Here is a 138,772-nt window from a genome sequence, read left to right as displayed (position 1 = left end):
ATGGTTAACCATAATCAGACACACGCAAACATCGCGTCCTGCTTAGTGGAAACTAACCAATATGCAGAGATGGCGGTGGACTTCTGCATTGGCCATCATGCCGATATGGGAGTGAAGGGGCTCCACCCCACATAAAAAAAATGCTCCGCCCTTACGTCGTGTGCTAATGGTGAGGACTGGAGATGCCCGAACAAGAACTATACTGCCAAGGTTTTTCCAATCGGAAGCGATTAAATTTTTTTAATTTTTCTGTCGGACCCAATAATATTTTTTTTACGTACGACCCTACAATGGAAAACCTTACTGCTGAATTATAAACACGGATTTTAAATATCATATGCCTTCTACTCGACAAAGCATACTTTAAAATAAAATATGGTCTATCACCGTGGATCAGCAAACGGCATAAGTAATGTACAAAAGAAGCATTGTCATTCTGGTGAAAAGGCCATTTCGCATGTATACATGGCCAACTACAACTCCACCGACAAAATTTCTGAGGAGGGAACATTTTTCGAGTGTTTCGGCATTAAGGACTCATCATCATCGGTGGCTCGTTACAGAGTACTTCCACTTTGTTTGATTTCTTAGCCCTTGTATTGTTATTGCACGGAAAATATTTGCACAACAGTGAAAGTGTCGGCGGTGTGGCCGTGTGTCTTGTTTGCAAACAGTCTTGTGCCATTCACTAATGGTACTTGCTTTTGGCAACAGTAAAGCATACGTTTACTGCTTGGTCCAGTTTCCCGGGTTGCTTTTTCCGGCGTTCTCAGTTTTACGTTACGAGTGATACACAACAGTACGGATAGGTTTCCTGATGAAGAATCGGCCGATATGCATCTCGTCTATGGGTTCATCAAATACGGCGCTGCAGTCGGCAACGCCTATACGAGATAAAAAGTGTCTGGCACAGTTGTTAGATCGGTTACTGCTGCTACAATGACAAGTTATCAAGATTTAAGTGAGTTTGAATGTGGTGTTATAGTCGTGTACTCTTGATTAATACACGACACAAAGCTTTACACCTCGCCTGGACCCATCAACACCGACGTTGGACTGTTGATGACTGGAAACGTGTTGCCTCGTCGGACGAGTCTCGTTTCAAATTGTATCGAGCGGATTGATGTGTACAGGTATGGAGACAACCTCATGAGTCCATGGACTCTACATGTCAGCAGGAGACTGTTCAAGCTGGTTAACGGCCTTTAATGGTGTGGGGCGTGTGCAGGTGGAGTGATATGGGAGCCCTGATACGCCTAGATACGTCTCTGACAGGTGACACGTACGTAGGCACTCTGTCTGATCACCTGCATTCATTCCTGTGCATTGTGCATTTCGATGGACTTATGAAATTCCAGTAGGACAATGTGACACCCCACACGTCCAGAATTGCTACAGAGTAGCTCTAGGAATACTCTTCTGAGTTCAAACACTTCCGCTGGCCACCAAACTTCCCAGATATGAAAATTATTCAGCATATCTGGGATGCTTTGCAACATACTGTTCAGAAGAGGTCTCCAATCCGTTGTACTCTTACTGATTTACGGACAGCCCTGCAGGATTCACGGTGTCAGTTCCCTCCGGCACTACTTCAGACATTAGTCGAATCCATACCACATCGTGTTGCTGCACTTCTGCACATTTGCAGGGATAGTACACGATACTAGGCAGGTGTGCCATTTTCTTTGGCTCTTCAGTGTATTTCTTATTTTGGATAGAAGAGGACACCTTTAGATGTATTTTAGAAAAATAAAGAATCAAAAGGTTGTAGAGATTAGAGAGGGGAATGCACATAGACTGAAACAGGATGCTAGTTGATGCTGTTAACACACACTCTGTTACCGATGATGGATGTTGAACAGAAATACATGCACACAGTACAGTTGATCATAGCGATCTGAGCAGGCTAGGACATCAAAGATAAAACTACCCCTCCCAGTAGTACCAAACTCACATTACCACCAAAGATCCCCATCTATGTAATAATCTACGTTGTGGACGGTGAGGTCCCCTCAGGGCACAGAGCCCCCCTACCCCTCCCCAGTTCAGTATGGAGCAGTAGAGGAAGGATGTCATCGATAAAGATAATAGCTGTTGACGTGTTCTTGTGCAGTTGTGCATGACCAAACATTTCGTGGTGGGTGCAAGGAACAACACGAGTGGGCAGCAGATTGTCAGTGAGGAAGCACATCAGCTGCAGTGAAGGTGCCTCCTCACCCACCACCTCCCCCCCCCCCGCTCCCCACCCCTCGTTTTTGTTACACAGATGACAATGGCTATTGCTGGTCAGCATAGAAGAATTTGGGCTGTCGTGGCGAAATGATCGGTTCCGGCTGTGACGAAAGAGGTGGTGCACTATTATGCTTTGCTTCGTGAGGACTTACAGGAGTCAGCTGTTTCCTAGCACCTGTGACAGTTAGGAAGAAGTCGGCTGATAGGTGTGATTTGGATCTGCACCATTGGGTAGCTTGGAGCAGCGAGTGACATGTCTGGAAATAAAATCGTTCTCAACCTGCCCTTCAACAACGACAAAATCGTCCACTGGTTTTACACCTATTTCATTTGGCTGGAATTGTTGCACATCAAGGCTCACCTCGAAATCATTATTAATTTTCTGACTGTCTTTTCCATTGTGACCCGTGCAAAGTGAGTCTTGTCATCTGGTCGAGCAGCTCATTGTGTTGTCTCTGCTGGTGTATTTCATGGAATCCAGGCATGTTTGAAGCAGCAACGTAGCTGGTGACCAGCTTCCTACGTAATGGTATGTTGAACATGTTGTCTTCACGTTTCGGTACCCAATGTGGTCCAGAACATGGTGGCTTCAGTGCTAGTCTGATTGTATCATTCCACATCATCATATACTTGCATTCTGCTAGAGCCTTAAAAGCACAAAATGATTTGGGGAGCTGTGGGACTAGGGCAGTGGTATTCTTGTTCATGTAATGTGTTTTGTCACTCTCTGGACTTGAGCTGGTAGCACTGTAGTTGCTGCTGGTTGTACTCAGGACATGAAATCTGATGGTGGGTTGAACAGTCCACCATATAAAATCTCTGCCAAAGAGACCCAGAGGTCTTCTTTGAATGTGGAACGAGCACCCTATATGACCTGACATAAAGACTCTGTCCACTGGCCCCTGTGACACGTGATTTCTGCCTCGAGTGTTTGATTTGTTTTCCACCAGTTCTTTGGTCTGTGAATGGTAGGCTGTGGTGTGGTAATTTTCAACCCCACAAACATTACACAGTTCAGAGAACGGGACAGACTAAAAGAGGTGGCCCTAGTAGATAGTGATGGATGCTGGGCATCAGACGTCTGATATCCACACTTGTTCAAAAGCCCTCACCGTCACTTCCACCACCACATCTGGTAAGAGTGTCACATTGACGCCGCGAGTGACACCATCAATTGCAAGTGGTATGCCGTTCTAGTTTTGTAGTATCTTGCACAATATTGCGGGTCCCGCTGTTAAGCTTTGGTGAGATCAACGTAGTTGATGTCAACTGACAGTGCATTCAGTCGAGATAGGTAATCTGCCACCACATTAATTCACACTCCAAATTTTTCTTTCGTTTCCTTAACTGCTTGTTCAATATACAGATTGAATAACATTTGGAATAGGCAACAACCCTGTCTCACTCCCTTCTCAACCACTGCTTCCCTTTCATGCCTCTTGACTCTTATAACTGCCATTTAGTTTCTGTACAAATTGTAAATAGCCTTTCGTTCCCTGTTCAAATGGCTCTGAGCACTATGGGACTTCACTACTGTGGTCATCAGTCCCCTAGAACTTAGAACTACTTAAACCTAACTAACCTAAGGACATCACACACATCCATGCCCGAGGCAGGATTCGAACCTGAAACTTCGTTCCCTGTATTTGACCACTGCCACCTTCAGAATTTGAAAGAGAGTATTCCACCCAACATTGTCAAAAGCTTTCTCCAAGTCTACAAATGCTACAATTGTAGGTTTGTCTTTCCTTAATCTTTTTTCTAAGATAAGTCATAGGGTCAGTATTGCCTCACGTGTTCCAACATTTCTACGGAATCCAAACTAATCTTCCATGAGGTCAGCTTCTACCAGTTTTTCCATTTGTCTGTAAAGACTTTGTGTTATTATTTTGAAGCCATGACTTATTATACTGATAGTTCAGTAATTTTCACATCTATCAACACCTGTTTTCTTTGGGATTGGAATTATTATGTTTCTCTCGAAGTCTGAGGGTATTTCACCTGTCTCATACATCTTGCTCACCAGATGGTAGAGTTTTGTCAGCGCTGGCTCTCCCAAGGCTATCAGTAGTTCTAATGGAATGTTGTCTACTCCCAGGGCCTTGTTTCGACTCAGGTCTTTGAGTGCTCTGTCAAACTCTTCATGCAGTATCATATCTCCCATTTCATCTTCATCTGCATCCTCTTCCATTTCCATAATATTACCCCCCCATGAACCATGGACCTTGCCGTTCGTGGGGAGGCTTGCGTGCCTCAACGATACAGATAGCCGTACTGTAGGTGCAACCACAACGGAGGGGTATCTGTTGAGAGACCAGACAAACGTATGGTTCCTGAAGAGGGGCAGCAGCCTTTTCAGTAGTTGCAAGGGCAACAGTCTGGATGATTGACTGATCTGGCCTTGTAACACTAACCAAAACGGCCTTGCTGTGCTGGTACTGCGAACAGCTGAAAGCAAGGGGAAACTACAGCCGTAATTTATCCCAAGGGCATGCAGCTTTACTGTATGGTTAAATGATGATGGCGTCATCTTGGGTAAAATATTCCGGAGGTAAAATAGTCCCCCATTCGGATCTCTGGGCGGGGACTACCCAAGAGGACGTCGTTATCAGGAGAAAGAAAACTGGCGTTGTACGGATCGGAGCGTGGAATGTCAGATCCCTTAATCGGGCAGGTAGGTTAGAAAATTTAAAAAGGGAAATGGACAGGTTAAAGTTAGATATAGTGGGAATTAGTGAAGTTCGGTGGCAGGAGCAACAACACTTCTGGTCAGGTGAATACAGGGTTTTAAATACAAAATCAAATAGGGGTAGTGCAGGAGTAGGTTTAGTAATGAATAAAAAAATAGGAGTGCGGGTAAGCTACTACAAACAGCATAGTGAACGTATTATTGTTTCCAAGATAGACACGAAGCCCATGCCTACTACAGTAGTACAAGTTTATATGCCAACTAGCTCTGCAGATGACGAAGAAATTGAAGAAATGTATGATGAGATGAAAGAAATTATTCAGGTAGTGAAGGGAGACGAAAATTTAATAGTCATGGGTGACTGGAATTCGTCAGTAGGAAAAGGGAGAGAAGGAAACATAGTAGGTGAATATGGATTGGGGGGAAGAAATGAAAGAGGAAGCCGCCTTGTAGAATTTTGCACAGAGCATAACTTAATCATAGCTAACACTTGGTTCAAGAATCATAAAAGAAGGTTGTATACATGGAAGAATCCTGGAGATACTAAAAGGTATCAGATAGATTATATAATGGTAAGACAGAGGTTTAGGAACCAGGTTTTAAATTGTAAGACATTTCCAGGGGCAGATGTGGACTCTGACCACAATCTATTGGTTATGAACTGTAGATTAAAACTGAAGAAACTGCAAAAAGGTGGGAATTTAAGGAGATGGGATCTGGATAAGCTGACTAAACCAGAAGTTGTACAGAATTTCAGGGAGAGCATAAGGGAACAATTGCCAGGAATGGGGCAAGAAATACAGTAGAAGAAGAATGGGGAGCTCTGAGGGATGAAGTAGTGAAGGCAGCAGAGGATCAAGTAGGTAAAAAGACAAAGGCTAGTAGAAATCCTTGGGTGACAGAAGAGATACTGAATCTAATTGATGAAAGGAGAAAATATAAAAATGCAGTAAATGAAGCAGGCAAAAAGGAATACAAATGTCCAAAAAATGAGATCGACAGGAAGTGCAAAATGGCTAAGCAGGCATGGCTAGAGGACAAATGTAAGGATGTAGAGGCTTATCTCACTAGGGGTAAGATAGATACTGCCTACAGGAAAATTAAAGAGACCTTTGGAGAAAAGAGAGCCACTTGTATGGATATCAAGAGCTCAGATGGAAACCCAGTTCTAAGCAAAGAAGAGAAAGCAGAAAGGTGGAAGGAGTATATAGAGGGTCTATACAAGGGCGATGTACTTGAGGACAATATTATGGAAATGGTAGAGGATGTAGATGAAGACGAAATAAGAGATAAGATACTGCGTGAAGAGTTTGACAGAGCACTCAAAGACCTGAGTTGAAACTAGGCCCCAGGAGTAGACAACATTCCATTAGAACTATTGACGGCCTAGGGAGAGCCAGTCATGACAAAACTCTACCATCTGGTGAGCAAGATGTATGAGACAGGCAAAATACCGTCAGACTTCAAGAAGAATATAGTAATTCCAATCCCAAAGAAAGCAGGTGTTGACAAATGTGAAAATTACCGAACTATCAGTTTAATAAGTCACAGCTGCAAAATACTAACGCGAATTCTGTAGAGACGAATGGAAAAACTTGTAGAAGCCGACCTCGGGGAAGATCAGTATGGAATCCATAGAAATGTTGGAACACGTGAGGCAATACTGACCCTATGACTTATCTTAGAAGAAAGATTAAGGAAAGGCAAACCTACGTTTCTAGCATTTATAGACTTAGAGAAAGCTTTTGACAATGTTGACTGAAATACTCTCTTTCAAATTTTAAAGGTGGCAGGGGTAAAATACAAGGAGCGAAAGGCTATTTACAATTTGTACAGAAACCAGATGGCAGTTATAAGACTTGAGGGGCATGAAAGGGAAGCAGTGGTTGGGAAAGGAGTGAGACAGAGTTGTAGCCTCTCCCCGATGTTATTCAATCTGTATTTGAGCAATCAGTAAAGGAAACAAAAGAAAAATTTGGAGTAGGTATTACAATTCAAGGAGAAGAAATAAAAACTTTGAGGTTCGCCGATAACATTGTAATTCTGTCAGAGACGGCAAAGGACTTAGAAGAGCAGTTGAATGGAATGGACAGTGTCTTGAAACGAGGGTATAAGGGTATAAAATGAACATCAACAAAAGCAAAACGATGATAATGGAGTAGTCGAATTAAGTCGGGTGATGCTGAGGGAATTAGATTAGGAAATGAGACACTTAAGGTAGCAAAGGAATTTTGCTATTTGGGGAGCAAAATAACTGAAGATGGTCGAAGTAGAGTGGATGTAAAATGTAGACTGGCAATGGCAAGGAAAGCGTTTCTGAAGAAGAGAAATTTGTTAACATCGAATATAGATTTAAGTGTCAGGAAGTTGTTTCTGAAAGTATTTGTATGGAGTGTAGCCATGTATGGAAGTGAAACATGAACGATAAATAGTTTGGACAAGAAGAGAATAGAAGCTTTCAAAATGTGGTGCTACAGAAGAATGTTGAAGATTAGGTGGGTAGATCACGTAACTAATGAGGAGGTATTGAATAGGATTGTGGAGAAGAGAGGTTTGTGGCACAACTTGACTAGAAGAAGGGATCGGTTGGTAGGACATGTTCTGAGGCATCAAGGGATCACAAATTTAACATTGGAGGGCAGCGTGGAGGGTAAAAATCGTAGAGGGAGACTAAGAGATGGATACACTAAGCAGATTCAGAAGGATGTAGGTTGCAGTAGGTACTGGGAGATGAAGAGGCTTGCACAGGATAGAGTAGCATGGAGAGCTGCATCAAACCAGTCTCAGGACTGAAGACCACAACAACAACAAACCCTCACATACATCTCCCTTCCACCTTTTTGCTTTCCCTTCTTTCCTTAGTACTTGTTCCATCTGAGCTGTTGATGTTAATACAAGTGGTCCTCTTTTCTCCAAAGGTCTCTTTAATTTTCTTGTAGGCGGTACCTATCTTACCCCTAGTGATATATGCGTCTACATCCTTACATTTGTCCACTATCCATTCATGCTTAGCCATTTTGCACTTCCTGTCGACCTCATTTTTGAGACATTTGTATTCCTTTTTGCCTGCTTCATTTAGTGCATTTTTATATTTTCTCCTTTCCTAAGTTAAATTCAAGTTTCTTCTGTTACCCAAGGATTTCTATTAGCCCTCATCTTTTTACCTACTTGATCCTCTGCTGCCTTCACTATTTCATCTCTCAAAGCTACCCATTTTTCTTCTGCTGTATTTCTTTCCCCCGTTTGTGTCAATCACTCCCTAATGCTCTCTCTGATACTCTCTACAACCTCTGGTTCTTTCAGTTTATCCAGGTCCCATCTCCTTAACTTCCCACCTTTTTGCAGTTTCTTCAGTTTTAATCTACAGTTCATAACCAATACATTGTGGACAGAGTCCACATCTGCCCCTGGAAATGTCTTACAATTTAAAACCTGGTTCCTAAACCTCTGTCTTACCATTATATAATCTATCTGATACCTTTTAGTATCTCCAGGATTCTTCCATGTATACAACCTTCTTTTATGATTCTTGAACCAAGTGTTAGCTATGATTAAGTTATGCTCTGTGCAAAATTCTACAAGGCGGCTTCCTCTTTCATTTCTTCCCCCCAATCCATATTCACCTACTATGTTTCCTTCTCTCCCTTTTCCTACTGACGAATTCCAGTCACCCATGACTATTAAATTTTCGTCTCCCTTCACTACCTGAATAATTTCTTTCATCTCATCATACATTTCTTCAATTTCTTCGTCATCTGCAGAGCTAGTTGGCATATAAACTTGTACTACTGTAGTAGGCATGGGCTTCGTGTCTATCTTGGAAACAATAATACGTTCACTATGCTGTTTGTAGTAGCTTACCCGCACTCCTATTTTTTTATTCATTACTAAACCTACTCCTGCACTACCCCTATTTGATTTTGTATTTAAAACCCTGTATTCACCTGACCAGAAGTGTTGTTGCTCCTGCCACCGAACTTCACTAATTCCCACTATATCTAACTTTAACTTATCCATTTCCCTTTTTAAATTTACTAACCTACCTGCCCAATTAAGGGATCTGACATTCCACGCTCCGATCCTTAGAACACGTTTTCTTTCTCCTGATAATGACGTCCACCTGAGTAGTACCCGCCCAAAGATCTGAATGGGGGACTATTTTACCTCCGGAATATTTTACCCAAGAGGACGCCATCATCATTTAACCATCCAATAAAGCTGCATGCCCTTGGGAAAAATTACGGCTGTGGTATCCCCTTGCTTTCAGCTGTTCACTTTACCAGCACAGCAAGGCTGTTTTGGTTAGTGTTACAAGGCCAGATCAGTCAATCATCCAGGCTGTTGCCCCCGCAACTACTGAAAAAGCTGCTGCTCCTCTTTGGGAACCACATGTTTGTCTGGCCTCTCAACAGATACCCCTTCATGTGGTTGCACCTATGGTATGGCTATCTACATCGCGTAGGCATCCAAGCCTCCGCACCAACGGCAATGTCCATGGTTCACTTAGTTTGTGGAAAATCATCTTGCTGGCATGAGGGAATATTGGCCTCATCATAAAAACTGCCAAGGAGGTTGAAAGGAATTACACATTATTTGTGCACTTGTCCACCATTGTTGTTGTTGATGGTAAGACACACCAGAACGTCGCTTTGTGTTTCACACAAATTTTAGACTGATTTGGATTAAGTCCTAAATGAGTACATTATTACTCTATTAATATAATGTTAGTAGAAAGTTTGTATAGATTTTGCTAAGTCTGAAATATTTTAATTTACTGCAAGTTGTGTCAATAGAGCTGACTGAATAGCTGTATGACTACTGTTGTCCACTATAATGAAAGTAAAAAACTAATGCAAGAGGTAGAGGACATCAAACCAAACATATTTAGTTGTGTAGCATATGGTTTCTGATGGCAGTTTCTGATGGTTGATACAATTTACAAAGGAGTTAGTTTAGCACACTGATTACAGCAGTGGCATTCACAGGAACTGCTGTAATGTGCGACCACTGGCCTGTATGCATGCAGTACATTGTCAGATTGTTAGAGAGTAATGTCCATTACAAGATTCCTGGCATGACCACAGTGGTACCAGCAGGAGACAGAAATCCAGACACGTGAGGTCAGGCAACCTGTGTGGTCAGGCCAAGAGGCCACCTTGGACGATCCATTGATTCCCGAAGATGGCTTTCAGATAATTCCTCACAGCCGTGCTGAAACGGGATGGTGCCCCATTGTGCTAGAAGTATGTCCTTTGTCTAACATTCAGAGGTATATCCACCCAATAGAGCTAACCCATCCATGCCCAGAGCGGCTTTGAATGCATTCCCAGTCAGCAGCATCAACACAACAGCTTATTTCAGCAGTACTAACCAAATGTATGTTAACATTACAAGTTGACTTTGCTATAAAAATGATTAAAAAGGAATAATGAAGAATACAGTGCAGTAAAGTACATAACATAAAAAACACAAAACCCAAAAACAAATGCACATCTCTGATGAAAAAACTTACAAATTAAGACCTCCGTGCATACAAAACAAGAAAAAAAGGACCTGTACGCTGACTATGCAAGCACAACATGAAATGTGGGATAACTGCATTTGCTATAATTCTACTCGATATATAAATGCTTTTTTTCTTTTCTGCGCTCTCCTTGTGATAACTAAGGTGCATTAATTTAAAATATTAAAATTCTTCTCTACACAATATTTGATTAAAATTCATTATTTACTAGCTTATTTGAGATATACTGGTTCCAATGGTACACTTGGTTCTTCATAAACTTTTTTCTTTTAAGAGAAATCTATAATTTACAATGTTCACAAATCATGTGCTTGAAAAAATGTAGTGAGCTAATGATTGTTAATTTCCAGGACATAGATCATTTCAAAGACCTAATTTCCTTCTTCTCAATAAACATTTTGTTTTTCTGGAAAGTCATATGGCGGCTAGTGACAAGAGTAAATCGTGTCTTAAGTGCAATAAATTAATAAAAACCACGGAAATATTCGCGATCTGTGGATTATGGTGTAGAAAACAGTTTCACAGTGATTGTGTTGGTCTAAGCAACAGTGAAATACGTCTCGTGAGAAATTCGAAAGAACAAAATAAGTTTTGTTGTGAAGCATGCGAGTCTGCCTTACATGTTCAGCTGACGAAATAGGTAGGAACTACAACGGATTGGGAAGCTGTACAATATTTAAGGGAAAGCGCGTCAAGTGCAGAAGTGAGTAATATTAACGAGACAAAAAGCTACAGGCACATTGTAAAAAATAGTGTTTATAATAACCATGAACCATGGACCTTGCCGTTGGTGGGGAGGCTTGCGTGCCTCAGCGATACAGATGGCCGTACCGTAGGTGCAACCACAAAGGAGGGGTATCTGTTGAGAAACCAGACAAACTTATGGTTCCTGAAGAGGGGCAGCAGCCCTTTCAGTAGTTGCAGGGGCAACAGTCTGGATGATTGACTGATCTGGCCTTGTAACATTAACCAAAACGGCCTTGCTGTGCTGGTACTGCGAATGGCTGAAAGCAAGGGGAAACTACAGTCGTAATTTTTCCCAAGGACATGCAGCTTTACTGTATGATTAAATGATGATGGCGCCCTCTTGGGTAAAATATTCCAGAGGTAAAATAGTCCCCCATTTGGATCTCCGGGCTGGGACTACTCAAGAGGACGTCGTTATCAGGAGAAAGAAAACTGGCGTTCTACGGATCGGAGCGTGGAATGTCAGATCCCTTAATCGGGCAGGTAGGTTAGAAAATTTAAAAAGGGAAATGGATAAGTTAAAGTTAGATATAGTGGGAATTAGTGAAGTTCGGTGGCAGGAGGAACAAGACTTTTGGTCAGGTGATTACAGGGTTATAAATACAAAATCAAATAGGAGCAGTGCAGGAGTAGGTTTAATAATGAATAAAAAAATAGGTGTGCAGGTTACCTATTACAAACAGCATAGTGAACGCATTATTGTGGCCAAGATAGACACAAAGCCAATGCCTACTACAGTAGTACAAGTTTATATGCCAACTAGCTCTGCAGATGATGCAGAAATAGATGAAATGTATGACGAGATAAAAGAAATTATTCAGGTAGTGAAGGGAGACGAAAATTTAATAGTCATGGGTGACTGAAATTCGTCAGTAGGAAAAGGGAGAGAAGGAACCAGGTTTTAAATTGTAAGACTTTTCCAGGGGCAGATGTGGACTCTGACCACAATCTATTGGTTATGAACTGCAGATTGAAACTGAAGAAACTGCAAAAAGGTGGGAATCTAAGGAGATGGGACCTGGATAAACTGAAAGAACCAGAGGTTGTAGAGAGTTTCAGGGAGAGCATAAGGGAACAATTGACAGGAATGGGGGAAAGAAATACAGTAGAAGAAGAATGGGTAGCTTTGAGGGATGAAGTAGTAAAGGCAGCAGAGGATCAAGTAGGTAAAAAGACGAAGGCTAGTAGAAATCCTTGGGTAACAGAAGAGATACTGAATTTAATTGATGAAAGGAGAAAATATAAAAATGCAGTAAATGAAGCAGGCAAAAAGGAATACAAACGTCTAAAAAATGAGATCGACAGGAAGTGCAAAATGGCTAAGCAGGCATGGCTAGAGGACAAATGTAAGGATGTAGAGGCTTGTCTCACTAGGGGTAAGATAGATACTGCCTACAGGAAAATTAAAGAGACCTTTGGAGAGAAGAGAACCACTTGTATGAATATCAAGAGCTCAGATGGCAACCCAGTTCTAAGCACAGAAGGGAAGGCAGAAAGGTGGAAGGAGTATATAGAGGGTTTATTCAAGGGCGATGTACTTGAGGACAATATTATGGAAATGGAAGAGGATGTAGATGAAGACGAAATGGGAGATAAGATACTGCGTGAAGAGTTTGACAGAGCACTGAAAGACCTGAGTCGAAACAAGGCCCTGGGAGTAGACAACATTCCATTAGAACTACTGATGGCCTTGGGAGAGCCAGTCATGACAAAACTCTACCATCTGGTGAGCAAGATGTATGAGACAGGAGAAATACCCTCAGACTTCAAGAAGAATATAATAATTCCAATCCCAAAGAAAGCAGGTGTTGACAGATGTGAAAATTACTGAACTATCAGTTTAATAAGTCACAGCTGCAAAATACTAATGCGAATTCTGTAGAGACGAATGGAAAAACTGGTAGAAGCGGACCTCGTGGAAGATCAGTTTGGATTCCGTAGAAATGTTGGAACACGTGAGGCAATACTAACCTTACAACTTATCTTAGAAGAAAGATTAAGAAAAGACAAACCTACGTTTCTAGCATTTGAAGACTTAGAGAAAGCTTTTGACAATGTTAACTGGAATACTCTCTTGCAAATTCTGAAGGTGGCAGGTATAAAATACAGGGAGCGAAAGGCTATTTACAATTTGTACAGAAACCAGATGGCAGTTATAAGAGTCGAGGGGCATGAAAGGGAAGCAGTGGTTGGGAAAGGAGTGAGACAGGGTTGTAGCCTCTCCCCGATGTTATTCAATCTGTATATTGAGCAAGCAGTAAAGGAAACAAAAGAAAAATTCGGAGTAGGTATTAACCCTTTTAGTGCCAAATACGATCTGATCGTGATCCAGATTTTCGGCGAAAAATGCCAGTAACGATCTGATCGTGATGCCTTTCTCATTCGCTAGGAAATACTAACAACTTTGCCTTCAAGCGCGGAAAAAATGAATGAGAAAGGCATCACGATCAGATCGTTACTGGCATTTTTCGCCGAAAATCTGGATCACGATCAGATCGTATTTGGCACTAAAAGGGTTAAAATTCATGGAGAAGAAGTAAAAACTTTGAGGTTCGCCTATGACATTGTAATTCTGTCAGAGACAGCAAAGGACTTGGAAGAGAAGTTGAACAGAATGGACAGTGTCTTGAAAGGAAAATATAAGATGAACATCAACAAAAGCAAAACGATGATAATGGAGTAGTCGAATTAAGTCGGGTGATGCTGAGGGAATTAGATTAGGAAATGAGACACTTAAAGTAGTAAAGGAATTTTGCTATTTGGGGAGCAAAATAACTGATGATGGTCGAAGTAGAGAGGATGTAAAATGTAGACTGGCAATGGCAAGGAAAGCGTTTCTGAAGAAGAGAAATTTGTTAACATCGAATATAGATTTAAGTGTCAGGAAGTTGTTTCTGAAAGTATTTGTATGGAGTGTAGCCATGTATGGAAGTGAAACATGGACGATAACTAGTTTGGACAAGAAGAGAATAGAAGCTTTCAAAATGTGGTGCTACAGAAGAATGCTGAAGATAAGGTGGGTAGATCACGTAACTAATGAGGAGGTACTGAAAAGGATTGGGGAGAAGAGAAGTTTGTGGCACAACTTGACTAGAAGAAGGGATCGGTTGGTAGGGCATGTTTTGAGGCATGAAGGGATCACAAATTTAGCATTGGAGGGCAGCATGGAGGGTAAAAATCGTAGTGGGAGACCAAGAGATGGATACACTAAGCAGATTCAGAAGGATGTAGGTTGCAGTAGGTACTGGGAGATGAAGAAGCTTGCACAGGATAGAGTAGCATGGAGAGCTGCATCAAACCAGTCTCAGGACTGAAGACCACAACAACAATAACGTTAAAGGAGAAATCAAAAAGTTAAATGAACGATTAAAATGTTGCTGATATACTGAGACGAGATATCACTAAACTTGAGAACGAAAACCGTGAGTTAAATAACATTGGTTGTGAGCAGTAAACGCCAAAAGAGCATAAACAACTTAAACACACATTCCAGTGAAAGTAATGGTCAAAATTGCGTAAATAGGCCTAACTTAAATGCCCTTCAAAGTGAAAACAGTGCCCTAAGGGGTGTAAACAATTCAAAAACTATATCTCGTGTAATGCCAAACAAAGTGACTAAAAAAGTGCCTTGCTCACAATGAAATACATGGAATAAACCTAATCTTGTGTGCACAAATAAGTTCAGTGTGTTATCAGAAAGCAGCAGCAACTCTATAAACATTGAAAGTGAACAAGCCACCCAACGTGAAGATAAAAACATTGTAAGAAGCTGCAAAAACATCGCCAACAGCCAGAAACAGTGAACGAAGAAACATAATGTGCTTTTTCTAGCAGACAGCCACGGACGAAAGCTAGCAAATATTCTACAGGATGTGAATACGAATATTCGTGCAACTGGCACCGTAAAACCCGGTGCGAGGACAGAAATAATGTTGAAGGCATCCTAGAACACAAGAATACAACAAGGGGCAGTGACTTTGTTGTTTGTGTGACTGGTGCAAATGATGTAGCACATAATGAAGCCAAAAAGTGCATAACAGGTTTGAAATTGTTTTTAGATGTAAGTAAGGTGGAAAACACTATTGTTGTGACGATATCTCATAGACATGGCTTGATCTATAATTCATGTGTTAACAAAGAGATTCGTAAAACAAATATTAAAATCAAACAACTATGTTCCATTTATGCTAAATGCAATGTAGTGGATATTAGCAGACTTGAAAGAAATTTGCACACTGAACATGGTGAGCATCTAAATTACCATGGGAAAACATTTTTGTCAGGAGATAAACAAAGTTGTAAATGAAATATGAGCACGCAGCAGCCTTGTCTTAAAAGACAGTCCCACAGAGCATCACTGTACACCTCCTTTTTTAGAGAAAACGACATTACAGACGAAGGAAAGTTAGAAACCACATTAAGTGGAAACAGCAGAAGTTCAAGATGGCGGCGTATATGAATGTAGTGGCAAATCGCTCCGTGAATATCGGTAAATTACCGTCAGTGAATTGTATGCTATGTGCAAAAAAAGTGATAAAAGGTGTTAAAATATGTGTAGTGGCGCATAAATGGTATCATTCTTGTTGTTTCGTGGAAGCAAATCTCGGTCAACATAGGCCTACATGTGACTGTGGAACTGAGTGCGACGGTCTTGAAACTGCATTTGAAATGTGCAACGCTGGACTCGAAATAAGTGTGAGGGAAGAACTGCAAAGTGACTTAAGTAAAGCTAGACAATATGCAGAAATGCTGAAAAGTTTGATCGACTATATGGACCTTCCCACAGATACGCAAACAGGCAAACGAGAGTGTGTATATACTAGGCCTAAGAAAATCTCTCGACCTGTCTTAAATACCAATGTTTTTCGTGTTCCACTAATGAATAAATACGATGTTCTAAGTGCAGACAGCTCAGAATCACGGACAAAAAATCTCAGTGTAACAGGTAACTGCTCGGAAAGATCTGTTGAACAAAAAAGTGCCAGCAGAAACACGTTACCATCAAATACTATTAAACGAAAAAATCGTGTGAGAGCAACTTGTAATAAAACTGAACACGAGACAAAAAAGGAAACAGAGAAGAAGAAGGAAGAAATATACATATTATCGACGAGTCATGGCAAGGGACTGGCTACAATCATGTCTGATATGCAGTCCGAATATAAAGTGATTGGAATTTCGAAACCTGGTGCTCCTCTACAAGAAGTGCTGAAAAACTGTGAAAGTTCCGTGAAAAGCGACGTCAACTGTGTCATAATCGGAGGGGGAAACGATGTCTATAAAAATGAAAGCAGCCTTGCTGTAAGAACACTGAAAGAATCGCTAGGAAAAATTTCACAGGCGAAGGTATTTGTTGTAAACATTCCCTACAGACACGACTTAACGGAAGATTCGTGTGTAAACAAAGAAATCATCGCGACAAATCGGAAATTCAGGAAGATTTGTAGCGGTTTTGTGCACACAACTTTCATTGAAGCAACGAGTTCAGTAAGAGAGCATTTTACTAGACATGGACTGCACAGAAACAACCTAGGCAAGAAAGTGCTGGCGAAAGAAATTCTCCAGGTGATAAAGACAGCAGGAGTGGGTGCCTATGTAAAAATAGCACTACCTGCAACAGGTTTTCTGCCAATGATAACAGAAAAGAAAAGTGCACCAACAGCATATGAGGAAGAAACATCTGCAGATACACCCTATGATGAAAAAATTACAACTGTGCAAACATGTAAAGCGTCACAGTCACCAGTGGCATTATCAGTAGCAGCAGTGGAAAAGGAAGTAACAGTAGCATCAACAGCAGAAGTTTCACCAGCAACAGTAACTATAGTGCCTCTAAAAGGAGAAATGAGAATTGCAGCAGGAGAAGCAGCATCAAGTGTTACGTGTAGACGGAAAACAGCACCTCCTGTCCGTCTAAATGATTTTTTAGTGGAAGGCAGCAGGATGAAGCAGCCCAGGAGATAAGTAGTGTAACAAATTTCACAACACCTCACCAAAACGTTCAATCTAGAATAAACAACAATTATGATCTTAAAATTTGCTATCTGAATGTTCAAGGACTAATAGATAAAGAATTTATTGTAAACAGTTTTGGACTAGATAACAAATTTGATATTTTCTGTCTGAGTGAACATTGGGTTACTGAGAGTGTACTTACAGTTGTCAAACTTGATAACTATAATGTAGCAAATAGTTACTGTAGAAAACTGCATATAAGAGGTGGTGTGGCAATATATATTAATCAGTCATTCAGTTGCTCCATTGTTAAGTTGGACCTAGATTATTTATGTGAGGAACAGAACTTTGAAGCCACTGGTATAGTTATGGACAGTCTTAAGTTAGTAATAGTATCCCTTTACAGGTCACCTAAGGGTATCATCAATGTATTTCTAGAAAAATTGGACATGCTGTTAGATGTACTAAGAGGGACCAGATGGTTGCATTATGACATAGTAATTGGTGGAGATCTGAATGCAGATTTTGATATAACAACACATAAACGTACTGTGACTGAGTTGAAAAACCTTTTAAGACAGTGCAATTTGCACTCAATCAATAACAGGCCCACAAGAGATAAAGCATGTCTTGACAATATTTTTGTCAACTTTAAAACTACAGAAGAATCATGTGCTGTTACAGCGTTTCCATTTTCAGATCATGACTCTGTATCTTTAAACTATACAAGTAGGTTCTGTATTGATAATAGTAATATTCCTAAGCCTGTCCCAAAAGTTATAATCACCAGGCCTGTCACAGATGACAAAATTGTTCAGCTCTGTAAGTCCCTTGCTGAGAGAGACTGGTTCAACCAATGTCATGGTGACACAAGTTATAGTCTTAGTGCTGATTTGTCAGGGAAACTATTATTTGAGAGATTTTTTAAAACATTTCTGACACAATTTAATGACAATATCCCCATAAAGAAATGCAAATTAACTGACAAAGGCTTTACAAACAGGGCTACAAACAGACAAAATTCATGGTTCACTAAACAATTATCAAGTATGAAAAACCAAGTTATGGTGTTGCACAATATATGTAGCAATCAGAAAACAGAACATGCCAGATTAGCCTATATAAAATGCAGGAATGAGTATAAAAAAGCCATTGTGGAAGCCAAAAAAGCACATAATTTCAATACCATTGATAATTCTACAAATAAGTGCAAAGCTGCATGGAAATTAATAAATGGTGTTGCTAAAGATGTAAGAAGCAAAAAAATTAATATAAGTCCCCAAAAATTCAATGATTTCTTTATTAAATCTGTTGAAAATGTAGGAAATACTATAATCAAACCTGATATCAATTCATCAGAGTTACTTTCTAAAAATGTTTGCAGAACACCAACAGACACAGGTACGTTTATGTTCTCCGAGGTCTCACCTAGTCATGTCCTAAGCATTGTAAAACGGATGAAATCTTCAGACAGTGTAGATATATACGACATATCCTGTAATTTACTAAAGAAAGTAATAGACTATATTGTGTACCCCTTAACATTCTGTATAAATAAATGCATATCTGAAGGATATTTTCCCGAAGAACTCAAAGTGGCTAGGGTAATTCCAATATATAAAAAGGGAGATATGGACTCACCTTGCAGTTACAGACCAATCTCCATAGTCCCAGCTTTTTCTAAAATACTGGAATGTGTAATTTACCAACAGCTATCTGTCTATTTTGAAAAATTAGGAATAATTAGTGAATCTCAGTATGGTTTTAGGAAAAAGTTGTCTACTGTGGATGCTATAGACTTTGTAGTCAAATACTTACATCAAGTGTTCGAGGATAAGGGCTATGCTCAACTCACATTTTGTGATCTAAGCAAAGCTTTTGACTGTGTAAAGCATAAGCCACTCCTAGGAAAACTGGAATTCTATGGCGTTAGACATAACAGCCTTAAATTAATAAAATCATATCTTCAGAATCGTAAGCAAGTTGTTTGTGTAGGTAGAGAAATGTCGAGTATAGAGCAAGTCAAGGTAGGTGTTCCGCAGGGATCTGTGCTGGGCCCCTTCTTGTTCCTGATAATGATAAATGATCTGCCGTCATTTATCAAGTCCACCACGGTGTTGTATGCAGATGACACAACATTTCTTCATGCTAGTGAGGATTTCAATAGCCTTAAAACTTGTGCAGCAAAGACAATTGACCAAGCATCCTATTGGTTCAAGGCAAATGGATTCCTGCTGAATGAAAACAAAACACAGCAGATGGTCTGTAGTCTTAGAGACAAGCTTCTGTCAGACGATCCAAGTTATGTCAAATTTTTGGGGGTATACATTGATGATAAATTATCTTGGGGTCAACATGTACAATATATTAGTGGTAAACTGTCTAGAGTTATTTACCTGTTAAGGCGACTTATGGATTGTGTTCCTGAAAAATATGTTAGAACATCCTATTTTTCATTCTTTCAGAGTATAATAACATATGGAATTATTTTGTGGGGGAACTCTAGCTGTGTACATGACATATTAATACTGCAAAAAAAAGCTATTAGGATAATAACTGGTTCTGCATATAAGGCACACTGTAAACCATTGTTCTGTGAACAGAAAATCATGACTGTTATAAACTTGTACATATACTATGTTCTAATTTATACGAAGAAGAAATTACCAGAAACAAAAACCAGAGAAAATGTACACAGCCACAATACAAGAAGGAATAGGTGCCTCTATATTCCTTACCACAGGTTGTCAAAGTCACTCAACAGCTACGAAATCATGGGGTACAAATTATTTAATAAACTTCCTCAATCTGTTCAAGAATTACCTGAACAATTATTCAAACAAACAATTCATGACTGGCTAGTCCTCCACCCATTCTATGACATAAGAGAATTTATCAACTGTAATATAATACTATAATGTTAACAAGAAACCTGTTGTTTCTTTCAAACTATTAATTGTATTTTAGTATGTATATGACGTTGTCTATTGCTGTAATGGCCGAATGACAATAAAATTATTATTATTATTATTATTATTATTATTATTATTATTCTTATTCATTCAGATAATTGTGCAACCCTAGATCATGTAGCGAAAATAAATGAATACAGAAGGTTCTGTGAAAGTAGAATACCATTATGTAGCAGTGGCAGTTTCCCCCTCCTTCATATAAATGTACAATCTCTTAGGTGTAAAATCAATGAATTACAATACTGGCTCGATAAAATCAACTGCAGTGTTGTATGCATCAATGAACACTGGATGAAAGACACTGAAATAGACTTGTGTGTTCCTCTTGGATATTCGTTAGTTACAAGCTACTGCAGAAAAAGTATTACATGTGGTGGGGTCTCAATATATGTCAAAAGTAACCTTGAATTGCATTACTCAGTTATAGACCTTAGTAGAATATGCCTTGAAGCTACAATAGAAGTAGCTGGTGTGGTAATGAACAAACAGAAAACTGTAATTGTCTCAATCTATCGACTCTCAGGCTCTGATGAGATAGTATTTATAGAAAAAATTAATACTTCAATATTGTTGTTGTAAAATATAAACAGCATAGAATTGTAATTGTAGGTGATATTAACATAGATATAAGGGCAAAGAGAAAAAATGTAATTCATATTATTAACACTCTGAAGTCATTAAACTATTACTGTCTCAATGAAAAACCCACTAGACTGAACGCATGCCTGGATAACATAATTAGCAATGTACAAAGAGACTCCATACAATGTGATGTAATAGAATTAGGAATATCAGATCATGCAGGGGTATGGCTTCAAATAGAAAAATCAGCCTTTAGTTCTACAGAGAGAGAAGTGACATATAGAATTCTAGGTGAATCGAATGTAAACAAAGTGATAAACCAGTTAAAAGAAATGGATTGGACTCATGTAATGGATAACAAGAAAATGATTAATAAATGTTTTTCCATTTTCCTGACAGAGATCAAGCATATAGTAGAAATGACATGCCCTTGGTAACCAAAAGGTACCAGAGTAATATTACTCATAAGCAACAAAATACTTACAAGTGGTACACCCCACAACTTAACAAACTCAGAATACTACTGCTGATTATGAAAGATAAATCTCACAACAGTGATAGGGACAAGGAAAATTACACTAAAATGAGAAACCTTTACAGATTACAAATAAAAAATGCTAAGTGCTGTGCAAATGATAAATATATTTTAAATTCTAAAAATAAATGTAAAGCTGCCTGGACTGTCATTAAAAGGGAAATTAATAATACCAATAAAGAAAGGAGTATCCCCATTGACTGCAATATTCTCAATGAATATTTTGTAAATAGCATCACCACCCCACCCATCAATTCTGCCTCTGATGCAGAAGCATTGCTCACTTGTGCAAAACAGACAAGAGGTGAGAAGTTCACTTGGACCCGAATCACATTAAATGATATTCATAAGTCAATAAACAAATTAAGTAATTCCAAAACAGAAGATTATTATGGACTCAGTAATCTCTTCATTAAATGTATAGCAAAAGAAATTGAAATGCCACTTCTCTCACTGTCAAACAGAGTACTTGATGAAGGAACATTCCCCGACTGTCTTAAGCTCACAGTTACATTGCCTGTGTATAAAAAAGGTGAAAGAAACCTCCCAAATAACTACAGACCCATTTCAATAGTACCAATCATATCCAAGTTAGTAGAAAATTGTGTGCATAAGCAGATATACAGGTATTTTGAAACCAACAAAATTTTAAATGAACAACAGTTTGGCTTCAGGTCACACCTATCAACTGTAAAAGCAGTAGAAACTTTGGTGAGCGATGTTTATGAAGGGTATGAAAAAAGGGTATCAATGTCTGGAACACTTATTGACTTCAGTAAACCTTTTGGCTCGGTTTCACATGACATACTCATCAAAAAGTTAAAATACTATGGCACTGAAGATGACACACTCCGACTATTCAGATATTATCCAAGCAATTGGTTACAACTTGTATATGCAAATAATCAGAGGTCAGAAATACTCCCTATAGAAGGAGGAATACCCCAAGGCTCTGTTCTTGGACCTCTTCTGTTCATTGTCGATGTTAATGACTTCTCGAATTACATACCATGTAAGAACATACTATATGCTGACGATATGAAATTAATAAGTACAGGAGAGAACTTACAGAGTGTACTGGACAAAAATAGAGAAATGAGGCAAATGGCTAATTTCTGGTGTCAGGCTAACCAGCTGTGCATAAATCAAACAAAAACAGAAGAATTAATATTTAATCTCAAAGTAACTAAAAATGAAATAAAACAGTGAAATTACTTGAACTAATCATAGACCAAAAGCTCTCATGGGAAGGACACACCAATTATCTATGTAGTAAACTAGCACGAGTACTTTTCTTATTGTATAAATTAAGAAACAGTGTGAGCAAGCAATTGCTACTCCACTCATATTATGCTTTTTTTTTCATTCCCAACTGCAATATGGAATATTGCTTTGAGGTAACTCCCCAGGTGCTGAATGTATTTTCAGATGGCAGAAGAAAGCAATCAGGTGCATGGAGAGGTTAGCACCCAGAGAGTCCTGCAGAAATTATTTTCAATCTCTTGGTGTAATTACAGTGCCAAGCATGTACATGTATAACTTTAATATATGCGAGAGAAAATCTGAAAAAATTGAACATAAGATGTGATGTGCATGCACACAGTACAAGAAACAGTCACCTGCTGGACTTGCCTTCCACAAGACTTGCTGTAGTCCATAATAACTGTAAGTACTTAAGCATAAAATTGTTCAATAAGTTACCATGCTCAGCTCGTACAGTACCACTAAATAAATATAAGAATACATTGCAAACCTGGCTAAATAACAACGAATTCTATACAACTGAAGAATTCTTAGAAACTAATCATCAAAATATATGTTTTACCTAAGTTATGAAGAAAATGTTTTGATATTATATAAGCTAGTTATTTACTGTGATTCTTTTCTTATGTGTGTATTTAACTACTGTATAAAACATTGTTTTACATAATGCTGAAGAAAAGGTCTTTAGTTCCTTTTCTCCCTTTCTGTAACTATTTTAGTATTGTACTGAAACTAAAACCCTCTCTAAACTTTGACGAAGCCAATTGTATGAAAAATACTGAAAGGCTAATAAAAAAATATTCTGTTCTATTCTATTCTATTCATACACTAAAAACCTATTTGCAATTTAAGTTTCCATTCTCCAGAAAATACTTTTATTGTTCAGCCCTTAAACACATCTAATTGCAAGAATTAATAATATAATTTTTTACCCTAATTCATCTGACGTAGTAAATACACTTGGTTGTCAGAATAATGTGTTACTTGAGAAATTAAGCAAATTAAAAAAGTTAAGAAAGGAGACATTTACAAGAAAATTGGTAAATCCCCACTGAGATCTACATAGTATGAACAAATAACCCATCTCATTTTGTTAATTTTTTAGTTCCCTAAGATATAGTTGAACCAAATTACTACTTGATTTTCTATGGTTCTACTACCACTAATTTGGACCTTAATCTCATTGTAAAGCTATATGTACTTACAGATTTCACTAATTATTCACACACGGTTGTATAAAAACACTGGACAGTAGTTCTAGCAGTCTGTGACTGGTAATCAGTCCAGTAGTTTCTCTCTGCCAGTCTGCGTTCACTCACCAACAAATAAAATTCTGAGTGTTAAAATATGTGCCTAGTCACCAACCAGTTAACATCTAACAGTTACTGTGTGTCAAAGTGTACAATTAATTTGCATTATAACCAGTTTTTTTTATCCATTTTCATGACTTTACATACACACATGAACTGTGTCAACCAGTACATAGAGGTTGGACAAAGAGATTTGCATGTTCAAACATAAATGCAGATGCTAGTCAAGCTCACAGGTTTCACTATTGTATTTGACAATGAATGGCACCTGCGTAGTATTCTCAGTACATTGCAAGTGTCAGTAACAGTCAGAAAACTGTTTCAGACATGGTCACAATCAGTGCTTTTTTCTCTAAAAGAAAGTTTGAGGGTACTCCAACATTGGATATAAGCAACGAAAATTACTTACAACTGAGGCATGGGATACCACTCATCTGCTTTTAGCCATAACATCATCAACATGTCGAACTACCAAAAAAAAAAAGAGAAGAAGAAGAAGAAGACAAGAACGGAACAGCAAATGCCAACGAATGAAGAATAACAAATCAAAGATGGCAATAAATCGTGAAGGATGATGGTAGTGGGACTGTAGAGACATCTATTGGTAGCTCGGCATTTGAGTGTGCGCATATCCGTTAGCACTACCATTGCCCACTATTAGCGGGCGAGGGCACTACATGCTTGTCGAACTGGCTGCCAGCGATTCAGTTGTCGAGAATGGTTGCCATAGCTTCGAAATGCTTGAAAGAGTCAATGGCATCGCTTTTCCCACCAAAAACTGCACTGGTACCATTCGTATTGAAATTACCAACATGAAAAAATGAAATAAAAAATGTACGTCCGTGAAATAAATCTTTGCCACTCTTCCAGGTTCTCAACATCGCAAAAAAATTACTTTGTCAATGAACAAGTTTAGGGGTACGCATCCCCAGCGTTCCCTAAGAAAAACAGCACTGGTCACAACAGTGTTTTGTGTAGCTTTGAGTGCATCATGTCAGAGCTAAGTGTTTGGATGGTGGGTGCTTCTGTAAGCAAGGTAGACACAGTGTTTGGTCCACCAGTGGACATCAAAATGGCTGCTGAGGCGCTGGATTGGTAATTGCAGCAGAATAATACACAACACTGTCAGAGAGGGCACAGGTGAAGAATGTTGAGACTGGGATGTGCAGAGCAGCCGACCGAGATGTTTTCCTGCAGTTGGCAATGGGCCTGGCCCGGCAGCTCTAATGCTGATTTCAGTTCCCACAGATCAAGTCTTTATCTCCCGCAGTGCTCTGTTTACATGTGCTCAGTTGTCAGTGCTTCACACTGATTGGATGTTGTTTTCCCAATGCTCAACGTCTACGTGGTGTTCAGACACTCTACTCTCCCCTAGATTGACTTGCATGTCGAGTTTCATTTCCTCTTCTGGAGTTCAGCTCCAGGCTTGTTGTTGAGTGACCATCAGCTCATGTAATTTACATTTGGGATGACAGTGGTGGTTTGCATCATTGTCACACCTTGTACAGACACTAAAGTGGTGACATCAGACATTCTTATGTGTGTGATACTCTACTTTTTTTTCTGATACTGTTAAAATGTGGCCATCATGGTGTTTTTGTGCTGCTGGAGGAAATGCTCAAACAGAATGTGGAATTTCTCCAAACTGACATCACAGTGACAATGGGCGAGAGCCCTGCCAAGAAGTTTTGTGGTGATTTTAAACAAATGGTCAATGCATATGTGTTGTGGGTTGGTATCCCATTCCAGGGCTAGAGGAGTTGTTGGTGACATTGTCAGGGAGCCGGTATTTTCATACATCTATGCACATAGTTGAGTGATGCACACCTGCAGTTGTCACTGGATGCCATTTCTTGAAGGATCTTACTGCTCAACACCCATTTAGGCTTTATTAGTTTAATCGCTTACCTGTTGAATTTTCATCAACAATATTTGGAGAAGTTAGTTCAGGGCATTCCTTTTGACATCCTCGATGCCATCTGAGTCACAGGCTCCAAGTGAGACGAGAATTTATGAAATCTGAAGGTGGTTTTCATTGAATTCTGAAGAACGGTCTTCATTGCAAATTGGAAAACTGTTTTTTTTCCACTAAGGTGCATTGTTTAGGTCATGTGCTTTGCAGAGATGGCCTTGTCCCTGTGTAAAAGCTCACCAAATCCATTATCAACTTGCCAGTGCTCAAAATCCTGTAAGAGCTGCAGTCCTTCTTGGGCAAGATTTCATTCGGCCTCTCTGCCATCCTCTTAACTGGCTTTGACTAAAGGATGTCAAATTTTCTTTGTCTGTGGATTGTCAATGAGCTTTTCAGTGTTTGTGCTTCTCCCTGTTAGGTTTACTTTAGGTAAACCTTCAACCCTGACCTGTGATGAGCCCCAGTGTGGTACTGGCATGGTTCTGTTGCATCAGGGTCTGGATGACACTGAACAGCTCATAGTTTACTCATCAAAGACTTTTATGCTCTGTAACATAATTACTCAAAAGTGGAAAAGGAGGCATCAGCTATGATTTTTTGGGATTAAATAGTTCCATGTTTTCTTTATGGGGCAAGTTCCTACTCATTGCCAGCCACAAGTCACGGGTTTCCTTATTCGTCACTTGTTCCAAGCTGCTGTATAGGACTGTCCACCAATTGCAGAGGTGAGTGATCTTCCTCAGTAATTGTGGTTATGACAGTCGATTCTGATCACCAACCAGTATGCAAATGCGGATGCTATATTGTGATTGATAGTGGTAGTAGATGCTGAATTCAACCAACAACCTGCTCTTGTTTTTACCGTGCTTGCTACAGTAGAGCAAAGCTGTTGAGTGGTCACCCTTCCAGCATTATCTCCTCACATACTCCAGTTGCTGCATGCATCACACTGGGGTACGACTTGTATAAATGGTTTGGAATGTTGTCATGTCTGCTGGCTAGCAATCAACTGTGGTACTGAACATCTGGTAAGGGCTTGCATGGCCTGTGCACAGTACCAGGGTGCACTACCACATCACATTCCCCTTGGCCAATTCTGACCAACCTTGGGACAGAGTGCAGTTAGGCTTTGTGGTGGATGTCGTTGATCAGTGTGCTGTGAGATCTCCCATATGTTGCCGAGCTGTCCTCCAAGACATCAATGGCAAATATTTGTGCATTGTCCATCATTTCATTGTTGGGGGCACCCCCCTGCCCTTGTATCTGATAATGATCAGCAACACAATGGTGTCCAGTAACTGACTACTTCCCCATTTCACCCACAATCGAACTGGAGGGATGCAATGCTTTGTGCATATACAAGGCGCAGATGAAAAAGTCTGTCTGCCTCATCCCGAAAAGATGCACTGACCAATTTTCTTGGATGCTTACTGGGAAATGCTGGTTAGTGGGTGTAGTCCTCCACAATGTTTGCATGGGCACCATCTACAGGATCTTTGGGATTTGTTGCACCTCAAGTTCCATGCTCTGGACTGTTCCGGCCTGTCATATTTCCTTCATGGGGCTGATGTTTGTGCCCATTCATTCAGCTGGTAGCAGGTGTAGCTGCCAGGTACAGTGGTGGGCAAAACAGGTCGGCAGTTGCTTGTGGTTGATCTCAGTCAGCAGCTTTAGATCAGTCATTCCAGTCACTCATGGCCACGACCTTTCAGACCTTCAATGCTGCTGACTCCGAGCCTGACGGGTGAAAGGGTCAGTCGAGGCACTGTTCTGGTTGGAGGCTCCCAATTGCGGCAGTGTGCTCATGCACTGCTATCCCCGCTGTGCCCTCTGCTATCCTGCCTTCAACCACAAAACTGGGTGACAGTGGACCTGCCCCTTGTGCCTGCTGCTGTGGAGCCCATGGAATTTGAACCAGTGCACTCTTTTCCCTGCTCACCAGTGGCAGTCCTCCCCTGCTCCCCATTCCTGACCGTGCTGATGGCCCAACCGTTACCCAAGCCTCCAGCCTCTGGCCTCTGAAATCTTCTGGTCCTCCAGCAGAGCAAGTGGCATAAGCATTGTCTCCTTCAGTGGTTGACCAGCTTTTAGGGAATTTCGCATCCTTTCCTGTTTTGTGATGCAGGTCAAGGCACAACCTAGGTTGTTTTCAGCCCTACATGGCCTTTCCAGTGGGAAGGGATTCAATATCCCTGCCAGCAGACATTCAGATGGATTCAGAGGAGCTGGTACACTTATAGCAGTGGAATAGTACAGGACGCTGACACAGTGGGTGGCGGGGGCAGAGCCCTGGCCCAATTGTTTACCTGCCAGCAGCAACAGTAGAAGCTCTAATGCTGATTTCAACTCCCGCAGACTGAGCCTTTGCATCACGCGATGCTTTGTTTTTATGTGCTTAGTTGTCAGTCGTTTGCACTGGTTGTGTAGGGTTTTCTGCCATGCTCAATCTCTATGTGGTGTTCGGATTCTCTGCTGCCCCTTAGATTGATTCACACATCAGGTTTCCTTCCCTCTACAGGGGTTTAGCTCTCAGCTTGTTGCCAAATTACCATTGACTCATACAGTTTATATTTGTGCTGACAGTGGAGGTTCACAGTGTTGTTGTGCCTTGTATGCATACAGGGAAAATGGAAAAACATCATATGTTAAGTCACAATGTGGACAAAAGTGTGTTGAGTGATCATGAGAGACAGTCACTGAAGAAGATTGTGATGAAAGCTAAGAGCACGGCAGCTGCAAAAGTCGCTGCAGAATTGAATGTTGCACTTGAGAACCCTGTCAATACAAAAATAACATGAAAGCAGCTCCATAAGCAGGGAATTCTGTGGATCCCACGATTACCCTTGAAGGCTGCATTACTGCCAAGGATTATGTGACCATTTTTGTCAGTCAGACCCATCTCATGGTGCAATATTTGTTTCCCAATGGTGTTGCTGTGTTCCAAGAAGACAGAGCACCTGTTCACACAGCTTGCAAAACCCAGGACTGGTTTTGTGTGCATGAGGATGAACAATTAAACAGACTGCAAAATTCAAAGTATCTGTGCGTACATACCTCCTCTGTAAATGTGTCTTATAATATAAATGAAAATTTGTAAGCATATAGAAGTAGATTATCATAAAAATATTCCCACCATGATGTCATAAAAATTCTGAATACCTTTTAATTTTCAAATTTGTGTTTTTTATGAAAAAGCTGAAGTTGTAACTATGGTGATGAAAATGCTGTAAAAACTGTAAACATCATTTCACTTTTTTTAACTAGTTCTACAAATCTGTACATCAAATCAGCAATACGATGAAGCAGAAACTTCACTTGAAAGTTATTTTATTTCATATTTTACAGTTTTCACAAATTAAGTCAGGTCCTAACAAGAACTGCTAACTTCCAACTGTTACAGCTCCCAACAGGAAATGGTTCTACGACTACATCACAACTGCCTCCTGCCAAAATATATCAAACACTGCATTTGTTCAAGGACAGAGATCTATCCATTACATCGTCAATAGAATTGATATTCTTGACCAAAGAATTAGGATTTGGTTTATATTCCATGAAAACAAAAAGAAATACAGTCTTCTGTTTATTACAGAAAACAATAAGTAAGATCATAATACTAAATCTAAATATTATGGACTTCACAAATGACCAACACTGCAAAGTACATTAGAAATAACAAAAATAATTATGTTTCTCGTAAAATAATAAATTTTATGTCACCATTATGCCTCTCCAATGAACATTTATATAAAAATTATAGAATCTATACAATATGCAGTTTCAATCTCTTTGGATCATGTTGTGGATTATAATGTGTCGGGTTCTTCAACAGTGGAGAAAAAAAGAGGTATACTGAACAGTTCCATTACACTGTTCTCCACCTGCTTCCTTCCCTGCTCCTGATCCAGCCCTACACACACTATCAGAGCGCTTTAACCTTCTATACTTCTCTCCCCCCCCTCCCCCTCCCCCATCACCACTGCTCATCCTCTGGAACCCAGTATAGACTTCCAATGCTGCATCCAGCAGTCCACTACCTTGTGCCTACCACATTCCAACACATTCTCACAGGCAGCACTACAGCGTCTTCCCCCACCCCAACCCTGCTATCCTCCCCCTTCACATCCCACACCTCTTCTGTAACCCTTCCCCCTCCCCCTCTCCCCCCAGCACAGACCGCTGCTGATCATAGACACATTGGCTGTCGGGCCTTGGTGCCTGGAGATGACTGCAGCTATGCATGTTTGTTATGGATGTGTGAATGTATGCATGTTTTGTTTGGTCTACATCTCAATCTAATAGTTAATAACATCTAGCAGTCTTTCTTTCTTTGGCAGCTGTCAACACCTCCTCAGTGTCATAAGCTAAAATCTATTCTTCTCATATTGCTGTTAATTATGTATGCATACCTTACATGTGGGCAATCAGTGTGGCATGACTGGACATATAGTAAATAAAATACACAGGAAAGTGTAATAAATGTATTAAAGCCTTTTTTAAATAATCAGACAATCAAAACTAGGTAATTACATATGCCTTCTGCAGTTCATGTCATGAAATTCAAAATTTTATACCAAGTGATAGAATGCTATCATAGTAATATGTAAAGCACAATGTTCAGTAGTTAGCTCATGTGTACACATTTTTCATTCAAATAATCACAGCTTTGTAAAATTTGTTAGATATGTGATCTTGTTGATCATTGAAAATGCCAGTCAAACAAATTATTTTATATGTACTGTCTTACTGCCAAAAAATCATCAACATTTTTCTTTAAATGTCAAAAACCTAGTCATTTTTTGCACTTTTCTTCTTCTCAGAAGCTGAATGTTTGGTACCAAAGATGTACTTAACAACATATTTTATTGTTATTGTCATTACCAGTAATGCACTTAAAATGCAAACCAGTAGGAAGAAGATGACATCTAGTAGGAAGTATTGGTACCATGTCAGATCCAGTGCCCCAGACCTCATGTGGTAGGCTCCCTTGTGACGTAAAACATATTCTGTCCAGTAGACAGCTGTATCCAGGGGTTTTTGTGGACGGTCATGAAACAGTCTGGAATACTTTCTCGCATTCTCTACATATCTGAAACAATTGAAACACACCACACTTACATTAAGACATACACTATGGAGGTGAACAATATCAGAGATATTGAAATTAAGTTTGTCTACTGTTATGAAAATGAGTTTCAAGTCAGTTGTATTGGAAAGTTAAAATTAAATTAATGTTTGTTTATGTTGTTCCAGTGTAAGTCAAGTGCCGGCACGCTGGTCAAGAATGTTAAAAAGTGGAGAGAGCTGTGAAGAATACGTCAGACAATAGTACACTGACCAACCCCTCTCTAGGATGACACCGACACAGCAGTGGCCTCTAGGCAAAGAGAACATTGCCTGGCTGTGACCCAGTTGAAGATCATTGTAAATCCACAATGTTAAGTATTGTCATTTATCTTACTGTAATAAAAATTCATTAATGCAATTTGCCTCAATTGTTCTCTAGCGATCTGAGAAAGCAGGTTTCCTAGGCACCCCATATTCGACGAATGGGCAGGACACTACATAAGTATAGCAAAATACTGCAGAAGCATGATTGATCATTGTTGAAACAATGGTCAATTGATATAGACTATGACACAATGCTGGCCAATGGCCTTGCTGCAGTGGTAACATCAGTTCCTGTCAAATCACCAAAGTCAAGCACTCTCGGGCTTGGCTAACACTTTGATGGGTCACCTTCTGGGTCTGCCAAGTGCTGTTGGCAAGTGGGGTGCAGTCAGCCCTTGTGAGACCAGTTGAGGAGGTTCTTGACTGAGAAGTAGCGGCAGCTGTCACGAAAACTGATAACTGTGCTGACCACACACCGCTCTTTACCTGGATCCAGTTATTCCTAAGAACTGAGGATAACATGGCAGCCGGTCAGTGCCGTTTGGTCTTCAAGACCTGTCAGACGATGTTTGTTTTTACGACACAATTCTAGGAAAGGAAAATAATAATCACAATAATAATTAAATAATGTTTTAACTAGGTGTTATGAGTTGTGCTCTTAAGTAGGTAGAGGCCTCTCTTTCTAGTAGTAAAAACTCCATGCCAGCCATTATTTAGTCCTGCTTCTATGCAGTTGTAGTCCATTTTGTTTAGTGGAAATCAGGACTTAAATTATAATGAAATATGTTTGAAAAATAGTAAAATTTTTCATAAAAACTATCTACTTTGCAAAAGATTTCCAGCACTCTTCCTGGAAGTATTTCTCTTAACATTATAACTCAGTCATTGTTTATTAGGTGTCAGAGACGGCAGTTGTTTGAAACAAATGTTCTAAATGAACTTTCCAGCCATTTGCACATAGTATAATATCTGCTCTTCACTAAACATCACCATAAAATCAAATAGTAGTTAGAGAATGTTCTCTTTTACACCATACATACAGTAAGAAATCTGTCTGAACTATAGGATAGTGTAAACTTTGCCCACGACAGTAAAAATAAAATGCAAACTAAAAGAGACACATGAAGGAAATGTACTTCCTTGTTTCTTGGTAGTGCTACTGCAGCCAATTTTAATGAATGAAAAAATCTTGAGAATCAATGTTTTGTAATAAGAGAAGTCCAATTCTTTCAGAGTTAAAAATAAACAAACCAATAAAGTAAAATTCTTAGACATATAATAGAGGTTTCTTGGGTGCTGGTTTGTTTCTGAAAACTCTAGAATGTCACATTGGAATACAAAATAAACTTGGAGTCTTCCCTCGTTACATCTGCACGTTTTGTATCAAATAAAGCTTTTGGCCCATAAGGCTGTTAAATCTTGCAATCGCACAGGATATATCAGGTGATATAGTTGTGCATATCTCCAGCAAGGTCACTAGGTGTGGTGCAGAGCAATATATATGCTGGCACCAGGTCATGAGGGTAAACAATGGTGACAAATTTAAGGACAGCCACAGATGGCCTCAGATGTCTGATCTGGCACACTGTCCACTTTCTGCTCTCTGGCAGGATTATTTATGACCACTCTGCAATACTTGGCTATTTCTAGACATTAATTTGGACTCCATTATTTCCTGCCAACTGTGTTTGGCTTGCACATATGCACGTCTATTTTAATAATGTGGGCAGTCTCAATTTGACTGCATATTGTGCGTAACAGGACTGCACTAATGGTGTGTGCTTGTGCCTAGAAAGTGATTCACATTAGACAGCTTCCCAGCTCAATGAAGTGACAATGGTCTCCAACACTAATGTTTGAGTTATTTAGTAAATCTACAGGGTACTTTAAATGCCGATAGAAATGGTCCACATGGAAATCACTTATTCACCTGAGTTCCTGTGTCAGAAGATCAAAGACCAACCTGCAGAGGTGAGGCATCCAGATGGACTCCCTTGATAGTGACTGTGGAGCTGCCATGCAGACATCAGATCTGCTACAATGCACATTACCTCCAACTGTTTGCACTATGGAAGATCTTGTATATGCTACACAAAATGTACTGGATGTTGCTAATTTTTGGGCACCCATTGTATAGTTAAATTAATCAATGTTTCTTAATATAATTGTTGTGTATAAATATCTATTTCATTCTTTGACTGGTTTAATTTATAAACCATAATGTATGTAGTAAAGTAATGCAGAAATGTATTCAATAATGTTTTAGTTTGCTTCTGACATGAAATAAATAAAAACCCTTAAACGCCTTTGTTTTTGTTTGGTTAAAGAGAATCAGGATCTATTATTTTCTGTGATTTAGTTTTACTTAACTGATGTTAATTAACACTCATGTTGTTGAAGAAGCAGGCTTATAAAACTACCTTCCTCATTTTCTCCCTGAAAATTACAGTCTTTCCTCAAGGACATAAATTTCTCTCAGTGGAATAATCCTCACCCAAGTTTTAGTGCTTTAACTTATAGAAATTTTAATTATATTGTGTTTTGTACTGCTTTGCAACTCACATGTGGTCGTTACCTTGGATTCAGAAGTAGTTCATTTACTGCCCATTGAAATGATTTTTCAGTGATGTTATTAAACAGAAGCATAATTCCATATCCGAGACTTTGCACTTTCAACAAGTTTGGTTCTTGATCACCATATATAGGAACTCCAAGAAGTGGGACAGCAAAGTGAAGGGCTTCTTGAACACTCATCATTCCTCCATGAGTGATAAAGAACTTCAAATTTCTGTGAGCTACAAGGGAAAAAAATGATTATTACAACCTGGAAAGGCATGTATCCATATGAAGCAAGTGATTTCATTAATACAGCTTTAAGTTTATGCCTGCTCATCATTCCACCATCCTATTCTGTCTCTCTGTCTCTCTGTCTCTGTCTCTCTCTCTCTCTCTCTCTCTCTCTCTCTCTCTCTCTCTCTCTCTGACAGTACAATATATAAGGAGCAACTAGAAATGACACGCATAAATGGATGTTAGTTGCAGGGAAATAAAGTATTGTATTAATAATGTGACTGATTCACCACTAGGTAGAACAATTTCATGATCACAAATGAAAAGCATAAAACTGTAACTGCTTCATAGTATTAATTCAGTTAGATAACTTATCTGTTGCTTACATGGCCTTGCAACCAAAAAACAGGTTAACTAAATAATTAATACTGTAGAATACCCACAATTTTGTGCTCTTCATTTGTAATTTACATCTGTTACATTCATATTCTGCAAATCACTATGAAGTGAATGGCTGAGGGTAATAATCTGTTTCTTACCAAAATACTCCAAGCATATGATTATGTAAGAAATATATTCAGGATCTTCAAAAATAAATGTAAACAGCTGAAAAATAAAATTATAAAAAGAAAATTAAAGTTTTGTTGAAGATAACAGTGGCTACCCAGACACATTACTAATTAGTTTTAAGGCCTGCTCACCAAACATAAGAAACATAGACTGAGGTGACAAAAGCAATTCGATAGAGAGATGAACATGTACAGATGATGGTGGCATCACATACACAAGGTATAAAAGGACAGTGAATTAGCAGAGGTGTCATTTGCAGTCAGCTGATTCATGTGAAAAGGTTTTCAATGTGATTATGGGTGCAACATGTGAATTAACAGACTTTGAATGCAGAATGGTAGTCACAGCTAGACACATGGGATATTCCATTTTGGTAATTATTAGGGACTTCAGATATCCATGGTGTCAAGTATGAGACAAGAATATCACGTTTCAGGCATTACCTCTCACCATGGACAATGTAGCGGCCGATAGTCTTCACTTAATGTCTGAGAGCAGCAGCATTTGCATAGGGTTGTCAGTGCTAAGAGACAAGCAACACCGTGTGAAATAACTGCAAGAATCGACGTGGGCCATATGATGAATGTATTCGTTAGGACAGTGCAGCAAAATTGGGCATTAATGGGCTATGCCAGTCGGTGACTGACGCGAGTGCTTTTGCTAACAGCACGACATTGCCTGCAGCGCCTCTCCTGATCATATCAGTTGAACCGTAGACTACTGGAAAACTGTGGCCTGGCAGGGTCTGGGTGTGGCGCAGACCCCACAAAGCCATGGTCCCAAGTTGTTAACAAGGCACTGGCAAGCTGGTGGTGACTCCATAATGTTATGGGCTGTGTTTACTTGGAATGGACTGGATCCTATGGTCCACATGTGCCAACCATTGACTGAAAATGATTATATTTGACTACTTGTAGACAATTTGCAGTCATTGATGGACTTAATGTTCCCAAACATGTCACCAGGCCACAATTGTTCGCAAATGGTTTGAAGAACATTCTGGATAATTCAAGCGAATGATTTGGCCATCCAGATCGCCTGGCATGAATACCATCAAACATTTATGGAACTAATCAAGAGGTCAGTTCATGCACATAATCCTCTGCTGACAACACTTTTGCAATTATGAATGGTTATAGAGGCAGCATGGCTCAATATTTCTGCAGGGGACTTCCGACAACTTTTTGAGTGGGTGCCATGTCGAGCTGCTGCACTCTGGTGAGGAAAAGGAGGTCTGACACAATATTAGGAGGTGTCCCCTTATTTTTGTCACCTCAGTATACTTCATGTGACTACGTCTTAAGAACAAGGCAGTTTAAAATATTTTTTAAGGCTCAGAGTAAATAACATTTTCTTTCACCTTTTACTTCAAATATTATCTCACTTCTACAAAGACAAGAGAATCACATATTCTAGAACTTGGATATCATACTTCGTATGTTTTGACAGTTATTTCAATGGGCTGCAAAACAATCAATTTTAAATATGTACTTTTGTGTAGGGGAAGGTGTTGTATCTTGGTAACTTTTCAAACTTCTTTTCTAGCCAGCTCTTTAATGGCAGTTTAATATATTCCCTTGCTCCACTTTTCAATGATGCCATTCACTTTTTATGTGGTATAATCTTTTCCTGAACTTACAACAGTTACTTCAGAAAATTGTGTTATTTTTTTAAAAGCAAAAACATGTTCCAAAATGCAACATGATCATGTGCCTACAAACAAACATTCACTTGAAATTTGAAAGCTCTGCAATAAAAAAAAAAATCTTGTCGATACTGTGTTTAACAGTCTATCTGTTATGTTATTACTCTACTACACACCAACAGTCACTAAGTGAAATCAAATTAAGCAGAAGTATTATAAAAAATGAATTACATGTTATACACAATTTCAAATAGAAGCTATTGCAAATTAACACAAATTTCCATTTTCAAGACAAGTGAAATTGTTAAGACATTAAAGAAACTCAGATCATTTGTAAGTAACACATGTTCCACTGTAAAAGATTTTCTTCTGTTTCAAAGTACAAGATGATGCATGACCAAAGTACAGCTTAACTTTCCACATGTTACATAAATAGTTTTAAAAATATATAACATTTTACTCACCATGAAATTCTACATCTGAAGAAATTAGCAATATATTTCAAACAGTTTTAGTTCATTGTACAGCATTTAAATGTCTAGAATGCAAAATATTTACAAATGCTGTGCAAAACATAACCTCATACCTAACAACAACAAAAACTGTAGAAAATGACTGAAACTGCTTAGGGCAGTCTCCAGTGTGCATTGCTTCTGATTCTAAAACCAGTCACTAGACTGAAGTACAGACAAAAAACATTGTTTGTTCCTAGGTGCAAATTTCTCCCCTCCTCTCAATTAATGTCATATGTTGTACATTAACCAGACAATATTTCTGCAATTATCTTTGATCTATGATAACAGAAATGTGTAAATCACAGTGGCAAATAGCATCTTATGTATGAATGTTTCTCTTGTTCTTCTTATTTCTTTTATTAAGCAAATATTTCCATGTAGCTCATAAGTACAAACTCTTACTATTAGTCTTTCAGTTTGGTAGGAGGGAGAAATGTGTAGAAATGAAATTGTGAAAACTGAGGAAATGAAAATAATAATAATAATAATGATAAAAAAAAGAATTGACATGTTCCACACCCATGAGGATCTCGGCAGCATGGATCTATGGAACAAAAAGCTAATCTAATCCAATCTAATCTAAAGAATGAGTGTCATATCCATGGAATCTAAAAAGCAGAGTAATTAGTGATATATGTGTCTGCAACAACAAAACAAAATTTTTTGAGAACTGTTGTATTCTAATGAGAGAAAATTCACTTAGTCTTCTTAATGTCATGCATCAAAGAAAATTAAATGCAGAATATTTTTTTGAACACAGTAGTTTCTAAATCAAAGCTTTATTTATGCACAATGAGTTCTTAAAACAAGTTTTTGAAAAGTACCAGAGTAATCAAGTAAATATTAAGCTACCACTAGTGGATAAACAGCATTGATAGTTAGAGACTAGAGTGTACACACAGTATAGTAATAGGCTTTTGGTACTACTTTAGTACATTATGGCATTGGACTAGAATTTCTGCATGAGGTTCACATCCCAGAGCTGAATATGACACCCTGTCACCTTCTCAGCATGCCCAAATTCACAGACGTCTTGTAATTCATCCTTTGCATTTTTATTGCCAATTATTTATTGAATTCTGCTGTCATACCTTGCACCATTCTTTACCAAAAGGTGACTGTGGCCTTGCTTAAAGTGCTTGGTAGTATTTTATATAATTTTAATTTGAAACAAGTCTTTCTCGACTCAGTCCCATAAGTTTGAGGTCTATATTAAGACTCCAAACTTGGAGAGACCAATATCACATTTCTTACAGCCCAGAAACAATATAATATTGGCAAGCAGGTGAAATATGTGTCATGCATGATGCTTCTGAATTATGGAGCTAATTATGCTGAAAATAATTTCATTCTATGGCTTCTTTGCCATATCCTAATTTTATTCCCATTATCCACTATTACAAATTGTAGGAAGTGCCAGTCTGCTGCTTGGTGTGGAAAGCACCAAATAATTTAAATTACATCCATTGTGCTAAAATATTTTGTCTGAGTTATGTAAAAAGACACATTTGGACACTGATGTTCTTTTATACAGCAAGAAACCCAAAAGCTTAGTTGAGTAAAGAAGGATAATAAGCAAAGGTGAACATGTTATGTCAGAAGAGTTGCTTCTATGCTGTAGAAGAATTTATGAATGCCAATCTTAAGTAACCAAGTTAAATATTTTCTTCTGTACCAATAGTTTACAGCTGATTAACTCACTGTACATATGTTACTGTTACTTTGCTTATTGTCAGCATAAAATAACCAAGTCAAATGTTTTCTTCAATACCACAAGCTTTCAGCCGATTTATTTCATTCTACAGAGTATTAATTATAATACACTCCTGGAAATGGAAAAAAGAACACATTGACACCGGTGTGTCAGACCCACCATACTTGCTCCGGACACTGCGAGAGGGCTGTACAAGCAATGATCACACGCACGGCACAGCGGACACACCAGGAACCGCGGTGTTGGCCGTCGAATGGCGCTAGCTGCGCAGCATTTGTGCACCGCCGCCGTCAGTGTCAGCCAGTTTGCCGTGGCATACGGAGCTCCATCGCAGTCTTTAACACTGGTAGCATGCCGCGACAGCGTGGACGTGAACCGTATGTGCAGTTGACGGACTTTGAGCGAGGGCGTATAGTGGGCATGCGGGAGGCCGGGTGGACGTACCGCCGAATTGCTCAACACGTGGGGCGTGAGGTCTCCACAGTACATCGATGTTGTCGCCAGTGGTCGGCGGAAGGTGCACGTGCCCGTCGACCTGGGACCGGACCGCAGCGACGCACGGATGCACGCCAAGACCGTAGGATCCTACGCAGTGCCGTAGGGGACCGCACCGCCACTTCCCAGCAAATTAGGGACACTGTTGCTCCGGGGGTATTGGCGAGGACCATTCGCAACCATCTCCATGAAGCTGGGCTACGGTCCCACACACCGTTAGGGCGTCTTCCGCTCACGCCCCAACATCGTGCAGCCCGCCTCCAGTGGTGTCGCGACAGGCGTGAATGGAGGGACGAATGGAGATGTGTCGTCTTCAGCGATGAGAGTCGCTTCTGCCTTGGTGCCAATGATGGTCGTATGCGTGTTTGGCACCGTGCAGGTGAGCGCCACAATCAGGACTGCATACGACCGAGGCACACAGGGACAACACCCGGCATCATGATGTGGGGAGCGATCTCCTACACTGGCCGTACACCACTGGTGATCGTCGAGGGGACACTGAATAGTGCACGGTACATCCAAACCGTCATCGAACCCATCGTTCTACCATTCCTAGACCGGCAAGGGAACTTGCTGTTCCAACAGGACAATGCACGTCCGCATGTATCCCGTGCCACCCAACGTGCTCTAGAAGGTGTAAGTCAACTACCCTGGCCAGCAAGATCTCCGGATCTGTCCCCCATTGAGCATGTTTGGGACTGGATGAAGCGTCGTCTCACGCGGTCTGCACGTCCAGCATGAACGCTGGTCCAACTGAGGCGCCAGGTGGAAATGGCATGGCAAGCCGTTCCACAGGACTACATCCAGCATCTCTACGATCGTCTCCATGGGAGAATAGCAGCCTGCATTGCTGCGAAAGGTGGATATACACTGTACTAGTGCCGACATTGTGCATGCTCTGTTGCCTGTGTCTATGTGCCTGTGGTTCTGTCAGTGTGATCATGTGATGTATCTGACCCCAGGAATGTGTCAATAAAGTTTCCCCTTCCTGGGACAATGAATTCACGGTGTTCTTATTTCAATTTCCAGGAGTGTATATAGGCTACACAAAACCTAACTGTGACTTTTGCTATATCTGTGTGTAAAAATGCACAACAGGATTTTCGGAATCAGTAAAAATCAAATTTCATTTGGGAACATTTACTACAGAAAGGTCTGAATGTAAAAAATAGATATCACTTGGAGTGGACAGACAGTGCCCAATTCACAACGAATCCCTCAGAAAACTGGGCATGTAATTAGCCTTGTAGTTGATTCATTGAAGGACATGCAAAAAATGTAACCCAACTGAAGGGCAACATACTGATCACATAAATGTGTGAAGTGCCAGAAGCATTCCACATTTACTTACCATCCTTAAATGGATAACTGAAGTTGCAGACTGAATTATTTATAGTATCAAAAGAGTCATAACATGATATTTTTTGTGCTCTCATGAGGAATACCAGCATATGATATAAAGTTCTAGGGCAGTTTTACTGACACTGATACATGGGACAGACATCCTTTTTTATATAGCTTTTGTAAAGTTTTAAAGACATGATGTGTTCTAGTCACTTCATTCATGAAGTATATTGATTAAATATATTTTTTAAATTATTCTATCAGAACCCTCCTATGTACTGATATGCAAGATATGAGTGGTGGATTTAAGTCAGTTAAATGCTACATTTTAACCACATATATGTATAGATGGAAAAATAAATTGCATCAAAAGGAAAATTCACTCGAGATAACTAAAAAATCGACAGACAGGATTGCTGAGTGGTACTTATGCTCAGGAGGTGAAATGCAGTACCTGACAAAAAAATTCAGCAATCAGGAGACACAGTCAGGTGTCAAAGTAATTTTGTACGCGTACTCACCATTGGTGAGCATGTAAATGATTAATAGTTGCTTACCAGGCTTGTGAGGCTATGTATGGGGCAGGAACAGTATGAGATGTTGAGTGATCACTGTGGAGGACACGGAGTATAATATCCCTTGGCCCATACTAGCTGCTGGAAGAGAGTGATTGGTTCAACGACCTTTCTATTGTTATTGGTTTAAAGTGAAGATATATCACAAGGTAGCGCGTTTCGCCTGCATGAACGAAATGTTTATTCCTTGACTCTATGTTGCTCCATGGCGAGGAAGAAAAGTAAGAAAATTGGAATGTGACTGGACTTATTTATGAGACAGTCATTGTTAGCTGCCATATTGTATAATATTATTTTTATTTATTTATTTTTTTAATTTTTTATTTTATTTTATTTATTTATTTATTTTTTTTTGGACTCACAAGTGATATGTGATGTTAATGTGGAGTTTAGTAACATTCATAATACAGTTTGTATCATTTCAAAGGTAAATGCGGGTATTTAGTTTTGGTCAAATGATTCTGTGATGAACTATTATGTACTACAAGCCTGTATAGGACTTCGAACATTTGGTGGTTGATGTTTGCTATAGAATCTGCTTCAATAACATGGTGAAAATAATAGAGAAAGTTTTCTCTGCTAAAAAGAACTTATTTTACTCGCAGACAATCATCAAATGACTAAATGTGAATGGCAGTGTTGGAGTTCGAGAAGATCCTATAGAAGTTTTCTTTCTCTTACATTTCAAGAATTTTACAGGCAACCGTCAGAGTCGGCAGCTGCTTCTCCACCATGAGATTAACTTGTTTACGTGTACGAAATTATGTATGCTGTGGGAGTAGTCAACGCCAATCGAGACAGTTTTCTTCACAAACATACAGAGAGAGAGACTACACAAACTAGCTCGGTAACAATGAATTTAATATTACCAGCAGCTTAAAAGATTAATTTCTTCTTTTGAGCAGTAAAAATATAATAAAGGAGGTGCCACAGTCTTGCATGAGGCAGTGCCCTCAGCATGTGACCGAGCTTGAAAGTGGCCCTATTGTGAGTCTCCATTTGGCTGGCTGGTTGGATCGTGTAGTATCCAGATTTGTGGGGCATTCAGATGTGACAGTGCCCCAATGTTCAGCTGCACGAGAATGTGAGGGCAGGCATTCTCACTGTCAAGGTTCCAGTTCACCACCCCTGATCATCACAAGTGAGGATCACCATATTCTACACTGAGCACATTGTAACCCCTTCACAACTGTGTATGCCACCTGAGAACAAGTAATAAACTCTCTGTAACATTCTGTGTCATCACACGCCATTGATCAGAGACTAGCAGAGCCGGACTAGGGAATTATCATTCCACGCATACAGTGCTGTCAAAAGCACAAAACAAATGGGTGCATTTGGAGTGGTGCCATGACTGGGAAGCACGGACAGCTGATGAATGAAGTCACAATGTGTTCAGTGATGAATGGCAGTTCTGCACAATCCAGATGACCTTTGTTGGAGAATATGATGGTGACCTGGTGAGAAGCCTCATTTAAGAATTTTTAACATGTTGCAGCCTTGTCAGCAAGTGTGATAAATTAATATGTCAATAATCCGCCTCAGTTGCTAAATGTTACTGGTCTTTACCCAGGTTTCTGCTAAAGTAACTTCCAATGTAGCGTTTGTGGCTAACCGACCGCTTTCCACGAAGTGGGGCCGGGGCTGTTCCTCAGTTAAGTAACATAGCTTGGCATGGTACTTTAGCTTTTTATGTTTGACCATGCCTTATTCTGGCACGTATTAGTCTATTTAAGATGGCGGCTAGTGACAAGAGTAAATCGTGTCTTAAGTGCAATAAATTAATAAAAACCACGGAAATATTTGTGATCAGTGGATTATGGTGTAGAAAACAGTTTCACAGTGATTGTGTTGGTCTAAGCAACAGTGAAATAAGTCTCGTGAGAAATTCGAAAGAGTGAATTAAGTTTTGTTGTGAAGCATGCGAGTATGCCTTACATGTTCAGCTGTCGAAAGAGGTAGGAACTACAAAGGATTGGGAGGATGTACAATATTTAAGGGAAAGCGTGTCAAGTGCAGAAGTGAGTAATATTAACGAGACAAAAAGCTACAGCCACGTTGTAAAAAATAGTGTTTGTAATAACGGTAAAGGCGAAATCGAAAAGCTAAATGAACGATTAAAAAGTCTTCAGCTAGTTGCTGATATACTGAGACGAGATATCACTAAACTTGAGAATGAAAACCGTGAGTTAAAAACACTGGTTGTGAGCAGTAAACGCCAAAAGAGCATACACAACTTAAACACACATTCCAGTGAAAGTTATGGTCAAAATTGTGCAAATAGGCCGAACTCAAATGACAGTGGAAGTAACGGTCAAAACTGCGTAAATAGGCCGAACTCAAATGCCCTTCAGAGTGAAAACAGTGGTGTAAAGTGTGTAAACAATTCAAAAACTATTTATCGTGTAATGCCAAACAAAGTGACTAAAAAAGTGCCTTGCTCACAATGAAATACATGGAATAAACCTAATCTCGTGTGCACAAATAAGTTCAGTGTGTTATCAGAAAGCAGCAGCAACTCCATAAACATTGAAAGTGAACAAGCCACCCAACGTGAAGATAAAAACATTGTAAGAAGCTGCAAAAACATCGCCAACAGCCAGAAACAGTGAACGAAGAAACATAATGTGCTTTTTCTAGCAGACAGCCACGGACGAAAGCTAGCAAATATTCTACAGGATGTGAATACGGATCTTCGTGCAACTGGCATCGTAAAACCTGGTGCGAGGACAGAAAATATTGTTGAAGACATCTCAGAACACAAGAATACAAGGGACAGTGACTTTGTTGTTTGTGTGACTGGTGCAAATGATGCAGCACATAATGAAGCCGACACATGTATAACAGGTTTGAAAATTTTTTTACATGTAAGTAAGATGGAAAACACTATTGTTGTGATGATACCTCATAGACATGACTTGATCTATAATTCATGTGTTAACAAAGAGATTCGCAAAACAAATATTAAAATCAAACAACTATGTTCCATTTATGCTAAATGCAATGTAGTGGATATTAGCAGACTTGAAAGAAATTTGCACACTGAACACGGTTAGCATCTAAATTACCATGGGAAAACATTTTTGTCTCAGGAGATAAACAATGTTCTAAATGAAATACGAGCACGCAGCAGCCTTGTCTAAAAAGACAGTCCCACAGAGCATGACTGAACACCTCCTTTTTTAGAGAAAATGACATTACAGATGAAGGAAAGTTAGAAACCACATTAAGTGGAAACTGCAGGAGTCTAATTCATTTAGATAATTGTGCAACCCTAGATCATGTAGCGAAAATAAATGAACACAGAAGGTTCTGTGAAAGAAGAATACCATTATGTAGCAGTGACAGTTTCCTCCTCCTTCATATAAATGTACAATCTCTTAGGTGTAAAATCAATGAATTACAATACTGGTTCGATAAAATCAACTGCAGTGTACTATGCATCAATGAACACTGGATGAAAGACACTGAAATAGACTTGTGTGTTCCTCTTTGATATTCGTTAGTTACAAGCTACTGCAGAAAAAGTATTACACATGGTGCGGTCTCAATATATGGCAAAAGTAACCTTGAATTGCATTACTCAGTTATAGACCTTAGTAGAATATGCCTTGAAGCTACAATAGAAGTAGCTGGTGTGGTAATGCACAAACAGAAAACTGTAATTGTCTCAAACTATCGAATCCCAGGCTCTGATGAGATAGTATTTATAGAAAAAATTAATACTTCAATATTGCTGTTGTCAAAATATAAACAGCATAGAATTGTAATTGTAGGTGATATTAACATAGATATAAGGGCAAAGAGAAAAAATGTAATTCATATGACTCTGAAGTCATTAAACTATTACCGTCTCAATGAAAAACCCACTAGACTGAACACATGCCTTGATAACATAATTAGCAATGTACAAAGAGACTCCATACAATGTGATGTAATAGAATTACGAATATCAGATCACGCAGGGCTATGGCTTCAAATAGAAAAGTCAGCCTTTAGTTCTACAGAGAGAGAAGTGACATATAGAATTCTAGGCAAATCCAATGTAAACAAAATGATAAACCAGTTAAAAGAAATGGATTGGACTCATGTAATGGATAACAAGAAAATGATTAATAAATGTTTTTCCATTTTCCTGACAGAGATCAAGCATATATAGAAATGACATGCCCTCGGTAACCAAAAGGTACCAGAGTAGTATTACTCATAAGCAACAAAATACTAACAAGTGGTACACCCCACAACTTAACAAACTCAGAATACTACTGATGATTATGAAAGACAAATCTCATGACAGTGATAGGGACAGGGAAAATTACACTAAGATGAGAAACCTTTACAGATTACAAATAAAAAATGCTAAGTGCTGTGCAAATGATGAATATAATTTAAATTCTAAAAATTAATGTAAAGCTGCCTGGACTGTCATTACAAAGGAAATTAATAATACCAATAAAGAAAGGAGTATCCCTATCGACTGCAATATTCTCAATGAATATTTTGTAAATAGCATCACCACCCCACCCATCAATTCTGCCTCTGATGCAGAAGCATTGCTCACTTGTGCAAAACAGACAAGAAGTGAGAAGTTCACTTGGACCTGAACCACATTAAATGATATTCATAAGTCAATAAACAAATAAAGTAATTCCAAAACAGAAGATTATTATGGACTCAGTAATCTCATCATTAAATGAATAGCAAAAGAAATTGAAATGCCACTTCTCTCACTGTCAAACAGAGTACTTGATGAAGGAATATTCCCCGACTGTCTTACGCTCACAGTTACATTGTTTGTGTATAAAAAAGGTGAGAGAAACCTCCCAAATAACTACAGACCCATTTCAATAGTACCAATCATATCCAAGTTAGTAGGAAATTGTGTGCATAAGCAGATATACAGGTATTTTGAAACCAACAAAATTTTAAATGAACAACAATTTGGCTTCAGGTCACACCTATCAACTGTAAAAGCAGTAGAAGCTTTGGTGAGCAATGTTTACGAAGGGTATGAAAAAAGGGTATCAATGTTTGGAACACTTATTGACCTAAGTAAAGCATTTGACTCGGTGTCACATGACACACTCATCAAAAAGTTAAAATACTATGGCAATGAAGATGACACACACTGTCTATTCAAATCTTATCTAAGCAACAGGTTACAACTTGTATATGCAAATAAGCAGAGTTCAGAAATACTCCCTATAGAAGGAGGAATACCCCAAGGCTCTGTTCTTGGACCTTTTTTGTTCATTGTCTATGTTAATGACTTCTCGAATAATGTGTAAGAACATACTAGATTCAAGATCAAGATTCAAGATTCTTTATTAACCATTGATCATGCAAGATGAAATAGGCTTCGTCAGTACATAAAATAATATTAATATTCCAGACACTATATATAAGGCATAGATATAATTAGCATATGAGTAACTTACAAATAACATAAACCTTAAGCAGGTGACTGCAATGCTTAATACATATTCTTGTTTCAGATACATACAAAGGTACCAAAAATGAGTTACATTGTAGTAGCAAACACAGTAGTTACGTAACACATCATAACACTGGCAAATAAAGTAGTTACCTAACACAGTTGAAATACAAAGGTATTAGATATGAAATATTTTGTAACAGTATATATAGTAGTTAATTAAGTTAATTATGCAATTACAGGTTTATCTCTGTGCTACTCAGATCATAATATTCTTGCATAGAATAAAATGGATTGTCAGATAACCAATTGTACAAATTTTGTTTAAGAATTTTTGTGGGCATGTCCCGAGCAGATTGCGGTAGTTTGTTGAATATTTTTAAGGTATTCACTTTGTGTGAGTTACTACTTTTTGTTAGTCTGTGTCTTGGTATATCATAATCTGCCTTCCTTCTAGTGTTGTAGTTATGAATTTCTTCCCTGACAACACCTTCCATACCATTGTTTTTAATGTGTAACACACAGATATAAATATACAAGTTTACAATGGTCAACAGCTTAGCCTTATAAAGAGAGGACGACAGTGCTCCGTGGGACCGACTTTACACATTATGCGCAGCATTCTTTTCTGCATCAACAAAATTTTGTTACTGTGAGAGCTGTGCCCCCATATGAGAAGGCCATATGTAATATGTGACTGGAAGAGTCCACAGTACATTGTTCTCAGAAAGTTCATGCTAATCATGTCCCTAAGTTTCCAAAGGAGATAGGAGACTCTTGAAAGCTTTTTGCAAACCTGATTTATGTGTTCTTCCCAATTAAGTTTGGAATCAATATGCATTCCTAATAGTTTTACAGTTTTGTTTTCTATGGTTTTGGGTAACCCTAAGAGAAGCTGTTGTGTTTTCTCTGAGTTACACAGTGATTTATTGGATGTGAACCAGTGGATGGCTGATTTGAGTGATTCCTGTGTGTTATTGTCCAAAGCTGAGATGTTCTGATGTGAGGTGAGGAGGGTTGTGTCATCTGCATAGCATATGGTAGTACTATTTATGTGATGAGGTAGGTCATTGATGGCTATGATGAAGAAGAAGGGTCCCAGAACCGAGCCCTGTGGTACACCAGTACTAACTGCTGCTACAGGGGAGTAATTATTTTTAACTGAGACAAACTGTCTTCTATTATGAAGATATGACTCTATTACTGCTAATGCTGGGTTACATACACCATAAAATTCTAGTTTTGCAACCAGGGTGCCAAAGGGAATGCAGTCAAAAGCTTTGCTCAGATCACACAAGACCAGTGACACCATATTCCGGTCTTCAAAGGCTGTTAATATCTGGTCAACAATTTCCAGGATGGCCGCAGTGGTATTTCTGCCCTGTCGGAATCCGAACTGACTATTGCTCAAAAGGTTGTGTGTCTCAAAATAGCTACTTAATTGAGTGTACATAAGTGACTCAAATACTTTAGAAAATATTGGCACAATTGAGATTGGGCGATAACTTTTAGGAAGATGTTTGTCACCCTTTTTAAACACTGGAATAACTTTGGAAATTTTGAGGGAGTCGGGAAACACTCCTGACTGTAAACATTTATTAAATATGAATGCCAATGGTTTAGCGATCGAGTCTACAGTTTTTTTTACTATGTAATTGGAGAGCCAGTAGCAGTCCATACTTTTAGAATTTGAAAATTTTGTGACTGTTCTTTTAATCTGAGCAGGTGTGATACTATACCAGTTAAAGACATGATCTACTGGTGGAAGGGCATTAAGTAAATCGCTTGCAGATGTATCTGTTTTTTCTATCTTACTTTCAATTTCTTTAATTGAGCTAATGAAGTAGTCATTTAGTTCCCTTGGAGTGAGCTGAGTTTCATGTGTGTGACGTGTGGGATTTTCTTGTGCTACAATCTGCCATGCTGCCTTGCACTTGTTTGTTGCACCTTCTATGTACCCTTCATAAGCAGCCTTTTTTGTCTGTATCAGCTTAAGTTTGTAGAATTTTTTACATTTTTGGTATGCTGCATAAAAGGTGCCCTCCTGCTCTGATCTTTGTTTACATGCATTTTTATATGCTGTGTATAGTACGAGCATGTTTTTTCTTATCTGGACCAGTTCGTCTGTGTACCATTCCACCTTTTTATTTTTATATGTTCCAGAAGAGTTGGTTTTAATTAGTGGTGAGCATGAATACCATAATTCTGTATAATTTTTAAGGAAGTTTTCAAAGGTAGTTTCAACATCAGACTTCTCAGATGAACACTTATAGACAAAGTCCCAACTTGCATCCTCTAGTATACGAATAAATGACATAATGTATTCTTCTTTTTGTCTTCTTACCCATGTCATATTGTGCACACTAGTGGAATTTGGTTGCTTACTAAAGAGATTGAGAAGCAATGGGTCGTGGTCTGCAAAGCACCCATTTGCAAGGCTAACAGTGTAGCTGCCACGGGGAAAATTCACAATAATATTGTCTATGCATGAATTTTTACGTGTTGGACACTGGATGGTACAGTACAGATTAAGGGACCTTAATAAATTAAGAAAAGTTCTTGAGGGCTCATTACTTGTGTTTACCATTTCTATATTAAGATCACCACATATGGCAATCTTTGTTTTATGCATTAGTATTTTTCTAACCAGTAGTTCAAATCTTTCAAAAAATGTATCAATGTTGCCATTGGGAGATCTGTATAGGCTTACAATTATTAGATTTTCATCAGTCATTTTTATACAACTAAATTCTGCATCTAACTCTGTACAGTAAGATGATACATCTATTTTTGTAAAGTTGAAATTATCTCTGATAAAGATCCCAGCCCCACCATTTCGCCTCTGCTTTCTGCACATTATGTCTGCAGTGACGTATCCTTGAGGTACAAACATATCTACCTCATTTGCAACTAACCAATGCTCACATACACATATTACATCAACATTCTTAATCTTACAGAAATGTTCCAATTCTAACATCTTATTTCTAATACAACAAATATTAACTTGAAGTAATGTCAGCATATTATCTCCCTTTTTGTTTATCTGGATACAGTTTGACTTTGAATCACAGTTTATATTTTTTACATTACCTACGAGTGGTGTGCTTGTCAGATTGTTGATCCCCATGTCTGTTATGGTGTGCTGTTGCTGATCTGGGGCCAACAAAAATCCTGACTTCTCGCAGGTGGTTGCCTCTTGTGAATTGGTCGGCTGCTGCTGGCTTCATTGTATACAAAATCCTGGTCCTTTAGCTGTTTCTTTCTTCTCTCTCCTCTCCCATATCTTGGCTGCAGGATCTCTGAAGGTGGTGCTTCTTCTTCAGCTGGTGGTGTCACAACTTCTTCTTCTGGAGGTGACAACACTGGTTCTTCTGCTGGTAATAACACTGATTTTTCCTTTATAGGACAAAGTGGTGACTCTTCCTTTTCTTCCTTCACTGGCAGTGTTATGGGTGGATGTATCTGTTCTTGTGGTTTGTCAATTTTTTCTAATATTTCTTTGCACAGAATTGTTTTACCAAAATTGTTTCTGTGCAACTCATGCTTTGTAAAATGATCTCTCTGAGAGCTTGTTGCATCAATAAATGTTACATTGGCGAAACTGCTACAGATCTTTCTAAATTTTCTATTTGTTCGAATAATTTCTTTATTTACGCATGAAGCTTCCATCAAGTCGTGTCTTTGTGGAATGCTTACAACATATACATCTGAATGTGTAATTTTCCCTAAGGTTTCACGTAGAGCCCTTGTTGCATTGACACTTTCGTTTCTATAAACGTCGTTACCTCCTCCAATAATGACACATTTCGAACCTTTTGTTACTGATGTTTCACAGTTTTTTAGCACTTCTCGTAGAGGAGCCCCAGGCTTGGTGGTTCCACTTACTTTTCGTTTATTTTGCATATACTGATGATATGACATTAATAAGTACAGGAGAGAACTTACAGAGTGTACTGGACAAAAATAGAGAAATGAGGCAAATGGCTAATTACTGGTGTCAGGTTAACCAGCTGTGCATAAATCAAACAAAAACAGAAGAAATAATATTTAATCTCAAAGTAACTAAAAATGAAAACAAAACAGTGAAATTACTTGGAATAATCATAGACCAAAAGCTCTCATGGGAAGGACACACCAATTATCTATGTAGTAAACTAGCACGAGTACTTTTCTTATTGTATAAATTAAGAAACAGTGTGAGCAAGCAATTGCTACTCCACTCATACTATGCTTTTTTTCATTCCCAACTGCAATATGGAATATTGCTTTGGGGTAACTCCCCAGGGGCTGAATGTATTTTCAGATGGCAGAAGAAAGCAATCAGGTGCATGGAAGGGTTAGCACCCAGAGAGTCCTGCAGAAATTATTTTAAATCTCTTGGCGTAATGACAGTGCCAAGCATGTACATATATAACTGTTTAATATATGCCAGAGAAAATCTGAAAAAATTGAACATGAGATGCGATGTGCATGCACATAGTACAAGAAGCAGTCAGCTGCTGGACTTGTCTTCCACAAGACTTGCGGTAGTCCATAATAACTATAAGTACTTAAGCATAAAATTTTTCAATAAGTTACCATGCTCAGCTCATACAGTACCACTAAATAAATATAAGAATACATTGCAAACCCGGCTAAAAAACAACAAATTCTATACAACAGAAGAATTCTTAGAAACTAATCATCGAAATATATGTTTTACCTAAGTTATGAGAAAAATGTTTTGATATTATGCAGCTTTACTGTATGATTACATGATGATGGCGTCCTCTTGGGTAAAATATTCCGGAGGTAAAATAGTCCCCCATTCGGATCTCCGGGCGGGGACTACTCAAGAGGATGTCGTTATCAGGAGAAAGAAAACTGGCGTTCTACGGATCGGAGCGTGGAATGTCAGATCCCTTAATCGGGCAGGTAGGTTAGAAAATTTAAAAAGGGAAATGGATAGGTTGAAGTTAGATATAGTGGGAATTAGTGAAGTTCGGTGGCAGGAGGAACAAGACTTCTGGTCAGGTGACTACAGGGTTATAAACACAAAATCAAATAGGGGTAATGCAGGAGTAGGTTTAATAATGAATAGGAAAATAGGAATGCGGGTAAGCTACTACAAAGAGCATAGTGAACGCATTATTGTGGCGAAGATAGATACGAAGCCCACACCTACTACAGTAGTACAAGTTTATATGCCAACTAGCTCTGCAGATGACGAAGAAATTGAAGAAATGTATGATGAAATAAAAGAAATTATTCAGATTGTGAAGGGAGACGAAAATTTAATAGTCATGGGTGACTGGAATTCGAGTGTAGGAAAAGGGAGAGAAGGAAACATAGTAGGTGAATATGGATTGGGGGACAGAAATGAAAGAGGAAGCCGCCTGGTCGAATTTTGCACAGAGCACAACATAATCATAACTAACACTTGGTTTAAGAATCATGAAAGAAGGTTGTATACATGGAAGAACCCTGGAGATACTAAAAGGTATCAGATAGATTATATAATGGTAAGACAGAGATTTAGGAACCAGGTTTTAAATTGTAAGACATTTCCAGGGGCAGATGTGGACTCTGACCACAATCTATTGGTTATGACCTGTAGATTAAAACTGAAGAAACTGCAAAAAGGTGGGAATTTAAGGAGATGGGACCTGGATAAACTAAAAGAACCAGAGGTTGTACAGAGATTCAGGGAGAGCATAAGGGAGCAATTGACAGGAATGGGGGAAAGAAATACAGTAGAAGAAGAATGGGTAGCTTTGAGGGATGAAGTAGTGAAGGCAGCAGAGGATCAAGTAGGTAAAAAGACGAGGGCCGGTAGAAATCCTTGGGTAACAGAAGAAATATTGAATTTAATTGATGAAAGGAGAAAATATAAAAATGCAGTAAGTGAAACAGGCAAAAAGGAATACAAACGTCTCAAAAATGAGATCGACAGAAAGTGCAAAATGGCTAAGCAGGGATGGCTAGAGGACAAATGTAAGGATGTAGAGGCCTATCTCACTAGGGGTAAGATAGATACCACCTACAGGAAAATTAAAGAGACCTTTGGAGATAAGAGAACGACTTGTATGAATATCAAGAGCTCAGATGGAAACCCAGTTCTAAGCAAAGAAGGGAAAGCAGAAAGGTGGAAGGAGTATATAGAGGGTCTATACAAGGGCGATGTACTTGAGGACAATATTATGGAAATGGAAGAGGATGTAGATGAAGATGAAATGGGAGATATGATACTGCGTGAAGAGTTTGACAGAGCACTGAAAGACCTGAGTCGAAACAAAGCCCCCGGAGTAGACAATATTCCATTGGAACTACTGACGGCCGTGGGAGAGCCAGTCCTGACAAAACTCTACCATCTGGTGAGGAAGATGTATGAGACAAGCGAAATACCCTCAGACTTCAAGAAGAATATAATAATTCCAATCCCAAAGAAAGCCGGTGTTGACAGATGTGAAAATTACCGAACTATCAGCTTAATAAGTCACAGCTGCAAAATACTAACACGAATTCTTTACAGACGAATGGAAAAACTAGTAGAAGCCAACCTTGGGGAAGATCAGTTTGGATTCCGTAGAAACACTGGAACACGTGAGGCAATACTGACCTTACGACTTATCTTAGAAGAAAGATTAAGGAAAGGCAAACCTACGTTTCTAGCATTTGTAGACTTAGAGAAAGCTTTTGACAATGTTGACTGGAATACTCTCTTTCAAATTCTAAAGGTGGCAGGGGTAAAATACAGGGAGCGAAAGGCTATTTACAATTTGTACAGAAACCAGATGGCAGTTATAAGAGTCGAGGGACATGAAAGGGAAGCAGTGGTTGGGAAGGGAGTAAGACAGGGTTGTAGCCTCTCCCCGATGTTGTTCAATCTGTATATTGAGCAAGCAGTAATGGAAACAAAAGAAAAATTCGGAGTAGGTATTAAAATCCATGGAGAAGAAATAAAAACTTTGAGGTTCGCCGATGACATTGTAATTCTGTCAGAGACAGCAAAGGACTTGGAAGAGCAGTTGAATGGACTGGACAGTGTCTTGAAAGGAGGATATAAGATGAACATCAACAAAAGCAAAACAGGGATAATGGAATGTAGTCTAATTAAGTCGGGTGATGCTGAGGGAATTAGATTAGGGAATGAGGCACTTAAAGTAGTGAAGGAGTTTTGCTATTTGGGGAGCAAAATAACTGATGATGGTCGAAGTAGAGAGGATATAAAAGGTAGGCTGGCAATGGCAAGGAAAGCGTTTCTGAAGAAGAGAAATTTGTTAACATCCAGTATTGATTTAAGTGTCAGGAAGTCATTTCTGAAAGTATTCGTATGGAGTGTAGCCATGTATGGAAGTGAAACATGGACGATAAATAGTTTGGACAAGAAGAGAATAGAGGCTTTCGAAATGTGGTGCTACAGAAGAATGCTGAAGATTAGATGGGTAGATCACATAACTAATGAGGAAGTATTGAATAGGATTGGGGAGAAGAGAAGTTTGTGGCACAACTTGACCAGAAGAAGGGATCGGTTGGTAGGACATGTTCTGAGGCATCAAGGGATCACCAATTTAGTATTGGAGGGCAGCGTGGAGGGTAAAAATCGTAGAGGGAGACCAAGAGATGAATACACTAAGCAGATTCAGAAGGATGTAGGTTGCAATAGGTACTGGGAGATGAAAAAGCTTGCACAGGATAGAGTAGCATGGAGAGCTGCATCAAACCAGTCTCAGGACTGAAGACCACAACAACAACATAAGCTAGTTATTTACTGTGATTCTTTTCTTATGTGTTTATTTAATTACTGTATGAAACATTGTTTTACATAATGCTGAAGAAAAGGTCTTTAGTTCCTTTTCTCCCCTTTCTGTAACTATATGAATATTGTACTGAAGCTAAAACCCTCTGTAAACTTTGACGAAGCCAATTGCATGAAAAATACTGAAAGGCTAATAAAAATATTCTATTCTATTCTATTTTATGCTTTTGAAGAAGGCTAGATTACTGTAGTTGAAACCTGGGTAAAAATCAGTAACTGAGGCAGATTTGAAGCCTCATTCTTCAAATATTTTCGAGAGGCATGGCAGAGTTAATTCTGGTATCTCGGTTGGAGGGACCATATGGTATGATTAAGATCATGGCTGCTAGTGACTGAGGGAACTCTGGCAGCACAGTGGTATGTCATGGATATCTTATGTCCTCATGTTTTAGGCTACCTTTCATGTGACATGTCTCTGTGAACTGTTTGTGTGACATTGAGTTACTTCTGTGACCAGCAGGATTCCCAGGCCTATCCCTAGCTGAACATGTGTGGTGCCAGCTTGGATGTAAACTCTGTCCCAGTATCAGCATCCAGGATATCATGGGCTTAGTTACAACGGTTGTTGGCGAGCTTCCATCAGGATAGGATACAATGTCTTTATGACACCCTCCCCAATCAAATAAGAGCATGCATCCAGGCAACATCATACTGATAAGTGAGCTCATTCTGCAACTTTATCTGTCAATTTGACTCTTATATTGTAAACACTAAAATAGCATCACACCCTCCCAGCCTACCCCTTCTGGGTGATCCACTTTTTTTTGTCAGGCTGCTTCTTTAGTATTGTGACACACACACACACACACACACACACACACACACACACACACACACACACACAGACATGTTGGTAACAGGCAGGTCCCTATTATCCTGGTGTCTAAGTATCCAGCTCTTCCTTCTGCATCCCCAAACTGACCCTCCTCTCTCATGGAGGAAGGAACTAATAGTTCTGAAAGGTAGGATAGTGTCATAACTAACTTGTACGGCTATTGACAGCACTAAATATTTCACCTCTTGATGTTAAGTACTGGCTAGCAGACCTCTCTCATAATTTTATAAACAAAAATTTAACCCTTCAGTTTTTATGTCAATAAATTTATTAAAAGCCACACAAAATAAATCAGTGAAATAGTTTCATTTAAGTAATTGTAACCAATACCAGTTAATGATTGTATGCAATGGGAATGAATCTCACACTCTGCAGTGGAGTAGCTACTGTTATGAATTGTGTGATGGACTAAAACTGAGCTTCAAACCAGGACTCTAATTCAAAGCCCAACAATTTACAGGCATTCCTCACCAGCCATGTCACAGCTTCACCCTCTCTGTGCCACTTCCCTACTTTCCATATGCTACAGAAGGTCTCCTAAATGTCTAGCAGGATTAGCATTCTTGGGAGAAAGGGTATGGCAGAGGAATGGCTTAGTCAAAATCTATGTGTGGTCACTGCATCACTTTCTGTGGAAGGCAAGGGCCTCGATTCGAGTCCCCCCGTGGCACACAATCTCTACCCACCAGCACACTACTGGCAGGGCACACTTTGTAGCAGGCTGGAAGATTCACACTGGAAACAATCCACAGTCAGTCACTTTTATGCCAAAACATTTCTATTAAGGATGCTAGTGTAGCAAAGTTTGCACAGGACCTTATGTGGAATTCCCAAAGCTGGAGGGGGCTTCTTACAGACTGAACCTGTGTCAGATGGGTCAGGAGGCATGTCTGAGTAGGTGAGCAGGTGTGAGCGTCATCTGCAGGAGGCAGAGGAAGGACTGGGTGCCTGGTTCCCAGTTCCAACATACCGAGAAGCCTTTAAGGGAACCAGGCAGCAAAAACCAGTCAAAATAATGAACTATTATTTATTGTGTTACATTACACTACTTCTTCATGAACCAGAATATGAGTATGGTTTTTGTATGTTTGGTGCATAGTAATAAGAAAGAAAGAGCATTTGCTAAGCAGTGACATGTCCCCTTCTGTCTGCTCGAGCTGTGTTTATTCTGGCTGCAGCAGACTCCCTTTCTCTTTACTCTAAAATTCTTTGACCACTGCTTCACTAGTTGGTCAACCTCATGCTAGGACAGTGTAACAGCTGAACATCAAGCAACATGCTGTTTTTGTTTTACTCATCATAGTGATTTCAAGTAGTACTCGATTTTAGGAACTAATCATGTAATATTTATAGTTACATTTTATCTGTGCAGATCATGAATATGGACAGAATAAGGAAATTTAACAGTAGGAATAAGTTTGAAGGTAAGAGAGGACCCCTGTCATTCTCTCTGTCCAGTGAGCCCTGAGTCTGGTGTAAGTGTCAGACAGCAAGTGTAACTGGTGATGAATATAGACATAACCAATCCCTACCAGTGTCAATAGCAGATGTTGTAAGACCTATCTATAGAGACTTAACTAGCAAAACCTTGCTTGCTAAATGCATTAATGGGAAAACTCAAAATCCCAAAGAAAGTTTCAATAACTGTGTGTGTGGGAATGATTGCCTAAAAGAGTAGTTGTGGTCCTCAAACCTTCTACAAACTGGTGTCTGGATGCAGTGTCCTGTTTCAATGATGGATCAGCCAGCAGGCCGAAACTTTTCATAGATATGGCCACAGAACCTGAGGTGCACATGAAGAAAGCCCTATTGTCCAGTCGACATGCTGAGAATGTGTGAGGCTGTGAAAAATGCCCTACAAATAATGAAAGAGACCAGAATTCAAAAGAGGACTTCCAAACATAAGCTGGAGGATATAGAAACCTACAGCAGTGACATCTACAGACCCGGTGAGATTTAATGTTGAATATAGTTTGAAAAGAGTGTATCAAAAATTTGAAATGGATTTTCCCAAAAGTATGACCTTTTTAGCTTTAGACATAATTTTCATAATTTTCTCTGAAACTAATACAGGTATGTCAATGAAACTTGGTACAAAAATTAATTACATCACTTTCATTTAAATGTACTAGAATTATGGAATTCAAATAAAAGGTTTGACAAATATTTAGATGTTATTTTTTAAATGCCAATTTTTTAGGTCACTACCTTTAGTAGCATTTGCACTGTGATAACAAAACTATTGTCATATAAGTTATACACTTCAAAGAAAATATGACAACTTATGAATGTAACAAATTTGGTTTGATTAGAACCAATAATTTTTCAGGAAAGTGTACCAACATTAGCATGGTCAACCATAGGATATTTGCTCACAACTGGATCCTCCTAAATGCAAAAGAATTAATACTGATAAGCATGAAAAAACACCCAACATTGGTGTGATATTCTATGATATTTATTTTTCTCCAAACCAGTTCTCAGCTGTTACATTATTGCCAGGAACAAAGACAAATGTATCTGGCTGTGAAATCTTTGTACCTCACAATGATGCAACAGCTGAAAACCAGTTTGTAAAATGATAAATACTAAAGAATATCACCCCAGTGCTGCACATCTTTTCATCCCTAATGTATAAAATATTCTACATAGAACCAATGGGACAGTCAGTTAATGCAATTAAAACTGAGTTTGTGAGCAGGTATTAAACCTACATATCAGGCATTTGTGGGCCATGCACTACCAGTGCTGTTACTAGAGTACATGCCACGGACCAACTCAAACTCTAAATGGTTTGCAGGCCTCACACCATTTCATACAAACATATAACCAAAGGAGAATAAAATCCACCAGAGAACATAAGAATTCATTGTCAGTAGCTGAAGACTTTGGGTCAGTGAATTAATGCAGGCAGGCAGGAAGCCAGACAAAAGTGAATAGGCTTTGTTTGCGGGCTACTTACCGAGAATGTCACTCTGTGGCAACCATTTGCTAATCTTCACATTAGCGGGTTGATTTGGCAGAGATTCTGTCTCAAGTTTCCACAGAACTTTTTGTTTCAACTTGGAGAATACCTTGAGGAATATATTCCTCATGTCTTCTGGGAAGTCTGTGCTTTTGATATTGCTCCCCATGCTGAAGTATATGACACCATCTGTCGCAGTGTCCATAAATATTTGTAGATCCTAAAATACAACACTTACTGTAAAAAATAGGTTTGCAGATATTGGTAATGAAAGAATTAATTACTTGCTATTGGGTGAACAAAATAAAGTTGCATGAAGTCTAATTATCTCTTCCAGCTCAATTATCAAGCAGCCAAAGTAATTGTGAAAAATTACTGTGCGAGGGGAAAAGATGTGACAAACTCGTTTCGGTAAAAGTAACATCTATTTATTTATTTACTCTTTGCCTGTGGTTTCAAGCTGACAATTTTCAGCTGGGAGTAACGGGTGTGTTTCACAATTTTTCTACGCAGACAGAGTAAGAGAGATGTAAAATCTGTCTTCTGGATGCAGTTACCATGTTTGTTACACTACATTACAGCATATACAGTGTGTTTAACAATCCATGTTACACACTTCTAGAGGTTGTAGAGAGGACTTGGTAGACCAAGTTTTACTTAGGAACCCTTGTCAGGTAACATCATTCAACAAGCGTCGAAGTTATAGGCCCCGGTGCCTGTCAATGCATTTATATATACAGTGTGTCCCTTGTTGATGCTACAAACTTTCAAGGATGATGGAGATGGATAAACATATCAATTTGAGGTAAGGGTCCCTGTACCAGTAACAACTAAGTTGAAAATTATAAGTGAAAAGCGATCTGATAGCTCTGACAGTGGAATACATGTGCTGGCACTGTTGTTGCTAGGACTGTGTGGTAGGCAACTTTCAGAGGTGGAAGTACGGATCAAAACAAGGCAAAATGTCCTCTAAATATGGGCTCTAAAATGCATACCTGAGGAGCTATGAGCACTTGTTCAATACAGAAGACATGTTTCAAAGCAGTGAAGATGAACAACCATTCATAGCTCCTATGGCATGCACTTCAGAGCCCAAGTTTACTGCATATTCTTGCCTTGTTTTGTTCCATACTATCTCTTTGAATATTACCTACCCTTCAAATCTTAGCAACAACAGTACCAGTACATGTACATATTTCATTGTCACAGGTATCACAATGGTTTTCTCTTATAACTTCCGACTTTTTGTTTCCAGCACAATGAATCTTATCCTTCTCCATCATGCTAGAACATTTGTAACATCATCTCAGAATCACCCTGCATTTACATGTACAATTATAGGCACTGGCACCTATAACTCTGATACTTGTTGTTGGGTGACATTTCTGGACATGGGTTCCTATGTAAAACTGGATCTACTGAGTTCCCTCTGCAACCACTAGGAAGTGCATACCATGCATTGTGAAGCACTCTGTATACAATGAAAGTAAGCAAAATTACACTTTACAGGCACATAAAATCTTATTATGTATTTCCTGTTGCAATGTAACACCTAACATGTAGTTTCATTTTAAGTACTCATATGTAAATACATTTCTTTATGAGATGCGCGTTTAAGCAATTTTTAAAAATTTGATTTTGTTAATTGACAATATTATGAGAAGGAAAGTTGCTTCTCACCATATAGCAGAGATGTTGAGTCACAGATAGGCACAACAAAAAGATTTTCACACTTATAGCTTTCGGCCAATGGCAGGCAGGGGTGAGGTGGGGAGGGGGGGGGGGGTGGAGTAGTAGGGGAGGGGGAAAAAAAGAAAGACTGGGTGTGGTGTTGAAATGACGGCTATGTAGTGCTGGAATGGGAGCAGGGAAGGGGCTGGAAGGGTAAGGACAGCAACTGACAAAGGATGAAGCCAGGAGGGTTACAGAACGTAGGATGTATTGCAGGGATAGTTCCCACCTGCACAATTCAGAAATGCTGGTGTTGGTGGGAAGGATTCATATCGCACAGGCTGTGAATCAGTCATTGAAATGATGGATATCATGTTTGGCAGCATGTTAAGCAACAAGGTGGTCCACTTGTTTCTTGGCCACAGTTTGTTGGTGGCCATTCATGGACAGACGGTTTGTTAGTTGTCATGCCTACATAGAATGCAGCACAGTGGTTGCAGCTTAGCTTGTAGACCACATGATATATATGGATGGATATGTGTGTGTGTGCGCGCGAGTGTATACCCGTCCTTTTTTCCCCCCTAAGGTAAGTCTTTCCGCTCCCGGGATTGGAATGACTCCTTACCCTCTTAAAACCCACATCCTTTCGTCTTTCCCTCTCCATCCCTCTTTCCTGATGAGGCAACAGTTTGTTGCGAAAGCTTGAATTTTGTGTGTATGATACATACATACATATATATATATATATATATATATATATATATATATATATATATATTTTTGGCATAACCCCCAAAGGCCTCACACTTAAAGTTCCCATCTCTGGCTGCAACCCTTCTTTCCATCAGTCCCTATACCAGTTCCAAACTGAACAATCCATTGCCCTCACCCACCTAATCCTTCACCTACACATCAACTCAGCCAATGAACACACCCGTCAACTCCTATCCTTAATAAAAGTCCTCAATCTTTCCTCTCCCACATCCACACCGGCTATTCAGAGCATCCTCCTACAGGCCAACCGCAAATTAGAACAGCATGCCACCCTTCACCTCAAAAAACTATCCAATCTCCTGGTTTCCCACCTCCGGAAAGGCAACTCACTCACCCTTCACAGCCTTTCCAGCAAACCTCAACCACCTCTCATTGCACACAAACCCAGTCTCTCCCACCTACTCAGTCTCCCACTTCCAGCTCCACTCCCTCCAAAACCTCAAAATTCCAATCAACACAATCTGGCACCACAATAATTCAGTAGTTAACCTTTCCTCCAAACCCCTCTCCCAATCCGAAACCTCTGTCCTATCCAAAGGCCTCACCTTCAGCCGCACTCCCAGATTCAACCAAACAGCCCTCGTCAAAGATTTACTGTCCTACACTCGTACTCTCTGCTGGAAGTATCACTTTGCCACGAAGAAAAATGATCCTAATCCTACCCCTAATGATCCATCTCCCCAAGACACTATCCAAATTGAACCCTGCCTGGAACAGTTACGCCCTCCGTCACAGCGGGACCCACCTCCTCTTCCTCAAAATCACCCTCTCCAAACCTTCCACGAATTTCTGACTTCCAGCCTTGCCTCTCAATCCTTCTTAAAAAACCTTAATCCTACTCCCAATATCACCACTGCTGAAGCCCAGGCTATCCGTGATCTGAAGGCTGACCGGTCCATCGTCATTCTTCCGGCGGACAAGGGTTCCACGACCGTGGTACTTGATCGTCGGGAGTATGTGGCTGAGGGACTGCATCAGCTTTCAGACAACACCACATACAAAGTTTGCCAAGGTAATCCCATTCCTGATGTCCAGGCGGAGCTTCAAGGAATCCTCAGAACCTTAGGCCCCCTACAAAACCTTTCACCTGACTCCATCAACCTCCTGACCCCACCGACACCCCGCACCCCTACCTTCTACCTTCTTCGTAAAATTCACAAACCCAATCATCCCGGCCGCCCCATTGTAGCTGGTTACCAAGCCCCCACAGAATGTATCTCTGCCTACGTAGATCAACACCTTCAATCCATTACGTGCAGTCTCCCATCCTTCATCAAAGACACCAACCACTTTCTCGAACACCTGGAATCTTTACCCAATCCGTTACCCCCAGAAACCATCCTTGTAACCATTGATGCCACTTCCTTATACACAAATATCCCGCACATCCAGGGCCTCACTGCGATGGAGCACTTCCTTTCACGCCAATCACCTGCCACCCTACCTAAAACCTCTTTCCTCATTACCTTAGCCAGCTTCATCCTGACCCACAACTTCTTCACTTTTGAAGGCCAGACATACCAACAATTAAAGGGAACAGCCATGGGTACCAGGATGGCCCCTTCATACGCCAACCTATTCATGGGTCGCTTAGAGGAAGCCTTCTTGGTTACCCAGGCCTGCCAACCCAAAGTTTGGTACAGATTTATTGATGACATCTTCATGATCTGGACTCACAGTGAAGAAGAACTCCAGAATTTCCTCTCCAACCTCAACTCCTCTGGTTCCATCAGATTCACCTGGTCCTACTCCAAATCCCATGCCACTTTCCTTGATGTTGACCTCCACCTGTCCAATGGCCAGCTTCACACGTCCGTCCACATCAAACCCACCAACAAGCAACAGTACCTCCATTACGACAGCTGCCACCCATTCCACATCAAATGGTCCCTTCCCTACAGCCTAGGTCTTCGTGGCAAACGAATCTGCTCCAGTCCGGAATCCCTGAAGCATTACACCAACAACCTGACAACAGCTTTCGCATCCCGCAACTACCCTCCCGACCTGGTACAGAAGCAAATAATGTCTCAGACTTGAAAAGGTCTTGAAACCGTATAGTCACATTTGATTCTCTCATTTCACGATTCTAAGAACTCATAGTTGCTTTAACTCTGCTCTCAGGATGAATCAAGTTTTGTATCTTTGTCTAGGAATAGCTTTTGTACTGTGGACTTGCATGGAATATCAGACCTCTTTTTGCAATAAAATACACTCCTGGAAATTGAAATAAGAACACCGTGAATTCATTGTCCCAGGAAGGGGAAACTTTATTGACACATTCCTGGGGTCAGATACATCGCATGATCACACTGACAGAACCACAGGCACATAGACACAGGCAACAGAGCATGCACAATGTCGGCACTAGTACAGTGTATATCCACCTTTCGCAGCAATGCAGCCTGCTATTCTCCCATGGAGACGATCGTAGAGATGCTGGATGTAGTCCTGTGGAACGGCTTGCCATGCCATTTCCACCTGGCGCCTCAGTTGGACCAGCGTTCGTGCTGGACGTGCAGACCGCGTGAGACGACGCTTCATCCAGTCCCAAACATGCTCAATGGGGGACAGATCCGGAGATCTTGCTGGCCAGGGTAGTTGACTTACACCTTCTAGAGCACGTTGGGTGGCACGGGATACATGCGGACGTGCATTGCCCTGTTGGAACAGCAAGTTCCCTTGCAGGTCTAGGAATGGTAGAACGATGGGTTCGATGACGGTTTAGATGTACCGTGCACTATTCAGTGTCCCCTCGACGATCACCAGTGGTGTACGGCCAGTGTAGGAGATCGCTCCCCACACCATGATGCCGGGTGTTGGACCTGTGTGCCTCGGTCGTATGCAGTCCTGATTGTGGCGCTCACCTGCACGGCGCCAAACACGCATACGACCATCATTGGCACCAAAGCAGAAGCGACTCTCATCGCTGAAGACGACACGTCTCCATTCGTCCCTCCATTCACGCCTGTCGCGATACCACTGGAGGCGGGCTGCACGATGTTGGGGCGTGAGCGGAAGACGGCCTAACGGTGTGCGGGACCGTAGCCCAGCTTCATGGAGACGGTTGCGAATGGTCCTTGCCGATACCCCAGGAGCAACAGTGTCCCTAATTTGCTGGGAAGTGGCGGTGCGGTCCCCTACGGCACTGCGTAGGATCCTACGGTCTTGGCGTGCATCCGTGCGTCGCTGCGGTCCGGTCCCAGGTCGACGGGCACGTGCACCTTCCGCCGACCACTGGCGACAACATCGATGTACTGTGGAGACCTCACGCCCCACGTGTTGAGCAATTCGGCGGTACGTCCACCCGGCCTCCCGCATGCCCACTGTATGCCCTCGCTCAAAGTCCGTCAACTGCACATACAGTTCACGTCCACGCTGTCGCGGCATGCTACCAGTGTTAAAGACTGCGATGGAGCTCCGTATGCCACGGCAAACTGGCTGACACTGACGGCGGCGGTGCACAAATGCTGCGCAGCTAGCTCCATTCGACGGCCAACACCGCGGTTCCTGGTGTGTCCGCTGTGCCGTGCGTGTGATCATTGCTTGTACAGCCCTCTCGCAGTGTCCGGAGCAAGTATGGTGGGTCTGACACACCGGTGTCAATGTGTTCTTTTTTCCATTTCCAGGAGTGTATTTAGTACTTCATGCATGTTCTTATTTGTGTTGTGTAATCGCAACACTTGGGACATGCATAAACGTTACTAATCACAGTAACAGATATTTATTAGAAATTTACATATTTAAAAATTAATTGTTTACAATTCACATTTTACAAAATTCTGTATAAAACAGACATGGTACAGGGGAACAAATAATGTCAAATCCTTACTTTTTAATTGTAAAGCTACTAACACAGTCAAGTTGTTGTGCATATATAATTTCTAAGTATAATTTTGTAAAATTATGTATTCTAATGATGCTCGAACAGTCCACGGGTATACTGCCGGTTCATAGTGTCCAACGGGCACTATGAACTGGCGGTATACCCGTGGACTGTTCAAGCAACAAATACACCGGGAGAAACTGAAGAATCATATCCTAATGGTGCTGTTAATTCAGTGTATTGTTTAACTTTGATATAAAGGCTGGTGCTAGACCAAGGAAGTAGCTAGCAGACAGTCAGTTGTTTGCTAGTCCGTTGTTGTCAGATCTGGGCAATGTTGGAAAAAAAAGCAGTAATTGATGTGAACATGATTATGAAAATGGAAAATACATGACAACTAGTGCTGTAAGATAGCATTTCGCTCCTGCAGTTTTGAAAACACCAAGACAATGGCCATGTCACAACAGATAAGTAAATTTAACCATTATTCTGTATAGAACTCTCTTGTTGAAACATTAAGTGCTTTGTTTTAAATAAACAATGGCATTGTTGCAATTATGTCTATGGTTGTAGACATGAAATACCACCTTACTTTGTCAGTTAATTTTTATTCCATTTTTGTCCTTATAAAGTCCAGTTTATATGAATTTTCTTTGGACAGTTTGTCTTAAGGACATACTTGTTGTCCTCAGGAAGTTCTGTTTCTACTTGACCCCTATCATTTCTGCTATAATACCCAGTTGCCTACTGAAGAAACATCATTTAGTTTTTCTCTTACTTTTGCATTTAAGAGCCTCATTATTGTCATGTAGTGAGATTTGTCATTACTTAGCAGTTTCTGTGCCTCTTTGCAGAGCTCTTTTCTCCCTCCTCATCAGAATGTATGTTGGTGCATCAACTGGCATGCTGTCCATGTAAAATATTTTGTGATGAGTATTGCCATTTTATCTGCAATTTCCTCAATATATTCACAATGATAAGAATTTATGTAAAAATAAGGGGTTGTGTATTAGATCATATTAAGCAACAAGATTATACAGAGTAGACAAGAGGAGATTAATACAGGCACTTAAACAATACAAAATGTGCTTGTACCAAAAAGAAAAATGATAAGAAAATCTCAAATAGAACAAGGCCACAGTTAAAATTAAGGATGGAGTTTCAAGAAAATCATATTAGAAACATGGCAGAGTATTATGCTAAATTAAACTGCAATATTCAGCATAAATCTTGTGGCAGCTCTTTGGCTCAGCATGCATCAACCACCACCTCTGTGAGAAAGAACTTCTTTGACTTGTTCATCCTTGCGTGCTTTTTTTAGTTATATTTTGTACGCCAATGTTATTATTTGCCACAAGATTTCTATGAAGACACTGTTAATAAAGTGTATATTATTGAAAAATTTGTCTCTAGTCCTTTCTGCTACAATGTAGTACTGGAGTACCCAGTGATGACTCCACTATTGTGCATTTTTATGCTGCGTTGACTTTCCTCAGTGACTATTGCTGTTTGTTGTCAACAATGTTTTCCACGATCAGGGCGTCATCACCATATTACACATTGGATGCCATGTGCCAACCTCTATAATTGAGTGCAATACAGAGTGTCATCTCAAGTACGTCAAATGTTGCTTTCCTGCTGCCTTCACGTCTCCTGATTGGGTCCTCCCCGCCCCCCTCATCGACAGCAGCCATCTTTGCCATTTCAAGTTATAGCACAACGAATGCCCAGCTTGAACAAATGATGATTAAACAGGATCCAGGACCTGCAGCAGACTGAGCAACAGGTGAGTATCAACACCTCCAAATTGTGTCTCTTTTTCAGCCTTTGGGCACTGCCGCCCTGTCCACTCAGATGGAGCATTCTAGACTCTTCCACGATGTAATGGCCACAGCTGTTCATATTGCACCGGTCGTGTCATCCATGTCACCAGCATTTGCACCAGCGTCATCCACGCCTACCACATCTGCCACCATATGTGACACTGTGAAGTGCTCCCCCACTATGACTTATGTCGGGCACCATACCACTGTCGCCTTCCACCATTGCTGTGATGAGAGTACCGCCATCATCTAGTACCAGGTTTTGTGCTGGCTCAGGCCACCCTTCCCTCCTGGACACTTCTCTATGCTGCCTCCCTCGACAAGGCAGCTCTCTCACGTGGTTCACCATGGTGGACTCAGTGCATTAGCAGCACCACTTCTGGGAACTTATCAGTTATATCATCCTGACCCTGCCTCCTCCCCCCAGATACCTCAACACAAGACAGATCATTGTCGAGCATCTTTCTCGATCACCGATAGATGCTTCATCACGTAATTCATGTGCAACAAACTGGTGACAAGATGCCCTCACACCTCGGGGGTCACCTGCACGCCATGTTGGTCCTAACATCCTGCCAGAGAGTGCCTTGTGGGCCATTTGTACTGTCAAGCTTCCTTGTGAGGCTACAGTTACAGCTACAGCTCTTATGCTTGTCTACAGAACAACTGGAACACAGACTCTGACATGCAGATCATGTGTTTCAAGTCATGTGACACCATGAGCTCGTCACTTCTACAAGACCTGATTCTGCTTCCTGCATTGGCAGTCCTGATACAGATAGGGCTGTCCCTCCTCCTTGCCCACTCAGAGTAAGTTATGCAAGATCTTACACATCAAGCAATGAAGCAGTGCAGCCAGTTAGCGGCAGACCCGCCACACTACTTGCACTCCCTCCCCTATCCCTCTCCCCACTCCTCACCTTCTACTCTTGATAGTTCCCTGTGCAGCGCAAAGACAGGTGTTGGAAGTTCATGTCCTGCTACCCATCCTGCCTACTTGCTACACTATGTGGTCAAAAGTATCCGGACACCCCCCAAAACATACGATTTTCATATCAGGTGCATTGTGCTGCCACCTACTGCCAAGTACCCCATATCAGCGACCTCAGTAGTCATTAAAAATCGTGAGAGAGCAGAATGGGGCACTCCGCAGAACTCACGGACTTCGAACATGGTCAGGTGATTGGGTGTCATTTGTGTCATATGTCTGTATATGAGATTTCCACACTCCTAAACATCCCTAGGTCCACTTTATCTGATACAATAGTGAAGTGGAAGCATGAAAGAACATTTACAGCACAAAAGCGTGCAGGTCGACCTCGTCTGTTGACTGACAGACTGTCGAAATTTGAAGAGGTTTGTAATGTGTAATAGGCAGACATCTATCCAGACCATCACACAGGAATTCCAAACTGCATCAGGATCCACTGTAAGTACTATGATAGGTAGGTGGTAGGTGAGAAAATTTGGATTTCATGGTCTATCTCCTGCTCATAAGCCACACATCACGCTGGTAAATGCCAAACGACACCTCGCTTGGTGAAAGGAGCATAAACATTGGACAATTGAACCATGGAAAAACGTGTGTAGTGACAAATCACAGCACATAATGTGGGAATCGATGGTAGGGTGTGGCTATGGCAAATGCCCAGTGAATGTTATCTGCCAGCGTGTGTAGCGCCAATAGTAAAATTTGGAGGTGGTGGTTTTATCGTGTGGTAGTGTTTTTCATGGAGGGGGGCTTGCACCCCTTGTTGTTTTGCATGTCACTATCACAGCACAGGCCTACACTGATGTTTTAAGCACCTTCTTGCTTCCCACCGATGAAGAGCAATTCAGGAATGGTGGTTGAATCTTTCAACATGATCGAGCACCTGTTCATAATGCACAGCCTGTGGCAGAGTTGTTACATGCCAATAACATCCCTATTATGGACTGGCCTGCACAGAATTCTGACTTGAATCATATAGAACACCTTTGGGATGTTTTGTAATGCTGACTTCATGCCAGGCCTGACTGACCTACATCAATACCACTCCTCAGTGCAGCCCTCTGTGAAGAATGGCACCTGACTGAATGTATGCCTGTGAGAGTGGAAGCTGTCATCAAGGTTAAGGGAGCGCCAACATCATATTGAATTCCTGCATTACCAATAGAGGGTGCTACTAACTTGTAAGTCATTTTCAGCCAGGTGTCCGGATACTTTTGATCACATGGTGTATGTTGGTTCAACACAAACTCTGGGGATGCTGCTTGTAACTGCCACCCCCTGTGTGTGATGGAAAACTCACCACATGGGCTGCAGTAGGCTCCACATCCTGAAATTCTTCCCCAGGGTGCCGCCGTCAAAGTCAGTAATCATCCAACAACCACCTCACGTCTAGACGCTTCTATTTGCTTAACACTTTAACCAACACAGGCTTCCTGATTGACACTGGTGTGGAAGCAAGTGTTATTCACCATGCTCTCACTCCATCAAGCATCCTGCCATCACCTGGTACACTCCATGAGGCCAATAATTCAGACAAGGCCCATGGTGCAGCCATGCTACAGCTGCAGCTCACTCCAAATCTGCAGTTCCCATGGGCCATCCACATGGCAGATGTCAAGAGTCCTGTCCTCGGAATTGGCTTCCTTAAGCACTTTGGCCTTTCACTGGACAACCAGTCATTTGTGCTATTGCATCACACTTCTGGCACACTTATACTATGTTCCCTCATTCTGCTGGCTACAGCCCCTTTGTCTCACTGTGATACACTTGTCCATCCATCATCTGAGTGTATACTTCTGACAGCTCAACTTGCCAACTCCCTCGTTTGAGCTCTTACTCCAATGTTGTGACATAGATGTCCTTCATGCGAGCAACAACATGCTCCATCAGGTAGTTGCGGACGCTTCCAACAACCTGACGCATGCAAGTCACATGGTCAATGCTCTTCCTGCCATGACACCACATGCTACACATCTGACCAACGACACACACACTGCCATTCAGCAGACGACTCTTCTTGTATCAATGTTGCGTGTGATGTTCGGCACCCCCCCCCCCCCCCCCCAAACTTCCCTCTCACTTTCACACCTCATGGCTATTTCACATGACACTTGTCATATGTTAAAGACCAATGAAGTCCCTCCCACTCATTACAAGACAAGGCACCTGATGGATAACAAACCGCACCACTTGAGCCACTGTGCAGGAACTGTTAGACACAGGTATAGCCCACCCCTCCTCTAGTACCTGGTCTTCACCTATCCACCTGGTCCCTAAAACAGGCGGTATCTACAGGTTATGTGGAGACTACCGCAAACTGATCACACACACAACTGACAATTGTCCTGTTCCACACATCCAAGACTTTGCACGGCGGCCACATGGCATGCATGTGTTTGGGATCATAGACTGTCGCAAGGCTTAGCATCAAATACCAATGCATGCTGACGTCGTCCCCTAAGCAGCCATCATTACACCAATTGGCCTACTGGAACATGGCTTCATGCCTTAAGGACTGAAAAAAGCCACCCACAGCTGACAGTGCTTTATTGATTCTCTACTTTTATTGCTGTCATTCTGCTATGCATATGTAGATGACATCCTTATCTTTTCCTCTTCCAGTGACGAACATGGGTTACAAGTCCTTGCAGACAATTGGTGTCAGAATTAACAATAATAAAACTCACCACACTAGCATCACCTCCCTCGATCATGAAGTTACCACTGAGGTCATTCGCCCAACTTCTGACCATGTCACTTCATCTTCCTGACCTACTGCTACCTGAAACCTACTGTGATCTTTGCAGGTTTCTAGGTATGATAAACTTTTTCAAGTGCCATATATCTGATGCTGCCTCACTTTAAAGCCCTTTCATTGATGCTTTAGCAGGCTAGAACACTTCCAGATTACATAGAATGAACTGGTTGGGTGCTATGTTACAAGCTTTTAAAAATCTCAATGCCATGCTCTCCAATGTTGTCATACTTGCACACCCTGTAACCAACGCATGCATCTCTTTTAACACAGATGCTAGTGACTACTCTGTGTTCAACATATGGACCTCATTTCTCAGTAGACTATGAATGTCCGTTACATCAAAGTTGCTGACAGTATCATCGCAGACTAATTGTTGAGAATTAACACCATTACTTTACCACTTGACCTGGACAAAATGGCTCACATGCAGCAGCAAAATCCCAAAGTACAGAACTTGTTACAAGACTCATATATGTCCTCTATAGTGAAATCCTGACAGCTACCTGCATCAGATACTCCAGTATTGTGTGACACATCTACCAGGACAGTGCATCCCATAGTTCTTTCCACACTGCAACTCACAGTTTTAAAAGCCACTCACGACCTGGCTGACCCATATATCAAAGCCACTATGTGTCTACTTACTGAGCATTTTATTTTTCTGCATATCAAAAGTGACTGCCGCACCTGTGTGTGCATGTGAATTCCCTGAAAATGTAGCAATGTCAGTCAACATGTGCTACCTCCTCTTCTCCTCTTGGTGGGTGGATGCTGTCCCTCTCACCAACATATCAGCCAGCTCAGTAGCCACTGATTTCATTCACACCTGGCTGGCCCACTTCGGCTGCCCACTGTCTATCATAACAGATCAGGGTCGGCAATTCAAATCACTCACATTCACTGAGCTTTGTGATCTGTGTGGTGCTGTCAAGATCTGTGCCACTACCTACCATCCACAAAGTAACAGACTTGTGGAATGCTGGCAATACACTGAAAGTGGGACTCGTGTGTCGTGCCAGTGGCTAGGTGGAAGCATTATCGTGGGTCCTCTTGAGCATATGCACTGCCTTCAAAGAGGATCTTCAATCATCTGTAGCCAAGGTACTGTACAGTGAATCTTTGGTCCTTCCCACAGAGTATGTTGAGGGCTCTCATACTCTTGCCCCTCCACTCTATGCACAATAGATGATTGTGTTTACTCACACATCTCACACATTCATGTGCCCTCTCCCCATCTGCATTTCCTTCACAGTGGCCTCCCCACCTGCAACCGTATTATGATCAACAAATTTGGATGGCTTTGCAGCTCCTTTATTTGGGCCCTCATAAGGTACTATCATGCTTTAACAACAGCTTCATTATTCTCCTCAACAGTAAGCCATGACCTATATCCCTGCACAGGCTAAAATCAGCTGGGACAATTGAAGGAACACGATGCATGATCCACCACCCAGTGAACCATCTCAAGATAAGTATGGCGACTCATTGTTCAATCAATGCACATCGATTCTCGCTTCCCCTTCCAACCCCCTCCCTCCTAGTGCTATGATGATTCCCCTAGTGTTGTGCTCAGAACAGATGATTCTCCTGTGTTCATTCTGATGACCCATCTCTCACCAGCACCACTGAGTGTCCCAAAAATCTCTGTCAATGCATTGTTGTTCACCTCCGAAGATCTTTCGATCCAGATCTGTGATGATACTGTCTTCCTTCTCCGTACCCCTCCTCACTCCATCATTGACCCCAGCACTCCCCACATTATCCTTCTGAAACATTACATTACCCTTTATCTCCTTTTTAAATTAGGCCAACATTACTGCCTCCATTGATTCCGCAGGCTGGCATACTATTACGATCCTTCTGTGCATATCCTCAACTTACTCCCCCTCTCCCATCCCTCACATTACCTTAACCTGTGCATGTTGTCCCCTCTACTCCCCTTTTTGGCACCAAGATTACATGCTTTCCTCATCTCCTCCTCTTTGTAGAGCAACTTTAGCTTCGCCTTACCCTCACGACAACTACGACATGGCTGGTTGCACTATCTCTCAGCACATCAGGCGCTCCTCTGTGTAATGACCTTCACCGTGCTCTGCACTATGGGGGCAGGGGGCTCTGTAGTGACAGTCAACTCAGCACGAGTTGACCTCTGCCTCTGTGAGGATGAACTTTTTTAACTTGCTGTTCCTTGTGATTATTTTAACCATGTTTTGTATGTCATTATTATTTGCACGAGCTTTGTGTAAAGATGCTTTTAATAAAGTGTATATCATTGAAATGTGTGTCTGTAGTATGTTCTACCATGATATACAGGAGTACCCATAGGCAAAAGGAGAAATTGTTTAATGCTAATACGTTGTCAGACAGTACAAAATTTGCTTGTATGAAAAAAAGGAGAAGTAAATCTCAAATAGAACGAGGCAGCCATTAAATTAAGGGTAGAGTTTCAAGCAAATTATATTGGAAATATAGCAGAATATTATGCTGAATTAAACTGAAGCATTCATCATAAATATTAGTGAACTGATGTGAGTTGGCATGATGAAAATCTTGAAGAAACAAATGAAAAGATAAGAGGATGAAGAACAAGTAGCAGCTCTTTATAAAAATAAGATTTCCTTGCTGAAAAGAAATACTAATGACAGCCAATTGTTTTAGCCATCAAGTTGTTTTGGTTGGCAGGAGAGCCAACACCAGGTTACTAGAGGAGGCCGAAAGGCACGCATTTTAGCTCACGCAGGCTGGCGTGAGGTCTGGAACAGGACAAAGAAATTAGAATTTAGAAAAACAGACGTAGCTGGTGGAATACTTAACTTTAATCTGTTAATGAAGAATGTCGGTCTTGATGGTACATGATTCACAATATCAATAGTAACTGATAATGGCGCCTTGCTAGGTCGTAGCAAATGACGTAGCTGAAGGCTATGCTAAACTATCGTCTCAGCAAATGAGAGCGTATTTTGTCAGTGAACCATCGCTAGCAAAGTCGGTTGTACAACTGGGGCAAGTGCTAGGAAGTCTCTCTAGACCTGCCGTGTGGCAGCGCTCGGTCTGCAATCACTGACAGTGGCGACACGCGGGTCCAACGTATACTAACGGACCACGGCCGATTTAAAGGCTACCACCTAGCAAGTGTGGTGTCTGGTGGTGACATCACACAAGTTACAAGAGGAAAAAGTAGTACTCATTAGATTATCTAATACAAATATGAATACTTCTTTAAAGAGCATTTTGGGAAGGTGTTATAACTTGCTAATGCATCTTTCCATCTCACTGGTATACATTAAATTTTTAGTTCAAAATCTGTAAGTACATGCATGTTGGCAGATTCCCAAGTTTGGTGTTCTTACTGTTGTTGTCTTCCCATTGTATTTTGCTGATAAGTAAAGTGCTGTGTTTGTAAATGCTTGATAGTGGACTATTGTCAAAACTGCAATAGCAGAATAAACATTTGTACAGCCATAAGCAGATAATGATGCCTCTTAGATATACTGACTGTTTAATTTTTTTCTTGTGGTTCTCTTAAGTCATTCCCATTTATTGTCGCATAATGTGTCTTACTTTTCCATACAAAGTATTCAATGATAAACCTAAATCTTAAATGTTTAAATATTGCATAATGTGTATCTCTCCAAAATTCTTTGCAGTTTTTGCCATTTCTGGAAACTACAATCTAAGGAAAAAGAAGATAAATAGCTTCTTTAAGCAATAAACTAAGTACAGTAACAGGAGCGAGATATTTCTTGTGTTTAAAGTTTTTATATTAATGATGTATAGAAAATATAACTTACCTGTGGAAGTTTTTTTGGTGTCTTAATGTGCATGCCTGCTATTTCTATTATATTTGGTACTAAGGGCCTGGAGTAGTCAAAGCTGAAATGAGTGTTAAGTAACATGAGTGAAGTATTGCTCTCCAGTTTTGCCAAAGGAGGTATACTGGGATCCTTGAAGTACTTCTGGACCATTTGGTCCAGAGCTGGAAGGTAAAAGTAATGGCGATAGGCGTTGAATGTGAGAGCAGAAAAAATGTTGTATGTCCGCTGGAACAGGTTCATATTGGTTGTGTAGGCAACCCCTATCTCAGGGAGGTAGGACAGAGGGTAGGGGTTCCCCACCATGGCATGTGTCCATGTAGCACCGGCTCCAGTAGCACATGCTCCAACAATGGGAGTTTTGAACTTGTGTGCAAAAGCAAGTAGACAGTCATGGAAAAAAGCTTCAATTATCAGGAGCTCAAACTCCTCATCTTGTGAATTAATAAGGCTTTGCACACCTTCGTCTTCCATTAACTCTTGACAAAATTGCTCTCCTATCTTGAACATGAGAAGGAACTGCTGTTGGTGTGAAAGCTTGCCAAAATCCAAGAAATTTACTCCTGTAACAGAAAAAAAGCAAAATTCCATCTATGATTAATTATAGTCCTGTATAAGACATACATTGCATTTTGATGAAGATATGTGTAAAATAAGCCAAAAATTAAACAATAATGTCTACGCTACCCGCATGGATGTTCATACAGGTTATTCCTGGTTAATATAGTAAGTGGGGTGGGTCTTCAGTTTAGCAAACAACACTGAAGTATTTACGTATCACAAATTTTAAAACCTGCCTATTTTAAAATACATCTATACTTAATTCTGAATGGTAAACTCACAATATTGTGTGTGAAGAGGGTAAGAATACGTTAACCACATTTCCAGTTATTGAAACATCCAACATGCTGTATGCCCTACACTTCATCAGTACCTGAATGCAAGATCCTTTAAAATCTGTTTGTTTCACTCACTGGAAGCATAAGCAGGTAGTGTACAGAAATCTGCTGACTGTGTAATAGAGCACGCTGGAACTCTTCCACCTGTTATTATTGCTCTTCTATTAACAATTAACTTTCTTCATAATTTTTTTATTTGAAACTAGTTATCTGCATTGTTTGTATGTAGTGTATGCCCAAATCTATCAAAATATTATTACATATCTAAAAACAAAGATGATGTGACTTACCAAATGAAAGTGCTGGCAGGTCGACAGACACACAAACAAACACAAACATACACACAAAATTCAAGCTTTCGCAACAAACTGTTGCCTCATCAGGAAAGAGGGAAGGAGAGGGAAAGACGAAAGGATGTGGAGAGGGTAAGGAGTCATTCCAATCCCGGGAGCGGAAAGACTTACCTTAGGGGGAAAAAAGGACGAGTATACACTCGCACACACACACATATCCATCCACACATATACAGACACAAGCAGACATATTTAAAGACAAGGAGTTTGGGCAGAGATGTCAGTCAAGGCAGAAGTGCAGAGGCAAAGACGTTGTTGAATGACAGGTGAGGAATGAGTGGCCGTATGCTGGCCGTGCACCAAGGCATGTTTAGCCACAGGGTGATCCTCATTACCAACAAACACTGTCTGCCTGTGTCCATTCATGCGAATGGACAGTTTGTTGCTGGTCATTCCCACATAGAATGCGTCACAGTGTAGTCAGGTCAGTTGGTAGATCACGTGGGTGCTTTCACACATGGCTCTGCCTTTGATCGTGTACGCCTTCCGGGTTACAGGACTGCAGTAGGTGGTGGTGGGAGGGTGCATGGGACAGGTTTTACACTGGGGGCGGTTACAAGGGTAGGAGCCAGAGGGTAGGGAAGGTGGTTTGGGGATTTCATAGGGATGAACTAAGAGGTTATGAAGGTTAGGTGGACGGCGGAAAGACACTCTTGGTGGAGTAGGGAGGATTTCATGAAGGATGGATCTCATTTCAGGGCAGGATTTGAGGAAGTCGTATCCCTGCTGGAGAGTCACATCCAGAATCTGATCCAGTCCCGGAAAGTATCCTGTCACAAGTGGGGCACTTTTGTGGTTCTTCTGTGGGAGGTTCTGGGTTTGAGAGGATGAGGAAGTGGCTCTGGTTATTTGCTTCTGTACCAGGTCGGGAGGGTAGTTGCAGGATGCGAAAGATGTTGTCAGGTTGTTGGTGTAGTGCTTCAGGGATTCTGGACTGGAGCAGATTCGTTTGCCACGAAGACCTAGGCTGTAGGGAAGGGACCGTTTGATGTGGAATGGGTGGCAGCTGTCATAATGGAGGTACTGTTGCTTGTTGGTGGGTTTGATGTGGATGGACGTGTGAAGCTGGCCATTGGACAGGTGGAGGTCAACATCAAGGAAAGTGGCATGGGATTTGGAGTAGGACCAGGTGAATCTGATGGAACCAAAGGAGTTGAGGTTGGAGAGGAAATTCTGGAGTTCTTCTTCACTGTGAGTCCAGATCATGAAGATGTCATCAATAAATCTGTACCAAACTTTGGGTTGGCAGGCCTGGGTAACCAAGAAGGCTTCCTCTAAGCGACCCATGAATAGGTTGGCGTACGAAGCGGCCATCGTGGTACCCATGGCTGTTCCCTTTAACTGTTGGTAGGTCTGGCCTTCAAAAGTGAAGAAGTTGTGGGTCAGGATGAAGCTGGCTATGGTAATGAGGAAAGAGGTTTTAGGTAGGGTGGCAGGTGATCGGCATGAAAGGAAGTGCTCCATCGCAGCGAGGCCCTGGACGTGCGGGATATTTGTGTATAAGGAAGTGGCATCAATGGTTACAAGGATGGTTTCTGGGGGTAACAGATTGGGTAAGGATTCCATGCGTTCGAGAAAGTGGTTGGTGTCTTTGATGAAGGATGGGAGACTGCACGTAATGGGTTGAAGGTGTTGATCTACGTAGGCAGAGATACATTCTGTGGGGGCTTGGTAACCAGCTACAATGGGGCGGCCGGGATGATTGGGTTTGTGAATTTTAGGAAGAAGGTAGAAGGTAGGGGTGCGGGGTGTCGGTGGGGTCAGGAGGTTGATGGAGTAAGGTGAAAGGTTCTGAGGATTCCTTGAAGCTCCGCCTGGACATCAGGAATGGGATTACCCTGGCAAACTTTGTATGTGGTGTTGTCTGAAAGCTGATGCAGTCCCTCAGCCACATACTCCCGACGATCAAGTACCACGGTCGTGGAACCCTTGTCCGCCGGAAGAATGACGATGGACCGGTCAGCCTTCAGATCACGGATTGCCTGGGCTTCAGCAGTGGTGATGTTGGGAGTAGGATTAAGGTTTTTTAAGAAGGTTTGAGAGGCAAGGCTGGAAGTCAGAAATTCCTGGAAGGTTTGGAGAGGGTGATTTTGAGGAAGAGGAAGTGGGTCCCCCTGTGACGGAGGACGGAACTGTTTCCGCCGTCCACCTAACGTTCGTAACCTCTTAGTTCATCCCTATGAAATCCCCAAACCACCTTCCCTACCCTCTGGCTCCTACCCTTGTAACCGCCCCCAGTGTAAACCCTGTCCCGTGCACCCTCCCACCACCACCTACTCCAGTCCTGTAACCCGGAAGGTGTACACGATCAAAGGCAGAGCCATGTGTGAAAGCACCCACGTGATCTACCAACTGACCTGCCTACACTGTGACGCATTCTATATGGGAATGACCAACAACAAACTGTCCATTCGCATGAATGGACACAGGCAGACAGTGTTTGTTGGTAATGAGGATCACCCTGTGGCTAAACATGCCTTGGTGCACGGCCAGCACATCTTGGCACAGTGTTACACCGTCCGGGTTATCTGGATACTTCCCACTAACACCAACCTATCCGAACTCCGGAGATGGGAACTTGCTCTTCAATATATCCTCTCTTCCCGTTATCCACCAGGCCTCAATCTCCGTTAATTTAAAGTTGCCGCCACTCATACCTCACCTGTCATTCAACAACATCTTTGCCTCTGCACTTCTGCCTCGACTGACATCTCTGCCCAAACTCTTTGTCTTTAAATATGTCTGCTTGTGTCTGTATATGTGTGGATGGATATGTGTGTGTGTGTGTGTGTGTGCGAGTGTATACCCATCCTTTTTTCCCCCTAAGGTAAGTCTTTCCGCTCCCGGGATTGGAATGACTCCTTACCCTCTCCCTTAAAAACCACATCCTTTTGTCTTTCCCTCTCCTTCCCTCTTTCCTGATGAGGCAACAGTTTTGTTGCGAAAGCTTGAATTTTGTGTGTATGTTTGTGTTTGTTTGTGTGTCTGTTGACCTGCCAGCACTTTCATTTGGTAAGTCACATCATCTTTGTTCTTAGATATATTTTTCCTACGTGGAATGTTTCCCTCAATTATAACCAAAATATTATTACAACTACAGTAGAGTCCCACTAATCTGAACTAATTGGGAGCGGACCTTGTTCGGATTACTGATTTGTTTGGATTAGCTGGAATTATGGTGACAAGTTTCTAGAATGAAGTATACCAAGCAGATAAGTAGGTACACCACGGTAAGAGATAGGAACAAGTGTGGGAACAATGGCTCACTCTCACTCCCTGCCCTTTTTGTTGTGCATTGTTGAGACCTTTATAGTGTCTGAGGTCAGTACACTGCCAGTTGGCTTGCAAAGCATTGGTTATGTTAGTTATTGATTGCTGTCATGCATAACAATTGTATTGTATTCGTTCAGGTGTAGTGGTGTAGGTATTTTCGTCATGAGTAAACGGAAACATACAACATTAATTCACAAAGAAAAACTGAATGTTTTGACGTGGATGGACAATGGTGAAAATTTATCTAAACTGGCATTGGAACTGGGTTTTGGTAAAGCAACCATTTGTGATTGGAAGAAGAACTGAGTGAAGCTTGAACAGTCCTGTGCAACGTCTTTGGGAAAAACACTTGAAATTCAGCAGAATTTTGACACAGTCCCAGTATGATAAAGTGGATGAAACTTTTTTCCTTTGGTTTATGCAGGAAAGAGAAAGGGGAATTCCTCTGAGTGTAGCACTGGTTCAGGAGAAGACTGTTTACCTGAACAAGTTAATGAATGGTGATGAATCTTTTAGTGTGAGTACAGTTTGGTTGGACACATTCAAAAAAGTCATGGAATCCGCCAGCTAACAATTACTGGAGAGAAGCTTTCTTCTGACCGTGATGCAGCAAAGGAACACTTGGATGAGTTTGAAAAAATGATAAGAGAAGGAAAGAATTCTCACCAACAAATTTATAATGCTGATGAGACTGGCCTTAATTTTAGGACATTGCCAACAAAAAGCCTGGCATAAAAGGCAGAAGACCATGCTCCTGGTTTTAAAATGTGCAAAGATCGTGTGACTTTATTAGCGTGCAGCAACGCTACTGGTAATCACAAGCTGCCTTTAATGTTGAATGGCAAATCTGCTAGGCCCACAGCTACAACGTGAAGTCCCTGCCCGTATATTATCACAACCAGAAAAAAGCATGGATGGACAGTAAGCTGTTCAAAGATGTTTTCACAGCCAGTTTGTTTCCTCTGTTTGATGGTTTTCTAAGGAAAATCATTTGTCTCCCTGTGCAATCCTTTTGATTGATAACGCGCTATCTCACTCCAGCACTGAGGAATTCTGTGATGGAGAAACTGTTGCGAAGTTTTTGCCGTGGAATGTTACACGACTTCTACAGCCAATGGACCAGGGCATACTGCAAACATTAAAACTGATTTACAGAAAACAATTTTTAAGAATGCTGATCCAAGATGATAGCATTCCTTTAGTGGAAAAAATAAAAAAGACCAATGTGAAGGATGTTGTTTATTGGCAGGTTGAATATTTCAGAAAATACTCTGAGAAAATTGTGGAGGAAACTGTAGACATCTCTTGAATTTCAGGACAACCTAGCTGAAAATGAAGAGGAAAATCTACTACAAATGGTACAGACAATCCTTGGATGTGAAGAAGCTAGTGAAGGAGACGTAGATGAGTGGTTGGCAGCAGATGGGGCATGTGTGGAGAACCTTACTGATGCTGATTTAGTTGCTGCTGTGACTCAAGACCAGGAAGAAGTGGACTGCTGTGGCAGAAGTGATGATGAGCCTGAAAGCGACAAAGGAGAGCTGGTGCCACACAGCGACGCAGCAGAAGCCCTTGACAGTGCGCTACGTTATTTGGAGCAACAGGCCACTGCTACACCTGCTGACTTGATGTTTATGAGACGATGGTGCAACTATGCATCATATAACAGACTATCTTCATTACACCAAAAAACACTGAGTTTTTGTCATCTAAAAAGTAGGGATAAAATGTCCACTGTGCTTTAGTAAGTTTGACAGCTTTCCTTTCATTGTTATGCATTGTTTGAATCTAATGTTTTCTTGCCAGTTTTTCTCATACATACACTCCTGGAAATGGAAAAAAGAACACATTGACACCGGTGTGTCAGACCCACCATACTTGCTCCGGACACTGCAAGAGGGCTGTACAAGCAATGATCACACGCACGGCACAGCGGACACACCAAGAACCGCGGTGTTGGCCATCGAATGGCGCTAGCTGCGCAGCATTTGTGCACCGCCGCCGTCAGTGTCAGCCAGTTTGCCGTGGCATACGGAGCTCCATCGCAGTCTTTAACACTGGTAGCATGCCACGACAGCGTGGACGTGAACTGTATGTGCAGTTGACGGACTTTGAGCGAGGGCGTATAGTGGGCATGCGGGAGGCCGGGTGGACGAACCGCCGAATTGCTCAACACGTGGGGCGTGAGGTCTCCACAGTACATCGATGTTGTCGCCAGTGGTCGGCGGAAGGTGCACGTGCCCGCCGACCTGGGACCGGACCGCAGTGACGCACGGATGCACGCCAAGACCGTAGGATCCTACGCAGTGCCATAGGGGACCGCACCGCCACTTCCCAGCAAATTAGGGACACTGTTGCTCCTGGGGTATCGGCGAGGACCATTCGCAACCATCTCCATGAAGCTGGGCTACGGTCCCGCACACCGTTAGGCCGTCTTCCGCTCACGCCCCAACATCGTGCAGCCCGCCTCCAGTGGTGTCGCGACAGGAGTGAATGGAGGGACGAATGGAGACGTGTCGTCTTCAGCGATGAGAGTCGCTTCTGCCTTGGTGCCAATGATGGTCGTATGCGTGTTTGGTGCCGTGCAGGTGAGTGCCACAATCAGGACTGCATACGACCGAGGCACACAGGGCCAACACCCGGCATCATGGTGTGGGGAGCGATCTCCTACACTGGCCGTACACCACTGGTGATCGTCGAGGGGACACTGAATAGTGCACGGTACATCCAAACCGTCATCGAACCCATCGTTCTACCATTCCTAGACCGGCAAGGGAACTTGCTGTTCCAACAGGACAATGCACGTCCGCATGTATCCCGTGCCACCCAACGTGCTCTAGAAGGTGTAAGTCAACTACCCTGGCCAGCAAGATCTCCGGATCTGTCCCCCATTGAGCATGTTTGGGACTGGATGAAGCGTCGTCTCATGCGGTCTGCACGTCCAGCACGAACGCTGGTCCAACTGAGGCGCCAGGTGGAAATGGCATGGCAAGCCGTTCCACAGGACTACATCCAGCATCTCTACGATCGTCTCCATGGGAGAATAGCAGCCTGCATTGCTGCGAAAGGTGGATATACACTGTACTAGTGCCGACATTCTGCATGCTCTGTTGCCTGTGTCTATGTGCCTGTGGTTCTGTCAGTGTGATCATGTGATGTATCTGACCCCAGGAATGTGTCAATAAAGTTTCCCCTTCCTGGGACAATGAATTCACAGTGTTCTTATTTCAATTTCCAGGAGTGTGAAGCGGGAACGTGTTGTATCTCCGCTTACAGTCGATCATGTGCAGTGAACCGGCATTTATCACCGCGCCCACGCACTGTGCTCATGGGAGAGGCTTTGTGGGAATAAATGACTAAAGCGGTTTCTGGACAGGACACATTTATTTTTCCTGCCGTTACAATAAATGACAAATAATATACTTCGCTAATGTCCGTCTACATAGGCGCGTTGCACTGGCGGCACGGCTCGGTCACCGATCCCGGAGGGTGTACACTCCAGTGACGAGCCGTGGCGCGACCGCGTGGACCGAGCGAGACAAAAGACCGGGTCACAGAATGTTCTGCTCTTGGCGCGACCGGAGGCGCCGTAACGTCCGCGAAGAAACGAAAGACAATTTAACGGCGACTGCGTTTACGACCGCGCGTATGCATTTACGGCGGAGTCACGTTGACTCGACGCACGTGGTCCGCGGCGGAAGAACTGGGGAGACGTGTGTCGCGTCGCGTCGACTAGCTCGCACTGGTGGCAGCTTTGTTCCCGTGCGGTCCGGTGTGCGACGCACCGTTGCCGAAATTCCGCATAACGGTACAGCTGCCCCTACTTGTGTCGGCAGTGCCGTAGTTCAGCCCTTCGTGCGTTGGACGGTGCTGCCGCCACACAGATCCCCCCTTGGAGAGCGGAGCTCCGTAGCTGCGAAAACGCGGCGATCGTTCGGTGGCGCGCGTGATGGCAGTGCGGCAGCTTTGGTGGGGGTCGGTCGGCGTCGGAAGGGCGGCGGCCCGTGACGTCAGCGCGCCGGACCGGCGAGCGTGCGGTGGGCGTGTCCTCGCGCTGGCGGCTAGTGACAGCGGCAGCAGGCACTGGCTGCGACTGTCCGTAGCGATGCGCGTGAAGGCGCGCGTTGCAGGTCATTGGTGGTGACGTCTCGAAGGCGCTTGCGCGAGTGCGTTACCGTCGGAACTCGAATGCGGGTCCGGGAGCTACTACGGACAAGCCGGGCGGTGTGGTGCGCGATGTCCGGAGCTCGACGGAGAAGCGAATGAGGTAAGCAGGCGCGGGTGCCGATCCGGCCTCAACGCCCGACGCGGCGGAGGCAAAAGACGCGAACGCGGGTCCAGGAGCTGTGACGAACGCTCGACTGGAGTTACCGGCCGAAGGCACTTCCAGCTGGAGGTCGGGTCTCTACAGCGGACGGCGGTTCGTGGGCGCCGAATTCTGACGGCGTTCGGCGGCTCGGGCGCGTGACTGCCGGTTTCGGTGTCGTGGCGCGCTGGCGACGCAGCACGGCCGTTTGAATCGGACGCGGCGGCCGGCGCGCGTGACGTAGTCCGCTGGCGGCTGTGGTGGGGGCGACCGGTGCGCCTGTGGTGGGCGCGGTCCGGGCGGCCGTACCAGCTGCCTGGGCGTGGTGGAGGGAGGCGCACGTGGCGGCGCGATGGCAGCAGGCTGCGGCTGTGCGTCACCGGCGGCTCCGGGTGCGGGTTCCGTCTGACCGCTGGCAGAGGGAGTGTCGTCCGTGAACAGATCTTCTGCCGGGTCGAAGAAATGCGTGGCTGATGGAGCGGGCAAGACGTAGGCTGGTTTGACGCGGTCGACTGACACTGTCGACGGCTTTCCGTTGCACTCGAGGACCAGCGTTTTGTCTCCTCGGGCGATCACGCGGTGCGGCCCACTGTAGGGCGGTCGGAGAGGTGGCCGTACTGCGTCGGTACGCAACATGACGTGCGTGCAGCGCTGCAGGTCGGCGTGGACGAATATCTTCCCGGTGCCGTGCCGCGTCGGTGCGTGCGCTCGGAGGCCGGCCATGTGACTGCGCAGACGTTCCGCCAGAGTGGGTGCCACGGCGTCGCGTGGGAGACTTGCATCTTCGACAAAATCGCCCGGGATTGTCAGGGATTGCCCGTAAACGAGGTCGGCAGGTGACGCGCCGATCTCCTCCTTCGGCGTGACTCGCAGGCCGAGCAGCACCAGTGGAAGCGCCTCTGGCCATGAGGTGTCGTGGCAGATTAGAGCGGCTTTGAGGGTCCTGTGGAACCGTTCGACCATGCCATTCGACGCCGGATGGTAGCTGGTTGTCCTGTGTAACCGGGTGCCACACAATCTGGCGACGTGCGTCAACAACGCGCAGTCAAACTGGCGGCCGCGATCAGTTGTCACGTGACTGGGACATCCGAAGCGTGCCACCCAGGTGTCGACGAATGCGGTGGCGACGGTCTCGGCTGTGACGTCCGCGACGGGCGTTGCTTCCGGCCAGCGAGTGAAGCGGTCCACCATAGTTAGGAGGTACCGCTTGCCTTGTGAGAGAGGAAGCGGGCCGACGAGGTCCACGTGGACGTGCGCAAATCGGCGTGTCGCGTCCGGGAAGGTGCCCACGGGTGCGTGGGTGTGCCTCCCGACTTTGGCGCGCTGACATGCGGTGCAAGTCCGCGCCCATTCGCGGCAGTCCTTCCGAAGCCCGGGCCAGACGAAACGCGCAGCCACGAGCGTCGCAGTGGTGTTGATGCCGGGGTGTGACAGTCCGTGGACACGGTCGAAGGCACTGCGCCGGAATTTCCCCGGGAGGAACGGTCGGTGCGTGCCGGTTGAGGTGTCACACCAAATCTTCCGTGCGGAGCCGGGGACAGGCACCAGCTCCAGTTGCAGGCCGCTGGAAGTGTCGTGACGGAAGCGGTGCAGTTCTTCGTCACTCTCCTGTACTTGGGCCACGTCCTCAAAGTTCACAGGGGGTGAAATAACGGCACACGCTCGGGACAAACAATCGGCGACGATATTGTCTATCCCCGAAATGTGTCGAATGTCAGTCGTGAATTGCGACACGTACTCTAACTGCTGGAGTTGGCGCGGTGAACACTTAGTGTGGTTGTTCTCGAACGCGTGGGTAATGGGTTTGTGATCGGTGAAAATGATGAACTGTCGGGCTTCTATGGACGGTCGGAAGTATTTCACCGCCGCGTACACCGCAAGCAACTCTCGGTCATAAGCGCTCCAAGCACGTTGCGAATCGGAAAGCTTTTTAGAGAAAAAACCGAGAGGCTGCCAACTCCCGCCGACGCGCTGTTGTAACGCCGCGCCGATGGCGGCCTGGCTGGCGTCCACGACTACAGCTAAGTCCGCGTCATGTACCGGGTGCGCGAGCAGCGTCGCTTCCACGAGATTCCTTTTTGAGTCCGTGAAGCTGTGCTCCATTGCGTCTGTCCAATTCACGAGGGTCTTTCCTTTTGAAGTAGGACCTTGTAACGCCTTAGTCAGCGGCTCTTGCACTGCTGCGGCGTTGGGCAGGTGTCGACGATAAAAGTTCAACATGCCGAGGTAGCGTCGTAATTCTTTGTGCGTCTGCGGACGCGGCATGTTCTGTATTGCCTTAACTTTCTCCGGTAGCGGTGTCGATCCGGTGGGCGTAATTAAATGGCCGAGGAACTCAATTTCCGTCACGCCGAACTCGCATTTAGCGGGGTTAATGACGATGTCGGCTTCACTCAGGCGCTGAAAGATGGTCGTTAAGTGGCGGCGGTGGAGTTCGGGCGACTTGGAATACACCAAGATGTCGTCGAGGTACGCGAAGCAAAATGGCAAGCCTCGCAAGACGCCGTCCAGGAACCGCTGCCAAGTCTGGGCAGCATTCCGAAGACCGAAAGTCATAAACAGGCTTTCGAAAAGCCCAAAGGGCGTCACGATGGCTGTTTTTTCGATGTCTTCGGGCGCCACCGGAATTTGGGTGTACGCCTTTGCGCAGTCAATCTTGCTGAACACCGCGCAGCCCGCCAAGGCGTAGCTGAAGTCTTGAAGGTGTGGGACTGGGTATCGGTCCGGCACCGTTCGCGAATTAAGGGCGCGATAGTCCCCACACGGGCGCCACGAATTGTCTTTCTTGGGCACTAAATGCAACGCCGATGACCATGGGCTGCTCGATGGTCGCACGATGCCTTGCCGCAGCATGGCCTCGAACTCTGCCTTTGCTGCTGCGAGTCTGTCCGGCGCGAGTCGACGTGGGCGACACGATGTGGGGGGTCCGGGTGTGGTTATTATGTGGTGCACCGTCGAATGTTTGATGTCTCTCGGTGCACCGGCTGGGCGGGTGAGGTCGGGGAATTGTTCCAGAATGTCAGCGTACGGTCCGGGGCACTTCACGGGTTTAACGCTGTAGTATGCAGCCTGCCGGCGCTGTCCCGCTATCTTTAACTTAGTCGTGGCGTCGATGAGCTGGCCGTTTGCGATGTCGGCTAGTAGCCCGTAGTGGCCGAGAAAGTCTGCGCCCAGGATCGGCTCATTGACGTCGGCCACGGTAAAAGTCCACGAGAACGTGCGCCGTAGGCCCAGATCTATATTGCGGCTGTGTGTGCCGTAAGTTTTAATCGTGGAGTTGTTCGCCGCTGTAAGGCAGAGTGCCTCGGCCCGCCTGCGGTCTCGTAACATAGAACGGGGGAAGATCGAGAGGTCCGAACCCGTGTCGACGAGGTACCTCACGCCTGCCCCCCGTTCCGCAACAAACAGACGCTTCGATATCATATTGCAGCCGGGTGCGCCTAGGTCCGGTCGCAGCTGGCGTTTGGGTGCGAGCAAGGAGCGCGGCACCTGGTTGCTTCGTTGCCGAAGCGGGCGTGGTACCAGCAGTAGCCGCTTTGTGCATGGTGTGACGTCGGCGGGGTACCGTTGGAGCGGCTGTTGCTGCGTTGCCGGCTGCGCGAGCCACGCCGCCTGTCGCCCGGTCTGCTGCCGCTGCGGCGCGTGCTGCCCTCTTGCTGCGAGCGCGCCAACCGGTCGACTTGCGTCGAGAGAGCTGCCACCTGTGCGGTCAAGTTTTGCACTAGCTGGTGCAGGTCGGCATCCGATGCGGGTGCGGGAGGCGCTGGCCGCCACGGAGGTGGGGGGACGGAGTCGTAAGCTGCCGCAGCCGCGGTGCTAGGCGCCGTTGTCAGCGCGTCGTGCACCCTGTCGGCCAAGTTAGCGACGGCGTCCAGCTGCATCTCCGTCTGTGCGGCTATCACTGCCTGCACCTGAGCTGGGAGGCTGCGCACCCAGATAGTGCGCAACAGCGAATCTGGCACCATATCGGACTGCGCGAGGCTCCGCAAGTGGCGCAGAAATTGCGAGGGCCTCCGATCGCCGCATTCCTCTTGCCGCAGCAGTTGGTGCACACGCTGTTCCTCTGACGACGAAATCCACCGGATCAGCTCTTCCTTGAGCCGTTTGTAGCTCGACTGCGTCGGTGGGGCGGTGATTATATCCCGCACTTCGGCCGCATAGTTCTGGTCCAGCTGGCTCACTACGTGCCCAAATTTCGCCAGGTCGCAGGTCACGTGGTTGCTCATAAATACCGCCTCAACCTGGCTGAACCACATCACGGGGTCGCGCGGCCAAAAGGGAGGCAGCCTGATCAATGCCCGTCCAGCGCTTGTCGGCGTTCCGGCGGTCGTAGGAGGCGTCGGTGTGGCGGGGATTTGCGCGCTAACATTGTCCTGAGCTGTCTGCGGCTGCGCGGCGTCCGCGCGTGTAGTCCGTGCCTGTAGCTCATTCTCCAGCCTCGTGTTGCGTGCGAGCAGTTCTTCGACGGTCTTTCGCAACTCCTCTAGTGTCGCCATCTTAGTTCAGAGTCGAATCCTCGTACAAGAGGAAAGCACACAGTGAAAATAACACAAGGGAAACACACGAAAAGAAAAAAATAACACTAAGCAGTCCGCGATCAAAATATACGCACACAAAAACAATACAAAAAAAGTTAGTTAAAAAAAAAAAAAATTACTACGGAGCACTGTTCGGCGCGGGCGTATGCGCGCAAGCCTACTCGCGGTTCCACGTCTCTCGTACCGACGAACGTTTGTCACCACGTGTTTTTTTAGCCTCAGATCACGTCGGGGTCACCAGTGAAGCGGGAACGTGTTGTATCTCCGCTTACAGTCGATCATGTGCAGTGAACCGGCATTTATCACCGCGCCCACGCACTGTGCTCATGGGAGAGGCTTTGTGGCAATAAATGACTAAAGCGGTTTCTGGACAGGACACATTTATTTTTCCTGCCGTTACAATAAATGACAAATAATATACTTCGCTAATGTCCGTCTACATAGGCGCGTTGCACTGGCGGCACGGCTCGGTCACCGATCCCGGAGGGTGTACACTCCAGTGACGAGCCGTGGCGCGACCGCGTGGACCGAGCGAGACAAAAGACCGCGTCACAGAATGTTCTGCTCTTGGCGCGACCGGAGGCGCCGTAACGTCCGCGAAGAAACGAAAGACAATTTAACGGCGACTGCGTTTACGACCGCGCGTATGCATTTACGGCGGAGTCACGTTGACTCGACGCACGTGGTCCGCGGCGGAAGAACTGGGGAGACGTGTGTCGCGTCGCGTCGACTAGCTCGCACTGGTGGCAGCTTTGTTCCCGTGCGGTCCGGTGTGCGACGCACCGTTGCCGAAATTCCGCATAACGGTACAGCTGCCCCTACTTGTGTCGGCAGTGCCGTAGTTCAGCCCTTCGTGCGTTGGACGGTGCTGCCGCCACAAGTGTATTAACTGTACTGTGTAAATTAAAATAGTGTGTATGTACAGTAGTTTACTGCACAGTTTTCCACACTTAAACTAACGTTATCATGCTCAGATTAACCGAATGTTCGGATTATCGGTGTTCGGATTAGCGGGACTCTGCTGCACATTTCATGTATACTTATGATTCAGAGGGTGATTTTGAAGATTGTAAATACAGTAAAGTGTTTAGTTTCTTCTGGAAACCATTTTAATTAAAAGTAACAAATAATTGTAATGATATATTTTGTCTGATACAATCAGTAGTTTCAGAAATACTCATGTATACCATCAGAAAGCTATGACACCAGACTTGACTGCAACATGTTTTAATTTTTTGGAGCCTGATAAGTCTGGATACCTGTTTTGCCTTTTGTGCCACTATACCAGCTTAATTCCCAAGTCACTCACTAAATATTGGTTGCCCCAAATTTTCTGGACCAAATGATAGCATTCATCAGTCAGTTAAGATGCTAATTAAGATTTTGCATATTTTATCATAATTTCAAATGTGACAACTGTAGCCATAAATATGTAATTCCCAGCATAACCACACAAAGTAGTTCTGAAGCCTTTTGTAATTTACTAAGTAACAAGTTATTAAGCAAACCAAATTGTTGCCTGAATATACAGCTCACCTACACTGCTAAACCTCAACCGTACAGTTTAATAAACTGTTATGTATCTTGAGGCATTGCATGTTATGGCAGATAACAGCACCATTCTTGTGTGATACTTCAACAATGTGTCTGATTATCTTCATCAGGTGCTGCCTGAGACTGCTTGTTGAGTGGAACACGTCCTGTACTTATACCTAAGTTCTTCCCCCTCTAAGGTAGGTTCCAGGCATTCTGTCTGCAGTTTGCTTTTGCTAACAGCACCCTTAGGCATTCCCTCTTTGGTCCGGTGCACCAGGCTGAGCACTCATGTTTTGTCTTCAATCCCATGCACCCGTCTGCATGCTGGTGTTCTATTTTCAGTCTTGTGCTGTACTAGGTGACCTCTTTGTGGCCTGCTCCCACTAGAAGCTCCCTGCAATGTCCCACCTTCAGTCTGGTGCACCTGGTGCTCTGTCTGGGATTTGTTCCCCTTATGCACATTCTCAGTTCCTGTATTTGTGGAGTTCTTGTGTTGCCCCCCTTGCGTTTTCAGCAACTCCAGTGCAGGATCACAGGCTCTACTGTGTTGGTACCCAGTGTCGTGGTTCACAAGGTTTTCTGACACCTTTCTCTCTCTAGTCTCCCTTATAAAATGGTCCTATTATCTGGGCTTTTGTACAAGACCCTTGTTTCACCATAGTTAATGGAATTATTGAGTTCCACACAGTGCTCTGCAATGGCTGATTTAGTTCCCTGTTCTAGTCAGGTGTGCCTCTGATGTTCCTTTTATCTGATGTCCACTGCCCTAGTTGTTTGGTCAATGTATGAAATGCCACAGTCGCAAAGTACATTATAAATTCCTAGTTTTCATAGTCCTTGGTCATCTTTCACGTTTCCCTGTAGCATTCTTATTTTGGTAAGTGGGCAGAACAGTCATTTGATATTGTTCTTCTTCAGAATCCTGCTGATTTTGGCTGAAACAAATACCACACAGGGCAGGTATGCCACAGTCTTTGCCTTATCTTGCTCTCCTCCTACAACATGTGGCAGAGTGGCTTGTTGAAGGGCCTTCTCAATCTGTTTGACTGTGTATCCACTCTTGCAAAACACTGATTGTAGGTGCTGTATTTCTATTGCTAAGCTATCTGGTTCTGGTAAGGAGTGTGCTCAGACTGACTTCCTCAAGTGAATGGTATGTATCCTTAGTGATTGTAAAGAAGCCATCTGATCAGTTTCAGCTCTGTGGCGAGTTCAAGGTCACTATAAATGCACAGGCAGTCACAGATGCTTACCCCCTGCCTCACCCTAAGGAACTAACCACAAAGTTGGCTGGGAGACAATTCTTTTTGAAAATCAACTTGGCCAAATCCTGCCTCAAGATTCTCTTGAATGAGACATCAAAACATTTGCTTATGGTTAATATGCCTTTTGGCCTCTATCAGCATCAATGGATAATGACTGGGGTCACTAGTACACTTGTCATCTTTCAATGTTTCTTTGGCCAGGTTACAATTTTTGTCCATCTTTGCAGCTATCTTGATGATATCATCATGGCAGGTGCCACCATGGAGGATCACCTATGAAACCTCCATTCTTTGTTCTACAGGCCACATGCCTCAAATTTAATCTTGCTAACTAAGTCTCACTTTTTCCAGCCTTCCATTGTTTATTTGTATCACGAAACTCCCTAGAAGGTCATGCACCCAATGGAACAACATGTCATCACCATTACAGCTTTGCTGCATCCATCTATTCTATGAGAACATCAGGAATTCCTGAGCAAGGTGGCGTACTATTGCAAGTTTATATCCAGAGTGGCTACTATCGCCCACACCGTGCATCTGTTGCTTTACAAAAGTGCAGCCTGTCAGTGTGCTCTTGTGCAGCTTAAGGACAGTCTACACTCTGCACCGTGTCTTGCAGCACTTCAACCTGGCAAGCATTTGGTCCTGGCTACATATGTGTCCCTTGGCGGGGTGGTTGCAGTTCTGGCCCGTCGCCATTCAGTTGGTTCCAAACAGCCTATTGCCTTTGCATCAAAAAATTCTCTACTCAGCTCAGCAACATTATTCTCTGGTGGAAAACCAAACTTTTGCTATTGCCTATGCATTAAAAACTCAATTTGTTCTTGTATGGAGCAAAATTTCTTTTCATTACTGACCAAACCAGTTGGTTGCCCTTTTTAGCCCGTCAGTGGCCTTATCAGACAAACCTGCTCTTAATAATCAGCTCTTTTTTGTCCTGGTACAATTATGAGATCCATTGTCATTCCACCTCACAACATCCTGGCTTCCCATGGGTACTGACTCTCACTCAACCAGGAGGAACTGCTTTGTTTTCAACTGGATACAGAGATGAGGCATATTGTGGATGGCTTTCCCATCACCAGTTCCTGTATTGCCTCTGCTGTGGCACCAGGTCCTGTGCTCTGACAGGTCATACACATGGTGCTACATGGGTGGCCTGACCATCTGCCAGGCTGAGCCTCAAACCCAATTCAGAATTTTTTTTTTTTTGCTTTGTACCACTGCCTCTCCCTCACTGATGGCATTATTCCCCTGTCAAGGGAATGGCTTACTCCCCACATCATGGTTCCAGCAGCTTTGTGGTGGGAGGTCCTCTGCTTCTTACATCAGGGTCACTGGGGGATCTCTCACTTAAAACTATTTGCACACTGCCAACATGTCATGGCCTACCACAAGTGTTCAGGTCAGGACAGCTCCTTGTATTGTATTTTTGCCATGGCTGGCCCCTAAATGACTTTGGGAAAGAGTCCACATTGATTTTGCTGGCTTCTGGTTATTGGCAATTTATGCTTTTTGTTGTTTTCTTCATGTCATTTGTTGTCCATTCTATGACACAGACATGGTAGTCAGTGCCCTGTTGAAGATATTCTCCATAGCAGGCTTGCCTGTCAGACTACGTTCTTCAGTTTGCAGTGCAATCTTTTAAGGACATTTTACACACAATGGCATTCACCACATCACGCCACCTCCCTTCCATCCGCAGTAAAATGGCGAACCAGAGCACCTCATCTGAATGTTTGTGATGTAGATGCACAAGTATAAAGAAGACTTCCCAACTAAGTAGGCTTTCACATTCTTTGAAGATCTTATAGAACATTGCCAATGCGGACCAAGAGGCCCACCAAGCTCCTGCAAGGCCATGAACAGTGCAGGCAGCCTAACCTCTTGCCACCAGGCAGGTGCCCACTAGAAGCACCAATTCTGTCAATGTTGACACCTGCCACACCAATCTGGATCACATTCGTACAGTGCCCTCACTGTATTCTGGCCGCCATCCACTACCAGAGCAGTCATCACGAGTTCGTGGTTTGCACCAAAGTTCGACTTGTGGCACACCACCAGAAACAATTGCAACCCAGAATGGAGACAGGGACCCCTCCTTGCACCATAGGCACGGCACCTAATTCTTCACAGGCGCTAGTTGCTCTGGGGTCGAGCGGGCCCGGTCGTGCCCGCCTACCCCGGTAGTTGGGGCTTCGTCAGCACCGATGGTGGGCTCACTTCCTGTGGCCCCTTCAACCACGTCCCACTGCACAACGCAGGCACCACTGTCAGTGGGGACAGAAGCTGGGTCTCCACCACCAGAGCCTCTCCAGTCTGCCTGTGTCGGTGACCCTTGTCGTTGACTCTGCCCGTGCCGCCAGTCCTGTGCACCAGTTGCCTCTCAGACTGCAGAAGATGCCACAGACATCTCTTCAGTCGCAGCACTGTGGATGGCGTAGCCTGCTCCTTCCCCCTACAAGGAGGAGGAGTGTGGTAACCTACCGTTTACTACACCCACTGCCCACATCAGACATAACTCAGGCCACTATTGAAAGCGTAATGCTCACCAACATTCAGATGGTGTACCCACAGTGAGCAGAGGCAGCTGCCGGTAGTAGCCTCATCAACAACCACGGTCACCAGGTCTGCGATGTGTGCTTAGCACTACACCAGTGACACCTGAAGTGGGTTGTGTCTTTATAAGAATATGCATGGGCCTCTGGTCCCTTAGTTGTCAAATGTGTTTGAGCCTTGTAAACTACTTTCATTGTGAACCTGTGGACTGTTCAATCAACAAGAATCACATTATTTTCACAGTATTCTTGTTAATGTCACCCTGTTACCCAGTAAACTGTAACTTCTTTACAGCAGTGTTTTGCTGTCTGTTCCTAGTTAGAACAATCTGTGTGAACTTTTTTTGGTTGTTACTAAGATAAACTGTGTTTATTGATCTACAGTTGGTGGATGTGTTTTGAGAAAGAGGGCACACAAAATGCTTATGTTGACTTTAATAAATATCTGTGTTAAAGTGTCTGCTTCTATAAACTGTGATTTATGAGATGTAGAGAATCGTGATAAGTGTTGGCACTGAAAAGTCACTGACTGGATGGTCTAGCTTTGTTACCCTAGTGTATGAACAGAAGTGTTAGTGCACTGCTCATCATTCAGAAGATGACCAGCTGAAACTAAAACACTGTGATGTTGCATCCTTTACTGTGTAACATTGGTCAATATCCAAAAAAAGTTCAATTTTGAGACAATGAACTTATGCGCTGAGAGTCAGACCAAGTTAGTACCTTTCCAACTTGAATGTAACAGCTCATTAACTATGTACCATTTCTATGAAAGTATTTGGTTTACCTAACTGTTACCATTGATGCAGTCTTCGGTGCAAAGACTGGTTTGATGCAGCTGTCTATGCTAGTCTATCCTGAGCAGACCTCTTCATCTCTGCATAACTTCTGTAACCTATGTCTATTTGAATCTGCTCATTGTGTTGTATTCATCTCTTGGTGTCCCGCTACAACTTTTACCCTCCCCCCCCCTCCCCCCACTTCCTTCCACTATCAAAATGATGACTGCTTGATGACACAGGATGTGTTCTGTCAACCAATCCCTTATTTCAGTCAGGCTGCTCTACAATTTTTTTTCCCTCAATTCGATTCAAATACCCCTCATTTGTTAATCGATCTACCTATATTATCTTCAGCGTTGCTCTGTAAAGAAGCTTTGATAAATACCTTCAGAAAAGACTTCCAACACTTAAATTACATGGTAACAAATTCCTCTTTTCGAGCAATGTTTATCTCGCTCTAGCCACTCTGTATTTTATATAGTCCCTACTTTGGCCATCATATGTAAGCAAAAGTCATCTGCTACTTTTAGTCGCTTGTTTCCTAATTTAATTCCCTCGGCATTGCCTGGTTTATACTGAAGTGATAAAAATCATTGGACACCTCTTAATATCGTGTAAGACCTCATTTTGCCCAATGTACTGCAGCAGCTGTATATGGCACGAACTCCACAAGTCGCTGGATGTCCTCTGTGGAAATACTGACCCGTGCTGCCTCTACAGCTATCCACAGTTGCAGAAGTGTTACTGGGACAGGATTTTGTGCACGAACTGACAAGTCAATTATGTCCCATAAATGTTCGATGGGATTCGTGTCAGGCGACCTGGGTGGCCAAATCATTCGCTCGAACTACCCAGAATGTTCTTCAGACCAATCATGAATAATTGAGGCCCAGTGACAAGTTGCACTGTCATCCATAAAATTTCCATTTAGTTTGGGAACATGAAGTCCATGAATGGCTGCAAATGGTCTCCTAGTAGCTGAACATAACCATTTTGGTCAATTGTTAGTTTAGAGGGCCAAGTCCATTCCATATAAACAAAACCCACACCATTATGGAACCACCACCAGTGTCTTTTTGACAACTGGGATCTGTGACTTTGTGGGGTCTGCATCACACTCAAACCTTACCATCAGCTCTTACCAACTGAAATCGGGACTCATCTTACCAGACCACAGTTTTCCAATAATTTAGAGTCAAAATGATATGGTCACGAACCCAGGAGAGATGCTGCTGCCGATATCATACGGTTTGCTAGGGCACTCATGTCAGTTATCTGCTACCATAGCCCATTAATGCCAAATTTCACCACACTGCCCAGGAAACGCCTCAAATCTAGAAGACCAGCACATGAAATGGGAGTCCAAATGCTATCCACAGGATTCGACCAGGATGCCGAGTGGAATCGTGAGTGGCAAGCTACAACAACCTGAAACCATGAACTTGTAGAGAATCCAACAGTTCCAGTTCCAGTCTTCCACCAACCAACGGAGGTGTGGGCGCAGTTAAACAGATATCGGACTGACGAGGGTAGGTGCAACAACAACATGCACAAGTGGGGCTTTTCAAGCGACAGTGTGTTACTGTGGTGACACCCAAACAATGAGCCACACTGTTAATGAATGTCCAATCAGATGCTTCCCTGGTGGCATTGAGAAGCTCCATCAAGCATCCCATGAGGCACTCCGCTGGGTCGAATCCATCAACATCCGAGTGTAGCCTGAGCCGTTTTAAAACTTGTGTACTGTATATAATTTCACATTTTCACTTTATATATATACACACACACACTCCTGGAAATGGAAAAAAGAACACATTGACACCGGTGTGTCAGACCCACCATACTTGCTCCGGACACTGCAAGAGGGCTGTACAAGCAATGATCACACGCACGGCACAGCGGACACACCAGGAACCGCGGTGTTGGCCGTCGAATGGCGCTAGCTGCGCAGCATTTGTTCACCGCCGCCGTCAGTGTCAGCCAGTTTGCCGTGGCATACGGAGCTCCATCGCAGTCTTTAACACTGGTAGCATGCTGCGACAGCGTGGATGTGAACCGTATGTGCAGTTGACGGACTTTGAGCGAGGGCGTATAGTGGGCATGCGGGAGGCCGGATGGACGTACCGCCGAATTGCTCAACACGTGGGGCGTGAGGTCTCCACAGTACATCGATGTTGTCGCTAGTGGTCAGCGGAAGGTGCTCGTGCCCGTCGACCTGGGACCGGACCGCAGCGACGCACGGATGCACGCCAAGACCGTAGGATCCTACACAGTGCCATAGGGGACCGCACCGCCACTTCCCAGCAAATTAGGGACACTGTTGCTCCTGGGGTATCGGCGAGGACCATTCGCAACCGTCTCCATGAAGCTGGGCTACGGTCCCGCACACCGTTAGGCCGTCTTCCGCTCACGCCCCAACATCGTGCAGCCCGCCTCCAGTGGTGTCGCGACAGGCGTGAATGGAGGGACGAATGGAGACGTGTCGTCTTCAGCGATGAGAGTCGCTTCTGCCTTGGTGCCAATGATGGTCGTATGCGTGCTTGGCGCCGTGCAGGTGAGCGCCACAATCAGGATGCATACGACCGAGGCACACAGGGCCAACACCCGGCATCATGGTGTGGGGAGCGATCTCCTACACTGGCCGTACACCACTGGTGATCGTCGAGGGGACACTGAATAGTGCACGGTACATCCAAACCGTCATCGAACCCATCGTTCTACCATTCCTAGACCGGCAAGGGAACTTGCTGTTCCAACAGGACAATGCACGTCCGCATGTATCCCGTGCCACCCAACGTGCTCTAGAAGTTGTAAGTCAACTACCCTGGCCAGCAAGATCTCCGAATCTGTCCCCCATTGAGCATGTTTGGGACTGGATGAAGCGTCGTCTCACGCGGTCTGCACGTCCAGCACGAACGCTGGTCCAACTGAGGCGCCAGGTGGAAATGGCATGGCAAGCCGTTCCACAGGACTACATCCAGCATCTCTACGATCGTCTCCATTGGAGAATAGCAGCCTGCATTGCTGCGAAAGGTGGATATACACTGTACTAGTGCCGACATTTTGCATGCTCTGTTGCCTGTGTCTATGTGCCTGTGGTTCTGTCAGTGTGATCATGTGATGTATCTGACCCCAGGAATGTGTCAATAAAGTTTCCCCTTCCTGGGACAATGAATTCACGGTGTTCTTATTTCAATTTCCAGGAGTGTATATATATATATATATATATATATATATATATATATATATATATATATATATATATATATATATCTCTCTGTTTTGCTAAATGTGTGTTACTGTAATTGATGCATATGATGATAATAATAAACCACACTGTCCTAACGGATACAATCTTTGTACTTTCCACATTGATTTCTGCAGTTATTTCAAGCGGTGTTGCTTGTCTGTTAGCACTGACAACTCTGTGCATATCCGCTGCTTGTGGTCGTTAAGTGAAGGCTGTTGTCCATGGCCTAAAGTATGGCGTACTTGGCAGACTCTTAACGCTTTGGATTGTGGAATACTGAATTCCATAACAATTTCTAAATTGGAATACCCTATGTGCCTAGTTCCAACTACCATTCTGCATTCAAAGTCTGTTGATTCCCATCTTGCAGCCATAATCACGCTGGAAACCTTTCCACAGGAATCACCTGAGCACAAATGACAGCTACACCAATGCATGACCGTTTTGTAGCTTGTGTACGCGATACTATCACTCTCTGCATACGTGCATATCACTACCCCATGACTTTTGTCACCTCATTGTGCTCTGACTGCATTCCATTACCCTTCTTATAGTCTCTTTCAAGACACTATAAATTCTGTTCAACTGCTTTTTCGAGATCTCAACTATCTCTGACAGAATTACAAATGCCATCAGCAAACAGCAAAGTTTTTATTTCATCTTCCTGAACTTTAATCTATTTCCAGAGTTCTCCTTCATCACTTGCTGAGTGTACATTGAATAAATTCAGTAATACACAGCAACCCTGTCTCACTCTCTTCTCTGGTTCCTTTTCACGTCCTCTTACCCTTACAACTGCAGCCTGGTTTCTGTGTAAGTTTCAAAATTTCAAAGAGTGTAGTCCAGTCCACATTGTCAAAAGCTTCCTCTAAATCCATGAATGCTATAAATATGGATTTGGTGTATGCCATGAAGGTGATCACAGAAATCCTTATAGGGTTTCTTCGCCATGCAGATGCATACAGTTCCTAGAGAGGTCGGAGGAAAAAAAAAAAGACATGAAACCTCCATTAGGAGATTATCTTGCACGTTTTGTTTTCTGCATTTGGAGGGAAACAACACTGCAACATTTCATGCTGAGATGCTCGAAGTGTGCGACAACATTCACCATCATATGACACAGTGGTCAGCTGGTACTGATGCTTCCAGTGTGGTCAAACAAACCTGATTGATGAAGAATGAAGTGGCACACAATCCATCTGCGATTAACTGAGAATCACGGGCTGTGATCCTCGAAGACTGCTTGGTCATAGTCTAGGCGACTGTGGAAAACGTGAAAATCAGCCACGAGTCAGCTTTCATGTTGCGCGACGTCTCAAGATGACGTAAATCACTGTCCACAGAGTTCTGCAAACTCTCACACCCATTTAAAAAGCCCACTGAATTGAGGCAGCAGTGGAAATGATTTCTTTAGCTGCCTAATCTCAATTGATGAGTGTCGATTGTATCAATATAACCTCAAGGCAAAGGGGCAAAGCAAGCAGCGGAAACGTGTGGGTTCGCCACCACCTGATAAGATTAAGACCCAGCCATCATTGGGAAGGGTGTCACTGGATGTCTTTTGGGACTGGCGTGGTGCATTGTTGACAGATTACTCCGATACAGGGCACACGGTCACAAGAGCATACTATTGAAATCTCCTGATTAGGTTACAAGAGACTTTCAAGGCAAGGCGTTGTGCAAAGATGTCCAAGAGGCGCATTTTTCCTCCACAATAAAGCCCCAGGACAGAGCCACACGTGCTGTTTCTTTGGGCTGTCAAGTTTCGTTTCACATCTGTATTCTCCTGTCATGACATCTAATGACCTACTCTTCTTCCCTCAGGTGTAGAAACCATTGCATGGCAGCCGTTTCCAGAATGATGGAGAGGTGAGTTTCGAGCTGGAACGTTTCGTGAACAACCAAAATGCAGACTCCTACAACACACATCTATGTCAAGTCATCCATAGCTGGGAAACATCACATTGAGAAGTGAATGTGTAGGGCAGCACCTCACGGTGTCAGCGTCACAGATCCTTTTTTTGTGCTGGTTATGACCTTAAGAAAATATCGTTCGTGTGAAAAGCAATTAGCTCTTTATTCTCACGAAGTAATGAGTGCTATCGTCAGGTGACGTCAAATTTAGTCCACATTTTCAGATTTCCAGATAGCTTTTGACACCATACCTCACAAACACCATCTAATCCAATTGCACGTCTATGGTCTATCGTCTCAGTTGCGTGACTGGATTCTTGATTTCTTGTCAAAAGGGTCACAGATCATAGTAACTGATGGAAAGCCATCGAGTAAAATGGAAGTAATATCTGACATTCCCAAAGAAAGTGTTAGAAGCCCTCTGTTGTTCTTGATCTACATAATCGATTTACGAGACAGTCTGAGTAGCCCTCTCAGACTGTTTGCAGATGACGCTGTCATTATCAGTCATGAAAATTCATCAGGTGATAAAAACGTACAGTAAAATGAATTATACAAGATATCTGCATAGTGCAAAAAGTGGCAACTGACTCTAAATCATGAAAAGTGTGGAGTCATCCACAGAGCACTAAAAAGGATCAGCTAAACTTCGGTTACATGATATAGCACACACATCTAAAGGCTGTAAACTCAACTAAACACTTAGGGATTGCGAATAACTTAAATTAGAAGGATCACATAGATAATACTGTGGGGAAAGCAAACCAAAGACACCGATTTATTGACAGTAGATTGACAAAGTGCAACAGGTCTACCAGTGAGACCGCTTACACTAGGCTTGTCCGCCCTCTTCTGCAGTATTGCCGTGCAATCTGGGATCTGCATCAGATATAAATGGCGGTGGACATCAAAAAGAAGGACAGCTAGTTTTCTATTGTTGCGAAACAGGGGAGAGAGTGTCACCGATGTAGTTTTTGTGGTCTCCGGTTCAGAGACTTTTGATTCAGCTCTCCATGCTACTCTAACCTGTGCAAGCTTCTTCATCTCCCAGTACCTACTGCAACCTAACTCCTTCTGCATCTGCTTAATGTATTCATCTCTGGGCCTCCCTCTACGATTTCTAGCCTACACGCTCCCCTTCAATACTAAATTGGTGATCCCTTGATGCCTCAGAACATGTCCTACCAACCGATCCCTTCTTCTAGCCAAATTCCTCTGCTCCCCAGTTATATTCAGTACTTCCTCATCAGTTACATGATCTACCCGTCTAATCTTCAGCATTCTTCTGCAGCACCACAATTCAAAAGCTTCCATTCTCTTCTTGTCTATCGTCCAAGTTTCACCTCCATAATGGCTACGCTACATACAAATACTTTTAGGAAAGACTTTCTGACACATACTCGATGTTAACAAATTTCTCTTCTTCAGAAACGCTTTCTCTGCTATTGTCAGTCTACATTTTATATCCTCTCTACTTCGACCATCATCAGTTATTTTGCTCCCCAAATACCAAAGCTAATCTGCTACTTTAAGTGTCTCATTTCCTAGTCTAATTCCCTCAGCATCGCCTGATTTATTTCGATTACATTCCATTATTCTCGATTTTCTTTTGTTGATATTCATCTTATATCCTCCTTTCAAGACACTGTCCATTCCATTCAACTGCTCTTCCAAGTCCTTTGCTGTCTCTGACAGAATTAAAATGTCATCGACAAACCTCAAACTTTTTATTTCTTCTCCATGGATTTTAATTCCTACTCAAAATTTTTCTTGTGTTTCCCTTACTGCTTGCTCATTGTAAGGGTTCTTTATTTACGTGACCATTACGGCACTCCAACTCCAGTTCTCGATACCAATAATATCGCCCTGCTTTTCTGCGAAGTAACATACATATTTTTGTGACGATATTCACATTTGGTTTTATTAATGTATAGGTACTCCGATGTATCGATATATTACAGTGATATGGTTCTTGTGTGTATTCATTTCTGTGAGACTGTCATAATCTTTGATTTACTTGTAACCGTTTTGGCACGAATGCGCACAGAGCAGTCTTTGTTTCACTTTGCAGAAGTTAAGTTGTTTTTTCGCTTTGTAAAAGAACAATCAAGTCTTGTGTTTGGTTAAAGTGGAAATTAAATATATGAAGATTGATACAAAACTGTTTTCTTGATGATGTGACAATTAAGAAGAAGTATATGTGAATTTACAAGAAGTTTAATAAAAATGCGGATCGTGAACACCAAGTCAAAAATTATTTCTACCATACCATTGTTCTGATCTGGGATTGTTTGATCATTAAGAATTTCCTGAAAAACGCATTTGTTAAGTCTTCAAATATTGCTAAAATACAGATCTGGACCTTCTAGCAGTCAAAGTGGAATCACTGTAGAATCAACAAGATGAGCCATAACAACTTCGACGAAATCCATTCAAGGTAAGTCCAAAATTAATAACCTTTTTCCAGTGACTTCATTATTCCTATTCTGACAATACCATCCACAGTCAATAACTTTGTTGTTGCCCGATAAAGCGAACATATGCTGCGTGAGCAACATTATTAATCTGATTTCTAACCTACTTTGCAAGTGGTGGTATTGTTAGATGGTATAGAGATTGAGTACCATCAGGGATAGGCTACAACACTGTGTCACTCTCTTCCCAGTCATTACTTCCCTTTAATGCCCCTCGACTCTTATAACTGCCATTTGGTTTATGTACAAATTGTAAATAGGCTTTCGCTCCCTATATTCGACCCCACCGTTTTTCCGATTTGAGAGAGTATTCCAGTCAATATTGTCAAAACCCTTCACTGAGTCTACAAATGCTATAAACGTATGTTTGCCTTTCCTTAGTCTATCTTCTAAGATAAGTTGTACGGTCAGTCGTGCATCATGTGTCCCAACATTTCTACAGAATCCAAACTGATCTTCCCCGAGTCGTGCATCATGTGTTCCAACATTTCTACAAAATCCAAACTGATCTTCCGCGAGGTCAGCTTCTACCAGTTTTTCGATTCGTCTGTGCTACCGATATGATACACGAATTGGGATGGCAACCATTAAAACAAAGTCGTTTTTCGCTGCGACAGGACCTTCTCATGAAATTTCCCTCACGAACTTTCTCCTCCGACTGTGAAAATATTTTGCTGGCGCCCACTTTCGTAGGGAGAGATGATCATCATAATAAAATAAGAGAAATCGGAGCTCCTACGGGAAGACTTAAATGTTCTCTTTTCCTGTGCGCTGTTCGAGAGTGGAACGGTGGAGAAGTAGCTTAAAGGTGGTTCGATAAACGCTCTGTTATGCGCTTGATTGTGAATTGTAGAGTAAACATGTGGACGCAGATGTAAGACCGCCCCCCACAGTTTGCGCAGGTGGCCGCCACTACATTACCTCCACCGCCGCCTCCTCCTCCTCCCCCTCCTCCTAGGTTGGGCTTGGTCTGGATGTGGTTCCAGGGGTCGCCCTCCTGCTGGAAGGGCGTCACCACGGTGAGCCGGTGCCCCCTCCTGGAGAGCTCCACCAGCAGTCCGCGGAACACCTGCCAGTGGCTCATGCCGCCCAGCGGGAAGATGGCCAGGATGCTGGCGCAGCCGGAGGGCTGCACCCAGAGGCACAACACAGCCACCAGCATCACCAACGCCGTCTGCAAGGGGACGGGGTAAATTATTCACTAGCTGCTACTCGTACCCACGTGCATCATCAACATACAACCTGAAGAGTCACACAGGAAGAAGATTTGACACCTGCTGATTCCCTAGACCGCAGGTAATTGGTCAAAGTGGGGTCAAAATAATGATAAATTAAGCGAGAGGCTCAGTTTACCAAGCTTTGGTCTTAGAGGTATCATTAGTCAAGGATGTTCGCTTATTTAGCATATCCACACTTCCTGCTGTCTCACTGAATTTCCTTCTGGACCATCGCAGCTAAACTAAATAATTACCCAGCAAATTTTTAATTCGTGTTAGAAGATTCAGTACAAAGCAACAAAAAGAACATAGAATACATGAAACAAGTATCTTGTTACACACATGTCTGGGTATAATGCACGGAGGATTACACGATTAGGAATATAAAGAATGAGTGCATAGTTCACCCAGTCGTTCCCTGGGCAACAATACCAGTTACGGACACATCCTTTCACTCCAGCGGCAGCATCGCCACTAAAAAGTACTTATAACTACCGTCCCCAGTGCCAAACCTCACTGTAACATCTGCAACACGGAGGGATAGCCTGCAAATAACGAAGAGTTACTAAGTGAGATGTACTATATACATATAACACAAAAAGTTTGCATCACCCCGATTCCCAGAGCTCCTGAAGGTAGACATTGACTATGAATATCCAGAACTCCTGAAGATAGACGATGACTGTGGATATTGTATCACACACACAGTCCCTTTGACTGTTGAGAGTTGTCACTAAACCCGCCCAAAGATGTAAACAACCATGCATGAGCAGCGCCTATTAGACAGACGGGGTCCGACAGCCGATCAGTTCCAGTCAGTCCACCAGGCAGGAGGTACACGGCTCGTGTCGTCTGTAGGTCAACCATGCCTACACGGTCAATACCGTGGTTCGATCGCGTCCGCATTCTTACTTTGTGCCGGGAAGGGCTCTCAACAAGGTAAGTGTCCAGGCGCCTCAGAGTGAACCAAAGCGATGTTGTTCGGACATGGAGGAGAGGCAGAGAGACAGGAACTGTCGATGACATGCCTCGCTCAGGCCGCTCAAGGGCTACTACTGCAGTGGATGACCGCTACCTACGGACTATGGCTCGGGCGTACCCTCACAGCAACGCCACCTTGTTGAATAAAAGCTTTTCGTGCCGCCACGGGATGTCGTGTTACGACTCAAACTGTGCGCAACAGACTGCATGATGCGCAACTTCACTCCCGACGTCCATGACGAGGGCCATCTTACGCAACCACGACACAATGCAGCTCGGTACAGGTGGGCCCAACAACATGCCGAATGGACCGCTCAGGATAGGCATCACATTCTCTTCACCAATGAGTGTCGCATATGCCTTCAACCAGACAATCGTTACAGATGTGTTTGGAGGCAACCCTATCAGGATGAACGCCTTAGACACACTGTCCAGCGAGTGCAGCAAGGTGGAGGTTCCCTACTGTTTTGGGGTGGCATTAAGTGCGGGCGAGGTACGCCGCTGGTGGTCATGAAAGGCGCCGTAACGGCTGTACCATACATGAATGCCATCCTCCGACCGCTAGTGCAACCATATCGGCGTCATAATGGCGAGCCATTCCTCTTCATGGACGACAATTCTCTCCCCCATCGTGCACATCTTGTGAATGACTTCTTTCAGAATAACGACATCGCTCGACTAGAATGGCCAGCACGTCCTCCAGACATGAACCCTATCTAACATGCCTGGGATAAATTGAAATTGATGAGCTTGTGGATAGTATGCCACGACGAATACAGGAATACATCAATGCAGGAGGACGTGCTACTGGGTATTAGAGGTACTGGTGCGTACAGCAATCTGGACCACCACATCTGAATGTCTCGTTGTGTGGTGGTACAACATGCAATGTGTGGATTTCTTGAGCAGTAAAAAGGGTGGAAATGATGTTCATGTTGATCTCTATTCCAATTTCCTGTACAGGCTCTGGAACTCTAAGAACCGAGGTGATGCAAAACTTTTTTGATGTGTGTATAACTATATACAACTATATATATTAATGATCTTGCAGACAATATTCATAGTAACATCAGGCTTCTTGCAGATGGTGCAGTTGTCCACACTGAAAAGCCTGCGGGCGCCCCGAAGTGCCGCAACAGGATGCGGCACGGACTCATCTAATGTCTGAAGTAATGCTGGAGGGAACTGACGCCATGGATCCGGTGGGGCTGTCCATAAATCCGTAGGAGTACGAGGGGTTGGAGATCTTTTTCTGAACAGCACGTTGCGCGGCAACCCAGATATACTCAATAATGTTCATGTATGGGGAGTTTCGTGGCCAGCGGAAGTTTTTAAATCCAGAACAGTGTTCCTGGACCCGCTCTGTAGCAATTCTGGACTTGTGGGGTGTCGCATTGTCCTGCTGGAATTGCCCAAGTCCGTCGGAATGCACAATGGACGCAAATGGATGCATGTCACCAGATAGGATGCTTACGTAAGTGTCGTCTGTCAGTGTTGTATCTAGACTTATCAGGCGTCCCATATCACTCGAACTGCACACGCCTCTCACCATTATAAAGCCTCCACCAGCTCGAACAGTCCACTGCTAACATGCAAGGTCCATGGATTCCGGAGGTTGTCTCCATATTTGTACACGTCCATCCGCTCAATATAACTTCAAAAGAGACTCATCCGACCAGGCAACACTCGCCTACACTCGAGTCTCTGATTTGGTGGGCCAACGCGAGGCGTAAAGCTTTGTGTCGTGCACTCATCAAGGATTCACGAGTGGGCTTTCGGCTCCAGAAGCCCATGTCAGTGATGTTTCGTTGGATGGTTCCCCCACTGACAGTTGCTGATTGGCCCAGCAATTTGCGGAAGGGTTACACTTCTGTCACGTTGAACAATTCTGTTAAGTCGTCGTTGGTCCCCTTCTTGCAGGATCATTTTCCGGCCGCAGCGATGTCGTAGATTTGATGTTTTACCGGATTCCTGACATTCACGGTGTACTTCATCCTACCTCGTATATGCTGTGTCCCATCGCTCGTGCGCTGGCTATAGCACCACGTTCAAACTCACTTAAATCTTGATAACCTGCCATTGTAGGAGCAGTAACCGACCCAACGACTGCGCCACACACTTTTCTTAGCCTATATAGGTGTTGCCGACCGCAGCGCCGTATTCTGCCTGTTTGCATATTTCTGAATTTTAATTACACATTCCTATACTAGGCTCTCTAACCTGTACCAGTTTCTTTGGCACATCAGTCTATATACATATATATATATATATATATATAAGTAATACATAAAGGGAAAGCGTAGTTACCACAGCTCTTGACAACTTGTTGAACGATTTACTTCCAATTTTTACATGATACTCTAATGAACAGTGAAACGGACATAGCCTATATATTTTTGTAATATATGTAATATATAAATGGGAACTGTCGAACGGGCATTGGCTATATATTTTTGTAATATACTACATATAAAAATGTATATGTAATATACAAATGGGAACCGATTTATTTATTTTTACTCGATACTCTATGGAACATTCAGACGGAAACGGGCGTAGAGAGGTGGGTGGAGGAAATGGACAGAGAGAGGGGGAGAAGGTTATGTGCAGAGAAATGGGGGGAGGAGGGGATGTACAGAGGGAGGGGGGGGATGAGAAGATGGGCAGAGAAAGGGGGGAGGGAGGAATTTGGGATGTACGTTCAATTCCTATTTGGAAAACGCGAAGGATTGTCAGGTTCGCTAGTTGGCAATAAATTACACTCTATAACCCAAACTGACAATAGCGTGCTTCACATAAGACAGCGCTTCAGCGCATAGAGGCGTTGCAATCCGGAGGCGTGGAGGGGATGAGGTTTGCGTTTGCGTGGCGGCAGAGTGCGGGCAAACGAAGTCCGTGTTGCCCAACTGTGCTGCCGCGGGCAACAACGATGTCCATTTGCCTTCGGAGTATCGTACTACATGTTCAAACCTAAGAGGGAATAATACTTTTTAAAACCGATTTCGATCATTCGTCTACATGAGACAAATCTTATGAGTTTTGAGGTTGTGTCCACTGCTCCACAGCAATTGTCTGTGTGATATCGGAAGGCGATAACAACTGATAGAACTTTGTGAAGACTTCAAGAGCAATTTTTCTCAAAACGACGATTGTCTAACGACATGATAATCGAAAATAGTTGCAATAATTGCCATTTATTGCGATTTGGACTGTGTTACAAGTTAAACTGTAATGCGTAACAAAATAAACTTCAAACTCAAACCGAAATTATTATATTCGTTTGACAACTGCTTCTACTCTGCATAAATTTTTAAAAGTGTATAATGCGCCTATGTGGGTGTGTGTCACTGCTGTTCAATGTAAACCGCTATGCGTGAAAAAGAATCACTGTTAGCTAACGCTAGTGCAAAAACTATCGGCAAAATTGGCTGTACGTTATCATATTTTACGGTGTCAACAGGCATTATGGGTTTAAAGTAACTCGTTCCACATAACAGTGGGAGAGTTATGAATTTTCCAATTCGTGCCACGAAAATGACAGGGGTTTACGTATTTATCCAGCCGCATTCTCGCGAGTAATACAACAGGCTGGAAAAGCTTAACTTCTCCTTGGGCAACGTGTTGAACATTATAGTCTGAATACTTCACAGGCTACATATTGCTAACCAATGAGAACTAGGAAGTTCTCATGTACAGAGTATGATTCAAATGGCTCTGAGCACTATGGGACTTAACATCTGAGGTCATCAGTCCCCTAGAACTTAGAACTACTTAAACCGAACTAACCTAAGGACATCACACACATCCATGCCCGAGGCAGGATTCGAACCTGCGACCGTAGCGATCGCGCGGTTCCAGACTGGAGCGCCTACAACCGCTCGGCCACACTGGCCGGCGCGTACCATCACGTTTCCGACTTTGATAAAGGTCGGATTGCAGCCTATCGCGATTGCGGTTTATCCTATCGCGACATTGCTACTCGCTTTGGTCGAGATCCAATCACTGTTAGAAGAATATGGAATCGGTGCTGGATCCCAACGGCCTCGTATCACTAGCACTCGAGATGACAGGCATCTTATCTGCATGGCTGTAACGGATCGTGCAGTCACGTCACGATCCCTGAGTCAACAGACGGGGACGTTTGCAAGACGACAACCATCTGCACGAACAGTTCGACGATGTTTGCAGCAGCATGGGCTATCAGCTCGGAGACCGTGGCTGCGGTTACCCTTGACGCTGCATCACAGACAGGAGCGCCTGCGATGGTGTACTCAACGACGAATCTGGGTGCACGAATGGCAAAACGTCATTTTATCGGATGGATCCAGGTTCTGTTTATAGCATCATGATGGTCGCATCCGTGTTTGGCGACCTCGCGGTGAACGCACATTGGAAGCGTGTATTCGTCATCGCCATACTGACGTTTCACCCAGCGTGATGGTATGGAGTGCCACTGGTTACACGTCTCGGTCACATCTTGTTTGCATTGACGGAACTTTGAACAGTGGACGTTACATTTCAGATGCGTTACGACCCGTGGCTCTACCTTCATTCGATCCATGCGAAACCCTACATTTCACCAGGATAATGCACGGCCGCATTTTGCAGGTCCTGTACGGGCCTTTCTGGATACAGAAAATGTTCGACTGCTGCCCTGGCCAGCACATTCTCCAGATCTCTCACCAATTGAAAACGTCTGGTCAATGGTGGCCGAGCAACTGGCTCGTCACAATACGCCAGTCACTACTCTTGATGAACTGTGGTATCGTGTTGAAGCTGCATGGGCAGCCGCACCTGTACACACCATCCAAGCTCTTTTTGATTCAATGCTCAGGCGTATCAAGACCGTCATTACGACCAGAGGTGGTTGTTCTGGGTACTGATTTCTCAGGATCTATGCACCCAAGTTGCGTGAAAATGTAATCAAATGTCAGTTCTAGTATAATATATTTGTCCAATGTATACCCGTTTATCATCTGCATTTCTTCTTGTTGTAGCAATTTTAATGGCCAGTAGTGTAATTAAAGTTGATTGTGAGGAACTTAACGTTTATTGCCGTCACATGACATTTTCATTTGGAAATCACACCAAAACGTTTAGAGATACACATTCACAGCTATACCTTTACAAGAAAGTAACATCGACATCTGGATGAATAATTCGGTCGCTCTGTGAATGAGACTGCACTGTCGCGAAATACGGCAACAGCGCAGCACGTGGGAGAGAGATTCTCACATGTCTGTAGTGCTGGGAAAGAGAGCCTGAGTTATTTGTCACACCAGGAACGTATGTGTACGGCCCTGGGAACACGGGTGTTGTCATCTTGTAAGACTGAGTGCCCACAGCATAATCACCATGAACATGTACGAGAATAATGTTAAAGTAAAAATGTTCAAGGTAACCCGGATGACTGAGTCTAAGCCACGGTACAAAAAGCAGCTCCCACAACATAGAGAAACGCTTCCCGCACGAATTACTTTCTCTACACATCGCAGGTTGAATGCCCTCCTGCCCCCCCTCCCCCCCCCCCCCCCTCCCGCCTTTGCGTGGCCGACCGCATTCATATTGTTGAAGAGGCGAAGGAAGTTACGGAACAGTTAGACATGGAGATAAGTGTTCCTCGTCTTACAGGCAGACAAAGACACAGGGAAAACTGTGATCATAATGATGATGTTCTGACATATTGGAAAAAAACTGATTTTATTCCAACACTGGACCATGTTACGACTACATGAGAGAACGGTTTGCTAAAGAAAATATTTATGATTTAAAATGTAACATACTTCTATCGTCGTAACTATTGAAACATGACGGTAATGATGTGGCACATAAATTGAATCAGTGCTTAACTGAACTACCGTTGTTTGAAGAAAAATCACTCTTTGTGATTAAAAAGAGACTAATGGGAGAGATTCTTCAATACAAGCAAACGAGTATAAACGCCCTTAATGATCGTGATTATGTTATGCAAGCGTTGTCTGTTTGTCCTAGAGCTGACTATCATACTTTGCACACGCTGTACAAAATATTTGCTTGTCTACCTGCATCTATTGCTTCAGTAGAAAGAAGTTTTTCAACATTGCGGCGTAGAAAGACATGGCTGCGGTCGACAATGAAGGAGGATCGACTTAATGGCTTGGCTCTGTTGAACACACACCCTGACATTGATTGCCCTATTGACGATGTAATTAACCAATTTGCGAAGGAGAATAGGCGCATATAATGCATCATGTAAGGAAGAGAACAACAATTGTAACTCTTTTATATCATTAGAGGGAATTGTCTTGTATATCAGTTTAAACAAGATTTCCTTACACTTTGCATGTGACTTAGTAAAAGGTAGCTCAAGATATCTTTAGCGCCCCCTCCTTGAGGTTTTTCTGTATCCGCCACAGGGCCGGTTTAACCCGACTGTTACAATCGCTCAAAATAATCGGTTTCTAAAATAACCGGTTTTCGGTTTTTTATTCCTTTTACTTCCTGTAACATACGCAGAAATCGAACATGGCTGGAAAAATTTTGACTCCGTTAGTTTCAAGATACTTGGAATCAAAATATTACATTAAGTAAGGAAATAGAAGAAAACATCGTCCGTCCACCGTTCGCTGCTTTGCTATAACTGGTTGAGTACTAAAAAAAAAAATAAAAAAAAAAAAATAAAAAACCAGTGTCCTCCTGTTGATTCTAATTTTTTGAAACTCTCCTCAAAAATCGTGATGTAATCTATGGTCATACCACTATTTGGGCATTACGAACAGTCGGTGCTGAAGGGTAAAAACTGAGGGTGAAGAAGCCTATTTTTCATGTTAATGTGTCCGTTTTCAAAAGATGCAAGCGGGTGAAGGTATGTTATGTATGTGGTGTATTATGTGTATTACGTATATCGGCCACTTTCAGTTTTTATTGTAAGTTACGAATGTATAGTTAAGTTATGTTTTTTTCCGTATTTGATGTCGCATGTTTGTTGTGGGTCTTCCGGTTTTTAATGTTTTGGAGCCAACGCACCACTGTAATTCATTAATACTGTCTTCGTAAAATAATTCCAGGTTAGGGTTGGTACCGTTGTGTAATACAAAATGATGCCCGCCGACAACGGTGAGAAACTACCGTACAGACCAGATGGACTGCATGTGCACGTGTACCCTGTAATAGGATACAAAAATGATAACAGGTATTTTACTGACTCAGCAACGCTCTATCAATTCTTATGCCATGTGTCTGTTGCTCGTTTCTGTCGGCATTGTTATTAAAATAGCCCTGGTCGCTTTTCCCATTTTCTATTATGACGCTATATTTCAAAGCAATGGAAATTTTACGAATAAAAATTACTTTTTTTTTAAAAAAAAGAAAAGGTTTACTTAAAAACCAAAAATTTTAGCACTGCTGGTATGGTTAACTGAACTTCGTTTTTTCTACCTGGTGATAAAATTAAAATCTCCTGTTCCATCCGAGAGCAAATAAATACCGAAAAATACCGGTTATTCAGAACTAAAATACCGGTATCGATTTCAACCGATCAGTTTTCACATCCATGATGCCTCTGAGATCAATGGCCGTTAAATAGGTTCACATCTCCAGCTATCGATTGCATGCGGTTACCTTCGTGATGTTCGTTCGGACACTGGTTTGAGATGGATCTACCACAGACAGCACCAGTTCACACCGTTTTTGGTCGGTGACAGGGAGTGACACGTACTCGGTCGCTGTCGGTTACGACCTTCCTGCGCTCGGTGTTCTCACGGAGTGCTATGTGGCTATGGTTCGTACACGATGTCCTACAGCCCACGTTGACAAGCCAACAATCTGGGCTACTCCTTTCGCGGTGTGGCCATGGGCAAGTCCAAACACGCTAGCTACGATCTGCCATTCTGTGACGCCTCCGCGCGTACTCAGCCCGCCCACACCACTGCACTGGTATGGCTTGCGCCACCGGTGGAGGATCACGTGCCCAGTTCTAGAGCGTCGAAGCGCTCCAGAGCGACCGGTGTGCTTTTTTAAAGGGGCGACGGTCTTTCTGTACTGTGAGCTTATTACAGAGTTTTGCATCCGACCCACAGTAAAGTATGCATTACGATAATGTCAGAAATTAGGCATTGTGATCATACACTTTGGCGCATCAACATGAACCGATGACGCGTTCATACGTCAGCAGCTTCGCACGAAGGCCGCCTCCCATCGTAACCGGGACTAACGATACTCTCTAAAAAGAAGTGCAATTAGGACATTTAAGCCGGCCGCTGTGGCCGAGCGTCTCTAGGCACTTCAGTCCCGAAACGCGCTGCTGCTACGGTCGCAGGTTCGAATCCTGTCCCGGGCATGGATGTGTGTGATGTCCTTAGGTCAGTTAGGTTTAAATAGTTCTAAGTCTAGGAGACTGATGACCTCAGATGTTAAGTCCCATAGTGCTTAGAGGCATTTGAACCATTTGAGGACATTTAGCTGAGACCTCAACGTAGGGAGTGATGCACAAAAGTTCCAAATATCACTTGTAGTTCGCCTTGTCACGTTAACATGGACACGTTTGTAATGAGTTGTGTTCATTATTAGGAGTAGTGCACACAGATTTTGTAATATCGACACTCAAGTTATATTCTTTATGTTGTGGATTGAAAAGTACTCGAAAGTATCTCTTTTTGAAGTCATGGGACACCTCCAAATGTCGTGTTACACTTCCTTTAGCCCGACGTAGCGCAGCAACCCGACGTGGAATGGACTCAACAAGTCATTAGAAGTATCCTGCAGAAATATGGAGCCATGCTGCGTCTATAGCCGTCCATGAGTGAGAAAGTGTTGCCGGTGGAAGATATCGTGCACGAATGGCCTCCTGACCATCTCCAGTGAATATTCCATGGGATACATGTCGGACGATCTGGGTGACTAAATCATTCCTTCGAACTGTCCAGAATGTTCTTGATAGATGTCGTGAACAGCTGTGACCCAGTGACGTGACATATTTGTTTGGTAATATGATGTCGACGAATGGCTGCAGATGGTCTCCAAGTAGCCCAGCAAAACCTTTTCCAGTCAGTGATCGGTTACGTTGGACCAGAGAACACAGTCCATTCCATGTAAACACAGCCCACACCATTATGGAGGCACCAATACCTCGGTCAGTGCCTTGTCGACAACTTGGCTCCATGGTTTCGTGGGCTCTGCACCACACCCGAACCCTACCATCATCTCTTAACATCTGAAAGCGGGACTTATCTGAACATGCCACAGTTTTCGAGTCATCTACGACCCGACTGATATGGTCATGACCCCAGGAGAGGCCGCCAAATCTCAACGCACTGTCCCTGTAGATACGTTCGTCGTACGTCCCACATTGATTTCTGTAGCTATTTCACGGAGAGTTGCGTGTCTGTTATCACTGACAACTCTGCACAAACGCCGCTGCTCTCGGTCGTTAAGTGAAGGCTCTCGGCCACTGCGTAGCCGTGGTGAGAGGTGATGCGTGAAATTTGGTATTCTCGTCACACTCTTGACACTGGAAAAATCTGAATGTTGAATTCCCTAACGATTTTTGAAATGGAATACCCCATGCGTCTAGCTCCAACTACCGTACCGCGTACAAAGCCTGTCAGTTCCCGTCGTGCGGGCCTTATCACATGGTAAAACTTTTCACATGAATCAACTGAGCACAAATGACAGCCCATCCAATGCACTGCCCTTTTATACCTTGTGTACCAGTTAATACCGTCATTTGTTTACGTGCATGTCACTATCCCATGGCATTTGTCACCTCACTGTAAGCTAACCTTATAGTAACCGCGTGTGACAGGTAACATACTGAATAAGTAACTATCTCATTGCCGGGTGCCGGTGTTGTGGTTGCACTGACGAGAAACCTGTTTTACGAACGACTGACGTGTCGATGTCCTCCAGATAAATCCTTTGTTGCTTTACAACTTTGCAAGTTCTGGCTCTACTGTGCAGCAGTACCCCTGCGTGCGTCTGCCAGACGTATCGCCGCGGCCGCTTGCAAGTCGCGAGTCACTGCTAAATTTTTTGTCAGCACCAACGGTGAGTCATGAAGTTTGTCTTACTGCGCGACCACACCAGTCACCGCGCAGCGCACAAACGGGCGGCTTATAACGGCGCAGACCGCAGGAGTGTGTTCGGAGACTCTGTAATGTCCCCACAGCAAATACCCTCTACCACTCACCAATTAATCATTTTCAATCAAACCATCCACATTCATTCACTTTGGTAAAGTTATCTGATCTGATTTTCTCGTAATATATGCGGCGACAGCTCGTCGACGCCAAAGTATTTTCTAGTGCATTTATTCTTTGAAATAACAGAGATGCATATATGCATTCTCCATGGTTGTTAGAGTGGTAACTATGACAGCTTCTGCAGTATCGGTTGAGGGATTGACGTGTTTCTGAGAGATACATATTCTGCTTTTCTTCTCGCTAAAGCGAGTCAATTAACATTTGTGCCGCTAGCGGTTTGTTTTGGAGAGAAAGAGATTGTAAAAGGAAAATAATTAAGGCGTGGAATCACCGGAGATCTGGACATGTAATGGAGATGGATTTAATACACGATTTCCTCCATAAACAAGGTTTGTGACCTTTTTGTTCTAGAGTGTATGAACGAATCAGTTTTTTCTGAATCATTTGTTGATCACGTTGGCCCTGTAATTAGTGGGGAAGTTTCAGCTTTGTCGAAGAGAGCCTGCAATCACTGAGTCTGTGTTAAATCGTCCAAAAAGGCTTCGTACACATCTGGAATTCGCAATCTTTCGTAAAAGGAACAAATTGTCCAAACGATTGATTCTCCCGACTGACTGCAGTGTTTAACAGTAATAATAAATGTAAAGATCTCTTACAGCAAGCCAGCCGCTGATTACCAAGACGAAGGACTCCACCAAAGATTCTATTTGGCTGATTCTTTTTATCACCATATCACGTAATGAAATCTTGTATTAAAAACTATACATAGATAAAGGAGAGAAAGAGAGAGAGCCAATGAAAATAGAGATAATACTAATAATCCTCCATTAGTCTAATTTTTCGCCTGTCTTATCACGGATCAGCCAAGAACTGGGAGGGCCTTACTTTACTGAATAGACTTACATGTGAAGGTGAAGGGATCTTAAAGACAACAGATACACGTCTATACAGACAAGACATTACACAGAGATAGCGGCTAGCTGCATTGATCATCTATTCTTAGATTAAATAGACGGCAACTTATTATCCGAACATTAAAATGTTAAAACTCGCAGTATGATTCCAGTAGAATGGAACGCGAAACTCTGAGAATCGCAAGTGATACTGAAATCTGGTTTCGAGGGACAGAGTGGACCAGGGCGTGGAAAGGGGCCAAGATCAGTTACTACACAAGAACACACAACTTTATTCCTCGAAAACCAATGCACAGTTTTCTCTTTGCGACAAGGATCAAATACACGGCTGAAGGCCCAAGTACATTAGATTAGATTAGATTAGATTAGATTAGATTAGATTAATACTAGTTCCATGGATCACGAATACGATATTTCGTAATGATGTGGAACGAGTCGAATTTTCCAATACATGACATAATTAGGTTAATTTAACAACATACTTAAGTTAATATAACAACTTTATTTTTTGTGTTTTTTGTTTTTCTTTATTTTTTATTATTTTTTTTTTATTTTTTTAATATTTTTTTTCTTAATTTATATATAAAAATTCCTCTATGGAGTAGAAGGAGTTGTCATTCAGAAATTCTTTTAATTTCTTCTTAAATACTTGTTGGTTATCTGTCAGACTTTTGATACTATTTGGTAAGTGACCAAAGACTTTAGTGCCAGTATAATTCACCCCTTTCTGTGCCAAAGTTAGATTTAATCTTGAATAGTGAAGATCGTCCTTTCTCCTGGTATTGTAGTTATGCACACTGCTATTACTTTTGAATTGGGTTTGGTTGTTAATAACAAATTTCATAAGAGAGTATATATACTGAGAAGCTACTGTGAATATCCCTAGATCCTTAAATAAATGTCTGCAGGATAATCTTGGGTGGACTCCAGCTATTATTCTGATTACACGCTTTTGTGCAATAAATACTTTATTCCTCAGTGATGAATTACCCCAAAATATGATGCCATATGAAAGCAATGAGTGAAAATAGGCGTAGTAAGCTAATTTACTAAGATGTTTATCACCAAAATTTGCAATGACCCTTATTGCATAAGTAGCTGAACTCAAACGTTTCAGCAGATCATCAATGTGCTTCTTCCAATTTAATCTCTCATCAATGGACATACCTAAAAATTTGGAATATTCTAGCTTAGCTATATGCTTCTGATTAAGGTCTATATTTATTAATGGCGTCATACCATTCACTGTACGGAACTGTATGTACTGTGTCTTATCAAAATTCAGTGAGAGTCCGTTTACAAGGAACCACTTAGTAATTTTATGAAAGACAGTATTGACAATTTCATCAGTTAATTCTTGTTTCTCAGGTGTGATTACTATACTTGTATCATCAGCAAAGAGAACTAACTTTGCCTCTTCATGAATATAGAATGGCAAGTCATTAATATATAATAAGAACAACAAAGGACCCAAGACTGACCCTTGTGGAACCCCATTCTTGATAGTTCCCCAGTTTGAGGAATGTGCTGATCTTTGCGTGTTACGAGAACTACTTATTTCAACTTTCTGCACTCTTCCAGTTAGGTACGAATTAAACCATTTGTGCACTGTCCCACTCATGCCACAATACTTGAGCTTGTCTAGCAGAATTTCATGATTTACACAATCAAAAGCCTTTGAGAGATCACAAAAAATCCCAATGGGTGGTGTTTGGTTATTCAGATCATTCAAAATTTGACTGGTGAAAGCATATATGGCATTTTCTGTGGAAAAACCTTTCTGGAAACCAAACTGACATTTTGTTACTACTTCATTTTTACAGATATGTGAAGCTATTCTTGAATACATTACTTTCTCAAAAATTTTGGATAAAGCTGTTAGAAGGGAGATTGGACGGTAATTGTTGACATCAGATCTATCCCCCTTTTTATGCAAAGGTATAACAATACCACATTTCAGTCTATCAGGGAAAATGCCCTGTTCCAGAGAGCTATTACACAGGTGGCTGAGAATCTTACTTATCTGTTGAGAACAAGCTTTTAGTATTTTGCTGGAAATGCCATCAATTCCATGTGAGTTTTTGCTTTTAAGTAAGTTTATTATTTTCCTAATTTCAGAGGGAGAAGTGGGTGAGATTTCAATTGTATCAAATTGCATAGGTATGGCCTCTTCCATTAGCAGCCTAGCATCTTCTAATAAACACCTGGATCCTACTATATCCACAACATTTAGAAAATGATTATTAAAAATATTTTCAACTTCTGACTTTTTGTTCGTAAAGTTTTCATTCAATTTGATGGTAATACTGTCTTCCTCTGCTCTTGGTTGACCTGTTTCTCTTTTAATAATATTCCAAATTGTTTTAATTTTATTATCAGAGTTGCTGATTTCAGACATGATACACATACTCCTGGGTTTTTTAATAACTTTTCTTAATATAACACAATAGTTTTTATAATTTTTGATAGTTTCTGGGTCACTACTCTTTCTTGCCGTCAGATACATTTCCCTTTTCCGGTTACAAGATATTTTTATACCCTTAGTAAGCCATGGTTTGTTACAAGGTTTCTTACGAGTATATTTAACTATTTTCTTGGGGAAGCAGTTTTCAAATGCATTTACAAAAATGTCATGAAATAAATTATATTTTAAATTGGCATCAGGTTCACGGTACACCTCATCCCAGTCTAACTGCTGTAGGCTTTCCCTGAAATTTGCAATTGTTAAATCGTTGACTGAACGTACTACTTTGGAGGACTGTTTAGTATTGCTGAATGGAGCTATGTCATATATTGTAACTAGCTGTGCACCATGATCAGAAAGACCATTCTCAACAGGCTGAGCATTTATCTGGTTAAACTTATCTTGGTCTATAAAGAAGTTATCTATCAGTGAGCTGCTATCCTTTACCACCCGAGTAGGAAAATCAATGACGGGTGTCAAATTTAAAGAACAGAGTAATACTTCAAGGTCATTTTTCCTATTACCCTCTTTCAGAGAATCTACATTGAAGTCCCCACAAATAATAATTTGCTTCCCCCTGTCTGACAGATAGCACAACAAGGAGTCCAAATTTTTCAGAAATAGCTGAAAATTTCCTGATGGGGACCTATATACAGTTACAATTATAAATGTGCCTTTATTTAATTTAAGCTCACAGGCACATGCTTCTATATGTTTCTCTACACAAAACTTTTTTGTTTCTATACTTTTTGCACAATGATAACTTTTGACATATATGGCAACTCCTCCTTTCTCCATATTTTCTCTCATTACATGTGCAGAGAGCTTATAACCACTTACATTTACCTTATCCATATCAGTAACAATGTGATGCTCAGACAGGCATAGTATATCTATTTCATTCTCAGCTTCTAAATCTTCTAAACAAACCAGAAGCTCATCTACTTTATTCTTTAAACTCCCAATATTTTGATGAAATATACTTACATTATTTTTAATTATACTTTTATGAGAACCTTTCCTTATTCTAACATTTGCAGTACTCGCCTGTCTGAGTTTCTCATTGTGCTTAGGCCTAGCTCCTATACCAGTGGTCACATGGTGTTCAGAGAGGCAGATTATGTCAACTGGGTTGGGTGACTTTAATTCATCAATGCAATTACCTAGGACTGAGATACAATTTGGTGGAGATAAAATTTCTGGTGATTGGTGAAAATTTATAATTGATAGCTGTGATTGGTGATCCAATGTGCTAGAATTGTGCTGTTTAATTTCTTTCCTAAACTGAAGATTTGTTTCAATCCTGACCTCTCGTAGAACTTGACATCTTTCTGTCTTACCTATCCTAAAAAAGGTACTGCTCCAACACCTGTAACCACTGGTATTTTACCATTCATGGCAGTGCCTCCCCCCCTTAAATTTCCTGCTATTACCCCAGCCAGTTTCTCCTTCCCTTTCCTGTTGAGATGTAGGCCATGCCTGGTATAGTCCCACCTACTGAGATAATCAACAGGAACCACACCAATATGAGCCCCCGCACCCGACCCAAGCAGCCGTTCCAACTCCAAATTAACTCTCCCAACAGAAGAGTTCAAATGAGGCCGGTCATGGCGTCTCAGGACAGATACAAACTCAACATTGGTGTGTCTCGATGCCGACGCAATCTTTACCAGGTCACACTCTATACTGTACCCAGGATCTCTGTCGATGCTGTCCCCTGGCCCTCCCACAATAACCACGGTGTCTTCCCTGGTAAATCCTTTACAGAGTGAACCTAAATCCTCTGTCACCTGATCCAGACTAGCACTTGGTTTGAAAAAATTTGTGACCTCGTATTCTGGTCCTAATTCCTCCTGCAGAAGTTGGCCTACACCTCTGGCATGAGAACTGCCTAACAACAAAACTTTCTTCCTTTTCGATGACTTTCCTACATTCTTTTTCAATTTCCTATTGAAAGTTTGTTGTGTCCTGTCTACACCTACCTCTGCTTGAGGCTCATCAGTTTCTAACTGAAGCAACAGGTCAAACTTATTTTTGACATTCACCACAAAACTGTCAGACTTAGTTCTAGGCCTGTTCCTTCTGCTACCTGTTGCCACTTCCCACCTCTCTTTGCCCTTCTCCCTCCTTAACCTGTCCAGATCTTCCCTAGCCTGATCTAGCTCAGCCTGAAGGGCAGCAATTTTCCCCTCCTGTTCCACTATCTTCCTATCTCTGCTGCAAATCCTACATTACCACTGATGAGCCTGATCCACTTTCCCGACACCCACGCCACTGCAGTCCCCCCAGTGAAAAAAACTACTGCATCCATCACACCAAACCCCGGAACTAACGATTCTACGGCAAGTCAGGCACTTCTCACTCATGGCAAAAATAATACTTTAGCTAGAATAAATCAATTAAATTACCGAAAATCAAAAAAGACGTTACAAGAAATAAGCCTATTCACAAATGTATATAAGCAAGTTTCTGATTTAAAATTGCGCTGTTTTTCTGAGATCTGTATTAAAACAACGAAGGTATACGCTATTTATTATATATTTCACTCGATGGAATGAAAAAAAGGACAATTAAACGAGATACTTTAACTTTGATTCTCCAAAAACGTTACGAGAATTAGGCCTATAAACAAATGTATATAGGCAAGTTTCTGATATAAAGTTACGCTGTTTTTCTGAAATCTGTATTAAAACAATGAAGTTATACGCTATTTACGGTAGTTTACTTATTTGTTACCGAGAAACTAGTTAAATTACCGCGAAATAAGAAACAAACACGTTTACAAAATTTAAGCCTAAGCACGACTTAGCGAAGTTACGATCTTTTCGTGTTTTCTGAAAAAATACGCAAAGAAAAGTCAAACCTTTAACGGCAAGACTAAACGATACACTAATGCACGTATTTAATTTGTTGTCGGCGTTAAATTAAATTATATTCCTGTCTAAATCACTTAACTTTCTGGAAATGGTTTCTGGCGTCACTTACCCGGCGGCCATCTTGGATCAGAACAATTTCAGATCAGCAAGGGAAATTCTTAAAAGGCAAGCATTTACAAATTTCGGCTAAAAGCCGTATTAAGGAAAACTTAAATTAATTCCTCGGCTGAAAGCCCAATAACATTTCAATATAATTTCAAAAGGGAAATGGATAGGTTAAAGTTAGATATAGTGGGAATTAGTGAAGTTCGGTGGGAGGAGGAACAAGACTTTTGGTCAGGTGAATACATAATAGAAGGGAACCTTTAAAGACAAGCATTTACACAGTACAACAGAAAACCATCTTAAGAAAACTTGAAATATCTTGACGGCTGAGGGCCCAAACAATTATTAAAAATAATTAAAAACAAACCTTAACATAAGCATTTACACAGTACGGCTGACGGCCATTTTAAGAATTCAAGATAATGAAAGACAAGCCTTACCGACAGGAATTTGCACATTACGGCTTAAAGCCACAGATTTTAAAATAAACGCGGCTGAAGGCCTAAATAGAGAGCAAACAAGAATTTTAAATAAAACCCGGCTGAAGGCCTCATCTTAAAATACTTCACATATGGTTCGGCTGAAGGCCATATACTCAACATAGAACATACAAAATAAATACACCGCAAAAGGCCTGGTACACTACTTGTGACAAAAGAAAATCACAATCACAAAGAACAGAACAGAACAGTGTGCTCAGAAGTGTTCCAAGGGTCGGCCTGGGGAGGAAACTCTTAACAACAGTTTAGGTGAGACAGGCAGCCAAGCGTAACACTAAATAACCGGGTGCCAGCATGACCTAGGTACGGCTGAAGAACCAGCCAACAACCTGATCAATTCCCATGTCGCAACCGACCGACTGACTAATCCAGTACGCAGACAGCATTCATCTGCTCAGCGGAAATAACAGTAGCTACTCACAGTCGCACGTAAACGCTTGCACCAAGAACTCCGACAATCACCGTGGAACAACAAGGAGAAATGACAAGTCACCCACAGAGACTTTCCATAAGCGGCCGGCGACCAAATACACGTCGTCCGATGAGGCGACCGGCCGAACGACCAGCCAAGGTCGTCCCCACTCAAGATACGAGTGTCGGCAACGGTGGGGCGACTCTTGGCTGTCCGGAGCTCACTGCAGCTCCAACCCGACTCATTTTGATGCCCGTTCGGAACTCGGAGACACGACGACCCGGGCACACTGGCTCGGACCCAACCATGCAGAGGTAACTGTTATATCCTAGCCAGTAATGCCACCCGAGCCCGCTGCCAAAAGGTTGGCAGCATCAAAGTCCGGACGCCGTCCGCATAAGCAGCGCCAGCGAGACAGGAAATCGCCGCAAGTCTGCGCGCGCCACCGCTGGCTTCTGGCTTCTTAAGCGCTGGAGTCGCGAGCGCTAGGACAGTTCTGTATTCGCCGCTCAGTTGTATACTCGCCCCCGAATTGTGTACTTGCTAGTCAGTTGTGTGTTCATCGCAGCAGAGTTGTTGTTTGTCGTCAGCCGACGCTGACCTAGCCGCTCCGACTCGAACTAGACAGATTTCTGTAGACACCGAGTTCACTACTGTGTTTCTGTATCTTCGTTAATAAAGATAAGTACCGACTTTTATTTAATCAGAGTGTTTGGGTTTTCATCTTTCTGTTCACTGTTCCAGCGGACCGGTCGGCCCGCTATTAAAAGTGTGGCGGTGACTTCGTAAGCCGTTTCTACAGCGAATTGTTTGTCGCTACGAACACCGCCACAAAAGTAACTCTTGCTCATCGGCGACGACATCTCTGCACGAGGAAGGAACCGACCCACATCCGGCAAGATGACCAACTGACGAGGCCCAGAAACGGTCAAAAGACCAAATACTTGTCGTCCAGTGAGACGACCAAGTGAATGCACAACCACCGGTCGTTCCCGCTCCAATCTCCTTCCGTCGGACAGCTCATGTGTGTGGCCAGCGGTCGGCAAGTACTGGAGGTCCGCGACTCACTGGTGCTCCGTCCCCGATTGAACTCCCGACACACGACGGCCCGGAAATACTGCTCCAGAGATAGTACGACGGTGCACTATCGATACGCGCTGCTGCTGCCACTCACGGGCAAGCAAACCAGCAAGCTAGTGTCGGCAGTAAATCGAATTAAAAGAAAAAGAGCCGACAGAACCATAAAAAACAAGATGACGAGCAATAAACGGCATGACCGGGAGCCGCGCACGTCTCAGATACTTTCAGAATTGTTTACCATCAAATGAAGGGGGACAGAATCTAAAAAACGTCGTTATTGGGTGACACCAGTGCTGAAAAGTCAAAAGATATGTGGTGAAATTAATGTGTAAATGATCGGTAGTGATCGGGAAGATAGTGATAAAGATTCGCTGATGACTTTGCTATCCTCAGTCAAAGAGGGGAAGACATGTTGGACATGCTGACTGGAATGAAAAGTTCAGTGAGTACAGAATACAGATTGAGAGAAAGACCAGAGTAATGAGGACTAGCAGAAATGAAAGTAGTGAGAAAATATGACAGGGACTACGAACTGTAGGAATTCTGCTACCTTGGAAGCAAAGTGACGCTTCTAGCTTTCCTGGCAGATTAAAACTGTGTGCCGGACCGAGACTCGAGATTGGGACCTTTGCCTTTTGCGGGCAAGTGCTCTACCAACTGAGCTACCCAAGCACGACTCACGCCCCGCCCTCACAGCTTTAATTCCGCTGGAAACATCCCCCAGGCTGTGGCTAAGCCATATCTCCGCAATATCCTTTCTTTCAGGAGTGCTACTTCTGCAAGGTTCGCAGGAGAGCTTCTGTAAAGTTTGGAAGGTAGGAGGCGAGGTACTGGCAGAAGTAAAGCTGTGAGGACGGGGCGTGAGTCGTGCTTGGGTAGCTAAGATGGTAGAGCACTTGCCCGCGAAAGGCAAAGGTCCCGAGATCGAGTCTCGGTCCGGCACACAGTTTTAATCTGCCAGGAAGTTTCAGTATCGTAATTCATCGGTAGTGATCGGAAAGATATCAGTGATAAAGATTCGCTGATGACTTTGCTATCCTCAGTGAAAGAGGGGAAGTCATGTGCGACATACTGAGCGGAATGAAAAGTCCACTGACTACAGAATACAGATTCACAGTAAATAGGAGAAAGACCAAAGTAATGAGGACTAGCAGAAATGAAAGTAGTGAGAAACTTAATGTCTCAGTTAGGGACCACAAACTGTAGGAATTCTGCTATCTTGGAAGCAAAATAACGCATGACGGACAAGGCAAGCACGACATAAAAAGCAGACTAGGAAAGGCAAAGAAGGCAGTACCAATCATCGGCCTCGATGACATAGACGGGCGACCATCTGCTGGGACTGCGCGTCGTCCGTCAGCTGCTACAAACCGGCGTATTCAGACGCGGCTTGTAACAAACAACGGGTGCAGCTTAACAGAATGACACAGCGCCTTCCTAGATTACCGTAAGGCATTCCACACCGTTTCACGTCGAAGAATGCTAACCGTCATCCGATCACACAGAGTCACGGGAAACAGGTGCTGGTGCTGAAGCCGAACTGGCAGCAAATGGACCCAAAATGACGTACACTGGGGAGAGCGCTATCCACGTGTAGAGATGGCGGTAGTGTCGCGCACGCAAAGTATAAAATGCCAGTGCATAGACGCAGGTATCATTTGCACTCAGGTGATTTGAGTTAAAAGGTTTCTGGCCTGACTGTGGCTGCACGACGGCAATTACAGGCTTCGAGCGTGGAATGGTGATTGGAGCTAGACACATGAGACATTCCATTTCGGAAATGGTAAGGGAAATCAATATTCTGAGATACACAGTGTTAAGAGTGTGCTGAGAACACCACATTTCAGGCATTACGTGTCGCCACAGACAACTCAGTGGCCGTAGGCCTCCACTTAACGACCGAGAGGTCTCTAGAAGGGCGTAGCGTTCCAAAGGATTGGAAAAGGGCACAGGTCATCCCCGTTTTCAAGAAGGGACGTCGAGCAGATGTGCAGAACTATAGACCTATATCTCTAACGTCGATCAGTTGTAGAATTTTGGAACACGTATTATGTTCGAGTATAATGACTTTCCTGGAGACAAGAAATCTACTCTGTAGGAATCAGCATGGGTTTCGAAAAAGACGGTCGTGTGAAACCCAGCTCGCGCTATTCGTCCACGAGACTCAGAGGGCCATAGATACGGGTTCACAGGTAGATGCCGTGTTTCTTGACTTCCGCAAGGCGTTCGATACAGTTCCCCACAGTCGTTTAATGAACAAAGTAAGAGCATATGGGCTATCAGACCAATTGTGTGATTGGATTGAGGAGTTCCTAGATAACAGGACGCAGCTTGTCATTCTCAATGGAGAGAAGTCTTCCGAAGTAAGAGTGATTTCAGGTGTGCCGCAGGGGAGTGTCGTAGGACCGTTGCTATTCACAATATACATAAATGACCTTGTGGATGACATCGGAAGTTCACTGAGGCTTTTTGCGGATGATGCTGTGGTGTATCGAGAGGTTGTAACAATGGAAAATTGTACTGAAATGCAGGAGGATCTGCAGCGAATTGACGCATGGTGCAGGGAATGGCAATTGAATCTCAATGTAGACAAGTGTAATGTGCTGCGAATACACAGAAAGATAGATCCTTTATCATTTAGCTACAAAATAGCAGGTCAGCAACTGGAAGCAGTTAATACCATAAATTATCTGGGTGTACGCATTAGGAGTGATTTAAAATGGAATGATCATATAATGTTGATCGTCGGTAAAGCAGATGCCAGACTGAGATTCATTGGAAGAATCCTAAGGAAATGCAATCCGAAAACAAAGGAAGTAGGTTACAGTACGCTTGTGCGCCCACTGCTTGAATACTGCTCAGCAGTGTGGGATCCGTACCAGATAGGGTTGATAGAAGATATAGAGAAGATCCAACGGAGAGCAGCGCGCTTCGTTACAGGATCATTTAGTAATCGCGAAAGCGTTACGGAGATGACAGATAAACTCCAGTGGAAGACTCTGCAGGAGAGACGCTCAGTAGCTCGGTACGGGCTTTTGTCAAAGTTTCGAGAACATACCTTCACCGAAGAGTCAAGCAGTATATTGCTCCCTCCTACGTATATCTCGCGAAGAGACCATGAGGATTAAATCAGAGAGATTAGAGCCCACACAGAGGCATACCGAGAATCCTTCTTTCCACGAACAATACGAGAATGGAATAGAAGGGAGAACCAATAGAGGTACTCAAGGTACCCTCCGCCACACACCGTCAGGTGGCTTGCGGAGTATGGATATAGATAGATAGATAGATAGAGCAGCGGCGTTTGAGTGCAGTTGTCAGTGCTAACAGACGAACAACACAGTCTCAAATTACCGCAGGAATCAATTTGGGACGTAAGACGAACGTATCCATTACGACAGTGCGGCGAAATTTTGCGTTAATGGGCTCTGGCAGCAGACGACCGACGCGAGTGCCTTTGCTAACAGCACCACATCGCCTGCAGCACATCCCCTGGCCTTGTGACCATATCAGTTCGACTCTAGATGACTGGGAAACTGTGGCCTGGTCAGATCAGTCCCGATTTCAGCTGGTAAGAGCTGACGGTAGGGTTCGAGTGTGCGCAAAGACCACAAAGCCATGGATCCTAGTTGTGAACAAGACCCTGATCAAGCTGGTAGTGGCACCATAATGGTGTAGGCTGTGTGTTTACGTGGAATGGACTTGGTCCTCTGGCCCCACTGAACCGATCATTCACTGGAAATGATTATGGTCAGCTACTCGGAGAAAATTTGCAGCCATTCGTGGACTTCATATTCCCAAACACCAAAGCAGTTTTCATGCATGACAATGCCCAATGGCATCGCGCCACAATTGTTTGCGATCGGTTTGAAGAACGTTTTGGAAATTTCGAGCAAGTGATTTGGCCACTCAGACTGGCCGACGTAGGACACAATCTTCAGGTCAGTTCGTGCGCAACAAGCTGCACCGGCAACCCTTTCGCAACTTGGATGGCTGTAGAGGCTTCGTGGCGCTTTATTTGTGCCGGGGACTTGGAAGGGCTTGCAGAGACCATTCCACATCCAGTTGCTGCACTATGTCGGGGAAGAGGACATCAGATCGATGACAGGGCGTACTCTATGACTCTGGTCACCTCAGTTTACAAATATAACTGAAGCCATATCCGCATAGGTGATTGACAAAAAGATACACACAACAAGACAACGCTTAACTGCCCCTCTTCATCGTTACTGTAGTTGGTACGAAGTAAAGAACAGTTAGCGTCTCAGCAGCAACCCTGAGTCAAAAACTTATCGATTTAGCTACAATGAAACTTACTTACAGTGGGAACTGAATCACACAGATGATGCAGTCATACTATTTACATAACGATAATCCATCCAGTCGACAGAACACCAATGCTGATATCACAAATAACGCCTTAGGTCTGAGGAAAGTTGCAACAAGAACGCCTCTTGGGCAGTGTCTTTTTAGGACAATAAAAACAGGCAGCTGGTTGCTACACGAGACCCCTAGTGGAGACAAAATGCAGCCAAGTTTGCAGGATAAGAATTAAGAATGGTTCCTTTCAGCGCCGAACAAGTAATCTGCACATTTTCTTCTACTAATTAGCACATACAGAAAACACACACAGAAACAGGACTCGAACTAGCAGAGACACCAGCGAACTACAATCCGGGAAAATGAAATTCTCGAGAAGTGAGATCCGAAAAAAGCAGCATATGGAATGACAAGGAACGTGGCCTAGTGAAGGCGGAATAGTCACTCACTGAGATCCTGTAGCCGTGTTAAGTTGGTTCGGTCATTTTACACCGATAAAATTGGAAAGAAAAGCTAAGTAAGTCACTCTACCGTAATGCACATGTCTGGACTTCCCAAGACGGACTCGAGAGAACTTCCCAACCGTCAACAGAAACTGTGCTGTAAATTATATGATTTGAATTTCACACTGACATATTTTTTCAAAACTTTTGGTAAGAAAAGTTAGCAAGGAAATGCATTCAAGTAGTCCAGCAATATTAAGAAAGAAACGTCGTAACGGAAGAAGAAACAAAAGTGAGAGAGAGAGTTTTGGAATAAAGGTATTACAGATGGAAGTATTTCAATGTACGGAGGACAGAAATACAGAAATAAATATCTCGAGGAAATCAAAAAGGAAACCCAGTAAAATCAAAAACTAATAAGACTTGGAAAGGAAGAGAAAACAACGTGACATCAAGACCCAACATTGGCACATGGTCCACACCGAGAGAGGAAGAAGCAACAACCAACATACGGCTGACGAAAGAACAGAAGAGTGTCCATTGCAATCGAAAAATTACTGCGTCTACCGAGGTGGAAACTGAGTGTGACCGTGAAGTTATCCGGATGCAAGTAACAGACCTCCGTCAGCTCAAGTTAACCATCGGATGTTTTTACCGGTCACCCGATTCCGCCACAGCAGTTGTAGAATCAGTCCGAGAAAGTCTACGCTCACTTTGACGGAAGCAGTTTGATCGTGGAGTATCAGTTGGGGGTGAATTTAACATACCGAGTACAGACTGGAAAGTTTACTGACACATTACAAGTGGTACAGAGAGGCATGTGGAGCAGATTTGAACAAATTTTCCAAAATTTTCTTGAACATTTACGTTGACAACCACACGCGACAGACATGTTTTAGACCTCTTACTTATAAACAGGCCTGGCCTTATCGACAGTGTCAATATGGAGAAAGGGATTAGTGATCATGATGTGATCATAACAACGACGATTACGACAATCAATAAATTCAAGAAGGCTAGGAGACTATTTTTGCTGGAAAGAGCAGATGAGCAGTTTTTAACGTCCCACTTAGAAAATTAATTGATAGCTGCAGCTATATCTACACGAGTATCCTGCAATTCGTAATTAAGAGCCTGGCAGAGGGTATGTTCCAGTATGATGGACGTGGAGGAATGATTGGCAAAGTTTAAACAGATTGTAAACCGCTCCCTGGAGAAGTATGTGCCGAGTGAATGGATTCGTGGCGCAGAATACCCACCATGGTTAATAACAAAATTCAGAAAACACTGAAGAAGCACTCTCAGTACAACAAATAACGCGGGAATGTAGACAGGCAAAAGATATTAGAATTTCGTACGTCTATAAAACGATCGTAGGAGAACTTCCACCGTCATACTGAACATCTGACTTTCGTGTTTAAGGCATTGTTCACGCTGGAGGATTGTCAGCATACCGCCATTTGACCAATAGTACAGACTCCCTCATGGAGAACATAGTAACAGGCATCCCGTAAAGAAACAAGTGAAAGAGTTGAAAAGAAACAAGGCCACAGGTCCGGATGCAATGTCACTTAGTTCACTTCGGTATTGGCCCCTTACTTACCTTGCATTTATCGCGAATCTCTTGCCCAGCGGAAACTCGCAAGCGATTGGAAAAAAATCGCAGGTGACTCCTGTGTATAGGACGGGTGAAAGAACTTTTCGTCCTCACTGCAGGAAAAATGACAGATATTTGGGTGATTTGTATGCGTTCCAATGGACTTGATTGCTTCTGAACGATTAAGGACTTTTCAGAAGAGTAAGGAGTTAAAAATAAGAGACGCTTTTTTTGAAGCTTTTAATCACCATTTCCCAGGCGAACAGCAGATTAAACTTAAAATGAACTGTGGATTTAAGCCGCGCGGGGTAACCGCGCGGTCTGAGGCGCCTTGTCACGGTCCGTGTGGCTCCCCTCTTCGGAGGTTCGAGTCCTCCCTCGGGCATAGAGTAAGTGAGTTTAATTTAGATTCAGTAGCGTGTAGCCTTAGGGACCGATGACCTTAGCAGTTTGGTCCCATAAGACCTTACCACAAATGTCGTTGTCGTGCCAGGCCCTTGAAGGGCCGCGAGGTCGGCTCTAGTCCGCCGCCGGCAGTGGAGGGTGAAGCTCGGACAGCGCCAAACACTCGTGCTGGCGAAACGTCAGAGAAACGGTCAAAAAGACGTCGGCCGAAGAACCCGAGACAAGAGCCAACAGGCGGTTTGTCAGCAAGTGGCCACTAAAGCCTTGAAACTGTGTATTTAAATGTATGCCTCAGCGGGATTCCGGCACAGTTCAAAGGACTGTAAAATACCACGTCGCTACTACATACACGGTGACAGTTATTCAATAAACGAAATAAAATAGTCATAAAATCTGAACGGTTTGAGTTAGGACGTTCAAATTGTACGGTTGGCCGCAGGCATGATGGGAATTAGTATGCGCTGTATGGTCTGGTTAAGCGACGAAGCCCACTTTCATTTGCACGGATTCGTCAATAAGCAAAATTGCCGCATTTGGAGGACTGAGAATCCGCATTTCGCGATCGAGAAGTCTCTTCACCTTCACTGGGTGACTGTGTAGTGTGCGGTGTCCAGTCACGGAATGCTCGGTGCGATATTCCTTGGTGACTACCGAACGGTCCGTGAAGGTTCTGAAAGATGATTTCATCCTTGAAAGACGATTTCATCCCCATTATTCAAAGTGACCCTTATTACGACAAGATGTGGTTCGTGCAAGACGGAGCTCGACCCCATCGAAGCAGGAGAGTGTTTGATGTCCTGGAGGAGGACTTTGGGGACCGCACTGTGGCTCTGGGGTATCCAGAGGCCACTGGAATGGGCCTCGATTGGCCGCCATATTCTCCGGATCTGAAAATGTGCGACTTCCTTTTGTGGGGCTATATTAAAGACAAGGCGTACAGCAATAAGACCAAAACCATCGCTCAGCTGAAAACAGCCGTTCAGGAGGACAGCGACAGCATCGATGTTCCGACACTTACGTGGGTCATAAAGAATTTCGCTATTCGTCTGCTCCACATCATCGCCAATGATGGCAGGCATATCGGACATGTCATACCCTAAATCCGAACATCTCTAGTGACGTTTACACGTTGAATAAAGTGCGTGCACGCCGTAGTCCGTAACTAATTTCCCTTTTTCTCGTGTAATTAAGTAATTGTCTCCCTGTATATGTGCCAAACAGGATTCTGAACTTACGTCTGAACAAACAATAAATATTCCAACAGGCTTCATAGCGAACCTGCCATGGAAAGTCAATTTTCACCCATACAGCCTAATACGTGTCTTAAGTGTCTCGTATCTGCGAAAATGTGAACCAGTACCACTCACCTCACTCAAACTGAAATTTAAGTTTAAAAGTTTTTTTTTTTTTTTTTTAAACTTAACTTACTTTGAAAACTATTGCCTTAATTTTTCAAAGTACGTTTTTAAGTAAATGAGCATTATTTGAAATCACTGTCATTTTTATGCAAATAATTCTTTCAGTGAATGCTGCAGCAAAAACATACAACAGAAACAAACCGGGAGTCCATGACGAAAATACTCATTAAAAAAAGTCACACTTATCGGAAAGAATAACAAACGCATGTCTGGGGAAAAGGTGAAATGATCGTACTCTAGGGAAAAGGTGAAATGATTGTATGAAGTCGTAGAAGGAAGAGAAATGAAATGGCAGCAGGTAATAAGTGAAGACATTAATTGTCATTTACCTGACACCCACTGTTCGACAAGAACCCGCTTGACACTTTCCCATGTATTACGGCCTCCAACTATTCACATACTGCATGTTTCGTAATGTCAGCAAAATACTCTTCATAAGGTGTTCGTCATCAGTAACATGGCGACCTTCCCGTATCTCGTGGAATGCACGAGAGAACTACATCAGTCCGTCCATCATAAACCCGCCTGGCTACATGAGCTATCCCACCTAAAACCGTTTCATTTTTATTGCAGGCTTCCACTGTAGTCTGTACACTGATGCAGTCTATTTATTCTTCTCTTCACTGCCTGTCATTACCAACACGAATCTCTCCGTTTTCATGCGGTTGTCGTATAAAAACTCAATGACTCATGGTCAAAAGACAAAACTGATATTACAGACCCACTGTACCTTCTGCCTTTGCCACATGTTACGCGTTTTATTGTGGGAAGACTGTTTTGTTTAGGAAAAGCAGTGTACACCATATTTAGTCTTCCGTTTACTTCATTTCCTGAGCGTCTGGTTGTTGTCTTCAACCACCCTAAACACATAAAGTAGTCAACTGCTTCTATGATTTCACTGCTAATTTGCAGCATTTTCTTTTCAATGTCTTAACAGAATATTGTTATAGCCAATTTACTATTTGTTTTTCAGACGCATTTTGAAACTTCCGCTGTTACTCGTGCGTTGCTTCATTCGCTGGAGGAGGAACACAAGTTTGTTTTCTCAGGTGAACGTCAAGCATACAATTTTTCAACACGAGAATTTACCTAAACATGTAGGGAGAAATAAATGGTTCAAATGGCTCTGAGCACTATGCGACTTAACATCTGAGGTCATCAGTCGCCTAGAACTTAGAACTACTTAAACCTAACTAACCTAAGGACATCACACACATCCATGCCCGAGGCAGGATTCGAACCTGCGACCGTAGCGGTCGAGCGGTCCCAGACTGAAGCATCTAGAACCGCACGGCCACACCGGCCGGCCATGTAGGAAGAGATTCAGAGGGATCCCCCATCACATTACCTCACCTGTAACGCATCAGATCATGAAGAGTCGCCTCTAACTGCCTGTTATACTACGAAATTATCTTCCGGCAGAATGCGGGAACGGATAATATGCAAGACTGAGTTTACTTCTGTCGTAGAAGACACAAATACAATTAAAGTTTTCCATCCCTCTCTTAGTCTTGGACTACAATTCTGTTTTCCGATGTAAACATTTTGAACAAACTGTTTGCAACTTCAAGTAGAGAACACACTTAACTCGAATAAACACATTATGAATCTAAAAAAGTAACCTACTGATAATACATCGAAAATGAAATTGCTAGCTTCAATACAGATCAGGCCTGTATTTGTTTCTGGATACAAGCGTTCTCTCAATGTGCTCAATGTAAACACAGAACATGTAAGAGTTGTTCTGCTGTCACACCGGAATATTATCGTTGAAAAGGACATGCTGTATTTGAATTCAGACGATGAAGTTCTATGATGTGGAAGAGAACGATAACCCAGTATTGGAAGGCTGTGGAAAAATAATGAAACGCATGTGGGAAGCAGTTCCTCCACGCAATAAAAACCTTATAGTGCGTATATTCCGTCCGCAAGAAGCCGCAGGTAGAGCGCAGGAAATGAGACGCTTACTTACCTTCATTTTTCAGGTCTTGCCGACTGAATCCAAGCGATGCTACCACGCCGTCAGCAACTGAACGCGTGTAATTTGGTATTGCACGGCGCTGCTTCAGTCGGCCAGTGTATCAGTTAAAGATATCTGTGTGTCTGTGTGTGTGCCGGTATGCCTCAGGTTCGCATGCGCATGCGCAGCAAGTGTTGGGACGGAAAGCACCTGACCAATCGTGTCGCTAGCGCGGGAGACCGGTCAGTTAGCGCTCACTTCATACCTACAGCCAGTGTCTCTTCTGGCCAGCTCATTCTGCCCAAGGTTGCTACGTAGAAGGTTGGGCCCACGTGTTCGGCAGCGGTCGGGCGCTTCCGAGTGACGTCACTATCGAGAAGCGTCAGCAGCGCGAGACGTTCGCATGCGGCACTATTGCGCTCAAACTAACATTAATTTACGAAAAGTGAAGGGCAATATAATGAATTATGGATTCGATCGAAGCTTACCAATACAGGGACTGAATGTTAATACCTGCTACGACTGTGAAATTCTTATATTGCCTCTCTAGTAATGACAAAAGTAAAACTACAGATTTGTGGCTCCCCCTCAATTTATATTGTTAGATAACAACAATCTGGTATGCTTGAGTCCCTTTTTATATATTTTACAATTTTTAATAGTACTGGAAATGCAACAATTACAAGAGCTTTCAGTTTACTAAACACATTTTGTGCATCACAGTCGGCAATGTGTGTACCATCTTTATCATGCAGGTATTAAGCAGCAACCGTACGTCTAGTTAGTTGAGACATTACTACACATAATGATACGTAAGCCCGGTTTAATGAACTCACATTCAAAAATTTTAAGAAGAATTTGAATACCTTAATCAGATCTGGAGGGGACTGCAGAAGCTCTGGTGCTTTCTGCTGCTGCTGTTCGGCCCTCTGTGCCTTTGCAGATGTGTTGAAGTGCCTTATCCGGATGAGGGTTCTGGTTTTAGCGTACACTGTGATGACCTCTTGAGGAATAGTTGGAAACTTCCCAATTAAAAGTCTCGTCAGGTTCCTGATCACATTGCCGTCTTTACAGACTGCTGCCATGAAAATATTAAGAAAAGCACCTCTAACTGCTTAACAACATCAAACCACTCATCTGAAGGGATGATTAAGCCACCACGAGACAGTTTCTCAATCCACCCAGAACTTGCATGGTCTTTCGACACTTCGAGTGTCTTACCACTAGGATGACCAAGTGATTTGTCAATGGAGACGCACCTGGAGGCAATATATCCAGCGATGTAGCGGAGACCTTCTCTAGAAGATTCAGAGTGTTCTCTAGATCTTCTATCAAAGGTGGAACAATTAAGGCATGTAGTGTAATGTCCCTCATTTGTTGATCACCTTCTATCATTGACAACGCTTCCTCAATGCCCGGCATAAGTCCTGTAAACAGGGTGGAAGTCAAATAATTTGTATCAGTTTCCGCTGAGACTGGACAAGAACTGCGTAACTGAATGACAGCAATACTTTTGGTCATAACTAAAATACGCAAACGGCTTTTAAATTCCTCTGGTAAGGGAAGATCATAGGCTCTGCCAATTGCTCTTATCTGGAAAAATTTTACAAGGCAGTCTTGGTTGAACCTCGAGGTCAATACATACTTCAAACCGTAGCCATGTTTTAAATCCGAAAATCAACCCAGCAGTGACCGAATCGAGGTGAGTAATTCCTTTTCGAAAGGAAGTAAAGTTTTATGATTTCCCACTCTCATTTTTCACAGACGGAGTAGAATCTGCGAGGAACTTCCTCTTGCCGGCCACGGTGGTCTAGCGGTTCAGGGGCTCAGTCCGGAACTGCGGGACTGCTACGGTCGCAGGTTCGAATCCTGCCTCGGGCATGGATGTGTGTGATGTCCTTAGGTTAGTTAGGTTTAAGTAGTTCTAAGTTCTAGGGGACTGATGACCACAGATGTTAAGTCCCATAGTGCTCAGAGCCATTTGAACCAAGAACTTCCTCCTGCGTCTCCTTACATAATCCAAAAGCACTTGAAATTGGTCGTTTGCCGACAGGTACCCTCGAATTCATAACATCAAAAGTGTCGTTCACCAATTCGAAGAATTCTGCCCTGTCTTTTTCTTCAGGCATTACAAAAGAAATTGCTTCTGGTACAGTGTTGGAAAAGAGTTGGCAAGCAAGATGAACGCGCTGTCGATCTCTTCCACAAACTGTCAGATGATTAATCCCGATTCATCGTAGTATCAAAGTTATAATATACGGGCTGCTTCCAGGTTCCACACAAAGCACATGCCATAACAACCTGTACCTGGCTATGTGGACCGTATATGGTGTCAAGTTTCTTGGTCGTAGCATATGCGACTGTCCACATTCATTTCGTCAAAGCTTAACACACACAGCTTCTCTGCTTGACTTAAGTTTGTTGCTTGCTTATTCATTAAGTACAAAACATCAGTCAAAATTCCAGGAACACAACGAAAAGAATTGAATATCCATCGTTTTAACGTAGAAAATCCAGGTAAATGGTATTTCCATTATATTTCTTAAATAAATATAAGTTTTTCTGGACAGAGAGCGCAGAAGCAAGGCTTTGCTTGTATCTTCCTGGGTCCAATGGGTGCCCTTCTTTGATTTCAGAAGACATTCAATTTGTGCGTTCGTAAACACTATTTTTTAAAACTTGGTGTACTTTAGTTGTCATTTTAGTATTTCGTTGATACTGAAGGCTATGGCATAGCTTTCTCTGTCTGCTTAATGCATGAGCCAGTAATTTGTTTCTCGTTCTCAGCGTGTTGTTTTCAGCTATCAAACGCTTATTTTTTTCTGTCTGTAGCGATAGTTTCTTATGAAGCCTCTTCATTTCATCCTCGATGCGGCCTTTTTCAGTTTCTGTGCTTTGATCCACTTTCTTTTTCTTCGGTGACAGTGAAGCTAGTCTGTTAAGTGCACGTTTACGTGTTTCACGATCTTTCCTTCTGTCATTTCTTTCTTGGACAGAAGACGAAGCAGCAGCAGCAGCTGCAGATGTGCCTTTAATGAGGTGCAATGAAGGAACTGCAGTCGGCTTCAAGATCTTCTTTGGCGGAAGTTTCATTAATTCAGCTTGGAGATCCCGTAAATAATCGTCTTCTTTAAAATGTACGCTACAGATAGTAACATTTTTAATGTTAATACTATCACTTCTTCTACAGAGCTGAACCCACCGAGCACGTGTTTCAGGATCTTTCGGAAACTTATGATAGGAAATACTACTCCCTTTAGTCTTCTGATTATAATTTCCACACACAGCCACGGCACAATTCGGCATTGTTAAAGTGTCGCAGAAAGAATAAACTCGATTCAACACAAAACTTGCTTCAACACACATGAAAGCGCGCGCGAACTGAGCGGAGTTTCTCGACGCTGACGTCATGCGCAGTACGGCGAAAAATCTCAGTTCTGCGCACGCATTATGGGCCCCCCATTCTGCCGACGCACGCACCGTTTCTAAGAATAGCAGCCATCTCCCGTCTTCAGCGATTTCGTGGAAAGTGCGCGCTCCGCTGTTCCCTGAACAGTTTACGTCTGCGCTCACTTTGTGTGGTGGGAAGCTGCTCACTAAGCACGTGTATGCTCAGCCAATAACAGCCTGTCTGCCGGCGACCTTCCGCGAGCAAGCTCTTCCTCGTCTGTGTAAAGTTTACTGTGTGTGTGTGTGTGTGTGTGTGTGTGTGTGTGTGTGTGTCACGCCTAATCGTACTACAGGCGCCCGCGGCCATCATACTAAGTGCTTTTGCCACTACCGCCCCCCCCCCCCCTCCCCCCCACAATAGGCGATACTGGTCTTGGAAATGGGGAAACTTCACGAGCGCACTTTTCCCCAGGATACCACTCTTCAGTTCCCAGTCGTTCTTATTCGAGCCATCCCTAGCAAATAACTGAATGACTTCTAAGCAGGTCGATTCAGTAAGTGTAAGTAGGCTGTTTAGGTTTTTATGTTGATAACGCCACGTAGCGCTCTGTATGAAAATCACTGACTGTGCTGTGTGCAGTCTGTGGCTGGTTGCAATTGTTCGAATATTCACTATTGTAGTGTTGTGCAGTTGGATGTGAACAGCGCGTAGCGTTGCGCAGTTGGAGGTGAGCCGCCAGCATTGGTGGATGTAGGGACAGAGATGGCAGAGTTTTGAGAGCGGACGATCTGGACGTGTGTCCCTCAGAAAAAGGAAATTTGTAAGACTGGATGTCATGAACTTGATACATATATTATGACTTTTGAACACTATTAAGGTAAATACCTAGTTTGTTCTCCATCAAAATCTTTGATTGACTAACTATGCCTATCAGTAGTTAGTGCCTTCAGTAACTACAGTCTTTTATTTAGCTGGCAGTATTGGCGCTCGCTATATCGCAGTAGTTTGAGTAACAAGGATTTTTGTGAGATAAGTGATTCATGTAAGGTATAGGTTATTGTTAGTCAGGACCTTTCTTTTGTAGGGATTATTAAAAGTCAGATTGCATTGCGCTAAAAAAAATAAAAAAATATTGTGTGTCAGTTTAGTGTTGATCAGAATAAGTAAAGAGAGAAATGTCTGAGTACGTTCAGTTTTACTCAGCTGTTTGAAAATCAAATATCGTAGAGGTTTCCCAGCACTGTCATTTATAAATTTTTATAAGGGGATGTTTCATAAGTTACTCAACTCGTACGCCATGGAGGATCCGCCGTAGAAATTCTGGTAGAGTGAGCGAAGTACGCGCATTGTACTCCGCCGGGGACATGGAAATGTCACACAGTAGTAACGGCGCCCTGGCACGTTCACTACTACTGCCAATACAGCAATATAATGGGCCTGTGAGGACTGGAGCTGCATTGTTAATACTGGAAATACCGACGAACAATACTGATGCAGCCCAAAATATTTTCAGTACAGGCATTATGTATCGAGCGTGTGAGGGCGAGTGTTATCGGCTTGACATTTCGCTATTCTGTTCTTCGCATTTTTCCAGTTTGGCTTCCATATATATTGAAGAGCGAAAGAAACTGGTACAGCTGCCCAAATATCGTGTAGGGCCCCCGTGAGCACGCAGAAGTGCCGCAACACGACTTGGCATGGACTCGACTAATGTGTGGGGTAGTGCTGGAGGGAACTGACACCATGAATCCGCAAGAGAACGGGGGGGGGGGGGGGGGTGCAGATCTCTTCCAAACAGCACGTTGCAAAGCATCCCAGATAGGCTCAATAATATTCATGTCTGGGGAGTTTGCTGGCCAGCACTCAGAAGAGTATTCCTGGAGCCACTCTGTAGCAGTTCTGGGCGTATGGGGTGTCGCATTGTCCTGCTGAAATTGCCCAAGTCCGCCGGAATACACAATGGACACGAACGGGTGCAGGTGACCAGACAGGATGCTTACGTACGTGTCACCCGTCAGAGTCGTATCTAGAAGTATCAGGGGTCCCATCACTCCAACTGCACGCGCCTCATACCATTACGAAGCCTCCAGCAGCTTGAACAGTCCCCTGCTGACATGCAGGGTCCATGGATTCAAGAGATTGTCTCCATACTCGTTCACGGCCATCCGCCCGATACAACTTGAAACGAGACTCGTCCTACCAGGCAACATGTTTCCAGTCATCGACAGTCCAATGTCGGTGTTGACGTGCCCTGGCGAGGTGTAAAGCTTTGCGTCGTGCAGCCATGAAGGGTACACGAGTCGGCCTTCGGCTCTGAAAGCCCATATCGATGAACTTTCGTTGAATGGTTCGCACACAGACACTTTTTGATGGTCCAACATTGAAATCTGCAGCAATTTGCGGAAGGGTTGCACTTCTATCACATTTAACGGTTCTCTTCAGTCGTCATTGGTCCCGTTCTTGCAGGATCATTTTCCGGCCGCAGCGATGTCGGAGATTTGATGTTTTACCGGATTCCTGATATTCACAGTACACTCGTGAAATGGTGGTACGGGAAAACCCCCACTTCATCGCTACCTCGGAGATGCTGTGTCCCCTCGCTCGTACGTGGACTATAAAACCACGTTCATCATCATTATCATCATCATCATCACCATCATCACTTTTTAAGACTGATTATGCCTTTCAGCGTTCAGTCTGGAGCATAGTCCCCCTTATAAAATTCCTCCATGATCCCCTATTCAGTGCTAACATTGGTGCCTCTTCTGACGTTAAGCCCATTACCTCAAAATCATTCTTAACCGAATCCAGGTACCTTCTCCTTGGTCTACTCCGACTCCTCCTACCCCCTACTGCTGAACCCATGAGTCTCTTGGGTAACCCTGCTTCTCCCATGCGTGTAACATGACCCCACCATCTAAACCTGTTCGCCGTGACTGCTACATCTATAGAGTTCATTCCCAGTTTTTCTTTGATTTCCTCATTGTGGAGACCCTCCTGCCATTGTTCCCATTTACTAGTACCTACAATCATCCTAGCTACTTTCATATCCGTAACCTCAACCTTGTTGATAAGGTAACCTGAATCCACCCAGCTTTCGCTCCCATACAACAAAGTTGGTCGAAAGATTGAACGGTGCACAGATGACTTAGTCTTGATACTGACTTCCTTCTTGCAGAAGAGAGTAGATCGTAGCTGAGCGCTCGCTGCATTAGCTTTGCTACACCTCGCTTCCAGTTCTTTCACTATGTTGCCATCCTGTGAGAATATGCATCCTAAATACTTGAAACCGTCCACCTGTTCTAACTATTTTCCTCCTATTTGGCACTCAATCCGTTTATACCTCTTTCCCACTGACATTACTTTCGTTTTGGAGATGCTAATCTTCATACCATAGTCCATACATTTCTGATCTAGCTCTGAAATATTACTTTGCAAACTTTCAATCGAATCTGCCATCACAACTAAGTCATCCGCATATGCGAGACTGCTTATTTTGTGTTCACATATCTTGATCTCACCCAGCCAGTCTATTGTTTTCAACATATGATCCATAAATAATATGAACAACAGTGGAGACAGGTTGTAGCCTTGTCTTACCCCTGAAACTACACTGAACCATGAACTCAATTTACCGTCAATATAGCGTCCCCAGTGCTATATTACGAAAAGACTTAAAAAACAGTTTTTATAAATAAGAGACATTTAAAAATTTAATAATATATTTTTATCATGTAGCCGTCAAACAATAATTTCTCTGTCTAAGTTTCGAATACAAAGAAATAATTTATGCCAAAATGATCTAAAGAGGTGACAAGATACGCTTTTTGTTAATTTTTTTAGTCGACTTCACTTCTTCTCTTGTCTTGATTGTGTATAGACGGACATCTTGCGAGTGCTGGCAAATGTAAGCATA

General features: G+C 42.9%; 1 protein-coding gene across 2 annotated transcripts; it reads right to left on the bottom strand.

Annotated features, from left to right (window-relative positions):
• Positions 1 to 29,908: 29,908 nt before the first annotated feature.
• On the bottom strand, positions 29,909 to 131,617 carry LOC124712495 (UDP-glucosyltransferase 2-like). Of its 2 annotated transcripts, none has more exons than XM_047242788.1 (6): positions 131,478 to 131,617; positions 101,517 to 101,769; positions 73,427 to 74,010; positions 57,793 to 58,015; positions 33,688 to 33,907; positions 29,909 to 30,810 (listed from the first exon to the last, which is right to left on the bottom strand). In XM_047242788.1, exons 1-6 carry the CDS (start codon positions 131,481 to 131,483, stop codon positions 30,510 to 30,512), a joined length of 1,587 nt encoding a protein of 528 aa, XP_047098744.1. In that variant the 5' UTR covers positions 131,484 to 131,617; the 3' UTR covers positions 29,909 to 30,509. The 2 variants fall into 2 exon arrangements, with proteins under 2 accessions (XP_047098744.1, XP_047098745.1); XM_047242789.1 differs by lacking the exon at positions 131,478 to 131,617 and adding an exon at positions 120,252 to 120,324.
• Positions 131,618 to 138,772: the final 7,155 nt, after the last annotated feature.

Source organism: Schistocerca piceifrons, chromosome 8, assembly GCF_021461385.2.
Source record: "Schistocerca piceifrons isolate TAMUIC-IGC-003096 chromosome 8, iqSchPice1.1, whole genome shotgun sequence".
Taxonomy (NCBI): Eukaryota; Metazoa; Arthropoda; class Insecta; order Orthoptera; family Acrididae; genus Schistocerca; species Schistocerca piceifrons.
Note: the sequence above shows the minus strand (reverse complement) of the source record. Positions and strands in the feature narration are given on the sequence as shown.

Bases quoted from the DNA above. Each gene is read 5' to 3' on its own strand.
- LOC124712495 (XM_047242788.1), bottom strand. The intron at 58,016-73,426 runs GTAAGTTATATT...GTTGTATTTTAG, and splicing joins CACCAAAAAAACTTCCACAG to GATCTACAAATATTTATGGA. The intron at 33,908-57,792 runs GTAAGTAGCCCG...TTTCCCTTGTAG, and splicing joins GCCACAGAGTGACATTCTCG to CTCACAGAAATTTGAAGTTC.